This window comes from Muntiacus reevesi, chromosome 18, assembly GCF_963930625.1.
Source record: "Muntiacus reevesi chromosome 18, mMunRee1.1, whole genome shotgun sequence".
Classification (NCBI taxonomy): domain Eukaryota; kingdom Metazoa; phylum Chordata; class Mammalia; order Artiodactyla; family Cervidae; genus Muntiacus; species Muntiacus reevesi.
Window position 1 is genome coordinate 15,403,447 of NC_089266.1, and position 105,025 is coordinate 15,508,471.

Below are 105,025 nucleotides of genomic sequence, written 5' to 3' on the forward strand. Positions count from 1 at the left end.
AAAATTGATGCTTTTGAACTGTGGTGATGGAGAAGACCCTTGAGAGTCCCTTGGACAGCAAGATCAAACCAGTCAGTACTAAAGGAATCAACACTGAATATTCATTGGAAAGACTGATGCTGAAGCTGAAGCTCCAGTTCTTTGGTCACCTAACTCGAAGAGCCAACTCATTGAAAAAGACTCTGATGTTGGGAAAGATTGAAGGCAGGAGAAGGGGATGACAGAGGATGAGATGGCATCACCAACTCAATGGACATGAGTTTGAGCAAGCTCTGGGAGATGGTGAAGGACAGGAAACCTGGTGTGCTGCAGTCCATGGGGTCCCAAAGAGTTGGACACAACTGAGCAACTGAACAACAATGCCACAAGAGACAGGTATTAGGGATTGCTGAAGAACCAATGAAGTTTGGATGACAAAGTGCCCAAAATAAAGACTTCACATAAATATTGGGTTGTCCAAATATTTCATTGAAATTTTTCATAAGAGTATGGAAAACCCAAGCATAATTTTTGGCCAACTCAATACACTTGCTCTGGGCTCTGTCAGGCTCAGGATGTGCCTTAAGAGTTGGTATGAAGGCAGAGAGTAATGTTCAGTATGTAACACACAGTTGCCTCTGGTGGAAGTATGATTGAAGAAGTGCTGAATGAGGAAAAGCAAGAAGGTAAGCCCTGGGGAAAGGATTTCATTCCCCAGAGAGTAAGGTATTTTGAGAGCTTTCTAACGTGTGGCTCAATGACACTGGATCTGTGCTGCTTTTAGGACAATGGAAATGGTGGCATAGGGTGCGGAAGACAGAGATGCAGGGTGTGGTTAGGAGGCCCATCTAATAATCCAGTTAAAAGGTTGTGCTCAGGTGCTCAGTCGTGTCTGACTCTCTACTACCACAAGAACTGTAGCCCTCCAGGCTCTCTATCCATGGCATTTTTCAGGCAAGAATACTGGAGTGGGTTACCATTCCCTTCTCCAGGGGATCTTCCTGACCCAGGGATTGAATCCACATCTCCTGCGTCTCCTGCATTGGCAGGTAGATTATTTACCACTGAGCTACCTGGGAAGATTAGTTAAAAGGTCACAGAACCCAAAACTAGGGTGGTGGGGATAAGAAAGAAGGGTGTGTGATACTGCAGGAGACATGGCGGTCAGCTGGATTTGGGGGATTACTGAGAATCAGACACCCAAACCACGGACACCTGAGGATTCTGAGCACTGATGAAAAGTCCAAGTGTTTCTATTCTTCCTTTTCCCTATTCTCTACCCAATCAAAAATGCCAGAACTTGACATTAGTTGGCAAGTTATCAAGTGTCTAAATATGCACAATAAATGGAAGAGAGTCATCTTTGCCTATGAAAAACACAGACAAAAATAAACCTGGCAGAGGGTGTATCTAGCAAAGGCTCCGGTGCATTCTTTGCAAATCTGTGGGCACTAGTCTAAACCTTTAAGAGCCTCCTACCTTGGGAAAAGCAGCCAAGATTACCGATAACCAGGAGAAAACTGGATTCCTGTCTCCGATCTACCACTGATGGTGTGACCCCCTTAATCATTTATTTCTTCCCTTTTATGTTGGCGCAGACATCTCAGAGATCCCCTGCACAGCTCAGACTCAGGGCTGCACTGTCTTTCCCTCTACCGTTGTGTTGCCTTTAATATTATTTTATTCGATTAAAAATACTTTCCCCTCTGGTTTTCTAATCTCATTCTTCAACACTAATCCGGGCAGGAGCGAAGGCCTCAATATCTAGGTCTGGGCTTTGGACATCAAGACAAAGCCAATCCGACCCCTTCAGCATCTCTTCCTCGCTTGCCGCCATCGCCGCTTGGCCTTCCCTATAGCATCCCGACTAGTTCCCACGGCAACCGGCCCGGCGCCCAAGTCCGGGTTCAGGACCTCCTCGGCCGCAGCCCTGCCCCGCCCCCACGGCCGCGAGAGGAGGTAGGGGGCCGGGTTGCCAAGGAAACGGGAGGACGCTAGGCAGCCGCCCCCACCGCCTCCGCCCCTAGCAAGCCCGGCCGCCGCGGCTAAAAGCTGCCTCCAGGGAGGAGGAGGAAGAGGGGCCGCTAGAGGGAGGGGAGAAGAGCGAGGAGGAAGAGGAGCACCGGGACAGCCCCGAGCGATTGATGGGCGGCTCCTCCGCCCTGGACCGGCCCGCCTGCCCCGCCTCTCGGCTCCTTTAGCCCTTGCAGGGGGAGAGGACTGACCCGCAAGGTAACGGCCGGCCCGGCCCGGCCCGGCCCAGCCGCCCGCGCGACCACGCGGCCCCTGGTCCTCCGAGGAAGTGGGGGAAAGAGATGGGGAGACCACTTTCCCTTGAGACGACTCCGATTCTGGGACGGGGTTGGGGGGGTAGGGGGGTCCGGAATCCAGCCTAAATCCTGAGGACTTGGTCGCTCCCTCCCAGCTGGCCACACCCCCCGCATTTTTCTGCCTCAGACACGGTTTGGGGGTCATGTATTTGCACTCTGGCAGGCCCCCTCGCATCCACATAACTTCCCCACAGACTCCAAGAGGGGTATACGGTTCACGGCCCTTCCGGCTCCTCAGTGCGAAATTACTGGTATTGTTGAGAGCATGAAATTGCTGGTCCAGCCTGTGACATCCCCGCCCAGCCCCAGAGTTTCCCAATTAGACGTTGAGTCTCTCTTTTCTGGGCTTGATGGTCAGTGAATGAACGTCCGGTTCTTTCACGGTTTGATTAATAAAGGGAAGTCAACGCCAAAGAACTTTTCTCATAAGCCATTTATAGTACTGCACCCCAAGCCCGCCTCCTGATCTCCTAGGCAAATTGGATGGAAGAGTCAAACCATCTACCCGCGCCCCTCTCAATTTACCCCGTCTTTTTCTTCGGTCATAGTAGTATTCTCTCAGTAGCGGAGTGTTAGGAAGAGTGAGCCTAAATCACTCATATTTGTCGCCTATACTCAAAATATTTTTGTAAGTTAAGCTTTCTTTTTACAGATTTTTCAAATTTTTAAGATTTTTGAAAGTCAAATTTTAACAAATTTTGTAATCTTTGTTATTACAAATTAATTGTGTAAAGAAGACGAATAAATCCTCTGCAGTCCTTCTTCCCAGCACCGAGTTATGGAAAAGTGGGGGATTTATAAACCAGATGTGCTCTGCTTAGTCACTCAGTCCTGTCTAACTCTTTGCGACCCCATAGACTGTAGCCCACCAGGCTCCTCTGTCCATGGGGATTCTCCAGGCAAGAATACTGGAGTGGGTTGCCATGCCCTCCTCCAGGGGATCTTCCCATCCCAGTGACTGAACCCAGGTCTCCCACATTCCAGGCAGATTTTTTACTATCTGAGCCACCAGGGAAGCCCATAAACCTGATGGTCAAGTATAAATATAAATACAGCCATTTAGGTTTTGGTTCAGAGGAACCTTGAGGTGAAAGAGGGGCTTACACTGACATTTTTCTTTGTGAGCGAACCAATAACATATTCATTTTGATGACACTTATAACATGAGAACATCATAAGAAAACAGTGAAACGGCTTGCTTATTATTAATAATAAAAAGGACTCCCTTCCCATCAATTCCTTTTTGTGAAACGTGACCAGAGAACAGAAAGACAGCACATGTGATTTTTTTTTAGAGCACTGGAAGAAATATATTCTGCAGTCAGACTTTGTTTCTCCTTAGTCAGGGAAATTAAGTCTGAATTCACTGGAAATTGACACTAGAGAGGAAGGCATATGTCACAAAGTTCTTAGAATATTCCTCCCTGAAATTTCACAGACGTGTAGAATTTTGAGGCCAAGAAGAATTGTTCACTCTCGCTTTCAGCCAAGCAGGACTTCCTCTCCCACATACCTCCTCCTCTCTTCTAGTTTCCTGCTCCCTCTCCTGACTTAATATGGCTTCTCCTGTGGATTTCTAAAGCCCAAAACTGGCACATTATCACTAGAAACTTAAAACAGAAGTGTGCATAACCATGAGTGGATATTGAATTGAGAAGCAGTTCAAAGGTGAGAAACAGCAGAGAATACAGAATGCTGTTTTAGAAACATGCACCCTGCCCACATTTTATTATCACTCTCCTCCCCTCCACCTGCCTGTATTTGCTAAAAAAAAAAATTGGGGCTTCAGATGGCCATCTGGTTGAGTAGGCCCACAAAGCTGAGATCCACACATGAAGCATGATCTCATGTGGATTTATTTCCATATAGTGATTTCCGTTTCTGGTTCCTCCTGGTCAGTTCTTCAAACCCAAAGTCCAGTATAAAGTTCAAGTGCCACTTCAGAAATGTGGAGGATGTTTGCCTAAACTGTGGTGACCTACCCATCATCTCCTTGATCTATCTCCAATAATCTGTTTCTTTGGGGCCTAGAGTATTTGTTTAATCCCACAAAGTACTGATGTATTTAGGTAAGAGATTAAATGTGGCACCATGATGTTTCTAAATATTGATTTTATAGTAGAGTCCAGTCCTAGAGAGTTTATGGGAGGACAAAGAGACTTGTAGGCAATTTTAAAGTCCATTATTTGGTAGGTGATTGTGAAGTCAGAGGTAACTTAGCATGGAGTAATTCAGATAATGCTATTTCCCACCTCTTTAGACAAAATTATTTCATGTCTCTTGACTGAGAAGCCTTCTTAAAATAACACAGCATTAAAGCCAGGAGAGATTAGCTGGCTTTTCCAGGTTAATTTTGTAACCAAAATGTTTCATCCAAGTGGATTCTGGGATGCACTCTTTCAGTGACCATTAACATATATTTTCATTGTGAATCCTTATGTTCTCTGCCTGATTAATATTCAGACAGGCTTTTCTTTCCATCAGTAGCAGCAGGGATTCATCTTTCTGCCAATTTTAACACCATTGTTTTCTGAAAAGCGTGGGAACATAAGTTTATTCTATGCAGGTACAAATTCATATGAAAAGTTAAAAGTGGTCTCTTAAGTTAGACTTCCGTAAATGACTATTAAAATTCTCAGAGACAAAATTTAGGCTTTGTGTGTCATCTGTGGAACTACCTATCAGATTATAGTTTTGGATTCTGACTCACAAAGTTCAACTTGCTATAAATGAGAGAAAATATGCCCCAAGGGACCAGTACAAGTTCCTAGATGATATTGTTTGGGCCTCAGTGATAAATCTTGCAAGATTTCATAGAAACCAGACCAGACACTGGGTCACCATGAGTCAGAGGCAACCTGATTCTGCCAATATCTGCACAACTGGAAAAACAAACCAAACAGGAAGGAAAGCCATAGAATATAAACACTTGAGGTCAAGAATGTTGTCTGTCTTATCTTGCTGTTTTCCCAGAGCCTACAGCAGCATCTGTCACATGGCTATCATTAAAATGTAGGAAAGAAGAACCAAGCTGGAGGCATCACTCATCTTGATTTCGAACTATATTACAGTGCTACAGTAATGAAAACAGTATGATATTGGAAGAAAAATAGACATATAGATTAATGAAACAGAATAGAGAATCTGAAATCCATGCATATGTGGTCAATTAATTTATGACAAAGGTCAATTAATTTATGAACCAAGAATATACAGTGGGGAAAAGATAGCCTCTTCAATAAACAGTGTTGGGAAAACTGGACCACTGTGTTACACCATACACAAAAATCAACTCAAAATGGATTAAAAACTTGAACATAAGACCCCAAACCATAAAACTCCTAAGAGAAGTAAGATAGTAAATTCTTCAATATTGGTCCTTGCAATGGATTTTTTAAATGTGGCAACAAAAGCAAAAATCAACAAGTGGGCCTCCATCAAACTAAAAGGCTTCTGCATAGCAAAGAAAACCATCAACAAAATGAAAAAGAAAACCCACAGAATGGGAGAAAAAATTTGCAAGTCATATATCTAGTAAGGGGCTAATATACAAAATATATAAAGAACTCATACAAATATATAGCAGATAAACAAACAACCCAATTTTTAAAATGAGCTGATCTGAACAGACTTTTTCCCAAAGAAGACATACAGGTGGCCAACAGGTGCATGAAAAGGTGTTCAACATCACTAATCATCAGGGAAATCCAAATCAAAACCACAACGAGATATCACATCACATGTGTTTGAATGGTTTCTATCAAAAAGAAAAGAAACAAGTGTTGATGACAAGTGTCGGCAAGTATAAGGAGAAAAAGAAATCCACGTGCACTGTTCGTGGGAATGTAAATTGGTGCAGCCATTATGGAAAACAGTACGGAGGTTCCTCCAAAAAATTAAAAATAGTACTACATTTGACACAGCAATTTCACACCTGAGTGTTTAAGCCAAAGGAAACGAAAACACTAACTCTAAAAAGATATTAACATGTGCACCCCTATGTTCATTGCAGCATTATTTACAATAACTCAGACATGGAAGCCACTGAAATGTCTTATCAATGGGTGAATGGATAAAGAAAATGTGGTGTATCTATAAAAATCCCCTGGAGAAGGAAATGGCAACCCACTCCAGGATTCTTGCCTGGAAAATTCCATGGACAGAGGGGCCTGGCAGAGCTTGTCCATGGGGTCACAAAGAGTTGGACCTGATTGAGCATGCACACACTCATGGACACAAACACTCACATACACACACACACTTAATGGAATATTATTCATCTATAAAAAAGGAGGAAACCTTGGCATTTGTGACTACATGATTGACCTTGAGGGCTAAGTGAAATAAGTCAGAGAGAGACAAAATATCATGATCTCTGTCATATGTGGAATCTAAAAAATGAAACCACCAAACTCATGGATACAGAGAGCATACAGAGAACAGATTGGTGGTTGCCAGAGGCATGGAGTAGGAAGAGAGTGAAATGGTGAAGGAGCTAAAGAGTACATGCTTCTTGTTATTAAATAAATAAGCACTAAGGATGCAATGTACAACATAGTAACTATAGTTAATAACAGTATATGACCATTGCTAACAGAATAGACACATCATAAGAACAAAAAATAATTGTAATGATGTGGGCTGACAGATGTTAACTAGATTCTTGGTGGTGGTCCTTTTGCAGTACATACAAATACCAATCTACTCCTGAAACTAGTATGATGTTATATGTCAATTATGTAGTTGCTTGGTTGCTAAGTTACGCCAGGCTCCTCTGTCCATGGGATTTCCCAGCAAGAGTACTGGAGTGGGTTGCCATTTCCTTCTCCAGGGGATCTTCCCTACCCTGAGCAGGTTCCTTACCACTGAGCCACCAAGGAAGCCCATATGTCAATTATATCTCAGTAAAAAAAAAAAAAAAAAAAAAAAAAGATATGTAGAAATAAGTGAAAGAGCTTTACTGGTCAATAAGCAGAAATAGTGTGGGACCCCTGATGACCCTATAAATGAAAGCCAGTAGACTCACTATGAACTATGCCATTAACTAATTCAATGTTTTTGTCATCAATTTAGACCACACCAGTCAAACTTCTTGAAAGCATCATCTGCACTTCCTTACCTCACATTTACGCAACTCGGTGCAATCTGTCTTCAGCCCCGTCACTCCACTAAAATACTCTCACTAAGGTTATTAATAATTTCTTCCTTGAAACACGCACTTCTCAGCATCTATGAAACTGCACCCACCTGATTCTCAGTTTTCCTCCTGCCTCTCTGGCTTCTTTCCAGAGTTTCTTTTCTGCTAACTTTCCTGTTCTTAAAATCCAGTGGTCCTCAGAATTTTGTCCTGGGCGATCCTTCTCTTTACAATATCCATCGTGCCTTCCACTTCAGCTGTTACCAAAATGCCAGCAACGCTCCAGTCTTCACTTCTCTAATCAGCTCCAGAGCTGTGTATCTACTGCTTACTCGACATCTCCATTTGCTGTCCCCGGCCCCTTCAAAATCCACATTATTTTCTCACAAACCTGCTCCTCATTCCAAGTTTTCTGAAGGGAATGTTGGCATCAACCAGCTGGCTGCCCGAATCAGTAACCTGGGCAGCCGCCTTTACACTTCTGTCTTTTTTATTATCATGTCATTTTTATTATCGTGTCATCTTTATTATCACCAAGACCTGGTGATTTTTCTCTCCTCAGTGTCCCTTGAACCCATCATGATTAGAGCGTAGGCGCTGGCATGAGACTCCCTGGTTTCAAACCCCAACTCTTGGGCTTACCAGTTCTGTAACCTTAGACAAGTTACTTAATCCCTTTGTGCCTCAGTTTCCTCATCTGCAAGAGAGTGGTAATTTTTGCCGCAATCATGAAGATTGCATGAGTTAGTATGTTTAAATATTTCAAACACTACTTGGCACTTCCAGAGGCTCCATAAACAGTAGCTATGAGCTCCTCCTCCTCTTTCCCTCCAGTTGTGACCCAAGTCTGGGCACCATCTTATCTGGATTCCTCTAACATGTCCCCAGCGGTCTGTCCACTTCCATTCTTCTTCTACCTCCTCCCCCACCCTCCATCCAGTTTCTATCCTACAGCTGGAGGAACCTTTGGCTTAGTTTTGGTTTTGGCTGCAGCTTGTAGGATCTTACGTAGTTCCCCGACCAGGGATTGAACCTGGGCTCCTGGCAGTGAGAACATGGAGTCCTAACCCCCGGACCACCAGGGAATCCCCTGGAGGGAACTTTAAAAATGCAGATCTAATCACGACCTCCCCCCGACTGGAACCTTCCAGTGGCTTTATATGACTCTTTGAATCCAACCTCCAAGGCCCCTCATGAGCTGGGCCCACAGCCCTTCCATGGCTGTCCTGGCCTCCTTGTGTTCCAGCTGCCCCGTCCCCTTCCTGCCCTGAAGCCTCTGTACTTTTTGTCCTTTCATCCCAGATCCTTTTGGCCCCATTTCCAGCCCTGCTCACTCCTTAGCAAACCCAGTGTCCTTCCCTAAGGAAAACCTTGCCTCCCCCTCCCCCAATGACAGTTTCTCAGAGACCCCCATTTTTCTGCTCCATCGCACTTATCAGCATCAGGGTCCACTGTCAGTGTTCCAAGACTTGGGGTTTGAACCCAGAGAGTCTCAGGGTCTCAGGCCCTCAGTCACCAGGGCCCAAGCTCTAATCATGATGGATCCCAGGGATACTCAGGGATGAAAACCATCAGGACTTGGTTTTCATATGGATGGGCCAAGAGAGGGCAGGGTGAAGGAAGCCACCCAGGTTACTTGCTCGGGCAGCCAGCTGGTTGATGCCAACATTCCCTTCTGAAAACCTGGGAGGAGGAGCAGTTTGTGAGAAAGCCATGTGGAGTCTGAGGGGGCTGGGGGACTACCATGTTCAGTGCTGGTTTCCTCCCTAGACCGAGAACCACTAAGCCCAGGGCCATGTCATCTTGCAGACCACCTGGCCTCCGTGCCCAGTGGAGTGCCTGGATTGGAATAGGGGGTGTGATCATCGTAGAGTCCATGAGTTTATGTGACCACGGGGCTTGGAGCTTCGGTCATTGCTAATCAAGCTAGGTTCTTTTTTGTCGTGTGGTCAAACTGCTTCTGCCGGTCTAACTCCCTCTGAGTAACCAGGACAGGCTGGCTGAAGCCAGCTGACGAAAGTAGCTACATTATTTATGTCTGGAACAGAGGGCTGTAAGGGCATCGACACCCAGACAAAGAGTCCTTTGAGTCTGAAAGGAGCATCTGTGCCCTTCCAACAATGGACTTGAGATTAATAAGAGAATAAAAGCAATTATACTAAGAGAAGTCCCCAAATGGCAAAGCAACAAAGGGCTATATCACAGCACATTTATTCATCTTCTGTACGCAGGTCGGAGATTAAGAATCATGTTACATGAAGCAAAGGACAGGCAGAAGTTCGTCAGTGATATTCAGTATCTGCGGGACATGCAGCACAAAGTGGACTCAGAATACCAGGTAATAGCAGGAAATGAGAATTCTCTTCCACCAACAGTATGAGGAGAGAATCGGGGTAACAGTACTGGTATATGAGAAGCAGGAATAGGTTTCCAAAATTCAAACCCCACACTTGGGACTTCCCTGGCGGTCCAGTGGTTAAGACTTTGCCTTCCAATGCAGGGGGTGCAGGTTTGATCCCTGCTCTGGGAACTAAGATCCCACGTGCTTCAAAGCCAAAAAAAAAAAGAAAAAGAAAAGAAATGTAAAACAGAAGCATATATGTGGAATCTAGAACCATGGTACTGATGAACCTATTTGCAGGGCAGACGTGGAGACTAGACTTGTGGACACAGTGTGGGGAAGGAGAGAGTGGGACGAATTGAGAGAGTAGTATTGAAACATGCACATTACTGTGTGTGAACTAGACAGCTGCTTGGAAGTGGCCTGTAGATCACAGGGAGCTGAATCTGGTGCTCTGGGACGACCTAGAGAAGTGGGGATGAGGAGGTAGGAGAGAGGTTCAAGAGGGCGGTAGCAGGGGGCGCTATATATGTACACTTATGGCTGATTCAGGTTGTTGTGCAGCAGAAATCAGCACAACATTTTAAAGCAATTATCCTCTAATTAAAAATATATTTAAAAAAAAAAAGAAGCAGTATTGTAACAAATTCCGTAAAGACTTTAAAAATGGCCCGCAACAGCAACAAAAAAATCTGTAAAAGAAAAAAATAAATCTCAAAAACCCACACTTAACAACTGTGTGACCAATGAAAAGCTACTTAACCTCTCAGAGTCTGTTTCCTCATCTGTACAATGGGGATAATAGTGCCCACCCCCGCCCCCCCCCATTATATCATCATGGAAATGAAATAACATTTTTCAACTATTTAGTCCAAAGCTTGGTACACAAACCTTATTAACAAATGACATCAGGGCTTAAATTGGATAAACCAGCAATCAAGAAAAAAAGACATTAAGGAGTTAACCGGGTCACCCTACCATTTATCAAACAACACACCCTTCCGTTGTCCTGCCGCCAGAAGAAAGGTGGTTAACACATTCTACAACAAGCTAACTCTTCGTCACCCTAGTTACAGTGTTTACATGCAAAAACAAAACAGACAGGGAGCCTGAGAAGTCATGATGTAATTACCCAGAGCTGGCGTGGGACAAACCTGCCAGACTGGCTTGTGGGATTCTGGAAGTAGTTAGAAAGTGTCGCTCAGCCTACTGGCTGGAGGTCACCCCTCAACAATCAAGGAGGCACATCCTTAGCTTCAGCTGAGAATCAAAAAGTGCTCCTTCCCAAAGGAAAACATAGACCTGTCATTATCAGGTTTTTCTCCTTCTTAGCAATTTCAAATATAACCGAACCTCCCGTGTCACCAAGGAAACCAGACCGATCTCAGTAACCTGATTTCACCTGTATAACACAGTTCAGCTCTGGGCCTGGAAATGAAGTCAGCAATTGCCTCCTACACTTGTCAATCCACCTCCAAGGCTGTAGAATTGAGGGGATTTCTATAAGATAATAAGAACGTAAACATCTGAACTGGTCACACTGGGAGGCCCTCTGCTTTCCACGAAGATGCCTCTGCCACAGAGCCCAGGTTTAGAAATATTTGCTTGAAATTGTCTCCAGAACAGGCACATAAGAAAATCAATCTTATTATTTGATGGTCTTTCCTGAAGAAAACTGTACAACCGCGTGGCTTGGAGTCACTTGCAGCTTTATTTTCTAATCTCATTTGGGCTTTCAACACTGTGCTTGTTAATAAGGACACTTTCAACACCGTGTTTATAAATAATAATAATTATTAAGTGCCTAATGTGTCCTGAACAGGGCTTCCCTGGCAGCTCAAGTGGTAAAGAGTCCACGTGCTAATGCAGGAGACTTGGATTCGATCCCTGGGTTGGGAAGATCCCCTGGAGAAGAAAATGGCAACCCACTCCAGTATTCTTGCCTGGGAAATCCTGTGGACAGAGGAACATGGCTGGCTACAGTCCATGGGGCAGAAAAGAGTTGGACATGACTGAGCAAGTGAACAACAATGTTCTGAACAAAGCCCCTTCTCTCCCCGACTTCTTATTCTATGACTGAGAAACAAACTACACACACAAGTAAATTAATATGTAAGACAATATAATATATGTGATAAATATAATGAGGCCAGTAAAACAGAGGTAAAGGGGATGGGGTGATGTTCTTTTACACAGGCAAGGCATCTTCTTTGAGGAAATAACATTTGATCCTGGAGATAAAATGATGGGAAAGAGCTGGTCAGAGCATCCTGAGCAGCAAGGAAGCCGGTGCAAAGGCCCTGTGGCAGGGACTAACTTGGTGCAAACAAAAGAAGGTGCGCTTGGCTGAAACGCTAAGGGAGGGTATGGAAGAGGTAGATAGGACCAGATCACATTGAGTCTCTCAGGACAAAGCTTGGTCTTTGGTGTTTATTCTTATCCCAATGAGAATTACTGAACAATTTAAAGCAGGCGAGTGGGATGATCTGATTTACCTTTTTAAAAAGATCACTTCAGGGGCTTCCCTGATGGTCCAGTGGTTAAGAATCTGCCTTGCAATGCAGGAGACGCCAGTTTCATCCCTGGTGTGGGAGGATCCCGCATGCCTCAGGGTAACTGAGCTCATGCACCACAACTGTCAAGCTTGTGTTCTGGAGCCCATGAGCCACAGCTACTGAGCCACATGCCTAGAGTCTGTGTTTCACAACAAAAGAATACACTGCAACAAAAAACCTGCACACCATAACTAGAGAGTAGCTCCCCACTCGCCGCAACTAGAGAAAGCTTGTGTGCAGCAGTGAAGACCCAGAGCAGCCAGAAATAAATGAATTTAGGGGAAAAAAAAAAAAAAAAGATCACTCTGGCTTTTGTGTGGGAAAAGGACTGAAAAGGACAAGAGAAGCTGCAGAGAAACTTGTAAGGAAACTGATAAAAAATTTAGAGGAGACCAGCACGGTGACAGTGGGGGTGGTGAGAAGCAGCCTGACCCCAGGAAATATCAACAGAAGCTGCACAGACATCTTGCTGATAGACAGGGAGGAAGAGTGAGGGAGAGAGGGATGAAGGATAGCTCCAATATTTTTGTTGTCCATCAGTTCCCTCCATTATCACGGTTTAAACTTTAGTTTTTCAAACCTCCCATCCTTCTACTTTCAACAAGGACCATCTCTTCCTGTTTTACACACACACATGAAACCAAAGAACTTGAGGCCGACAGGTGGGACACCACTCAGCTCTTCCCCTTCCATCCCGGGATGCATGCCTGTCTAGCCCTCAAGTCTCGAGGGGTGAAGGACACTCTCACAGCTGGGGCCGGACCTGAGAGCTTGGTCCACGCTCCTGTGTTCCCAGCCCCTCTCCATCCGTGGACCTCCCATCTGCATCCTTGGAATTCCTCCTCTTCTTACTGTCTCAGCCCACAAACATGTTCAACTCTCTCTCACACCGAGAACAAAAGAACAAAGCTGCCTGTGGACCACGTGTCCTTTTCTTAGCCACAACCCTGGCACTTTCTAGTCTCCATATGTCCCCAAACAGTCAGCGAGACTTTTGTCTCCACTTCCTGCTCCCTCGGGTGCATCTCATTACCTACTGGCCTGTTAGCCTGGCCGTCTCCTAAGGTCAGTAGCAAAAATCAGCAGACAAACTTTAAGTCTTTGTTTTCTGAAACTTTATCTGCATTTGGGGCCATTACTCTTTCTTTCTCAAAACATTACTTCTCTGGCTTCCTGACATCACGTTCTCCTGGTTTTCCTCCTGTTTCGCTCACGTTCCTCTCTCTACCCATCATGTGTTAATTCCCGTAGGTTTCCATCAGCCCAGTTTTCTCCTAGTTCACAATTTCTGTGGCCCATCTCATCCCTTCCTATGTTTCTAACTACCACTCATACACTGATGGGGCTTCCCAGGTGGCTCAGTGGTAAAGAACCTGACTGCCAATGCAGGAGACATGGGGTCAAGCCCTGGAAGATCCCCTGGAGAAGGAAATGGAAACCCACTCCGGTATTCTTGCCTGGGAAATCCCATGGACAGAAGAGCCTGGAGGGTTACAGTCCATGGGGTTTCAAAGAGAGTCAGACATGACTTAGCGACTAAACATGGCAATAACAGACACTCATGACCTATAATCCCGCGTCTTCTCAAAGTGTCAGAATCCCATACACAGCTGCTTGCTGGATGGTTCCAGCTAGGAGTCAGAAAGGCACACCGAACTCAGCGTGTCCATGTTGAACTCAGCATGGTCCATCCCCAATCATCCTCTTATGTACCCCCTCTCTGAAGATGGTGGCCCAAACCTTCCCTGACTCCTTCCTCTCTGTCACCACCCACAAACCACCCCACCACCACCCCCGCCAATTACCGAGTCCTGCTGAGTTTACCTAAAAGCTCATGAACTTGTGCCTCCCTTCTCATCCTCTGGCCTTTGCCCTGCTTCCAATCTCCATGGTTTATCTCCAAGTTTACTAAAATATTCTCATAACCGCTCTCCCTGCCTGCAACCTTGCCACCTTTCAGATCAAAATTTATGGAAAATGAGAACTGAGTATGCAATTCCATCATTTTCCCCTCATGCAGAGGCAGGTCCCAGACCCAAGAACCACAGCAAGAGCAGCCCAATCCTCCACCACTTCTCTAACCTCTCTTCCCTGGCCTTTATTCTCTCAGCAAGAGTGGTGAAGATCATAGTTTTAACTTAGAACTGTAGGGAACCTCTGTATTCCCATCGCACCCTCTTCAAAACAAAACAAAACCTTACTGAAGTGTAATTTACATATCATAAAATTCACCTGTTTTAATTTTAAATTTACCAAGTTTGCTGCCATCACCATCATCTGGTTTTAGAACATTTCTATTGCTCCAATACCAAAGCACCCTCTTCATACCACTTCTTCATTGTTGATGAGATTGTATTGTTGTTGATGAGATTGTATTGGAATTGTCTTTTGTATGTCTTTCTATCAAACTGAACCACAACTTCTTCAGGGAAGGACGGAGTCACTTTCCTGTGTTGAATCGAATGCCTTGTCATTGATTAAAGCCAGCATTAGCGAACTTGACCACCAACAATGTGTATCAGACACAGGTTCAGCTGACTTGTAACTAATCCTCAAAAAGTCAAATCCACCTTCATTGAGCATTTTCAAAACCACTCACCACAAGGTCTACAAAAATAAATTTGGTTGTCCTTAATATGTTCTGAGGATTGTCAAATTAAGTATATAGCAACCCACAGAAACTGCTTTGATGGGAACAGTGATGAGTTATATTGTCGACTCTGTCCCTCGCCTTCTTCCAGAAAAGATTTAAAGTAGGGATTTAAGAATCAGTTGCGTGGGACTTCCCTGGTGGTCCAGTGGTCAAGACTTTGCCTTCCAGTGGAGGGGCTTTGGGTTCAATCCTTGGTCAAGGAGCTAAGATCCCACATGCCTTGCAGTCAAAAAGAAAAGAAGCTCTCAAAATAAATAAATAAATAGATAAAACGGAAGCAATACTGTAACAAATTCAATACAGACTTTAAAAATGGTCCACATTGAAAAAAAAAAGAATCAGTTGCATCACTTTAATGACCCCCTCAATAACTTGGTCCACATACAACCTGCATGTATGTAGATAATTTACTAAGATAGACTTTGCACTGGGTAGTTACTGAAACCGTGGGGCATCAGTGAGCTTGGCCAGTTACTCCTGGAAACCCCAGCTTTTACTCGCAGCCCAGTGACGTGCAAAGGACTCCCCATTTCAGGGTGTACAATAGTGTAAGGCCTAATAACCAGATGTGACTCCCAAATCATAGACCTTTGCCACATACGCCTTCCTATGCTGGACTTGCCTTTAATGAACCGGCTCGAATTGAAGCCCTTAGAAACCTGCTATACACACTATTCCTGCGACTGCCTAAAATACTCTTCAGGCTGGTATGCACCAAATTAGCAGTGCCTTTACAGGTCTGTCTGTCAGCAGCAGGAGAGGAAGGTTAAACCCACCCTGAGTTATTCTGATGCTATTCCTCTCAGTGGTTGGGTGGGACACTTTTGAAAAACCAAGAGGAAATAAACATCTATTTGGCATATTACATGCTATTTCAGAATCTGGTAGCTAGTACGTAATTATACGCCATCTCGGAATTTGGCTCTATTTCTTCAAGGGTGTTCATGCTGTTTAGCTTTTTATTTCCCCTTCTTTTGGTCAAATGTGTTTATGTAGCTTGTGGCAAAATTTAACCATTAACGTCCACTGAAAGCTAGAAAGAAAGATTACACCTGGCATTTCAGGATGATTTTCTTGACTCTATCAAATGTGTTCAAATGGGTTTCACTTCATGTTGCTTATTTTTCATTTGGGTTCTTTCAAGTACAGATCAAAACCTAATATGATGATATAAACTTGTTTAAGGATGTGATGAGCCACTGCACCAGGTGGCACGAGTCTGGGGACTATCCACCCGGGAGGTTGAGGGAACAGAGATAATTCAACTTTTTTTCCTACAGGAGTCACAGGGAGGGGTATGTGACATGTGTGTTTCTCTACTCTTCATAGAACAAACAAAAAAAACGCACTTAAGGGGAATAGCATATCAAACTGTTTTTTACACCTTTGATTTCTCAACCTCTTAAAACTGATGAACTTTGATAATGTCCCCAGTGATAATTAAAAGCCCAAACTCTGAGTTAGGCATGTTGGATCATTGTTGTTATTGAGTCACTCAGTCATGTCCAACTCTGCGACCCCATGGACTATAGCCCACCAGACTCCTCTGGCCATGGGATTCTCCAGGCAGGAATACCGAAGTGGGTAGCCATCCCCTTCTCCAGGGCATCTTTCCAACCCAGGGATCAAACCGGAGTCTCCTGCATTGGCAGGCGGATTCTTTACCACTGAACCATCAGGGTAGCCTCTGATGGAGCATAAGAACAACTAAAAGCAACTGAAAACCGTAGCAAGTCCCGCTTCTCAAAATGCTTGTGGGGTTCAAGTAACAGTAACCTTGCAGATGAAGATGTAGAGTTGGGTCATCATTACAATGCTTTTTAGACCAGATTCATGAAGCTGGAAAGTGTTCCTGGGGTGCGTGGCTTCTTAAGGTACCAGGAGCCCAGATGATGACTAGAAGAATGGGGCTGGTGATAAAAGGGACAAAAGAAACTTTGAGCATCCCTGTGGGTTCAGAAAGCTGTAATTCTGAAGACAATGGTTTACAGAGGTAACCTGCATGGCTGGGAGTGGGAGCTCCTCAGTTGGCTGCTGAGGGGGTGCATGGGCTCAGCAAGCAGACCTCTACTTCTTGGGCAGATAAACAAGGATGAATGTCAGACCTGCAAGAAGAGTCTTTCTTCTTCCACAGCCAAGATTGGAGTCACATTATTTGGCAAGAGCGGACTTTAGAAAAAGGAATACACCCAGAAGTGGGATTGGAAACAATTAGAAGTTGATCAAGACTATGATGAAGATGGTAGTGGTGACAATGGTGGGGATGGGGGTGGTAGATGGTGATGATGCTGAGTTTTACTGATGCTACAGTGAGCCAATCACTCTGCTAAGCATCTCACTGCAGGCTCTCCCTGCAGTCTCCCAGCACAGAGACACCTCCATCCCAAAGATGGGAGAAGCAAGAATCTATGGAGTTAGTCAGCTTGCCCAAGGTCACAGTGCTAGAAAGTGGCAGAGCTGGGCCTTGTCGCGCTTACCCATACTGAGTTACAGTGAATCACAAAACCCACATCATCCCCCGAAGGCACATAAGCACGTTTGTTTTCCAGCCCCACAGTGGTAGCTTCTGCACAGAAGGCAGGCTGACAAGCACGTGTTACAGTCAGAAGGATGGGTTTGGGGGTCCAGGGGGTGCAACATCAAAGGAGGGGTGAAGGAAGAAGCCCCAATTCTCCCCAGAAAGAAGAAACAAGGAGTTACCTGGAGCCTCCATTTCAAGACTCAGCCAGTTCTTGTCACAAGAACAGAAACTTATTTATAGCACTCTAGCTCCAGACACATGAAACTGAAAGAGAAGTAAAGTCCCAGGGTAAGGGGAGCCCCTGGTGATGATGAATTACAAATCTGTTCCTTCTCCCCATCCTGGGGATTTCACACTCCTCAGCCCCTATCCCTTCAGGACCCTCCAAGCAGAAACCTCATCAACATCAGAAAACAACAACAACAACAAAAAAAATCATTCACATGTACAAATAACAAGAAACTGGTCCCTGGGTAGGGCTGGGGGTTATGGCTAGATTCTTACTGTTTCTAGGACTGGAAGTCTGAACTTAGCTCTGTCCCCATGTCCCCTTCTCAGCAAAACTGTAACTTGGAGAGGACTAATGTTTGATTTACATGGAAAGATTGCTTGGCTGTTTCAAGATTAAAATTAGAAAGTACCTACCTTACCACTCGTTTTTTTCTCCTGCTCCTCCTCTATGAGAGAAGGAGGTGGGGGGGGGGGGAACCAGAGGGGAAAAACTTTTTTTTTTCCAACATTGCAAATCATTCTATTCCTCCTCCCCTTTTAGTAAAGAAATATTTAAGTCGCATGCATTCTTGGAGACAAGTTTCAAAAAACACTCAGCCCACAAGAATTCTGTTCATCCCACAAAATCTGCCTTGGTCCTGCATGCAGTTGCTAATACGGGCTCCTCCACTTTCAGCCCATCAGCATTTCCTTCCCTAGCCTCTAATACAAGTCAGTTAGGGTAACAGAGACTTCTGAGGCTCCAGGAAACAATACTACAGTCTGGGGCTCCCCTGCCCCCATCAGGAGCTCCACTCTGAAGTTATCATAAAGAAATAGGGGAAAAGAGGCCCGTATTTAGTTGGACTTTACTGAACTCTCCAGCTGACTCTTTTTAGTTTTAGCTTGGTTTATTCTATCATTTGGTGTCTGTTTAACTTATTATAGTTACTATTCAGTATTGGGCGGGAGGGTTCTTATTTAAATTATTTATTAAAACAAACACTGTCCAGAATTATTTAAAAGCCTTGCTATCTATTGGATATATGGCATCATTTTTTAAAATAACAAACCAAGGGCTGGAATCAAGATTGCTGAAAGAAATATCAACAACCTCAGATAAACAGAAAATACCACTCTAATGGCAGAAAGTAAAGAGGAACTCAAGAGCCTCTTGATGGAGGGTGAAAGAGGAGAGTGAAAAAGCTGGCTTAAAACACGACATTCAGAAAACTAAGATCATGGCACCCAGTCCCATCACTTCATGGCAAATAGATGGGGAAATAGTGGAAACAGTGACAGATTTTATATTCTTGGGCTCCAAAATCACTGCAGATGGTGCCTGCATCCATGAAATTAAAAGACGATGCTTGCTCCTTCGAAGAAAAGCTATGACAAACCTAGACAGTGTATTAAAAAGCAGAGACATCACTTTGCCAGTAAAAGTCCAAATAGTCAAAGCTATGATTTTTCCAGTAGTCATGTATGGATGTGAGAGTTGGACCATAAAGAAGGCTGAGTGCCAAAGTATTGATACTTTGGAACTATGGTGCTAGAGAAGACTCTTGAGAGTCCCTTAGACAACAGGAGATCAAACCAGTCAATCCTAAAGGAAATCAACCCTGAATATTCACTGAAAGGAACTGATGCTGAAGCTCCAGTACTTTGGCCACATGACGCAAAGAGCCAACTCATTGAAAAAGACCTTGATGCTGGGAAAGATTGAGGGCAGGAGAAGGGGCGACAGAGGATGAGATGGTTGGATCACCAATTCAATGGACAAGAATTTGAGCATACTTTTAGAGATAGTGAGGGACAGGGAAGCCTGGCGTGCTGCAGTTCATGGGGTCACAAAGAGTTGGACACAGCCTGGCAATTGAACAACAGCAAGGGGAAAAATTACACCATTTTGGAGTGTTCTCCTTTTCCAAGCAAGGTGGGATAAAATGACACCTTTCTCCTAAGTACCCAGGATTCACCTTGCTGCAGGTGCCACCTGGCCACTGTAGATGAACCCTGAGACCAATGCTTCACCTGCCAATCAGTTTTGAAACACAGTGTAACTGATTCTCTGTTCCCAAGCCCAGGTGGTAAATGTTTTGTTAATATCAGGTCATTTCTACTCTTAACCTTGTGGCAGAATACTGGCTCTCCCCTTGGCTGTGAAATTCTGGCAAGTCCTTCAAGGAAGGAGATGCATTTTCTAACAGAGGGAAAAAGATGTGGAAGGAATCTTTCCTTTCTTAACCCAGGCAGGAAAAGGGAGATGTCAGGCCTAGTTTAGAAATAAGATTGTCTGTCTTTACACTGCGTTTCCTTACTGTAGCAGTGGATGATTCGGCTCTGGCAGGACAAAGGTGAGTTCAGTTATTGGACCTATAGAAACTCTGCAAGAAGTTTTGCCATTGTGCAGTATTTAAATTGTCAGTTGAGGGCTTTCCTGGCAGCTCAGTGGTAAAGAATCCACCTGCCCACACAGGGGACATGGGTTTGATCCCTGATTGGGGAAGATCCCATGTGCCGTGGAGCAGCTAAGACGGTGCACCACAACTATTGAGCCTGTGCTCTAGAGCCCAGGAACCCTTGAGCCCTAGCGCCCATGCTCTGCAACAAGAGAAGCCACCGCAACGAGAAGCCTGCGCGCCGCAACTAGAGAGTATCCCACGCTCACTGCAACTAGAGAAAGCCAGCACAGGAATGAAGACCCAGCACAACCAAAAATAAATAAATAAGTTATTTTAAAAAAAATGATGATGAAACAGTTGGAAGGGAAACCACATGCAAAGGGCGAAAGGGAAGGAGGAAGAGATGAGAAGACAAGAGAAATAAACCAGGGTCCATACTTCACATAGGGCTTCCCAGGTGGATTAGTGGTAAAGAACCCACCTGCCAATGCAGGAGGTGCGGGTTCCATCTCTGGGTTGGAGAAGGTCCCCTGGAGAAGGGCACAGCAACCCACTCCAGTATCCTTGCCTGGAGAGTCCCATGGATAGAGAAGCCTGGTGAGCTACATGCTATGACTTAGCATGCTTACTTCGTATCATGGTGGTGGTTTAGTCCCTAAGTTGTGTCTCACTCTTGCAACCCCATGGACTGTAGCCCACCAGGTTCCTCTGTTCATAGGATTTTCCAGGCAAGAATACTGGAGTGAACTGTCATTTTTTTTTCCAGGGGATTTTCCAGACCCAGGGATTGAATCCAGGTCTCCTGGGCTGAAGGTAGATACTTTACCAACTGAGCCACCAGGGAAGCCCTTATTATCATATATAAAGTTAATTCCAAATGGATTATAGATCTATATGTAAAACTCTAAAACTTTTAGGAAAAATATAGGAGAAAGCCTTTGTTACCTTGGGTTATGAAAAGTGTCCTTAGATACACCAAAGTGAAGTTGCTCAGTCGTGTCTGACTCTTTGCAACCCCATGGACTTTTAGCCCACCAGGCTCCTCCGTCCATGGGATTTTCCAGGCAAGATTACTGGAGTGGGTTGCTATTTCCTTCTCCAGGAGATCTTTCCCACTCAGGGATCGAACCCGGGTCTCCTGCATTGTAGACAGATGCCTTAAAGCACTATGCAAAAATAAATAAAAATTTAAAAGCCAGATAAAGATAAATATCATATGATATTGCTCATGTGTAGAATCTTTAAAAAATGACACAAATGAACTTATATACAAAGCAGAAATAGACCCACAGACAGGGGAAGCAGGGGAGGGATAAATTAGGAGTTTGGAATTAATATATACACACTACTACAAATAAAATAGAAAACCAACAAGTACCTACTGTATATAGGGAACTGTACTCAGTATTTTGTAATAACTTATATGGGAAAAGAATCTGAAAAAAATGATTCATATATCTGAATTACTTTGTTGTATACCTGAAACTAACACAATATTGTACATCAACTATACCTCAAAAGAAAAAAAAATCCATTGACATGCCCATAAGAACACAATAGCCTTGGGTTTTGTTCAGTCCTAATACTGGAAGAGAAATATTTTGGTACTAAATTTTGCTTTAAAAAAAGGAACAATTCTTTGGTTGTTTTATTTATTTATTTATTTTTGCATTTGGGAATAGATAGTTCCCTCCAAAACAAAAGGGAAGTTTAGCTAACATCAAGTACTAGATGCTAGGGGATTCAAAAGATAAGGGTGGTCTTTACCCTCAGGATTTCTTGCTGATCAGCAGGAGAAACAGGCTCAAGAAATAAAACAACTAAATAGAATATTGGAAAAGTTGCATCATTCAAGTCACGTAGGTATACAGGGGCAATTAATAGGGCCTGGGGAAGAATATACCCTGAGTCAGGGTAGAAATGACAGGGATGAGATACCCTGTGAGCTGATTCCTGGCAGATGGAGCAGGGTTTGCCAAGACAGCGTGCTGCGAAAGGTATTCCAAGTGGGAGGAACAGCATGTGCTAAAGCTCTCATGTGTGAAAATTCTTATCCTGTAGCTGGGAATCTACAGAATTCTTATCCTGTATCTTGGAATCTGACCCACGGGGATACAGAGCAATGGAGGTGAGCATGAGGAGTATGAAAAGAATAAGAACGAAGGGAGGGATAAATTAGGAGTTTGGGGATTAACAGATACACACTATATATTAACAGATACACAGATTAAGAGATACACACTATATATAAAATAAACAAGGACCTGCTGTATAGCACAGGGAACCATATTCAATATCTTGTAATGACCTATAATGGAAAAGAACCTAAAGAATATATGTTGTGTGTGTGTGTGTGTGTGTATGTGTGTGTGTGTGTGAATACCTGAATCACTTTGTTGTATACCTGAAACTAACACAACATTGTGAATTAACCATACTTCAGTTTTTTAAAAAGGGAGGCTGAGAACAGAAAGAGTAGGAAATACAGCGTACTAGGTACTTCCTGCCTCTAAAAGGCAGTTTTGGGGTAAGTACTTGACAAAATGCCTCTGTTGTTTGCATTTATTAAGGCAGCAGCTAATATTCTTGACCTGGCATTTGGGGCAAAGAGAGGAGGAAATGATGCCTGGGTATCTTTACACCTGATAAAAGGTATTGGTGAACACTTAGAGATGGACTTAGATCTGTATTGCATGTTCCTCATAATAGGAATTCCAAGCATAAAGTTATCAGAGCCAGTTGTAGACCTAAGCCAAAGAAACAGTTTTGTTGTTATTCTGCAGGCTTGTCTAAGACGACAGGAACACAAAAGAGACCCAAATGAGAAGAAACGAGATCAATTTTGGGGGCAAGAGACAAATTTCGAGAGATCCCGGTTTTCAAGCGGGTCATCTTCCAGACAGGTACTTAGAAGTCTGGGAGACACGTTTTTTGCTGCAGAGGGTGTGTGTGATGTTTAAGGATTTCAAAGGGCAGGGCAGGGAGAAACAGCAGCAGAAGCTCTCATCCTGGGTACCACCCCACCATGCCTGCTCCTCCTCTGCTGTGTGACCCTCCCTCTTTACCCTGTTGAGTCTCACTCTTCTTTCCTATATTTAAAGGGTCCAGTGGAGAGGTACTATCCAAATCAGAAACGCTGTGACCATTTAAGAGTTGGAAGCACTGGGCCTTCTAAAGTGCAGTATCATAATATGTCTATATACCTATATCTATGCCTACTTGATCTGTCTATATAAAGACATATATATATGCAGGCTTATGATCTTACCCATTGCATTGCTTAGACAGATTTTATTTCAAATAGAGTAAAATGCAGTAATAATTGCACCATGTAATAACTAGAAATTGTTCAAATATTTTTTTCTGGATGATACTGATAAATAATAAGACCAATATAGGGACTTCCCTGGTGGTCCAGTGGTAAAGAAGCCACTTGCCAAAGCAGGGGACACGGGTTCGATCCCTGTCATGGGAAGACTCCACATGCCTGGGGGCAACAAAACCTGTGTGCCAGAACTTCCAGCCCTTGTGCTGCAACTGCTGAAGCCTGGGCACCTAGAGCTTATGCTCCACAAGAGAACCCACCGCAGTGAGAAGCCTGTGCACTGCAACAAAGACCCAGTGCAGCCAAAAATAGATATAAATAAATAGAATTTTAAAAAATGAGATCAGGAGTCTGCCTGCAAAGCAGGAGACCCAGGTCCAATCCCTGGGTGGGGAAGATCCCTTGGAGAAGGAAATGGCAACCCACTCCAGTATTCTTGCCTGGGAAATCACATAGACAGAGGAGCCTGGTGGGCTACAGTCCACGAGGTTGCAAAGAGTTGGACACGACCTAGCCACTAGACTACCCCAACATAATAGCAATATGAAAATGATAACAACAGTAGTAATAGTTACTATCACTTGAGTGATTACAACGTTTCAGTACCATGCTAGGCTCTTTTTACCTGTTCATTTATTTAATTCTCATAAATCTCTTTGCAGCTTATAGCCTCATTTTATAGATGAGAAAACTGAACCTTAGAAAAATTGAGAACGTTTACCTAAGATTTCACAGCTAGTATGCCCTGGTGGCTCAAACAGTGAAGAATCCACTTGCAATGCCGGAGACCTGGGTTTGACCCCTGCATCAGGAAGATCCCCCAGATCTTCAGGTCAGGAAGATCCTTCTTCCCCTGGAGAAGGAAATGGCAACCCACTTCACTATCTTTGCCTGGAGGATTCCATGGATAGAAGAGCCTGATGAGCTAGTCTATGGGGTCACAAAGAGTCAGACACGACTGGGCAACCACACACACACACACACACACACACACACACAGACTCCTTTCCAGGCAGTCTGACCCCTGAGAGGGTGGCTCTGACCCGCTGAGCTGTATGACCATATTTCATGTTTAAGATCTTATCTGTGTGAGGTTTTACTTATCCTATGTGAGCCCTGAATACCGCAGGCTTCATTCAACACTGGTTATTAGTATGGAGAATTGATTTAAGATGAGTAATATGCCTTTTATGAATTCTTATTTAATATTTTATGCCTAAAATATACTCTGGAGGATGGACTCTCTTTTCTATCAGTGGTGTGGATCCCTGAGATAGATCCTGGATACCTGATATCAATCAAGTTCTTGTTGGGATTTCTTCTCTAATCTAGGACATTCACATAGCAGCTATTTAGTGTTCAAAGGACACCTTAAAAACATCAGTGATGGATGTTCATGGATATATCCCTGGGAGAGACCTCTACTCCCTATTAAGGAACATAAAATTGCACAATAAAACGTTCCACCTAAAGCCCGAAGGTGAAAGAAACTACCTCACAATATTGGCAGCTCTGAGAAGAACACGCTGCCTGCATCTTTTCCTGTTTGTTGTTATTGTTTAGTCATTAAGTTATGTCTGACTCTTTTGCGACCCCATGGGTGGTAGCCCACCAGGCTCCTCTGTCCATGGGATTTCCCAGGCAAGAATGCTGGTGTGAGTTGTCATTTCCTACTCCAGGGGATCTTCCCGACCTGGGATCAAACCCACATCTTCTGCATTGGCAGGCACATTCTTTCCCACTGAGCCACCAGGGAAGCCCATCTTTTCCTGTTAGTCAAGGACTAGATAAAATGCCTGCTGCTGATTAAACTTATGCAGTGAGATTAATCCAAAACTTAAATCTAGTTTGGCTAGAACAACACATTTTTAGCATTAAGATAAATTCTCCCAGTTTTGCACTTAGAAACAAAAATCAAGGACAGATGAGGAAAAAAAGTAACGTAATTTCAGTCAAACAGTAGCATGTAGCAATCTTCCTAGACTGGAATTACTAAACAAATAGGCAGCTGGGTTCTTCTTCTATTTTCATGCAAAGTCTCACGTGCAGAATCTTGGCCATTTTGCACGGCAACACTCATGCATTTGGGATATTCTAGGACTTGAAGTTTCATGATGTAAAAATTACTCATTCTCTAAGGCAGGCATCCCCAACCTCCGGGATCTAATTCCTGATGATCTGAGGTGGAGCTGATGTAATAATAATAGAAATCAGTGCACAATAAATGTAATGTGCTTGAATCATCCTGAAACCATCCCCCCACCCCCGATTTGTGGAAAAATTGTCTTCCACGAAACTGGTCCCTGGTGCCAAAAAGATTGGGGATTGCTGCTTTAAGACAGCATTGCAAAATACTCAGACCACATCTAAAAAAGGACACAGTTGTACATATAAAAGTAATTATGAAATAAAGACAAAAATATGTGGTGAAATGCATAAAACCGGCAATTTCTCAAGCCCAAGGACAGGATTTTTCATGTTGGCTTTGTGTCACGGCACCTCAGTATGTCAGAGAACTCAAAACATGACTGAATACTCCCGATTTTTTCCAGATGATGCTGTCCCAAGGGCTTGGGTATTGATTGTACAAGTGCCAGGGCTGCCCTGATGGCTCAGGCAGTAAAGAATCTGCCTGCTTTGCAGGGGACCCGGGTTCTATCCCTGGGTCGGGAAGATCTCCTGGAGAAGGCAGTGGCTACCCACTGCAGTAGTCTTGCTTGGAGAATTTCATGGACAGAGGAGCCTGATGGGCTACAGTCCATGGGGTTGCCAAGAGTCAGACGCAACTGACATTTTCAATTTTCACTGTTGTACAAGTGCCTTCCAGACTGCACCTTCTCTATCAGGAAGAGCGACAAAACACTGCTACATTTAAAGTGGACAATCAACAAGGACCTACTGTAAAGCACATGGAACTCTGCTCAGTATTATGTGGTGGCCTGAATAGGAGGGGAGTTTGGAAGGGGATGGATACATGTATATGTATAACGGAGTTCCTTCGCTGTTCACCTGAAACTATCACATTGTTTGTTCATCAGCTGTACCCCAACACCAAAGAAAAAGTATTTTTTTAAGAGTAGAAAATAATAGTGGTTAGCCCAATTAATATTTCTTACAAACCTATAAAATTATATCAATTTTTTATTGAATTTATGCATAATATAAATAATGAGGGCATCATAACCCTATTTATTAATAAGCTAAGGACTTATGTAAAGAAGGAAATGGCAACCCACTCCAGTTTTCTTGCCTGGAGAATTTCACGGACAGAGGAGCTTGGCAGACTACAGTCCATGGGGTCACAAAGAGTCGGACATAACACCACACACACACGTAAGGACTTAAGTACCAAAATAGATTCCCTAAGTCATTAATCACAAAACATTGGATTGGCAATAAATGTGGGAACATTTTATCCTACAAAGTAGTATTTAAAGGAAAATTAAAGGGCTGATTTACAAGGTTAAAAAAAAAAAGAGTGACAAAATTTGAGTTTTCCACAGTGAATTCCACCTCTGCTTCAGTCCCTGTATTACAGACATTCCTTGGGGGATCCTGGAGGGGTTTGCCTCTGGATACAAAAGTGCAGGCAGGTAAGGTGAGGGGAGATGTCACTTAAGGCATCCTTCTCAACAGCCATCTGGCTTGTATGCTCATAATGCTAATCACTCCTCACTCCATCTTTCGACTTCTGTCCAGTACACGTGCAGTCAGAGAACCCTTATGCTAGCAGTTCCCAAACTTTTTGGCACCAGGGACCAGTTTTGTGGAAGACAATTTTTCCATGGACGCAGGGGAAGGGGATGGTTTGGGGGGATGAGTCAAGCATATTATATTTATTATGCACTTTATTTCTATTATTATTACATTATTATGTATAATGAAATAATTATACAACTCACCATAATGCAGAATTGGTGGGATTTACTATGGTCTCTGTGCAGTCAAACCTCTCTGCTAATAATCATCTGTATTTGCAGCCTTTCCTCAGCGCTAGCTAGCATCACCACCTCAGCTCCACCTCAGACCATCAGGCATTAGATTCTGATCAGGAACGTACAACCTCCTGCTGCTGCTGCTGCTAAGTCGCTTCAGTCGTGTCCAACTCTGTGCGACTCCATAGACGGCAGCCCACCAGGCTCCTCTGTCCCTGGGATCCTCCAGCCAAGAACACTGGAGTGGGTTGCCATTTCCTTCTCCAATGCATGCATGCATGCTAAGTCGCTTCAGTCATGTCCAACTCTGTGCGACCCTATGGACAGCAGCCCATCAGGCTCTTCTGTCCACAGGATTCTCTAGGCAAGAATACTGGAGTGGGTTGCCATTTCCTTCTCCGCACAACCTAGATCCCCGCATGTGCATTTCACCGTAGGGTTCATGCTCCCACGAGAGTCTAATGCCGTTGCTGATATGACAGAAGGTGGAGCTCAGGCGGTCATGCAAGCCCAGGGGGAGCGGCTGTAAATACAGATGAAGTTGGTTTCCCTGGTGGCTCAGTGGTAAAGAATCTGTCTGCCAATGCTGGAGATGCAGGTTCGATCTCTGATCCAGGAAGATTCCACGTGCCGCAAAGCAAACTAATCCCGTGTGCCACAGCTATTGCGCCTGAGCTCTAGAGCCCCTGGAGCTGCAGCTAGTAGTACACATGCCTAGAGCCTGTTATCTGCAAGAAGAGAAGCCTGTGCACTGCAATGAAGAGTGGCCCCCACTCGCTGCAACTGGAGAAAAGTCAGAGCAGCAACGAAGACCCAACACAGCCAAAAATAAATAAATAAATAAAATTATTTTTAATAGGAATATAACAAATATTTTTTAAAAAGAAAAAGTAAAAAACAAAAAAAGAAAAAGAGTGTAACAAATATTTTTAAAAGAGAAAAAAAGCAAAGACAGGGGCAGGAGAAAGATACAGTCCAATAAGACAGCGTAAACCCAATCAATCCAAGCCCTCTTCCTTAGGAGAACACTCCCCTGAGTAATATCTTTCTGTAGGTGGCTATGGCTGAGAGCTCGAGGGGAGGTTTCACCTCTGATTGGAGAAGGCAAGTTCATTCCCTGATTGAGTGGGTTGTGTGAGAGTGGATGGCTTAATCCATGGAAATTTTTCCAACTGTACAATCATGAGGTAAGGCATGCCACCACCTCATTTTGACACATGTATTGCAATCTCCATTACTCGTTCATTCCTTAAGCCAGTCTCAGGCCATCACAATGCTGATGGGCCTGGAATAAGTGAGGCATTTGCCATTAAGTAATAGCTCCAGTATCAAGATATCATTTCCAAGCACCTGCCTGGGGGGTGGGCAGATCCCCAAATACGCAGTTAATGTGGTAGCCTTTCCCTTATGGCCCAGCCTCCTTACTCCTGAGGCATTAACCACTGGTTATGCAGAGATGGTGTTCAATCCAAATCCAAGATAAAGCAATCATCACCAAGCCTGTGCTAAGGTGGTCTTTAAAGCAGCACCTTCTAGAAAATGGAACCCTTCTACACTGTTGGTGGGAATGGCAGTCGGTGCAGCCACTATGGAAAACAGTATGGAGGTTCCCTAGAAAACTAAAAATAGAATATCCATATGATCCAGCAATCCCACTCCTGGGCATTTATCCAGACAAAATTATAATTCAAAAATACATATGCACGCCTATGCTCATAGCGGCACTAATCACAATAGCCACAATATGGAAATAACCTAAATATCCATTGACAGATGAATGGATAAAAATGATGTGGTACATATATATGATGGAATACTACTCAGCCATTAAAAGAATGAAATAATGCCATTTGCAGCAACATGGATACAATTAGAGACTATCATACTAAATAAATTAAGTCAGAAAGAGAAAGACAAATGCCATGTGATATCGCTTATATGTGGAATCTAAAATATGACACAAATGAATTTATCTATGAAACAGAAACAGACTCACGTACATAAAGAACAGACTTGTGGTTGCCAGCGGGAAGAGGTTTGGGGGAGGGATGGAGTGGGAGGTCGGGGTCAGCAGATGTAAGCCATTATAAATAGAATGGATAAACAACAAGGCCCTGCTGTATAAAACGGTGAACTATATTCAATATACTGTGATAAACCATAGTGGAAAAGAATATAAAAAAGAATGTATATGTACAACTGAATCACTTTGCTGTAAAGCCGAAATTAATGCAACATTGTAAATCAACTACACTTCCGTTTTTAAAAATTACCAAAAATAATAAATAAATAAGTGCCTCCTCCTAAATACAATTAAGTTAGTGATGTGACTCAGTACAAGGAATACTTACCATGAAGGGCCAGCTCTGCCCCTCATTACAGTGCAAATTCAGACAAAGCACTTTACTTCTAAGTACTTCAATTTCCCATCAAGGAGATCCTTATTATTATGCTATTATCTCATGGGATCACTGTAAGAATGAGTGAGCCTCTCAAGTATCATACTAACATTAGATTCATTATAAATTGCCTTGGTGTCCAGCTATTTCTGCAAATGATGCTCCAACACTTCTCTATGGAGGAGCAGCTCCCGAGGCTTCTAGAGTGCCTCCTTTCCCCTCAGCCAGGCCCCAGGCCACATGTCTAAAAGCCAACCTAATGTAGCAACTTAATTTTAGACCCTTTGCAAAGTTACCTACAACCTTCTGAGCTGTGTAATCAAATTAGAATTTAACAGGGAAATAAACAGCAGCTCCGCAGAACCAACGAGACCTTGGATGATTTCGTAGATTAAAAGGCAAAGCAGGGACTTCTGTGGTGGTCCAGTGGTTCAGACTGTGCTTCCAATGCAGGGGGTGCAGGTTCAGTCCCTGCTAGTGGAGCTAAGAGTCCACATCTCTTGCCACCAAAAAGCCAAGCCGTAAAACAGAAACAATATTGTAACAACTTCAATAAAGACTTTAGAAATTATCCACCTCAAAAAAAAAAAAAAAAAAGAATATAAAAAGCAAAGCAGTCTCTCAGTATAAACAGGAAGCAGTGTCCCCAGGACACTGATGGCCCAGAGAAGCCTGCTGTGTTGACAAGGACACCAGGATATTTTGCCCTCTCTAGACTTCACAGAGAAGGGTCAGGAGCCCCAATTTCCCCACAGAAAATGGTGAAACTGATTGGGGGACAGGAACCTTCAATGAAGAAAATCATCATGGACTCTTCTTGTCTTCCAAGACCCTGCATCCGTGCCAGATGGGAATTTCCAAAAGCACAAGTGTCAAGGATTGAGGACGCACACAATACAGTATTTACTGTATCGGCAAAGAAGGTGGGGACCAGCCCTCAGTTTCTCAAGAGCACCCTTTGCTAACAAGAATAGGATTATCGTCCTCCCACCATCAGCAACGGAGCAGCTCGATGCCAAGATCCCACGTCACAGGGACCCAACGTGACACTGGAAGGAGGCAGTGAACCTGACACCAGCAGCAGCTGGCTGTGCCCCAGGCCTATCTCAGCGGGATGTTTACCTCCGAGAGATCACCTGAACCTCCCGGAAAGCAAGGTAAACTCAAGTGTGGAGGCGGCTCCCCAACACAAACATTTTTAATTGTTTTGTTCATGATCATCCACACAAACTTGAGAGGTTGAAATGAGAAGTAAAGCCTCTTCAAGTAATCTGCAGTGGCTTAAAAAGTCAGAATGTGTGTTCATACATGAAGGCAACGAAAACATAAAACTGTGCTGTTTAATAGAGTGGACATAAGCCACATGAGACTATATAAATTAATTAAAATAAAATCGTAAATGCAGTTCCAGGCTCAGTAGCCACTTGTGGTCCAGGGCTGCCATATAGGACATTAACATCATTGCAGAAATCCTATGGAACAGCACTGCTCCAGATTATGTTGTTGTTTAGTTGCTAAATTGCGTCTGACCCCATGGACTGTAGCCTGCCAGGCTTCTTTGTCTCTGGGATTTCCAGGCAAAAACACTGGAGTGGGTTCCCATTTCCTTCTCCAGGGGACCTTCCCAATCCAAGGTTCGAACCTGCGTCTCCTGCATTGCAGGCGGGTTCTTAACCACTGAACCACTAGGAAAGCGCTCCAGATTACAATCAAGTCCAAAAGATAAGACAAGATCTCATGGGCCAGGAAGGGGTTTTGTTCCCCAGAAATCAGTCCTGCATAATCCAAACTACAGTGCTTTGCCCATGACAGCTCCTTGCAAACGTTCGCTCTCCGATGATGAGTCAGCTGGCTTGCTTTGCATTTGGGTTTTCCTCCGACCTGGGTATATTTGCATGCCTCCTTTCACTACCTTTCTCCTTGGCCTCTCCTGCCTGTGAAAACCTTGAGCCTCTCCTCTTTCAAACGGCTCTCAGGGAGTTGTTTGTTCTCCCATTAATCTGTCAGTGTCAACCTACCAACACCCTTGGTGGTGTCATGGAAGCAGCCAGCTTAGCACATGGCATATGTGTTCCGTGACTCATCCTTTTGATTTTCTCTAACTTTGACTTGTGTGTTGCCAGACTCCCCATGGGCTGGGCCTCCCATCCTTCTGGCCCTGGGGGCTGTGTGTGGCTGAGGCGGGTCTCACACACACACACACACACACACACACACACACACACACACACACACACACACACGCTGGTTCCAACTGCCCCACCCTGGGAGGCTGTGAGTCATCCCTAACACCTGGCCAGGTGTTGTCACCACCGCCCCCTTGACTCTAGCGCAGATTCTGCGCCCTCGAGGTGCCCCTGAGTGACAACACACCTCCGTGCCCCACATCTCGAACCCGACATGGACGTCAGGGAGATGGAATGTGCAGCCCACGGTTTGCCGGGTGCACACCTGTGAGAATCTTCGCTTGAGTTTGTTTTGCCTGAACTTCTTCCTGCCCAGGAGAATTCTGGAGAGCCTCAGACTCCTCCTCCCTCTCCTCCTCACATTTGACAGCCATCAGACACCAGAGCTGGACTGTCTTACCTTCCTCTGCCTTGAGATCTGTCCACCAGCGCCTCCCTTTACACGGCTCTGTCTTCCTTTCTTCTTTTCACCTGGATTATTGTAGGAGCCATTTTCTTGGTCATCTCACCTTCACCTCAACCCTTCTGGCCAGCGTCCTAGGCAGCAGTAAGAATGATCCTTCTAAAAGCAAATTAGATTGTGTCACTCGCTATTAAAAGTTCTTTAGTGGGCACCTCCCTGGTGGTCCAGTGGCTAAGACTCTGAACTCCCAATGCAGGGGGCCCAGGTTCCATCCCTGCTCAGGAAACTAAGTCCTATCTGCTGCAGCTAAAGGTCCCATGTGCTGCTACTAAGACCCAGTGCAGCCAAATAAAGTTTTTTAATAAAGTTCTCTAGTGATTCCCCATTGTCTTGGGATCAAGTTCAAATACCTTGGCAAAGTGTTTGATGGCCCTGATGGCCCTCAAGGCCACTGGTGGCCTGACCATCAACTCTGCAGGCACATCCTTTGGGGAGAGCGTATGAGCAGCTCCTGGGGGGTCCAGTGGTTTTGTTTTCGTTCCTCCACTGTGTCCTCACACCACCCTCCAGGCTCAAGCCCACCTTAGGACACGTGTCTGTCTGCTCCTCAGGCTGGGGGGCACTCAGGAGCAGGCCCTGGTGGTTCCTCCATTTCCAGTGCCCACCGCATGCTAAGCGCTCCATGAATGCTTGAGGACTGACAGTCGAAAGACCATTTTAGGAATAGGCTCATGTTGAAGTCACAGTGATGCAGCCACAATAGCCGGAGCAGGACTCCTCCCCTGAGCGGGAGAAGAAAGCGGGTACTGTTACCAGGATGGTGAGCGCTCCCCAGCCTGGCTTGAAATCATCTAGGGGAGGGTGGTTTGGTGAGACAGGCAGTGAACAAGGGCCAGTCTGGCTCTGAAGATTGGAACTGCCATCAGCCATCTGGAAACAGCCTCACTGCTGATGACCAGACTAACCAGCTGCAGGGAGCCTTCTTTTCCTGGCTCACCACTCTACCGAGGGACAGGTGGCAGCTTTAAAGCGCTCGGTGGGCTCCTTTTGTCCCGAGCGGGCAGGAACACAGAGACATAAGAAGCCTCTCCCACCGTACAGCGCAGGGGAGTCTGCTGGGTGCTATGGGGCGGCCCGGATGGAGGGAGGTTTGGGGGAGCGTGTGCTGCTGCTGCTCTGCATGCTGTTGTGTCCGACTCTTTGTGACCCCAAGGACTGCAGCCTGCCAGGCTCCTGTGTCCATGGGCTTATCCAGGCAAGAGTACTAGAGTGGGTTGCCACGCCCTTCTCCGGGGGGTCTTCCCACTGCAGGGATGAAACCCAAATCTCCTGCATTGGCAGGCAGATTCTTTACTGCTGAGCCACCTGGGAAGCCCCATGGGGGAGAATGGATACTAGCATATGTATGGCTGAGTCCCTTTGCTCTGCACCTAAAACTATCACAACACTGTTCATCGGCTATATTCCAATACAAAAGTAAAAAGTTAAAAAAAAAAAAAACAACTCATGACTGAGCAGAATCTTTGGAGTTGACCTCTGGGCATGAGTCCACCATTGCCTCAGACTGCTGGCTTTTCAGATGAAAGCATCTTTCTTTTACTAACACACACACACATAAACACACAAAAGACATAAGCAGTTCTCCGTGGACAGAGGAAATTCAGAACAGTCCAAAGTTGACCTAGGACTCACTCATATTTTATAAGAGGTCATCTTGGTGTGATTGAACGTTCCACCAGGTAACTCACCAGGCTGAACTGGAGGTTTTCTTTGTGATCAGTTCAGTTCAGTTCAATCGCTCAGTCATCTCCGACACTTTGCAACCCAATGGACAGTAGCACGCCAGGCTTCCCTGTCTATCACCAACTCCTGGAGCTTACTCAGACTCATGTCCATTGAGTTGGTGATTCTATCCAACCATCTCATTCTCTGTCTTCCCTTACTCCTTCTGCCTTCAGTCTTTCCTAGCATCAGGGTCTTTTCCAATGAGTCAGTTTTTCTCATCAGGTGGCCAAAGTATTGGAGTTTCAACTTTAGCATCAGTCCTTCCAATGAATAGTCAAGACTGATTTCCTTTACAATTGACTGGTTGAATCTCCTTGCAGTCCAAGGGACTCTCAAGAGTCTTCTCCAACACCACAGTTCAAAAGCATCAATTCTTCGGCACTCAGCTTTCTTCATAGTCCAACTCTCACATTCATACATGACTACTGGAAAAACCATAGCCTTGACTAGACGGACCTTTGTTGACAAAGTAATGTCTCTGCTTTTTAATAAGCTGTCTAGGTTGGTCATAACTATTCTTCCAAAGAGCAAGCGTCTTTTAATTTCATGGCTGCAGTCACCATCTGCAGTGATTTTGGAGCCCCCAAAAATAAAGTCTGGCACTGTTTCCATTGTTTCCCCATCTGTTTGCCATGAAGTGATGGGACAGGATGCCATGATCTTAGTGTTCTCAATGTTGAGTATTAAACCAACTTTTTCACTCTCCTCTGTCACTTTCATCAAGAGGCTCTGTAGCTCTTCTTCACTTTCTGCCATAAGGGTGGTGCCATCTGCATATCTGAGGTTATTGATATATTTCTCCCAACAATCTTGATTCCAGCTTGTGCTTCACCCAGTCTAGCATTTCGCATGATGTACTCTGCATATAAGTTAAATAAGCAGGGTGACAATATACACCCTTGACGTACTCCTTTCCCTATTTGGAACCAGTCAGTTGTTCCATGTCCAGTTCTAACTCTTGCTTCTTGACCTGCATATAGATTTCTCAGGATGCAGGTCAGGTGGTCTGGTATTCCCGTGTCTCTAAGAGTTTTCCACAATTTGTTGTGATCCACACAGTCAAAGGCTTTGGCCTAGTCAATAAAGCAGAAATAGATGTTTTTCTGGAACTCTCTTGCTTTTTTGATGATCCAACAGACGTTGGCAATTTGATCTCTGGTTCCTCTGCCTTTCCTAAATCCAACCTGAACATCTGGAAGTTCACAGTTCACACACTGTTGAAGCCTGGCTTGGAGAATTTTGAGCATTACTTTGCTAGTGTGTAACATGACTGTAATTGTGCGGTAGTTTGAACATTCTTTGAGATTGCTTTTCTTTGGGATTTGAATGAAAGCTGAACTTTCCCAGTCCTGTGGCTGAGTTTTCCAAATTTGCTAGCACATTGAATGCAGCACTTTTACAGCATCATCTTTTAGGATTTGAAATAGCTCAACTGGAATTCCATCCCTTCCACTAGCTTTGTTCATAGTGATGCTTCCTAAGGCCCACTTGATTTTGCATTCCAGGATGTCTGGCTCATGGTTATCTGGGTCATGAAGATCTTTTTTGTATGGTTCTTCTGTGTATTCTTGCCACCTAGTTCCAAAGAGTTAAGCAAGGAGAGATAAGAAAGCCTTCCTCAGTGATCAATGAAAAGAAATAGAGGAAAACAATAGAATGGGAAAGACTAGAGATCTCTTCAAGAAAATTAGAGATACCAAGGGAACATTTCATGCAAAGGTTGTGATCAGATTACAGAGTAATTGGAAGACCTGGAGTGCAGGCTTCTCTGGACACACCAGGGCCCACAGACCGTTCAGAGCAGCAATGGCGCAGGCGAATAACTGCATCCAGGCAAAACCAGCAGGGCCTCATTTCTCCTTTGTTTCTGTTCTTTGCCTGAGCTCCACTAGGTAATCTTAAAATAGGGCATGGCAGGAAAATGGGGCAACTGTCAGTTTAAATTGCAGCTGCTTCCAGAGCATCGTCCTGCCTTTTCAACAGATAAGCAGGATAGCCTAGAGTCAATCCTTCCACAGGACGACTCTGCCATGCGGCCAGGTCAGACAAACACCAATTGGTTATCCCCGCTCAGTGAAATCCACAGTGCCGAGCCTTGCTGACCTCTGACCCCGAGAGTTCCCCGTGTTAATTGGACTGAGCAGCTCAGAAATTGCGTGAGCGAAGATTATAATAAAGTGGCTCTTTTCACATTTTATGTAGTGCTGTGTGTTTCTGTTGCAACCTCTTATTAAAATTCCCTACTTAAAAAAAAAAAGATTCCAACTGCTTTTTAAAACCAAAAACTTGTTAAAAACCTATTAAAATTCAGATATCCAAATTTTAAAAGTTTTCAGTTGCGAGATGTGATTAGTCAGAGGCATACCTGCATTAAATATAATTTGTAATTACAGCATTTCATTCTAAAATCTCCTTTTGTTTTACTGTTACGTTGCTTTCTTTTTACAGAATTATAAATAACTGGTGTCCAAGACACTGTGTTGGGTGGTATGGAGCGACAGTGATGAAAAACTGCCTCGCTCCCGCCCTCGGGTAGTTGGTAGTGTTGGTAAAATAAGACATCACACGAATGCCTGCAGGTCAAGATAGTATCTGATGAGTGTGATAAGGAGGCAAGGGAAACCTGGGAAACCTTCCTGGAGATGCTGAGTTTCAGTTGGATATTAAGATGCGGTCAGGTACTGGGGAGCTGGGAGTCGGGGCTGGGGAGCCAAGGCAGGGCAGAGGTTACAGGCGGAAGGGACAGCCCGTATCAAGGAGAGTCACACCGAGGAGCAGGTAGGCTGGCCAGGCTCCCCTGCAGCACAGGAAATGTGCATCAGAGCGCCCCCTGGGGGAAGGGGTGGTGCTGTTCACATCCCCCCACAGCCCTTCCTCGGGATCAGGAGGCAGGAGGGTACCCTTCTTGCTCCCTGATGCTGCTCTCAGACCACCGCTCCCCGGCTCTGTTGGACACACCGTCCCCTGGGGCTTGTGCTGCTTTATTCCACCATTCCCTCCTGCCGTCATCCTTGTTGTCTCCTGGCCACTCTCCCCTCTTCAGTAAGGATGGGCCATGGCTCCCTTCCTCTCTACCCCATCTCCTGAACTCTGGTCACAAGTGTGGATCAGCGGTCCCCAACCTTTTGGGCACCAGGGACCGGTTTCATGGAAGACCATTTTTCCACAGACCAGGGGGCGGGGGATGGTTTGGGGATGATTCAAGCACATTACATTTATTGTGTGCTTTATTTCTAACCTGATGCCACCGCTGATCTGACAGCAGGTACCGGTCTGTGACCAGAAGTTGGGGACCCCTGGCCTAGATGAGTTCAGCATCTAACTGGGTGATCCAGCCACACCCGGCCTTCTCAGTTCCCCAAGCATCTTAAAAGTCCCCCTCCATTCCTCTCTGCTCCCCTCCCCAATGCCACATCCTAGTCGGCATCATCAGATAAAAGTTCTCCATCTCTAAAAACTACTGATCACCACCAGCCTTCCTTCTCTTCTGCTCAACCACTTCTACTGTGACATTTCTTCCCATGGGGAACCTCTGGTCCACTGGCTCCTCTCCCTTGGTCCTCTTATTGCCCCCTCTGGGCTAAACTTCCCTTCCCAAGCAGACTGTGTTCTGTGTTTGATCCTCTTACTGTTCCCTTGCCCTGTGTTTTATTTCCATACTCTCTGGCAAAATCCTGCCCATCCATGGTCTCTGGGTCGGTACCCAGGCCACTGAAGACTACACTGCCCTCCCCTCATTACCATTCAGTCATCAACCTCTCCACCTCTGCTCAGGAGCCCACCTCCTAGCTCTCTCCTTGGGACCTACCTCACTCCATCCATGGTTCCTTCCATTCCTGCACCTCCCAGCTCTGTACCAGAGCCTTCCCATCAGTGTTTAATCATGACCTAAGCTCTCAGGGCTTCCCTGGTGGCTCAGATGGTAAAGAATCTGCCTGCAATTTGGGAAACCTGGGTTGGATCCCTGGGTCAGGAAGATCCCCTGGAGGAGGAAATGGCAACCCACTCCAGTACTCTTGCTTGGGAAATCCCATGAACAGAGGAGCCTGGAGGGCTATAGTCCAGGGGGTCACAAAGAGTCAGACTGCAACTGAGCAACTAACACTAAGCTCTCCTTTCTAAAACTGTAAGAAAACAACAGAACAGACCTTCCTTGAGTCCACATCCCCTCCGCTTGTTTCTTCTCCCTCACAGTCAAGGTTCTTAGAATCATTTATTCTGATTGACTCCGTTTCCCCACCTCTTACTCACAACGCAACCCACTCCAACCTGGCTGCCATGCACATCGTTCCACAGAACTGGCTCTTGGTCAGATGCCTTCCACGTCTGTGGTGCAGAAGGTCTCCTGTGCTCCACCTCTCTGACTCGCCTGGCCACACCACACTCCTTGAAATCCTGTGTCCCTGAGCTTCTCTGAAGCCACAGTCTCCTGATTCTCTCCTGGCTCCTCCCGCTCCTCCCTTCTCCAGTCCTGGGATTTCCCCAGGCTTGCTTCTCATCTCACTCTACACCTGGGAGTTAATCCTGGTTTTGTGTCACAGGCTTCTTAGGCAATAAAGATGACTTCTTTGCATCTTCTTCTCACAATAATATTTTCAAATGCCTAAAATAAGATGTACTTTCTATTCACAATGTAACCCAGTTCACTCTGGCTGCCCATCAACGGGCCCAGTGCTAAAGTTCCCAGCCTGGCCCTTCATTTTTTTCTTTTTTTCTCCTGGCTGCATCACACAGCATGTGAAATCTTAGTTCATCAACCAGGGATCAAACTCATGCCCCCTGCCACAGAAATGTAGAGTCACTGGACCACCAGGGAAGTCCCTGTCAGCTCTGTAAGGGCAGTCTTTGAGTCCTTATTCTCATATTCCCAACATAAGTAGCTATGTTGCCTTTTCCATGGGAGGGTCCCTGTTAGTGTAACTGTATGCTCATCCTAAAGCACCAAGTGTAAGATAAGACATTTCTTTTAAAATTTATCTTACATTGACTTTTCTGAATTGATCATTGATCTCTCATTGTTACCTGATGATACCATGAAGAGAAAGATTGTTTTTTAATATGTATTTATTTATTTGGCTGTGTTGGGTCTAACTTACTGATCTTTGTTGCATCATGAGGGATCCTTCATCGCGGCATACATGTTCTCTTGTTGTGGCTCATGGGCTTTTGTAGCTGCAGGGTGGGGGCTTAGTTGCTCTGTGGCCTGTGGGATCTCCCCAGACCAGAGGTTGAACCTGTGTCCCCGGCCTTGGAAGGTGGATTCTTAACCACTGGACCACCAAAGAAGTCCCGGCCAAGATTTTTTACTTGAAATGAATGTCTGTGATGAACCATGAATGTCACAGAAATGAATGTCTGTGATGAACCATACAACAGAAGACCAGCAGCACTCCCCAAAGTACCTCGTTTATCCCAGCAGCCCTGAAAACACCTGTACTTCTACATCTGAAGTGCTACTCCATTTCCCTCCAGTATTTTACCAGGAGCTTCTAAACTATGGAAAAGCTGGCAGAACTGTGCTGTGAATATCCACATCCCCACCATCTAGACACTACAGCGCTGACGCTCTGCTGCACTTGCTTTATCACGTATCTAGCCCCTTATCCATCCATTGAGCCATCTTGTCTTTTGGTGCATTTCAAAGTAAGCTGCAGACATCAGTACTCTACCTACTTCCCCCCCAAAAAAACTTCAGCATAAGGTGTTATGGCAAAACCCAAACGAACTTTTTGACCAACCCAATACATCATTCTGGAGAAGAGAATGGCAACCCATGCCAGTATTCGTACCTGGAGAGTTCCATGGACAGAGGAGACTGGTGGGCTATAGTCCATGGGGTCGCAAAGAGTCAGACACGACTGAACGACTAACACACACACATACATCATTAGCTAGAGTTGAGTATTTGTTTACGATTTTTTTGATTTGATTTGTTCTATTTTTTTCCATTTTTTAAATTTTAGAGGTAAAAATTACCTGCAGTGACTTATACAGATTTTAAGAGTAGTATTTCATGAGTTTTCATAAATGCTTGTAACCATATAACCTGAACCTCCACTGAGTTTCCATTACCCCACACCCCTTCCCAGTCAATTCCTGCCGCATCCCTCTCAGAGGCATCCACTATTCTTCATGTTTTCACCATAAATTAGTTTTGCCTTTTCCCATTTTCTTTTACACTCTTTTCAGTTCAGCTTTTAAGTCATTTCAGACCCTTTTTAGAAATAGGTGGTATACAGATTCTAAACAGATGAGCTAAATAAATGAACCTGTTTAATAATTAAATTAAAACTACATACAAGTTACAAATTACAGTATTTTCCCAAGATGACAAAGATTCTTTTTAAAAGATAGTATGTAGTTGGAGAATATTTGTAGGATCTGGCATGTACATCTGGAAATGTAAATTAATACAGCATTTCTGGAGGAGAGTTTGGGAACAAAAATTTGTAAATCTTTGTGATACTGTTAATCTACCAATATAAATTCCCACTTCAGAAATAAAAGAATTGATGATGTGCATAATTACATAAGAATATTCATCATAGCATCTTTTACCATAGAAAAAGTTGGAAGCAACCTAAATGACCAACAGAAACAATTATGACAGAGCCATACAATGTGAATATATTGTAAAGACAAAGAGAACTGTTAAGAAAGAATAAACTTTACTTAACGGGTTTGTTAGAGTAACATTTGTATTGTGATTCTGAAATTATTTCATGTGTATTGCAGAGTAAAACAAATTAATAAATGTTTTAATATAACTGAGGAATAAAAATTTTAAATATGAGAGAGAAAATAAAAGGAAGAGAAAACTCCATAAACTCTTTAATTTTAACTTTAAAAATTTCTGCGAGCTCATAATTTTTAAAATACATATTTCTAATTAATTCCACTGAAATGACTTAGGAACACTGTCCTTCTATTTGCAATGAATGCACATAGCAAGCAGATATTGATTTCTAAATAGCTTTCTAAACTAGAAGAAACCAGAGCTTACAGGGAAAACAACTGATTCTAGGTCTGAGCCAGGTAAAGTACAAGGTCAGGCTATGAAATTTTACTGTACCAGAAAGCAAAGAAATGCTCAGAAACTCAAGTCAACAGCAGACCAGAATGAATTCCCATTCAGCACTTCTAGTATAATTTGAGCCTCAAAAAATGTGATGAGATAATTAAATAAAATATGCCCGTGAGACCACAATGATGATAACAAACAAGTAAACAAATAAGAAGGGAGGAAAGGAAAGTTCTTCTTTAGAGAAAAATACCAGCTAATAATTGTAGAAGAAATGATAGAAAAATCATCATTTCACTACTTTGATGTAATTATCAATTCAGGCAAAGCACATCAAAGGATGCTAAAATTATTGGATAAAATGTGTAATTAATAGGCTATTTAGTGTCAAAGAATCATCCCAAAGATTACCTACTAATTACAAAAGGGAAAAATGCACTTTTATATTGGAGAAATCTAGCAGTCGGCTCCTTACCCTAGAGACCAAATAGTGTAGTTTGGTGCTGAGGTGATGTTACAAAGATGGATACCACCACCCATGGAATATTCTTACCCAAAACAATTAACCCGAATTTTATTATGAGAAAGCTTACAAATCCAAAACACACAACCTTCTATGAGGCTGAGACTTTTCAAACAGTAAAAATCAAGAAAAGGCAAAAAGGGTCGAGAACTAAAGAGACATAACACGTGCACACAACTGGTGTATCTTCATTGGATGGTAGATCCAAACAAGCATTTTGGTGACAGTTTGGTTTGAATATGCTCTAGATATTAGGTGATGTTATGAAACTATTAAATTCTCTTGGGTAGGATAACTATATTGTGGCTTTGTAGGAGAATGGCTATTTTGATAGGAGATGCATGTTGAAGTATCTAGGGGTAGAGTATCATGAAGTCCAGTCACTTTGAAATTGTTTGGAAAAAGAATATATATATAAATTATATATATATATATAAATTATATATATATATATATATATATATATATATATATATATAAAGAGAGAGAGAGAAAACAAATTGGCAAGGTGAAGGGTAATGAATGTTATTTCTATTATTCTTTCAACTTCTCCATAGATTTGAAATTTTTCAAAATAACGTTGAAAAAATTGTAGAAAGGTATCTATGGATGCAATGTATTGTTAAGTGACAATGTAAAGTATGGTTCAATTCTATTTCTGTGAAAAGAAACATTTATGCAGATGCATAAACATCTGTGTAAGGTAATGTTAGCTGCTCTAACAAAGGGAACAAAAATGTGACGACTCAATCAAGACAGAGGTGTATCTCTTGCACCTATGACGGGCCAGGTTTTCTGAACCAGGTCAGAAGGCATCTCTCCTCCACTAGGACTCACACGGATTCAGGCCTGTGATGTTTCTGTTTAACATATGACTTTCAAAGCTGTTGCCTTTTCAGCTGAGGTGCAGGGCCAGAGATGATCTCTGAAGCAGGCTGCACACATCACTGCTGCTCCCACCCCATTAGGGAGCCTTTCCTCCCGGGGCAACACCTCGTTTCAGGGGAAACTGAGTCATTGAGTTCGAGGTGGGCAGCCACATCCCAGCTGCAGCTCTTATCACTTGAGCAGGGATTTCAGTGGAAAGCTAGCAGTCTCCAACAGAGTCATTAAAAAGGGGTCTGAAACAACACAGACCAAGCGATTTGCAGTTTTTATTCCAAGGTTAATGGAGCTTTGAATGCTTTAAAATTTCTCTCTTTGTCTTTAGTTTTCCATTATGAACATGCATTTTTCTTGCAATAAAGAAAAGACTTACATTTTATGAAAATAAGCCACTGAAACTACAAAAACATCATTTCACTGGCAAATTGGCTGGATGCTTCATTTTTTTCTCCCTGAAAGAAACATACAAGCTAATCTTAAATACCACAAATACCACATTAAAATGACAGCTTTCAACTCAGAAACCTTCAGTTGGACCCTATTCTCCAATGCATTGATTCTCCATCCTTTGCTTGAATCTCAGAGACCCCCAAAATGTGTGGGGGACTGTGCCAGCCAGCTGTATTTCTTACCTCTCCTCCCCATGCCCTCTGTTCTGGCCACTTGCATCACTGAGAATCACACCACATGTGTCATTCTATCCACACCTTGGTGCCTGTGCTGACTCCAACCAAAGCCAGTTCCTATCAGTCTTTCATAGAAATACCACCTAGAAAATACCACCTCCTCCATGAAGCATCCCTTAACTTCTTGTTTTCTTTTTTTCTTTTTTGCTGTGAATGCCTTTGAAATTTAGAATTGGTACCACCCGATTTATCACTTAACTAAACATAGTTTTGCAGTATGGCTAGTATTGCGCCTCTCCCATTGCAAGCACGGGCTTCCCAGATGGAGCAGTGGCAAAGAATCCACCTGCCAATGCAAGAGATGGAAGAGATGCAGGTTCAATCCCTGGGTTGGGAAGATCCCCAGGAGGAGGAAATGGCAACCTACTCCAGTATTCTTGCCTGGGAAGTCCCATGGACTGAAGAGCCTGGCAGTCCATGGAGTTGCAAAGAGCTGGACATGACTGAGCACGCACACACTGCAAGCACCTTATTTGTATGTGGGGGCTGAAGACACAGTAGGTACATACGATGCTTTTCAATTAAGTGTTCTATGACTTATTGTTTCAAGTAGGAGGTATTTTCATGGATGACCTCCACTTAAGGGCCATCTTTCACGTTCTTCAGATGCTCCTCTCACAGAGGGCGGCCTCGGTGTGCTACAGAACACTGTACTGGAGTGTCCAAATTTTTTAAATCCAACAATTTCCTGGCCACATGCCACTTCCTCACTCACTGCCCACCACACTGAACTCCATCTCAGAGAACGCTACATTCGCTTGTCCCCCAAGCATGAAAATGTATGGTTACCACCCATGTAAACCAACCATGATTTCCGAAGCACATGAGGGATTCAGTTGGGTTTAAGAAATACTAGCAAGTGTCATAAAACAGGTCATGTTTGCCATTTCAGTAGCTTGCAAAGCTTTCACCCAGAGGCCCTTCCCCAGGGGGATGTCTTGTAAACAAGAAGCAGGTTCTATTAAAGTCCCACAGTGCCTCTCCTTCAGAGAGGAGCCCCAAAGGTGATCAAAGATTATGAAGACGTGAACCCCTAAGGCCACTGTTGCTCTCAGGTCAGTGTCTCAGACGGGACCATTCCAACTTGCTAGCATGAGAATCAAAGAAAAGATGGCAGACAGGAGTGCATTCTCTATAGCCATCATTGGCAGAGACAACAGCTCATGAAAATCATGCACGTGACAGCCCAGCTGACTCCAAAAAGCTCCTCCAGCTGAGCCTGGCCTCATCCAACCCCAGCTGGCAGCCACGTCTTCAGGTGGGAGACACAAACGGGGTGAAGAAGCGGTGGGATTTAGGTGAGTGGTCAATCAGTCAGTTCAGTCGTTCAGTCATGTCCGACTCTATGACCCCATGAATCGCAGCACGCCAGGCCTCCCTGTCCATCACCAACTCCCGGAGTTTACTCAAACTTATGTCCAAAAAAAAAAAAAAAAAACTCGTGCCCATCGAGTCGATGATGCCATCCAGCCATCCCATCCTCTATCGTCCCCTTCTCCTCCTGCCCCCAGTCCCTCCCAGCATCAGGGTCTTTTCCAATGAGTCAACTCTTCACATGAGGTGGCCAGAGTATCGGAGTTTCAGCTTCAGCATCAGTCCTTCCAATGAACACCCAGGACTGATCTCCTTTAGGATGGACTGGTTGGATCTCCTTGCAGTCCAAGGGACTCTCAAGAGTCTTCTCCAACACAACAGTTCAAAAGCATCAATTCTGCGGTGCTCAGCTTTCTTCATAGTCCAACTCTCATATCCATACATGACCACTGGAAAAACCATAGCCTTGACTAGATGAACCTTTGTTGGTAAAGTAATAGCTCTGCTTTTTAATATGCTATCTAGTGTTGGTCATAACGTTCCTTCCAAGGAGTAAGCATCTTTTTTTTTTTTTTTTTTTACTTTATTTTTTTTCCGACTATGCTGGGTCTTTGTTGCTGCTCGGGCTTCTCACTGTGGCAGCTTCACCTGTTGCAGAGCACGGGCCCTAGGGCGTGTGGGCTCAGTAGCTGTGACTCCCGCTCTAGAACACAGACTCAGTACTTGTGGGGCACTGGCTTAGTGCTCCTCGGCACGTGGGATCTTCCCGGACCAGGGATCGAACCCATGTCTCCTACATCAGCAGGCAGATTCTCTACCACTGAGCCATCAGAGAAGCCCCCAGAGTAAGCATCTTTTAATTTCATGGCTGCAATCACCATCTGCAATGATTTTGGAGCCCCAAAAAATAAAGTCTGACACTGTTTCCACTGTTTCCCCATCTATTTGCCATGAAGTGATGGGACCGGATGCCATGATCTTAGTTTTCTGAATGTTGAGCTTTAAGCCAACTTTTTCACTCTCCTCTTTCACTTTCATCAAGAGGCTTTTTAGTTCTTCACTCTCTGCCATAAGGGTGGTGTCATCTGCATATCTGAGGTTGTTGATATTTCTCCCAACAATCTTGATTCCAGCTTGTGTTTCTTTCAGCCCAGCGTTTCTCATGTTGTACTCTGCATATAAGCTAAAAAAGCAGGGTGACAATATACAGCCTTGACGTACTCCTTTTCCTATTTGGAACCAGTCTGTTGTTCCATGTCCAGTTCTAACTGTTGCTTCCTGACCTGCATATAAGTTTCTCAAGAGGCAAGTCAGGTGGTCTGATATTCCCATCTCTTTCAGAATTTTCCACAGTTTATTAGGTGAGTGGTACCCAAGTCCAAATCCCACCCCACAAAATTACTAATCCATTCTTTACTGTTGTTCAAGTTTACAAATCGTGATAAGCAATTTCAAAATTGTCCTGCACATGGGAAGTGCTTTGCTGCCCTTGGTGGTGGTTTAGCTTTTAAGCAGTGTCCGACTCTTATGGCCCCATGGACTGTAGCCCACTGGGGTCCTCTGTCCATAGGATTTTCCAGGCAAGAATACTGGAGTGGGTTGCTATTCCCTTCTCCAGGGGATTTTCCCAACTCAGGGATTGCTGCCCTGACAGTTGTGGTTTTTTTTTTCCCCCTAGAAGAGAAAACATTTAGCCAGCTTTATGAGACTGCATAGAACCTGCTAACTTTATATTTCTTGAATTCATAAAGGTACCCATCCTGTCCAGAATGCTATTGGGTTGGCCAGAAAGTTCATTTGGGGTTTCCCATATGACGTAATAGAAAAACTGGAATGAACTTCTTGGCCAGTGCTATATTTATACAAGCTGCCCTCAATTTCCAAAGGCAGTTTTTGTGTTTGAGGCACAGTAGGAATGTGGACTTTGGGGACAACACTCGGAAGACATACGTTTGCACCCACAGTCCCCTGGCCGCCCTTCCCGTGTCATTACTGTTTGAGTGTTGAGTTTCACGACCTTGATCCTTCTCTTTCACAATCTCATGAGAATGCTTTATTTCATCTGTAACAAGCACACTGGCTTTCTCTGACACCAGCCTGACACTGATCTTTGCCTGTTTTCTTATTCACAGCAAGTCATGTCCTGATCTCTACACTAGGTCATAAGATCCACTCAGCTCAGCCTTCCATCCGTCACATGACACGTGGCTACAATGGGATTTGCACACATCAATCAGAATTCAGCAACGGGAGGGAGGGAGGTGGCATACCGGTTGAGAAGCAGCTCCTTAGGTCTTGGAAATGAGCCATCAGGCAAGAGCTGGAAAATGACTTGATCTTTTCTGTTCCTGACTACTTCTGTCTCCTTGCCCTTCTGATCATCTCTGTTCGGCATCACCTTGCCATTTCAGACTCAACATCAGTAGGTCCTTGTTTAAAGATCCAGTCACTCTCACATCCCTGAGAAAATGTATCCCACTTCCCAACTCTTGGGTCTCCACCTTCCAGAAGGTCTAACCAGAACCATTATAATGTTTCAAAGTCCTACTTCAGTGCCCAGTGCCACTTACATACTCTAAGGTAAATTTCTTCTTTTTCCTATATGAGTTTTTCTCTGAACTTTCTTTTTTTTAAAATTGGTTTGATTTAAAACTTTTGTATATTATTTATTTATTTGACTCTGATGGGTCTTAGTTGCAGCATGTGAGATCTAGTTCTCTGACCAGGGATTGAACCCAGGCCCTCCGCATTGGCAGCATGGAATCTTAGCCACTGGACCACCAGGGAAGCCCTTTCTGAACTTTTGAGAGATTCTAGCTCTGAGTAAGGTAATATCTCAACTTTGTTATGGACAATGCCCAAAGAGCAAGCTGAGGAATCTTTGAAAAATGTTAATTACAAAAATCATAATACCCTACATACATGTTAATTTCAACAATAGTTTCTTTAGTTAACATGGCTTTCTTAGGACTCTTTTCAAATGACCAAGAGAGAATTTAGTCTGGGATTTTCTGTTTTGTTTGTTTGTTTTTGTTTCATGTTTCAGGCTTTGATTTTGAAAGACAGAGCTAGTTTTCTTCCTCTTAAAGGAATAGCAATGTGCTGTTGCCTCCAACCTCCATGTGACATTTCAACATAGGAACATAAGGGAGAAGAAATGAAAATTGTAATTGCTCTTTAAAATTGCAAGAAGAGGTGGCTTCGTTTTAAAATCAGCTTTAAATCAGTGTAATTTAATTATTATCATCTGATAATCTTTAAATGTTAAATATTTTCCATTAGAGCTGTCTGAAAGGGAAGTTGTACCATATTTTTCTTAAGGCTAGATAAATGTCAACTGGCTACTTATGTCACAATCATAAATTATACAGCCTTTGGAAGAAATCAAGAGTCTGGTGTAGGACTTGCCCCACCTTGCTGTCCATTGCTCTTTGAAACACATGAAAACCCATTAGAATTTCTCAGAGGGGCTTATGGTTTTGGTTTCAACAGCAAGCAGTTAATGTTCAGTAGTTAGCTAGTTAATTGTTTAAACGGCTTAACGTGAATGGCTAATTGCAAAAGCCAACACTTACATGGCACTTCCTCAGTGCCTGGCAGTGTTCTAAGTGCAATAAACATATCTCAACTCATTTTGTCCGCAGAGAACCACCGAAAGGAAAACACTGTTGTTCACAGATGAGAAAATCTGAGAGGTAAAGAGATGAACTGACTAAAACTAACCCTACGTCACACAGTCACTATGTGTAACAGTGAGGATTCACTCCCAGGATGCTGGGCTACAGCCTTATATATTAATATTACATTTTATTGCCAGAATGAGTTGCTACAAATCCTTTCACCCAAGGCTCATCCTCCTTGGATAATATAATGGGCTTTCAGGAGAGAGGATGCATGAGGCTGAGTACATGATAAGACACAAATGAAGACACAAAATGTTGAAGTGATTGGCTTAAGATTAGTCAATGAAGCAAGCAGGAAAAGACCCAGTAGGGCATTTATAAGTATTCTAGTTCTTTCCATTGTGGTTTTAGTTTCCAGCTGACAAAACACTCAACTTTCAGCTGTAATTTCTGGACCCAAGAGTGATTATCATACTCGTAATATGTATGACTGAGTTCCTATGCTGTCCACCTGAAACTATCAGCTATCTTCCAATATAAAATAAAAAGTTTAAAAAAAAGAAAAATAGAGGGATTCAGAACCGGAAGTCAGGTTGATAGAACCAGGAACCAGAGAAAGATGCATTTGAAAGGCAAGTGCTTGATTCCAAATATAATTTTGTTGTTGCTTGTTGCTTAGTTATGTCCAGCTCTTTCAGGCATGGTTTAATTGGCCAAACATTCTTTCACGTTCGGTGCTGTTAAAGCAAGAGGTACAAATGAATGGGTGAAGGAAGGCTAAACATGGCTTAACACCCCACCCAATTAAGAGTCTCTTCAAGACACATGCACCCCAGTGTTCATCGCAGCACTGTTTATAATAGGCAGGACTTGGAAGCAACCTAGATGCCTGTCAGCAGACGAATGGATAAGGAAGCTGTGGTACATATACACTATGGAATATTACTCAGCCATTAAAAAGAATTCATTTGAATCAGTTCTAATGAGATGGATGAAACTGGAGCCCATTATACAGAGTGAAGTAAGCCAGAAAGATAAAGACCAATACAGTATACTAACGCATATATATGGAATTTAGAAAGATGGTAACGATAACCCTATATGCAAAACAGAAAAAGAGACACAGATGTACAGAACAGAATTTTGGACTCTGTGAGAGAAGGCAAGGGTGGGACGTTTCGAGAGAACAGCATCGAAACATGTATATTATCTAGGGTGAAACAGATCACCAGCCCAGGCTGGATGCATGAGACAAGTGCTCGGGCCTGGTGCACTGGGAAGACCCAGAGGAATCGGGCGGAGAGGGAGGTGGGAGGGGGGATCGGGATGGGGAATACATGTAAATCCATGGCTGATTCATGTCAATGTATGACAAAAACCACTACAATATTGTAAAGTAATTAACCTCCAACTAATAAAAATAAATGGGAAAAAAAAAAAGAGTCTCTTCACCAACTCCTCTGGATTCACCACCGCCTGGGGCAAGCAAAAATTCTAGTTCTGGCTGAGGGTGATGGGGAGAGACCCATCAGTAGCAGTGAACACTATTAACTGCTCTTGATGCTGTAACCATGGATATTGGTTGTCTTAGCCCAGAGCATCTTTCCTACCTTTCCATTGGGTGAAAATAGATGTGTGAGCAGCCGTCTCCATTTACTAATGTATGTGTGTGGCAGTTTGGTCACATGCTCACTGATGTTCTTCTTGCCTATGACCGTCTTAGGCACCATCATTAAAATTTGCCCACATTTCCTTCTCTGAGAATGGGAAGCCTATCTCATGCCCAGAAATGACCTCATGTTTCATCTTTGACATTTCAAAATCATTATCAAGGATTTCTATTAAATTCCAGATTCACAAGGGAAAAGGGAGAACAAGCAACTCATTATGTCCTTTCCTTCTTCTCATCCCTTTATCTGAGGGTGGTCTGTTTTCTGAAAATGCAGAGAGAAACAATAATTATTTGTTGGAAGGCTGTCACCCAGGCTCTAAGTTACCAAACATGATTTATAATCCAGAAAAGAATGATCTGTCCACCTGTAGATTTGTACTGACTTCCCTATAGAAGACTGACAGGTAGGGGACTGTTTTGAGAGCTGAGTTTGTCTTAGGTTGCACCCAATAATTCAAAGCTATTCAAAGTATTTTCCTGAGTCAGGTGGCTTAAAATGAAAATGCCACAACTGTCAGCGAGAACAGGGAGCAAGATCAATACAAATTGCCACCACTGGAGAGACGTGGGGGGCATTAATTTAGCACTCTGTGTTGACAGAGGAATACATTTTCAGAGGACTTGCCAATACAGACCATTGTGCAATGCAGGAGTATTTAGTGACCCTTTTCCTGGAAGGAGCGGCGGCAATCCTTTGGTTTTATCTGCCATGGAGCATATCACCTAGCAAATCATGTGAACACCATGACCTAGGACCATAAGGCAGGACTTAAATCACCTTCAAGACCAAGTTTCTCCTAATTATGTATGTTGTTTTCACTCTAAGTGTGGCAAAGTATGATAATTGCTCAGTTGTGTCCAATTCTTTGCCACCCCATGTACTATAGCCTGCCAGGCTCCTCTGTTCATGGAATTCTCAGGCAAGAATACTGGAGTGGGTAGCCATTCCCTTCTCCAGGGGATCTTCCCAACCCAGGGATCAAACCCAGGTCTCCTGCACTGCAGGCAGATTTCATTGCATCTGTAAGGCTGTGTTAAGATATTCTGACACCACAAGAGTCATGATTTGTCCATGCATAGATTTATACTGACTTCTTTACAGAAGACTGACAAGTAGGGGCTTTCTTAAAAGATTAATCTGTCTTATGTTGCACCCGATAATTCAGAGCATAAACTGAGGTCTCATTTATTCAGTCCCAACATACGTCTCTAAATTTCCTTTTCATTATCAACTATATGATTAACATAAGGAATGGTTCTTCCTCACCCACCCTGGAGTAGTTCAAATAACAAATAGCAAGAAGTTTAAATGCATGGATGCTTTCATGTGCAGCTTTTAACATGAGCTGTTTATTGGTCATCCAATTACTTAAGGGTCAGGAATTCATTCTTTTCATAATGTCCTACCAAATAGACTCATTAACTTTGCTATTATTTCTAAATTGCTACGCCCAGTCCATGAAAATCTGACTGGCGAAAAGGGCACATTGAGCCGGCAGGACACTCCGATATCTCTGTCGAGAGGTTGCTGCATTTGGCTTGTCTCTTTTTCCTCTGCCCAGCAAAGAAGACCTATTGATCACTGATACTCAGATCTGACCTTTCATTTTCGGTAGAGTTCTGGTGATGAGGATGCTCAAGCCGAACCAAGATTATCTGCCACAAGTTCTGCTTGTAAGACCGATTCTAGACTTCCAGCAATTGACCAAACCTCAGTCAAGCAGAAACATAAGAGTACCATGACTCCCAAGAAATCAGAGAAAGCGGGCCCCAGCAAACCCCCTCCAGGTGAGTGGCAGATTTATTGAAATTCACAAAATCTAAAAGGTGAGTGATGGTTTTCTGTTTTGTTTTGAAATTCACAAGCTTTTTAAAGTCTAGCATCACACTAAGGACGACAATCAGATAGGTGGTCTGATGACAACCCAGTGGTTTCCATGTGGCTCATTCAGGTTTTGGAGGGTTTGATGGTCTGCTAGGGATCAGATTCATTTCGGAGAACATCAGGTTGAAGAGGTGTGAAGTAGGCAGAGTAAGGGTCTCCACTGTCCACGAATTCTGCCCACTCATTGCCTTTGTGTGGCACTGGCTTAGAATGGCTGCCCTTTCACCTTTGTTACCCTTCTGGGAGGATAAAGGCATTTGGCCCCAGGTATCAAGTTTTATGACTCAATCCAGAGCATGAAGGGAAGCTTTCAAATGCATCTGAATGGCATAATTTACTGCCGAGAAAGAGAGTAATAAAGTCTTCTAGTTCTGTGGTTGTCCTCTCTGGGGGAAAAGAAGGGGAGCCTTGATAAATCCTCCCCTTTGTGCAATTTGGTAAATAATTCACTCTTTAGCTGCCTTTGAAGCAAAGACCCGTCCTCTGCTTCAGGCAGGAGCGACTTAATAGTATCCAGAGAGGGGATAAATGTAGCCGGAAGTTTAGAGTCCCTCAGGCTCATCTCCATTAGAGCTAACATCTGTAGGACAAACTTGATTCCTCTGGGGAACTGACGTGGAAGTTGGGATAGCCAGGCAGAAAGGCCTGTCTTCTGCTTGCAATGGAATGGAAACGATCCAGATTAACTGCCCAAGAATTCGTAAATAGCATCCAATTTGTTTAAAAGCACAATGACTTTCTAATCCTAAATAGCTCCTGTCTGCAACCACCCATCCAGTTAAGTCTGGATGCATTTTTAGACAATGGCAGCTCTCAGATTAACTAGGTATATTTTATAACTTTAATGAAGTTGGGGAAAAAAGTTGACTTCTGAAATGATGTCCTTTCAGGCAAAGCCCCAACTCCTTTTCCTATTTAATTGGCCAAATTTTCTTTCACCTTTGGTGCTTTTAAAGCAAAAGGTACTATGAATGGGTGAAGGAAGGATAAACATGGCTTAACACCCCACCCAATTAAAAGTCTCTTTACTAGCTCCTCTGGATTCACCACTGCCTGGGGCAAGCAAAAATTCTAGTTCTGGCTGAGGGTGATGGGGAGAGACCCACCAGTAGCAGTGGACACTATTACCGCTCCTGATGCTGTAACCACAGATATTGGTTGTCTTAGCCCAGAGGATCTTTCCTACCTTTCCATTGGCTGAAAATAGATGTGTGAGCAGGCTTCTCCATTGTAATGTAAGTGTGTGTAATAAGTTCAGTCACATGCTCACTGATGTTCTTCTTGCCTATGACTGTCTTGGGCTCCATCATTAAAATTTATCTCATGGTCAGAAGTGACCTCATGTTTCTTCCTAGTTAACAACTGCTCATTTTGAAGTGTTTTAGTAGGAATTAGGTTTTTAATTTGACTGTTTAAGAATGAAATAGGGCAGATAAGATCACTCCTCAAATATTTCAAATACACGCTGTCATGGATCAAACTGAGGATGTCTTTTAAAAAATTGAATTTAAGTTTAAATAATGGAACTGTAATCACTCGTTATAATTTTTAGCCTTCTTGCTAAAACTGGGTAGCCATTTGCATGCTGTGTTTTGTCCTTTGCAGAGATAAATCATTCAAATGGACAGTTCAGGCCCATTCCACGTTTAGTTTGTCTGATTAACACAGATGTTCTTCCAACTGAGTGAACTCCATATGGAACTTACAACACTGACAGGAAAGGAAAATTAACTCACTTTCCATTCTATAAAACCTCAAATTTGAGGAATTACTAGGCTGGAAAGCACCAAGGTATGGGCAAGAGAGCCAGGTTGGCAGAAGGATAATTATTTCACCAAATAAGAGATGTTACTTCCCCAATGGCTCAGCAGCAATCTGCCTGCCACGGAGGGTCAGAAGATCCCCCGGAGAAAGAAAGGGCAACCCAATCCAGTATTCTTGCCTGAAAAATTCACAGACAGAGGAGCCTGGAGGGCTACAGTCCCAAGGGTTGCAAAGAGTTGGACACTACTGAGCGACTAAGCAAGCAACATTTGGAGTAAAAGCCTTTAAAAACCACCTTGATTAAAAAAAAAAAATCCACCAGCTTAAAAATAATAATACAATAAATAAATTTTAAAACACCAGCTTTATTGTCACATATAGCTCTAGACTGTGTCCGAGCTCTATGCAACCATAAGCAGGACCACTGTGACCCAGCCATCCAGCGAACATAAAAACCCTGCTGGTTAAAAAAAAAAACAACAAAACCCTGCTGATTGATGTTAGTTACGCAGAAGCCAACTCAGTTCTATAGTAAATTGGGTTAATCGGGTGAACTAAGGGTAGAGTCTTGGTGTGTTGGGATTTACTTGTTTCACATGTGTAGTCTCACCCACAGAATTCCTTTATCAGTCCAGTGAAATGAGAGCCATGGATAAGGCAATAACAAGCTGAGTTTATTCAGGCAAAGTTGAGTCCAGTGGTGGTCACAACTCAGGACATTCTGATAAATACCCTGCTGTAATAGATAAAGAGGTGTGGGGACCTAAAGTATCTAGGACACATCCATCCAATTCAGTGGGTAAATTCACAGGCTCCTGTTTTCCTTCATCTCTGTAGGAAAATAATTTTCTAAAGCATTTTGGGGGCCACCCAAAGATTGTAGTGAGTTACCAAAACTTGCCATGTCAGACCTGAGTTCTACGCAAAACTAATTCCATTAAGACAGTGGAATTCCTTTGCTCAATAGGTTAACATTCCATATTGTGTTATGCCACACTTTTCCTGGATAAAATAATTCAGCTGGAGAATGTGGTTTGACTTACGTGCAAACCTATGTAGTGATATTCCATTATAATCCTTATATGTGAATTATCATCTGGAATCCCTAAAACGGCTATTTACAAGAGAGGAACCACCAGTACCCGCTACTAATAGATTTATAACCAAGAAGGTCTCAGATTTTCATTGTAATTCACACTCTGTTAGGAGGAATTCATGCATTTTAAATTAATTCATATATTCCATGGAACTGTTTCTAAATGAGTTGGCTTATGATTCTCCTTGTCCCCTATCTCCGTGCAGTTGTGGGCAAGTGCTTTTGCAACAAAATGCTTGGATTAGCATCTGGGCCCTGTTTCTCATTTGCTGTGTCCCTTTGAAAAGTAACTTCTCTGTGCCTCAGTTTCCTCATCTGTAAAATGGCAGAGCCTGGGAGTCAGAACAGTTCCTACCTGCTAGCATAGCTGTGAGAATTCAATGATAAAACATATTCTCAACCATTAGAACGGCCTCCAGCACCATAGCTCATATATGATGGCTCATGTATGATAACTCAGTTGGTAAAGAATCTGCCTGCAATGCAGGAGACCTGGGTTCGATCCCTGCATTGGGAAGTTCCCCTGGAGAAGGGAAAGATTACCCACTCCAGTACTGGGTGGAGAATACTGGCCTGGAGAATTCCATGGACTGCATAGTCCATGGGGTCACAAAGAGTCAGACACGACTGAGTGACTTTCACTTTCACTTCACTAAGGCATCCTGCACATGAGAGCTTTATTCAATAAGGAGAATGGACTAGAAAATTTTTTCTGTCTTTATGTTAACTCCTCCCCGCTCCTCAGTCTTCTTCCCCTTACCAAAAATCAGAGTTGTACTTTTAAACACCTAACACAAACACAGGCACGGACACTTTTACTACACCCTGAATTTCCAAAGCAAAACACCAAATGGAAAAAGATGAACAATCAGAAAGCATCCACCAAGCCAGAGATTTGCTTTCCCTCCAAAAAGACATGAAAAACTCAGGCAGCGAGTCAAGACTCAACTGGGTCTGACATGCAATCCATTCAGAAATCCTATTTCACAATCAAGGTGAACATGGATGTGGAGTGAAAAATAAGCCTGGCCCTGTTAACATATTCTTCTTTCAGAAGCAGAGGGAGGACGCTTGGGGATTAGCCTTTACCAAAGGCCCAGTCTGTACCCGGGATCTGAGTCCTTCCATCGACCTGTAGGAACCAGTGGGAAGCAGAGCAGACAGCAGGCCAATTAAGTGCACGGAGCTGTGGGGGCCACCGGCTCCTGGACTCCTGCCTGTTCCCAAAACACCTCCCAGCCCTGTCCTGACTTGGACAGGAGCTGCCTCTCCTTTCCAGGACATGTAGAGCCATCCAAAGGCCATTGTGCTATGGGGGGTCTGGCACCCAGAGTCCTAAGATGCTCCTGACCCCCAGTGCCAGGCTCATAGGAAGTAAAAGCCCTTGCCTGCCCTCTCCTCTCACCCGGAGCCTGGGCAGAGTCCCTCTTGTTATGTGCCAGGAAAAGTGATCTGGATGGAGTCCGGTGAGCCTGCTTCCAAAATCTTGCCCTTTAAAACAGAGCCAAATGTTCTGATATTCTCCTCACTTCTTATTGAGTTCAGTGTTAGTCATTACCAGATACAGATTTGTAGGAGTAGCAAGACCTAGTCAGCCTAAGAGTGGGCTTATGATGGAGACTAAAACGAAGAAAAAGCAGTAAACTCATATTTTAAAAGGTACACCTCTAAGACAACTGTGGTCTCTTTTGGATTGGGAAATATTCACTTGAAGAGCAGCCAGGAAGAGAAATTTGAGGGCAAATCCCAAATCTTCATAACTTACCTGGCAAGTCAGTTCTGTTGAAGATTCCCTGAGAGGCCAAGATGAATGGGTTTCCAGGCAAGTCCAGTGGCGTCCAACAACTTTCCAAGCTGTCTGCCCAAGTTAGAAAACAACTGACATAAGCAAATGCTCCTATATTTATAGGCTGAATCCTAATTCTCAGTCCATGTATGGTAATGCTCCTAAATGAAGGACACAGGTATCACAGAGCCTGGAATTTGAGGTCCTGGTTCAGATTTCTGGTCTACTTTACCCTATGAAGATTAACTGGCGACTTCTCCAAACTCAGTTTTCTCATCAGTAAAATGGAGTTGTTACCAACACAAGGTAGACGTGAGGACTAAAATCCTGGGTATAGACTAGGTTTTAGGTAAAGGTTAGTCCCAAAGACCGCCTCTACTTATGAAGTCTGCTCCCAACACCGCAGGCTGCTCCCAGGTTAGCATCTGTGTAAGAGAATAGCTCAACCAAAGATATTTTAGTTTGAGATGTGACAGTTCATAACCTGAGTATTTAAAATGTTTAACTCTTTGATTACCAATAAAGTCATCCACCTATACCCCCAGGACCTATGGGATATTATCAACACATTTAACTTGCCCCCACCATCTCAGAGTGCATGGCACAAGAGGCCTTGGTTTTCCTGTCCATCATGCATTCAGTCAGCACTTCACTATTCACTTACTGCCTGCTTATCTGCCAGGCACCACATAGATACTGGGGATACAAGAGTCAAACACACAGGACCTGCCTTCCAGGGGCTCACAGCCTAGTGGGAGGGTGGGACACCAACACACCCTGGCCAAGGTAAGCTCTAAGGATGTGTTGGGAGGGGCCTGTGGGGCAAAAATCCTGAAGGAGGGGAGTTAGCCAGGGCCGGAGGAGGAAGGTGGCTTCCCAGGTGGCTAGGGGTAAAGAACCCGCCTGCCAATGCAGCAGCCACAGGTTCGATCCCTGGGTCAGGAAGATTCCCTGGAGGAGGAAAGGGAAACCCGCTCCAGTATTCTAGCCTGAAAAATTCCATAGACAGAGGAGCCTGGCGACCTACAGTCCATGGGGTCACAGAATCAGACAGGACTGAGCGAATGAGCACGGGAGATTAAAGCAGGAAAGGTGCACCCAGCAGAGGTGCTGAGTACACAAAGGTGTGGGGGAGAGGACGAGGAAGAGGGAGGAGAGAGGCCAGACAGACAGACGTGGAGGAACTACAACAAGTCTAGGGGCTCACAGTATCTCCAGACCAGGAACAGAGGCATCACCTGAGAACTTGTTAAAAATGCAAGAACCCCAGCCCAGCCTTACTGATGCAGAACCCGCATGTAACAGGCTCTCTGGGAGATCTGTGTGCACAGGTTGAGTTTGATAAGCTCTGGGTCAGCATCAGGCTACAAGTTAGGAAGCGTAAAGTTGGTGCCCTCCAGGTAAGCAAGGACCCAGCTCCTGAGGGCCCTGAATGTCATGCTGGGGTGATGGAGCAGCGGACTAAGCAGGAAAAGGATTCTATCAGATCAGTGTTGTTAGCAGCTGACTGTGACCAGGGGAGGGGGTTGGCTAGGAGGGTGAGGGCAGGCAGAACCCAAAAGACCAGACTACCCACAACTGCAGTGGACCCAGAGAGATCTGAGAAGGGCTTGACCTGGAGCAAAAACAGAGGGAGAGGGCCTGTGCTGGAGGGGTGTTTAAGGAAGTAAGCCTGGCAGAATTTGGTGAGGGTCAGGAATGGGGAAAAGGAAAAAGGAGGAATCAGAGAGATCTTGGATTTCTGGCCCAGAAAACTAGGCCGACGGCGGCTGCCTTTGCCAAGGCTGAGAAATCAAGGAGAAGGCAAGGCTTATTCTGTAGCTGTTGTCTTTGGGAACATCCTGGTCAGGCCAGGAGATGCCAGGAAGCACCTGGTTACCCAGGTCTGCTGCTCAGCAGAGAGCTCCTGGCCACCAGGAGGAAGCCAAGGGTCTGCAGGGAGTAAGAGGTGGCTGAAACCACAAGAGTGTCTTCCCTGAGAAAGTGGACGGAGTAACGAGAGAGATGGTGCAAGAACAGTTGAGGAAGGAAGGGAAAGACAACTACAGAGAAAGGTTCCAAGAAGTCAGAGCCACTCCAGGAGCCAAGAGAGGCCTTTGGAAATGGGTGGGTAAGCTCCTACTGCACTTTCAAGTGCTTAAGGATTAGAGCCCTCCATTATAGGTAATGGCTCCAATGATAGCTTCTTAGCTTTGGAACCAAGTTCAGCCACAGCATTTCCCAAACTCTTCTGTTGCTAAGAGTCGCCAGGGCAGTCTTTTATAAAACACACACCCCTGGGGCCTGTCCCGACTCAGAGCATGTCTCTCCAATGAAGGGGCTGCAAAACTGGTTTTTTAGCAAGCTCTACAGGTGATTCTCATCATAAGTTTGGGCCACTGTCTCATAGCCTTGCTTCTCAAACTTTAAAATTCTCCAGAAATACCTGGGGACCTCAATAAACCACCGGTTATGATTCGGTAGGTTTGAATGGGCAGCAAGTCTGCATTTCTAGGCAGCTTCCAGGCGACAGCCACACTGCTGTGGTCCCAGGACCACCCTGGCAGGAACAGGGCTAGAGAGAACACCTGTCTCATTTTGCAGGCAAGGAAACAGGTTCTGAGGCGGTAAGCCGTCAATCCAAGGTGACCCAGCTCGGCGAGCACCAGAGCGGAGAGATATGTCCTGCCTGAGGGGGGTCTCTCTGGATCGTGACTCCATCAGGCGCCCATATTCTGCCTCCAACAAGGATGGCAGATTGAGTGTGAGGTTAGCAAACAAATCATTAACTTCACTTGGACCCCTCCCTCCTGTCCACCTGCTTCTTCCTGCTTGCTCCCTCTCGCTGCCCGTGAGCCCACCAGGATGTCTCTGCTCCTTTCCCTTTTCCCCCCAAGCCTCCCCTCTGCAACAGAAAGGCCAGATTAGGGCATGACCACAACCTTCCAACCGGGGTGGGCAGCTGGAAGAGCGGGGGAGAGAGGCTTACCTAAGTGAGACCCCGCGGACCACCATATGTTGCTGCCAGAACAGCTAATTAGACTGGCTGTGGGAGAGGAGAACGGCCCGTGAGCTTCCACATAGGAACTTAGTGGGGAAGAACTTTCCTGCATCTGTTGGGGACGCCGGAGACCACTGGCCGGAAAGGGGGGTGATGGTGATGTCACTGCCCTGCTTAACTCTTCAGCGACTCTGAGACCCAAGCCAGGCACCTCCCAGGCAGGAGCCGGGCACTCAGAGATGCCATCCAGCCCTCGGAATGATTTTTTGAGTTTTGATTCATTCATTGTCCTGCCCCCCGGGCGAGTGATCCCTCCTGACTGCTTTTTTCTTTTGTGCAGGTGACAGCAGCGAGCACCCGCTGTTCTGCATCGAATATTCCCCTTTCTGCTCCGTCTTTGCTTTCTCCCCTGTCCTGCAGCCCAATACCAGTTACTGCTGCCTCCTCCTGCCGCTAGTGCCACCTGCCTCCCCAGCGGCGGGCCAGGACTCCCCACCACACCTCCCTCCAGCCCCCTTCCCCCCATTCCTGAGCCCCTCTCCTTCCTCCCCGGGCCCCGTGCCCGAGTCTCCAGCCACACTGTGCTACTTCCCCATCTCCAGCCCCAGGCCCATCGAGACCCCTGTGCTATGCCTGCCCGGCCCCCGACGGCCCAGTAAAATCTACCTCGTGTGGTAAGCGGCCCTCGGCAGGGCAGGGCGCACAGCACAGTGGAGCCGACGAGAAGGGGGGAGCCTCAAGCTTCCGGAGGGCAGGTGGACAAGAGGGGGGCCCACGGCAGGCCGGTGTGGTGCGTCGGGGGAGACCAGACAGCTGCAGCCACTTCACTCAGCCTTCTCCTAGCACTTAAAGGAGTGAGCGACCAATAAAATCCCATCCTCCCTCTCTCAGTCTCTCTCTCTCTCTCGAGACTCATTTGATTTCTTCACGCCTGTGTCTGGCACAGTCTGGATCATAACCACCAGAAACCCAGCAGGCCCGTCTGTGTCTGATCGTAGTCCTGGAGGCATGGCCCTGCACGCAGAGCCGGCCCTGAGAGGGAGGCATCAGAGGCGGGACTGGGTGGGGGACGTCCACGCTGGATGTGAGAGCCCGCCCAGGACCGCACCGGGAAGGGACAAGTGAAAGGGCTCAGTCACTGTTTATGTTTTCTTTCCTGACTACTTATTAGGCCCTACATCTCTCCAAATCAAAAAAATCCCACCTCCTGAGTTCCTAAATAAAACACATTTATGGTCCATAATTAAGCTTTCATTAAGATCTCCTCTGGGGATGTGAGACAACACACATTTCCCAGCATACTCAGACCAGCAAACAGACACAGCCTATTATTTGTGACTGTACAGAAGGCTGCCTATTCCACCAGGGCAACATCAGCTCTTGCGGTTAAGCTGTAATTCTGCCCATGATCCAAAAGAAGCAATAAAACCTATTCAAAAAGCATCTCTCAGGCACAATCCTAGGCACTGGGCAATAAAGTGGAGATGGTGTGGGGGAGGGGTACAGGTTCAGGAATTGCATTTCTCTCTCCACCTTCCTTTTCGACTTTGTCTATCCAGAACTGTGTCTGTGTATACAGTGATGTGAGGAATTAAAGGATGATCAGGTGCATGGAATTAACATGGGCCACTAAATGGACTCGGTTCTTAGTTGTCAGGGGCCTTGCGGTGGGCGGGGGTGGGGGGTTGTTTTTTGTAGGTCTTTTCCTTCTCTTGTGTTTCCTGCCTAGAGAAGTTTCTTCAGCATTTGTTGTAAAGTTGCCTTGAAGGTGCTGAATTCTCTTAACTTTTAAAGCTCTTGATTTTTCCATCAAATCTGAATAAGCGCCTCACTGGGTAGAGTATTCTTGGTTGTAGTCTCTTCTGTTTCATTGCTTTAAATATATCATGCCATTCCCTTCTAGCTTACAGAGTTTCTACTGAGAAATCAGCTGTTAACCTTCTGGGTTAACCCTTGTATGTCATTTATCATTTTCCCTTGTTACTTTTAACATCTTATCTTTGTCTTTAATTTTTGTCAGTTTGATTAGTATGTGTTTCAGCGTGTTCCTGCTTTAGTTTATCCTGCCTGGGACTCTCTGAGTTTCCTGGACTTGGTTGAAGTTCTATTTTCTTTTTCATGTTAGGGAAGTTTTCAGCTATTATATCTTCAGATATTTTCTCAGGTCCTCTCTCTCTTGTCCTTCTAGGGCCCCTATAATGAAAATGTTGATATTTTTAATGTTATCCCAGAGGTCTCTTAGGCTGTCTTCATTTCATTCTTTTTTCTTTATTCTGTTCTGCAGCATTGACTTTCACCATTCTATCCTTCCCTCAGTTATCCTGCTATTGATTCCTTCTAGTGTATCGTTCATCTGTTTATTTCTTCTTTAGTTCTTTCAGGTCTTTATTAAATGTTTCTTGCATCTTCTCAATATTTGACTCCATTATTTTCCCCAAGATCCCAGATCATCTTCATTATCATTGTTCTGAATTCTTTTTCTGGAAGGTTGCCTATCTCCACTCTATGGTTTTTCTGGGGTTTTGTCTTGTTCTTTCATCTGGGACATAATCTTCTGCCTTTCCATTTCTGTGATTTTCATTCCGGAGGCTGCAGGATTATAGTTTTTCTTACTTCTGGTAGATGAGGCTATCTAAGAGGCTTGGGCAAACTTCCTGTTGTGAGGACCTGGTGGTGTGTAGAACTGAGGCTTGCTCTGCAGGGCAGGGCTGTGCTCAGTAAAACTTGAATCTGTTTGTCTGGTGGGTCTGTGTTCCCTCCCTGTTAGTTTGCTGATCTGAGGAAACCCATCCCTGGAATCTGCAGGTTATATGGTAGAGCTAATGGTGATCTCCAGGGCGGCTCATGTCGCCTATGACTGCTGTGGCCAGTGCCGTTGTCCCTGTGGCGAGTCACTGCCAACCCATGCCTCTGCAGAAGACCCTCCAACATTAGCAGGTAGGTGTGGTTCAGTCTCCTGTGGGGTAACACTGCTGCTTCTCTGAGTCCTAGTGGACACAAAATTCTGTGTGTATCCTCCAAGAGTGGTCCCGTGGAAGTCCTGAAATCAAATCCTACTAACTTTTACAGAGAGATTCCCTGGGGATTCCTAGTGCCTTTGCCAGATCCCCAGGCTGGAAAGTCTGACATGGGGCTCAGAACCTTCACAATGGTGGGAGAACTTCTGTGATACAAGTGTTCATCAGTTCTTGGGTTGCCCATCCAGTGGGTATGGGACTTGATTTTATCATGATTGCGCCCCTCCTACCATCTCATTGTGGCTTCTCCTTTGACTTTGGACGTGGTGTATCTTTTTTTTTTGGTGTGTTCCGGCATCTCCCGGTCAACGGTTGTTCAATAGTTAGTTGTGATTTCAGTGCTTTCACAGGAGGAGGTGAGTGCACACCCTTCTTCTCCACTATCTTGAACTAATCTCCAGTCATCACGGTCTTGTATAAATATAAGATTTCTACTTTTTTTCCCCCCTTTGCTGGTCACATTAAGAACTATTCAGTCAACAGTTGGTGTCCCAGCAATGTCAAGACAACTGAGGCAAACACCTTCTATGTAAACAGCTGTTTGATTTCTTTGCTACTGGAGGCATCCCTTTGCCCAGATACTGGAAGGAATGGGTTTCATGGTGCCCAAAGCAACCCACAGTCTTCCCAAAATTCACTGACAAACTTCAGGTTGATAGGTTGCCTGGCAGCAAAACTTCTGAACCCAACTTGCTCTATCCTCTGTAAGACAAAGTCTTTGTCTTACTACCTTGGAGAGGAAGTTATATTTCACCTTTTAGTGTCAGTATCATTTAGTCTTCCTAAAAATTAATATATGTAGCATGCTACCGTGAAGAACATCTTAGAAAGACCCCCATGGCCTGAGGTTATGTTCACTTTGGATGTGACTAAGGTGATTAGGAACTGGAATTCATGTATTGATACATACAAACTAGGCATTTTGTGTGCCGCTAGCCTGTCCAACTCTTTGTGATCCCATGGACTGTAACCTTCCAGGCTCCTCTGTCCGTGGAATTTTCCAGGCAAGAATACTGGAGTGGGTAGCCAGTCCCTTCTCCAGGGATCTTCCCAGTCTGCAGATTTAACCTGGATCTCCTGCACTGCAGGCAGCTTAGGTCCCTTCATTTGTAACTGCAGATGCAGATGGAAAAGAAGGAATATTTCATAAGACTTTGCTTTCCATAGAACCTAAAAGGGTATCACAGGGAAGAAGTCAGTGGTGCAGCCAAGTTAGATTATAATCTTTAGGCCAAAATGTCTTACTCATCTTTGTGAACCCTTGGATTATTACACAGAAAAGGCATTTGCTGAACAAATTACAATAAAAAAAGAGTTGTTATTTGTCTTTTGGATTTTATAATAGGATTAAAGAAGAGAGCAAGAATTACACAGGAATAAAGGCTGCTGAATAAGTTATCCTGAGCCTATAAAGCCTGCATAATAAAACATTTCTGGTCAAATTCAGTTCTCTCAGGGGAGTGACATCAGATTTCCAATTATTATTAGTAGTGTTATTATCGCTGTTTATGGTAGAAGCAGCAGTTACCGTTTTTAGCAACTAATAAGCACCAGACACTGAGTTAGACCATCTACCTACATTATTGCTAAACTTCACGATAACTCAATGAAATGAGAACATTCCCATTTTACAGTTGTAGATACTGAGGTTCAAACTCCCCAAAGTCAGAGGATTCTGGCTTCACTACCAGTAGTGTTTTCTTCACTGCCAGACCCGGTCAAACCATCTCTCGTTTTTTTCGGTTTCATTACTTTAGTTTGCTGAGAACTCAATTAGAGGAGACAGAAATCATTGTGGAAATCACTTAAGAGATCCGATGCCTTGAAGAAAGTACTTTTTTGAACAGGAAAATAGACTAACCTGTTATCTTGGGTTATCTGGGGGTGTTCAGCACAAGGGAAAAAATGGTGCTACTTTTGGAATTCCACATAGTTTTCAGCTGAATGCACCTTCTCCAGCCCTATAAAACATACTAGGTGGTTGTTGTTTGTCCTGCCAGAGAGTTTGAGAGAACACACAGGCTGGTTAAGACAGGGTCCTCATCCTAAAGGAGTTTACAGTCTAGTTGGAGAGAAAAGACACAATCCTCAGGCAATCTTGGAATATTTAAATACTAAAAGCCCTAAGGACCCTGAAAGTTCTGGCCAAAGCAGACTTGTAAAACAGGAAACAGACCTCCAGGGACCTGCTGGCTGGAGCAAGCTAGTGCAGGCTGGCTGGAGGAAAAAGGCCCTCTGGGAGGCAGGGGGTGTAGGGGTGTGGATGGGGTGGGGGAGTAGGAGGGCTGCTGCCTGGGGTGTGAAGGAAGTCTGAATATTCGGCTGGAAAAAAAAAGTAAAATCCTCATGGAAAGGACCTTTGAGCCAGGTCCTGAATATCCACTGGACTTGGCCTACACCCCAAGCCTGCCCCTTCCCTGGTCCTCCTGTTTCCTCTTCAGTAAAGAATGATTCTGCTGTTTCCCCGCCCTGCTGCATCCATCTGTCAGGTGCTAAGCAGGGGGCAGTTGATGACTTCTGAGAGCTGCAGAGGAATAAGGCCTCAAGTGATTGGGAGAAGCCTATGAGCCAGAGGAATGCAGCTCCTGGGGTGGGGGGGTAGGATCCCCTACTGTTAAGCCCTCCATCCCTCTCTCTCACCCTCCTCTCTCCCAACTCAGTCAGTGAGATCCTGTCTAATCACCATCCTACACCCTCCAAAGAATGTATTCTCATTTTCTGGAGAATTCTCTTTCTGGTCATGCCCACAAACTCTCTGGGCTCCACTGACATGCCCTAAGCTGGAACCCATGCCACCGGCAGCTCCCTCTTCTAGCAAGTTCCCCAACGAGGGCCTGTCAGGGAAAGTAGGTTGTAGCTAATCATTGTTTTAAACCAGGCTTCAGGGGCAGCCAAGGAGAACTTCCATTCCTTTCCTAAATCTGATTTTAAAAGATCCACATAACCACAACTTACACTGTGGGACATAAATCCAGTCGTCTTCACGTGCCAAGGAAGGCTGTTCTCTTGCATACAACTCAGAGACCCTTCCCAGCTTTACCCCCTTCCCCCTTGGCTGCTGGCTATTTGTGAAACTTCTGAACTGTCCAAGAGGAGATGAGCCAGGCAAATTCTCCTGGAAGCATTTCATCTAGAAATTCACAGTCTAACTGCCTGTGAACTTGAGAACTTGTAGAGATGCTTGGAAAACAACAAAACCCTTTTCCCAAGCTCACATGCACTGAGACTTAATACATGTGAAGAGGAAACTTGAGATTATTCATACCAATTAGCAACCTAATTCAAAATGTGACTTTAAAAAAATATATTACCGGTAACTCAATTCGACTTGGCACTTCAGTTACTGTCTTCCTGGGAATGTATCAACCCCACCCAGTAGTGGGTAACACACAAGCAAAAAAAAAAAACAGGTCCCCAGATGCTTGGAATCTTTCTGGAATGCCATATTAGTTGCTAATAAACAACCTGAGGATATGAATGTGTAGGTGCAGAACAGACTGTGATTCACGTTTGGATGAGGACATGGGGAGCCAGGCTTTGTGTGTCCCAAAGGTAAAGGCTCTTGATGGTTTTACCAGCAAGCCCATCCCAATATCTATGAACTGGAAGCTAGAAATTTCTTAGCAAAAGGAAGGACCCCCTTCAGACTCCACATGGCAGGTGTCAGGGGGTGCTCATGAATGGTGATCAGAGCCTTGTGAAGTAGGTATTATTATTCCCATGTCACAGGTGGGGAAAACTGAGGCTCCCGGAAGTGATCTGTCCAAGCCCATGTGGTTACAAGGTCATCGAACCAGGGTTCAAATCCAGCTTCGCCCTCGCCTCCTGTTTTTTGTTTTTTGGTTTTTTTTATTCCCTTAACCGCCTTCCCCACCACAGGCCCTCTGAGCAGTCTTTCTATGAAGATATTTTCCTATAAAAAATTATTGAAAAGATTTTGCACTTTTCAGCAGCCCAGGCACCACAGATTTTATCAAGGAAGAGGAGGCCAAACCTGGGGAGACTGACAGTCAGCCCAGAGATGCAGAGCCGACGATTGTCTGGGGGCAGAAGCAGACAGAAACTGCAGCGGCCTGGGACGGTACCTACCCTCAGGGGAATAGGTAAGGATGCTCATACATCTCTGACCTCAGAGACTGATTTGAGCTGTTACATGGTGAATTCCATGTGCTTTTTATGTGAAGAGAGTGTACCTTACAATGAAACACTTAAAAGGTTTTAAAAACAAACTATTGGATCCAATTTCCTTCTCCAAGGGAGGCTGGTAGGAAAAGGCAGGGCGGGGAGAGTTTTCATTTTCTCTGCCATTACTCCATAAGCGAGACCATGAAAGGTTTTGAGTGGATGGATGCCCGCCGTTAGGCTTCTGGAGAGGGTATTTTGGTGGTGGGTGTTAGGTATGGGAGTGGGTGGGGGAGGGGGAGGGTAAAGAAGTAGTTTCCAGCTCTGAGGCTGTCTCGCCCCGCCGCAGTTCCCCACCCACCTCCCAGGAGGGGAGGATAGAGGTCTGTGGATGGCAGACAATTCACCTCCCCCAGAGATTTTCTCCCTTCTGATCCAAGGTGTCAAGATCTTAATGTGTAAGAAATAACATAGAGGCGGATACAGGCTTTATTTCAAAACACTGGTTTGGTCGACATCTCTTTTGGTCCTGAGCATTCATCCCAAGGCCCGAGCCATGCTGTTCTGCTAATCACGCTGTCCTCTCCTGCGGTGGCAAAGGAAAGGAGGAATAGGTCCTATGGAGCCCCCTTGGGCGTCAAGGAAGGGGACATTTGACAGCCCACCTTGCCAGCCAAGCACCTGTTTCATCCCCTTGGGGGAGCCACTGAGCATCACATTTCCTCACCACCCACTGAACGCAGGAGCCTTTACTTAAAAGGTTGATGTGTACTGTGGTGGACACAAGTAAATATAGAACATATACTCGGATGGCTTGAAGTTAGGGGCGATTAGAGCACATGTGCCTCTGTAACAACTCAATGTCCACAGGCCCCCAGTGATCTAATGCCTCCTGGCAGGAAGGGCAGACCTCACTTCTAATTCCAGCCCTCCTTCCTCCCAGCAGTGCAGCCTGGGGTGGTCAAGAAGCCAGTCTGGGTTACAGTGCCCATGTTTTAAAATAAGAATAATGAAATCTACCTCATTGCCTCGCTAGAATAAGGGGTGGTCAAGAAGCCAGTCTGGGTTACAATGCCCATGTTTTAAAATAAGAATAATGAAATCTACCTCATTGCCTCGCTAGAATAACAAAAGCAAGTGCTATTCTCAGCAGCACTTGAATATAGTGGGCACTCAGCTACGCTAGTTTCTCCTGCCATCTCCCCAACAGTCCTCAGTAAACTCCAAACTGCTGTTTGGAAGGTGAGGTTCCCCATGCATCAAACATTCCTTGACCCACCAGGCTCATCTAATCCTCCACGTTTGCCCAGAAGATATCTTCCATTATGCTGAGATTCACTGAGAATTTGTCCTGATCTTCTATTATACCCCTGACTCTTTATCTTGCCTCTAATCCTTTTTTTCCCCACATTCCAAAGTAGTTTGCAAAATAAATAAATAAATATAATAAAGTCATTTGCATAAGTTGGAGTAGGAGCCAGATGTTTGAATTGTGTCAGCAAGAGATTCAAAGCAAACGTGACAGAGAGCTAATATATTGAAAGCGCTTACAAATCAATAAGGAAAACATGAATACCTAATAGAAAAACTGGGGAAGAGGCACTGCAGACCATTTCACAGAAGAAATAATACAGGTGGTTAATAAAATCTGGGGTGGGGGGTGACGGGTAAAAAGTTCAAGCTCACTCAGTAGTAAATGTAAATTTACAAGAGATAAATTTGGCCTACCAAATTGGCTAAGGTCTTTTTCTAGAATAATGCTCAATGACTTCCCTGGTGGTTCAGTGGTGAAAAATTCCCCTGCCGATGCAGAAGACATGGGTTTGATCCCTGATCCATGAGGATCCCACAGGCTGCAGAGCAACTGAGCCCGTGCCACAGTTACTGAAGCCTGTGCACCCCAGAGCACGTGCTCTGCAACGAGAAGCCCACGCACTGCCCACTAGAGAGTAGCCCCTGCTCACCCCAACCAGAGAAAAGCCCACACAGCAATGAATACCCAGCACAGCCAAAAATAAAAATAAATAAATATAATAAACAAAATTATAAAAAAAAAAAATAAAAGCTCAATACTGATAGTGAAACTGCTGCTGCTGCTGCTAAGTTGCTTCAGTCGTGTCCAACTCTGTGCGACCCCATAGACAGCAGCCCACCAGGCTCCCCCGTCCCTGGGATTCTCCAGGCAAGAACACTGGAGTGGGTTGCCATTTTCCTTCTCCAATGCATGAAAGGAAAAGTGAAAGTGAAATCGCTCAGTCGTGTCCGACTCGTAGTGACCCCTTGGACTGCAGCCCACCAGGCTCCTCCGTCCATGGGATTTTCCAGGCAAGAGTACTGGAGTGGGGTGCCGTTGCCTTCTCCGATAGTGAAACTACTGACTAACATTTCCCAGGTACAGATACTCAGGTGCTATGCCAAGCCCACAGCATACATTCCCAGTAACCACCACAGTTAGGAGAGATGCTTTCATATCCTACCTGGAGGGTCACTTGGTCCAAACTGGAATTTGGCAACCTGTGTCCTAGTCTTTAGAGAGCTTGCAATTCCACTCCTATGAATCTGTTCTAAGAAAATAAGACCTGCAGTCAAGGAGGTATGAGCGAGGATATCTATCATGGTGTTATCTGTGGCAGCAAAAATCTGGAAACAATCTATATTCCCAACAGGGGAAGGGTTTGAATAATGTACCCTTAGAGCAGAATCATTATCATGTTCTTAAAGAATAATTAATGGCAGGATATAATGCTCACATAAAAATGTTTAGGGAAAGAAAGCAGGACAGAAAATTGTATATACCCAATAACCAATTTTGTTTTTAAAAACAGTATTTCTAGATAAGCAAGCCCTAGGTTGTAAATTCAAATGTCTTCAGGGGACAGGTGGGTAGGGCAGGAGAAGTACCTAACAAGGGCTAGGATGCTTGCAGTCAACCAGACACACTCCACCTGAAGGCAAGTAACTCATTGTTCAAATAGACAACTGCAAAATAAAAATAGCCCAGGGTCTTGAGTTTGCAACCCACCTCTGAATTCCAGAACAGTAGTGATGTTCCTCTGAGTTTCAGATACTTGGTGATTTTTACTTCTTCTTCATCCTCTTGTGTGTCTCCCAAGTTTTCTACAATAAACATCAACTACTTTTATTAATTGGAGGAAAACAGTTAAAAGTTTATGGCTGTCAAAACAAATGAAACTGTTGGTCAAGCACATGTAGAAGTCTAGAACAAAGCCACAGCCTTCGGCAGAGAGGTGCTTTTTCTGGTTTCATCTCATTGCACCTATAACATTCAGTCGCACCTAGCTGGGCTCCTGGAAACAGCAGGCACTCTGCTCACAGCTGGAGCCCCTGCAGGGCCTCAGAAGCAGCTACAAGGCCTGATCTGCGAAAACTACATCCCTGGACATACACAGTCGAGGGGTCATCCCAGTCCTGGAGCTATGAAATCTGCTCCCTATTTGATAGACACAAGAAAAAGGGTTAAAATAGCATAAACATAGAATAGCACAGTCTGCCACCTTTAGGGGAAACACACACGCACGCACACACACCAGCGACTGAATCTTTAAAGAGGGAGGCAGCTGGGATGATGAGGAAGGGTGGAGACGCGCTCCCTGGTGTTTCTGGAATCTGCACCGCTGCAGGGCCGCACTTAGCCTGCGACTCCTCCTGACCCAGAGGCCTATGTCAGCGGCTTCCGTGAAATAAGCTGTGGCTCCTGCTGTTTCCAGTTCCTGGGTTTCAGAAGCCGCTCAAGCTGATTCTTGTTATCTAGCTAGCTAGCTGATAGCCTGTTGCGGGGGTGGGGGCAGGGGTCTCCCGGAGCCTGAACTAAAAGACTCAGGGCAGAGGAGCGGCTCTGTGTGTTCAGGGAACAACCAGAAGATTCAGGTCTCAGCACTTGCTAGCTAATCTCTGAGGCCCTTGGACTCAGTCACTTGAGTCTGTGTCCGACTCTTTGCGACCCCACGGACTATAGCCCGCCAGGCTCCTTTGTCCATGGGATTATCCAGGCAAGAATACTGGAGTGGGTTGCCATTTCCTTCTCCAGTCACATTCAAAATGAAAAGTAACCAACCAAAGACTATACTTCTGAATCCTCCACATTACCTTTTTCTCAAAAAAAAAAAAAAAAATATATATATATATATATATACCAAAAAAACATATATGGACTTGCCTGGTGGGACAGTGAATAAGAATCCGCTTGCCAACGCAGGGGACACAGGTTTGATTCCTGGTCCAGAAAGATTCCATATGGCACTGAGCAACTGAGCCCGTGTGCCGTAACTACTGAGCCCACGCGCTAGAGCCTGTGCTCTGCAACAAGAGAAGCCACCACAATGAGATATCCACACCGCAGCTAGAGAGTAGCCCCTGCTCACCGCATCTAGAGGAGGCCCACATGCAGCAGTGAAGGCCCAGTGCAGCCAAAAGTAAATAAAAATAGCAGTGTGTACATGTAATATACACATATTTATACATACACACATATGGTGGCATAGTGGTAAAGAATCTGCCTGCTGATGCAGGAGACACAAGAGATGTGAGTTCAGTCCCTGGGTTGGGAAGAGCCCCTGGAGGAGGAAATGGCAACCCACTCCAATATTCTTGCTTAGAAAATCCCATGGACAGAGGAGCCTGGTGGGCTATAGTCCAGGGGTCATGAAGAGTCAGACACGACTGAACACAAGCACAACAACACATATGTATATCAGGAGAATTAAGATCGCTACATAGAAGCATTTGTTCTTTAAAAAGCCATCAGCCCAGCCTGGGTGGACACACAGCTCCATTCCTGTATATCCATAGCCACATGCCCAGAGCATCCTAGAATCGCTGCCTCGTCTCTTACTGGGGTTTATAAAACCCAGGAGGAGCCTGATAGGAAAGCTTAACTGATTTCCAGAAGAGCCAATGAGTAACGATTCTCACTGTGTCCCTGAGTGTCCCATGCAGTTCACAATAAAAAGAGGCTTACAGAGGGACCAGGACTGGTGCTCCCTGGGAGACACCTCCATTAAAGTGAGTCCATATGGACTTGGCCTTTAGCTAAGCTGGACACTCGGAGGATTTGCATTTTGCCTGCCTGAGCTGTCACCACACAGGCCTTCCCAAAGCTGTGGAGTCCTGGCCACCCTACAGGGTGAATTGCTTTAGAAACTGAAGGATAAGGACAGTAGCACCTCACCAGGCCCTGCAAGACAGCAGCGAGGGGAACGGGGGAGGGGAGGGTGGGGCGGAAGGAGGGCTGATGGCCGGAGGGAACACAGGTGAGTGGAATCAGAGAAGTAGGTCCAGTGTTCTATCCACACTATGAGGGTAAAAACGCTTAGCAGTTCGCACATGATGAATGAAGTAGATTCTTATTTTCACAAGGAAATTGTTTCTTCAGGAGCAACACAGGGTAGTGGTTATGGAGACAAACTGTAGCATCAGGCAGACCTGAATTCAAATGTTCACTCCATCACTTACTGGAAATAGGATCTTGGCAAGTTATGTGACTTCCTAATGTATATAGCACAGTTAGAATGCTGCCCTCAGTAAGTCGTGCTTATTCATTAATTTTACAAGGTAAATTTTGACCAAACCATTTCACACTCAGAGGATGCCACCCATTTAGGCACTCACCCTCTCTCCTCTTTCTACATCTCTCCATACTTTAGATTCAGGGGACAATGGAGAGGAATTCTATCATAGCCAGAGGTCACAAACTGATTAGGGGCTAGTGACAAAGGGGAGATCGTGATTTCACGAGAGAGTTATGATTTTATCTGCGTGAAATAGTAAACGTAACCACAATCATCAATTTAATGGGGCACCAGTTTCTAGAGCCTTCCTCCAATCTGCCACAGTGGACCATGCATTTCTTAAGGTTCTGTGAAGCTGCGTGTGAAGCAGGAGTATCCTGAATGTATGTTGGATGAACTGGGATGGGACAGCGCTGGTAGTTTCTGTAATAGTCATTCCTGGAGTGCTGGTTTTCCTTCTCAATAAAGACTGGGATGAATATGAAAATCATATTCATATTGAATGAGAGGTTTTACTCATCATCAGCCCTGACTGATGTGGGGGCTGGACAGTCTTCCAAGAGTTTCTGCAGAAAAGATCTGTATCCTCAGGGTCACTCCGCTGCCCCAGGACCAACCTGAACTCCACAAATATGCAAAACAGAATTTGTAGCTGGTAAACTGAGGCCATGGACAGAGAAGCCTGGTGGGCTACAGTCCATGGGATCGCAATGAGTCAGACGCGACCGAGTGACTCACACTTTACTTTTAAACTGAGACTGATGCCCCTGTACACTCTCAGTACCTCCAGCCACTTTAACCATGCCCATTTTCCTCTCCAGGGCTTGTTGGTTGCCTTATAGGACCCTCCCATTAGGTATTAAAAGGTCTTGCATCAGCGAGCACCTACCGTAAAATGATTAAGCTTGTCTTTTCTCAATGCAGATCCAATAGTTCAACAAGAACATCCAACATGGGCAAGTGACACCAAGCTGAAGAGGCCAACACGGGAGAGAAGAAACTTGGTCCCATCCTCACAAGTAATAATGGTGATGGAAAACACCTCCACTGAAGGAGCCAGAAAAGGAGACCCAAGCGCGCTCTCCCAGAGCGAGTCACACCCAGCCCTACCCCAGGCCTTCCAAGGAACACACAGTCCCCAAGAATTGAGCGAGTCCTTGGGGATACCACTTGCAGCCAGCACCCTGAGAGGGCCTAGAAGAACCACGTTTCAGTTCAGAGATGAAGACTTCTATTCCATTTTATCCTCAAACCCTGGAGGAGAAAATGATGACACAGAAGAGGAAACCCACATGGAGGAAGCACTTTTGATGGCTGGCATGCACCTGCCCCGTTCTCCTTCCAGTTATAAGAGAAGTAGATTCCTTGGGACACTGGCCACTCAGGCCAAAAATAAAAATTCTGAAGAAAATCCTGCACACTGCAGAGCGAATTCTATGAGGAGTGAGGCCAGCCATGGCTCCTTAAGAATTAGCAATGCAATGGAGCCAGTGACAGAGCAATCTTCTGTCAGGCAAAGGATATCTCAAAACCCTGGGTTGTCTGATGGGGGATCTATTAAAAGGAAAGACAGCAGTGACAGTGAAAGTGAGAAAAAGGCCTCTTATTCATGGGACACCCAATCCGAACCCAGCCTGGAGGATGACATCAATGCTGAAAATGTGTCCTATGATGGTATCTCTATGGAAGAGAGGCCTTGGACCCATGCTTATGAAAGAGACTGGCAAGCCTATTTAAGTGAGTCTAGTAACCCTCTTGATTCTTTCCTTGCTGGCAGACCAACAGCTCCAAGATCATCAATGAATTTGTCCCATAACATGCCTGGATCAGTCACACATTTCACTCTGAGAGATGATACTCTGGCAGACCCACCCCCACCATCTACTTTAGTTCCCAGTTCAGACTCGGAGGGAAGTTCCAGGTTTAATGGTCGTCAACCACTGTCCTCCATTAGAAACAGGAATCTGCTTGCTGGTGCTGAAAATTGCAGTTATTTTCCAGTAGATAGTGCGCATGAACTTGATGTCAGGGGAGCAGAAGATGTTACTTCAACAAGCCCATCTCAGGAGACTCCATTATATACAGACAATCTCTTGCCGAATCCTCAGGGTAACTTGTCCTTGATGGAGCCTTCCAGATCCTCCCCATCAGGAATGAATGCACAAGCCCACTTGCATGTGGCGGGGTCTCTGCAAGAAAATATACCTTTTACGTTCTTTGCAGTGTCTGAGTTCCCAAACCAAAATGAGAATGGGAGCAGAATGGAGTTCCCTGGCTTTTCCAATGCAAAGGGAACCCCTAAAATGAAGACGGATCCTGAGAAACTCAAGAAAATACAAGAAAGGTGAGGGTTTTCATAAATGTATGAATATGCATCTATATTTTTAAAATTCCATTTCTCTAATGCCATAAAGCAGTGCTTTCCTACAAAAGGTTCATGGCATTTTAAATCATAGGTAAGCCCTTCCTTGACATTATAATGATTGCTTCTTTCAAGAAAATTGTCTATTTTGTTGCTCTTAATATATATGTCTTTACAAAGAAACATTCTGTGTTCCAGCCCAATGTCTTCAGTATTCCCAGAGTGTTTTTTTTTCCTTACATGCTATAACTGTAAGAAAGGCAAGTTTGCCAGATAGAACGTCTTTTGGCTGCATTGCATATCTTGCAGTAACTTACTTTCCTGACCAGGGATTGAACCCGTGCCGCCTGCAGTGGAAGCACCAAGTCCTAACCACGGGACAGCCAGGGAAGTCCCGAGGGTTTTTGACTGTTACATAGGGCTTGCCTTTACCCACTCCCCCACCCCCAGCAATTAGAGATTTTTACAAAAAGGTTGCTGTCTCCCCAGAGAAGGAGCCACTCAGCAGTTGAAGTTCACCAGCTCTCCCCCATGGGACTCTGGGCAAATCCAACCAACAGTTCTAGAATTAAATCTTCCAAACTACAAGGACAGTCTCAAACAGTTAGCATAGTTACCTCAGTTCTCCGAAGGGCCACACTGGGGTGATCACTGCTTCCATTTTCTGTGCTGTTTCTCATGCATGAGAAAGAGAGAAACCGGATCTTTTTTGAATTGCTCTTTTTTCTTTGATCTCTCCTTTCTTGTGAGATGATTTGGGGATATTCCACAACTATGAAATGTGATACTTTTTAAAGCCATCATTAAGCATCATGTCAGGGTTCAACCATTTCACTCCTCCTAGGGGTTACCATGCCCTGATGTTGGCTTACTGATCTGGAAAGTGGTTCTTTGAAGGCAAGCCCCCTTTCTTGTGTGTTAGTATGGCTCACTGGGCCATTAACTTATTAATATTCATTTGCAAGTAAGAAAATTCCATGGCAGTGAATTTGAATGCAAAAAGGAGAAAAAGATAAGACTTAAGACTTAGAATGCACACACACTCCTATAGCTATTCTCCAACTGCAGGGATGAAGTTAACTTCTTTGTTAGTGGCATTTTTTTTTTTTTTCATATCAAACTACCAAAAGACTGACCCAGGGTTAAGGGCCAAAAGGTCTCAGCACCAATCCATCCTCATCTACCTCAAACACAGTTTTAAACCCACTTATCAAGCGTCTGTACTTCCATCATCCCAAAGCAATGCCTTTGGGTGAAAAAATGACTTCTGTTAAAAATGCATCTACATCTAGGTGTAGTAGTGCATTAAATAGCTATTATTTGTGTACTGTGTTTATCAGACACTCTCTTTTTCTGTATATAATAAACCTTATGCCATTCTAATTATTTGAAAAACATTCATTTTGGAAAATATTAAAAATACAAACTTAAAAGAAAAATCACCAATAACCCTATAATCCAGAGAAAAGCACTGTGAAAAACTTTGTTTCCAGTCTTTGGTCTTTGCATATAAATGCAGTTTTTAGTAAACATGGTCATATTTTATAATATGACTTAAGATTTCAAGCCCATTTCTCAATGCCACTTACACTCTTTAAATTTTTCCCTTGATTAGTTACATACATATAAGTATATAACATTTGCACACATCTAGAAAATTAGAACAAAACCTAGGCATCTGTATGACCACCTTCCAGCAGATAGAAGCTCACTGGAGCTTGTGAGCCCCTCACCCACCCTACCTCCTCATGTCCTCCCTTCATCTCCTCCCTCTTAACACCCTGTGTGTGTGTGTGTGTGTGAGGTGCTCAGTCATATCTGACTCTTTGCCCCTGGAAACCATTCTTGCATTGAATTTATAATTCCTTTGCTTTTTATCTTGCTGCTGTTAGAATTTTTTTTTTGCCTTATGGCTTCACCATGTGAGTATATGCATGCCTAAACAACACACTGTGTATATTTTTGAATTCTGTAGAAATGTTACTATTATTTTTTAACTCCATAGAAATGGAATAGCTGTTCTTCTGTGACTTGCTTTTCCCACTTATATCATTAGGCAGATGCATCCTGGTTAATATTTTCAGGCTTTAATGCATTTGCTTTCACCACTACAGACCATTTTGTCACAGGAATATACCACAAGTCGATGGACATTTGCGTCCTCTACTGTTTTCTGTACACGGTGCTGCATGATCGTTCTTATAAATGTTGTCTGGCATACATGTGATGGGTTCTCCGGGATACTTATGTAAGAGTGGACTTGCTGGGCTGGTGGGTAGCACACAGCTTCCACTGTGCAAGTTAACATACTGTCTCAATGATGTGTACAATGATGTGTATGATGTATACTGTCTCAGCGATAGTTACACTTAGCACGGTGCGTGCTAAGTCACTTCAGTTGTGTCTGACTCTTTGCAACTCCATGGACTGAAGTCTGCCAGGCTCCTCTGTCCATGGGATTCTCCAGACAATAATACTGGAGTGGCTTGCCATTTCTTCCTTCAGGGGATCTTCCTGACCAGGGATTGAACCTGTGCCCCCTGCAAAATGAGTGAACTGCTGGACCACCAGGGAAGTCCCTCTTGACTCTTTTAAATGTTAAACAGCCATCTCTCTTTCTTCTTTTACAAAATGCTTACCTATGTCTTCTGCCCATTTTTCTTTTAGAATATTTTTCTTTTATGTTAAGAATCCTTCATATATATATATATATATATATATATATATATATAAGAATCCTTTATATATTCTGGCAACTAATCTGATCCTTTGACAGTTATATTTTGGACATATCTTTTCTCAACTTGTATTGATAGTTGGTATCTCCTCTTTCTTGATGTTTTCTTAATGAAAATAAATTGTTAATTTTAATGTAGTCAATTGTATCCATCTTTTGTATGGACTGTGATTTGTATCTTGCTGTCTTAATTAAGAAATCCTTTGTAACCTGGGGTAATTGCGGCATTCTTCCTACTCTCTTCCAAAATCTCTACAGTTTTGCTTTGCATACTTAGGACTTAATGTGAAATTAATTTTGGACTTGAGTGTGACATTTAATGTGTGGTGTGAGGTATGCATTGTGAATACCCAGGATCTTCCCCCTGCAGAGCCCCATCTGTCATATAACGTAAGTGTGTAAGTTTTTCTCAGGGCTCTCTCTTCTGTCCTATTTGCCTTTTTGTTTTTCCCTAAAGAACATCATCTCAATGACTGCAGCTTTATAAATTTATCAGAGCAAAGCCTCCCTCTCCATCTTGTTCCATAAGAATCTTTCACTATACAAACACTTAAGCATCAGCTTGTTGGGATTTTCATTGGAATTACATTGAATCTATAGATTATCTGGGGGAGTCTTTTTTTTTATAAACATGGCATACTTCTTCTTTTGTTGGTGACTATCACGAGAAAGTGTAATTCTGTTCCTTTTCACTGAACTTCCCTTTCTTGGGGAGAAAATTCTCTTAAGAAACAGCATACTCTCCTATATCCAGAGCAATGGCTATTTCTTCCTCTCTGTTGATTTTAGTCTCCAGCCAACTTTCGTTTCCTTGACCAGATAGTCCCCAGACCCATGAAGATTCTAAAGAACAAAAAAATAGCCTTGGGCTTCTCAAAAGCCTCCCTACAGAAACATCCACGAGCTATTCCTGACTTACTGTTTATGAGATACAAATATGTTTGCTTACACTTTGATTAATTCCATCTTCATCACATACCAGCAGCTTATATTCTGGAATGTTGGCATAATTCACTGGCAAAGGTACTGGTGAGCTCAGGTCCAAGTTCACTGGTTCATCATTCGTCCCACCCAGCATCTACTGAGTGGGCTGCACCTGCCGATGCTCGACAGGCTCCAGATGCACTTTATCACCATCCCCTGCACCCAGGCTGCCCTACCACCCTTCTAAGTAGGTAGCAGTTGTCAGATTATCCTCATGGCTTTCCACTTGAGGAAACAGACCTGGGAAGCTTAAGCAGCATGCTGTTAAACTCCAGGAAGCCTCAAACCCAGGCCTGCTGACCACAAATGCCCCCACGCTCACCTCCCCGCCACACTCGCTAACACACCACACCAGCGAAACCCCACAGTGGCCGAGGTGTGGAGAGGGGCTCCTAGCCTCCGGCTCAGTTTCCCTCTGGAGTCCTTTCCCAATCTCTAGCTGTGTGATAGGAGCGCTGGGTTCACCTGGTGAGCTGCACCCATCGGTAACTGCAAAGAAGCCTGCCAAGAATCCACGCGCTTATTATCAGTAACCATGCTGCAGGGTCGGAGGGAGCAGTGGGTGAGCCCCAGGAAGGCAAAGCGGTGGAGATCGTGCTCCCTAAACCTTCCTCCCTCCAGGCTCCCTCTGCCTCCCGCACCCCCCTCCCCCGGCCCCAAGGATGATCTGGGAACTAGTATTTGTGGGAACTAGTATTTGTGGAAACTAGTATTTGTGGAAACTGCCGACGTGCAGACTCCTGGTGACGAGACCTTGTTTTCCTTTTAGTCTCCTGGAGGAGGATTCCGAGGAGGAGGGAGACTTGTGTCGCATCTGTCAGATAGCCGGGGGTTCCCTCACCAACCCTCTCCTGGAGCCGTGCGGCTGTGTGGGAAGCCTGCAGTTTGTTCATCAGGAGTGCCTGAAAACATGGCTGAAAGTGAAAATAACATCAGGTAGGTGGGGAAGGCGGAAGGACACACGTGCCGCAATATGTAATTAACACGAGGCACCGCCGTGTGGGACCCGCGAGCCCCGACAACAGGGAAAGGGGGGGGGGGGGGCAGTGGGGACCGTCCCAGGGCTCTTGCTGGCTGGCCCATGACAGACAGGATCAGGACTAAACGCTGCTTTCAGATTATGGGAGGGAAATGAGTTGGTTTTGGTTTTAGGTTTTTTGTTTTTTTCTTTTTCACGGCTCCAGGATGAATCCTGGAATGTGCTCTTAAATTCTACTCCTGCCTGAGGCCTGAGCAGAGATGCTAAGATTGTCTCATAGGAAGGAGGGAACTACAAATGGGCCCATGGCTGGACCTCAGCAAGCACCCAGCAGTCAGGACAGCTGGTAGACCCCAGCAAGCCCTCCTTCCTTTCACTTGTGAGAGAGAGTGGGAGGTGTGGAGAGGTTTGACACCCAGAAACTGAGCCAAGATGCATTTCTGGAGCAGGGGAAGGAAAAGCATACCAATCTAATTTTTCTAGCCCCACATTAGATAAAGACATTCCCATTGTGCTCATTTCGGTAGCTCTGTCTTTACAGAGCTTGTAACTGGGTGTGAAGTCCCTGTTCTCAACCCCTGGGGAGGTTATAACCTAAATATAGCCACGTCAGTAGGTCAGCTGTAGTTTTCTTGGCAGAGAACAAGAAGTTTCTTTAAAATATTTATGAACAAGAGCAACTTGAACAAAAAAAAAAAAAAAAAAAAAAAAAAAAAGGACGCCAATGCAAAGAAGCATTTACTTTAAAAAGACCTGCTATGTCTTTCAGAGTCCCTATCTCTGCAAACTTTTTACCCCAGAGCCAGAGGCTGTTTCTCTCCTCCATGCTCTCCTCCTTGGTTGTCATTGTGCTAGACAACCCAGGAGACCTAGAACTTGACCCTGTCCCCATGGGTTGTGGCCAAGCCCCCTCACCAAGCACAGCACACCATTTAATCAGGGAATGAACACTCGGGATGAACCGGTTAACTCTTCTCTCCCCGAGGCCCTTTCTCCACATCTGCAGAATAGTAGCACCTGCAGCCCAAGTTGCTTAAATGCATCTTTGCACAGTGAGCAGAGAACCTAGTCCTTCAGAGAGCAAAGAACAAGTGGATCTCAGCAGCTAATGACCCTGCCGTGCGATGCTTTATCTTGCTAGAAATTTGGGCCAATTAAACATCTAGCACAGAAAAAAATTACTCATGAGATGTGTGATGAAAGTGCTGCTAAATGCTTATAAATGCCAATTCTGGCCTGGGTGTGCTAGACAGGCTTAGATTGGAGGACACATGGGACTATCCATAGCCTTAAGTATTACAGAATGCTGCTTTAAAAAAAAAAAAAATCAAGTCAACAAAATGCAGATGAGGGATCAGTGTTCATCCTTGTCTTTTGAAATTCTCTATTATTTACTACCTCTTTGTACCCCACTGGGGAAAAGTAAAACTGGGTTATAAAACTGTACAAACCCCATCTTTACCAAATAAATTCAAGTAATTGATTAGTCTTCTGTATTCTTTTTTTTTTTTTTTTGGCCATGCCTGGTGGCCTGTGGGACCTTAGTTCCCCAACCAGGGATCAAACCTGGGCCCTCTGCATTGGAAGCATAGAGTCCTAACCACTGGACCACCAGGGAATTCCCAGTTCTCTGTTTTCTAAAGCATTAAACAAACACCGGTACATCATTAACCAAAATGCACCATCATTAACCAAAATACACACCAGGGGGAAAGGACATATGGCATCACGTTTGCTTAGACATAACAACTGTAGATCTGCATCTTCCACTTTGCACTGAGGAATAGGATAAAGGGGGGAAAATGTGCTAATCTAGAATTCATATTAAAAAACAAAACTAAACAGGAGGACTTCCCTGGTGGTCCAGTGGATAAGACTCTGTACTCCCAATGCAAGGGGGCCCAGGTTCAATTCCTGGTCAGGGAACTAGAGCCCATGTGCCACAACTAAGAGTTCTCATGCCACAACTAAAGGTCCCACGTGCCACAACTAAGACCTGGCATAGTCAAATAAATAAATATATTAAAAAACCAAACCAAACAAAAAATCAACAGCAACAAACCAGGAACAAAGGGAACCTCCTCCTGTTTCTTTTCCCAAATGAGGCTGAGCTCAGGCTCAAGTGTTCGCCCCAGATATTGCTATACCCCAGCCCACACATGGGCCTGGGGTCCCTCACTTTTCTCAATCAGGGAGTTACATGGGCAGAAGGAAAGGCAGATTTTTAAGCCATAGATCGAGGATAGTTTCTGCCATCAATTTGGTCCTTACTAATTTATTTGCTTGGAATTGCGTTAGATCTACCAGGAAAAACATCAATAACATAGACCCAATGTTCACTCTTCTGGCAAACACTTGTGTTACAAACTCTCAGCCTCCATGTAGTGATTCCAATTTTATGAACCAATGTGTTTATATTTAAACAGAGAGCAAGACCTGTTATTTAAAAGTCACGGGAATTTCACTCATGGGAAGCTTGCATAGTAGTGAAAACAATGACAAAGGAAATTTCAGATCTCAGGTTCAAGGTCATTTTCTACAGAAGATGACCCACTTTAAAAAGAAGGTCACCGAAACTCAGAATTCCTAACACAGACAAATTCACTCTCAAAATGTCAACACCAAGAGGGTTACGTGTAACAAGATTCTTTAATTTTAAGGAGCAGATCTTGGCACTGTAAAGACTTGTGAGATGTGTAAGCAAAGCCTACTGGTCAACCTGGATGATTTCAATGTGACTGAGTTCTACCAGAAGCACCAGCAGTCCCGGGTAAGAGAATCTCCTACATGCTGGGTCCAGAGGCTAGAGTTGGGTGGAGGAATAAGGCAGGAAGGAGCTCTCTCTGATACAAGGACTAGTAGTGGAGGTGGGGTGCGCAGGTCCTGTGCAAGGCTCCTAATTCAGCTCACTTCTCTAAGAAAGTCTGTTCCCAAATTGGACCAGAGGATTAGAAGACAGTCCCACTGCTGAGGTCCCACTACTGACAGGGACAAAGTAGGAAGCTGCAGTAGCTGACCAGACACACAGAAATAGGAAAAGTCTGGCAAGCTCCACACCCAAATTTGCTGAAACAATTGAAGTTGAATAGCCACAAGAGAAAAAAAAATCAGGGTCTTGGAGAAATAGTCCCCAATTTATATATCAAGTAATCTTGGGGGGTAATGAGGAACTGCTTTGCTCAGGGTTTAAAAACAGGTAAACACCTACTTTGTCCTTTTTTTTTTTTTTTTTTAGCTGCACCCTGCGTCCTGGGCAGTGAAAGCAATCAGTTCTAAGCACTGGACCACCAGGAAATTTCCCTACTGTTTAATTTAAAAAATTAAAAAAAAAAAACACCTCTTGAATTAACTCTCCTGGGGCATTGGATTGCAATTCTAAAACTGTGAAAGAGTTAACTTTAGGTGGAAAGGTGATTTATGCCTGGAATAATAGTTCATTGCCCAAGTCTCAGGCAAATGGTTTTCTGTTTAGAGCTATGCTGCTCAACATGGAAGCCACAAGCCACGGCTAGTTCACAAACAAGTGGTTATTTCCAGCCCAGGTGTGCTGTGTTACACACCAAATTTCAAAGGCTCAGTCCAAAACTAAGAGTAAATTATCACATAAATAATTTTACGTTATAGTTTAAAAAAAGTAAAGTTAGTCGCTCATCTGTGTCTCACTCTTTGCAACACCATAGACTGTAGCCCGCCAGGCTCCTCTGTCCATGGGATTCTCCAGACAAGAATGCTGGAATAGGTTGCCCTTCCCTTCCCCAGGTGATCTTTCCAAACCCAGGTCTCCTGAATTGCAGGTAGATTCTTTACCACCTGAGCCACCAGGAAAGCCCATATTATAGTTGAAATGATATTTAAAACATATCAGATCAAATAAAATAAAAATTATTAAAAAGATTAATAATTTCACCAGTTTCTTTCTATACTTCTTTATTGTGGCTCCTAGAAATTTTCAGGTTACATGTGCTGTTTGCATTGGTGGCTCACATTGTATCTCTGTTGGGTAGTGCTGATCTGGACGATGCCTAGCAAATAAGCAGTCAATAGATATTTATCTCAAATGAAAATAGCACATCGTTACCATTATAATTCAAGACTGACCTCCCTCATCATACAATTAGGAAAAAAAATGATTAATAACCACCACTGTAAAGGACATAATTTAAAAACCATAAAATCATTGTTAGCAACTGAAATATCACTCTTCAGAGGAGTCACTTTGGCTTTCAGATCATTGGCCTGTCAAAGTGTGCGTGCCAAGTCACTTCAGTTGTGTCTGATTCTCTCAGACCCTATGGACCATAGCCCACCAGACTCCTCTGTCCATAGGATTCTCCAGGCAGGAATACTGGAGTGGGTTGCCATGCCCTCCTCCAGATCTTCCCAACCCAGGAATTGAACCTGATAACCCGCATCTCCTGGACTGCAGGTAGATTCTTTACCACTGAGCCACCAGGGAAGCCCTAGCCTATATCCAGACCTTTTTTGTGCATAAAGCACAACAGAGTCAAATTGGTTCCCCTGAGTTTGGGCAGTCCTATAGTCACCTTTTTAAATCCTGGGTTATGGCTCCAGGAGAGAGTCACCACCAGCCTGTGGGTAGGGGAAAGCTTCCATGGCCACCTCACTGCCCCACAGAGGGAAACAGGGGATAACTACCCCAGCCTCTCTCCTCCTGCCCTCTGGTCTCCTCCCAGGGCCTCCCATTGGCTGAACACAATAGGAAGCCAGAGGACAAGGGGGCCAAGTAAACGCAATCCATAGAGATCAGCCTCTCGGCCGCAGAGCAGAGTAGAAAATGGAGCTGGAGGGGAAGATGGAAAATATCCAGCACACTAATTACATGACATGGAAGCAGAAAAGAGTTTAAATTAGTTTCGAGGAGAACTTGACAGGCCATCAAAGCCTTTTAAAAATGCCGTTCATTATAATCACAGGGAGAAACTAGATTGACAGACCCACCCTGGTGGGAGAACAAAGGTCCCAAGAACCAACGTGCAATATTTATCTGCGGATGGAAAGCAGCTGAGGGCTCACACTTTCATGGCAGTTCCAACTGTTCTGATGGCTGGTGGTGAATTTAACAGTGTCTGTTTGCTAACAGTCCGAGTTAAACTGGAGGCACTAGGGAAGTGTGACTTCCACAAGTTCAGAAACTCTCCATGGATGAAAATGGGAGTAACTGTGGTTTAACACAAAGATCGTGAGGAGGGACTTCCCTCATGGTCCAGTAGCTAAGACTCGGTGCCCTCAATACAGGGAATCCCAGCTTTGATCCCTGGTCAGGGAACTAGATCTCACACACTTCAGTGAAGATCAGAGATCCCATGTGCCCCAACTAAGACCCAGCACAGCCAAGAAAAGACCAGAGAGGAAAAAGAGTGAGCCCTCCACACACAGGCTTTTGAGGACAACGCCCTCTAAGGTACCTCACTTAGCATCTGACCACAGACTGTGGACTTGCCCAGTAGGAACCCAGCCAGCACTGTCAATATTCTTTGAGGGGCTTGGATTAGTGTGTGTTTCCCTGGTTTGGTTCAATGCACCTGAGTAGGGCCAGCAGGAATGCTAACCGTGGCCTCTAACAGAGCACTGAAATTCAATTATCTCTCCTTTTTTTGGACACTGGGTGGTCCCCATAGGGTCCCACCAGGGCTTGTTACCAGGCTCCAGGTGGCTAGATTAGGAACTCCTCTAGGCTGTCTGGGGAGTGGCCCCATGAAGCTAAAGCAGCTGGGGGGGGGGGGGGGTGGCGGGGAGGCCAGGACCTGAACTAAGCACCTTGGGCTGTGGGCATCAGGTGGTCCATTTATTGGCCTGCCGGGGCTGGCATCAACTTAATCCCACACTTAGTCAAAGATGCCTGAAAATTAAGCCCAGCAGGCATTCCACACCCACTGCCCACCTCCCTGCAGTGTTGCCCGTGAAGCAACTCCACACGCTCTTGAACCGGAGGTGGGAATTATGATTGATTGGTGGGTTGGTTGATTGGGTTTCTGAACGGAAGGAAGAGTTCCTGGATGGCAACAGGTAGAACTCCAAGGAACAGTCCAGGTTCCAAAATGGACCAGGAGAAAAGAAGTTTAAGAAAAGTTGAGGTCAGAGATTGTACACTCAAATGCCATGGAGACCAGGCAGGTTAACAGCTGCTCAGAATCTCCTGAGTGCCATCCACTGGGAGTGGTGGCGACTGTGGCAAGGCAGTGAATACTCCCTCCAGAGGAAGGTGGTCACATCCTTCCTTCTTTCCTTCCCTCCTTCCTTTCAACCAGAGCACATCCATAGGCCAGGTTCTGCTTACTGGCTACCAACTGTTGATCCTTAGCTGAGAGCAGGGGCTCTCAAAGATGGGCGGTTGTCAAACCAGGGCCCACAGCATCATCTGGGGATTTGTTAGAAATGCACATTCTTGGGCCCCACCCAAACCCACTGAATCAGCATCTGGAAAAAAGGGGTGTCCAGTAACTGCATTTAAAAGACCCTCTCAGTAATTCTGACATGTGTTAAAGTTGGGACCACTAGAGTCAAAAGTCATCATTAACCCCCAATTATACACTTTTCCCCCTCATTCTTTGATCCATGCATGTATTTATTGAGCAATCATATTCCAGGCATGGACTGGGCTCTAGGAGCAAAGGGGCAGGCAAGGCACATGTGGTCCTTGCCCCAAATCCTAGCTTTAGCTCTTGTCTGTTGCAGGATGTTTTCTGTTTTGTGAAATACCATGTCCACTCGTATTAGCTCATTTTGTCATAACGCCTTGAGGAAATGAGGCAGAGCAGAGGCTACAATTCTCCCCATTGATAAATGGAGTCCCCTTGCCCATGCACAGTTAAAAGTCTTTGCCCAACATCACAGGGCATGGTGGTCCCAGGCTGCCCATTCTGGGGTCCCAGGCTCCCTGTGTGATGGAGTAGTGCCCCTGCATCCTGGCCCCTGCCACACAGGAGGGGCTCAGCGGGCCTCTGGCTCTCATTGCTTGGAAGCACAAGGCCTGACCGTGCTCCCTCTCAGCCATGGACAGATGTCCCTGGACACACACAGCCACCTAATCCCCCTCACACCTGGGAGCATCCTTGGAACATATTTGACGACTTGCTAGAACTCCTAGCCAGGCTGTCTTTCTTCAAGCAGATTACATTGAGAATTTCCATCCATGACAAATCTCTCTGCCGAAATGGATGTGAACAAAATAAAAGGGCAGGAGAAGAGGAAGAAAAACATCCGGTAGGTGGGCTGAGTGCCCCCCTGAGCTCCTGCCCACTGCTTCACGTGCCTCCCCACCCCCATCTCTGCTGTTGCACGTGGCCAGCAAAATGTGATGCACTTGGGCCAAGGAGGGTCAGGTCGGGAGCAACTCCAATAAATAATGCTCCAAAAATTAGCTCATCCTGCTCTTACCGACCAAACACGGCGGATGGAACTCTCTGATAACAAATGCCTCCCACTTGTGGCTTAGGGTAAAAAGGATGACTCCAAGCTGACTATGAAATGCCTGCCCCGATTGGCCCGCCCGGCCCCTTTTGTCCAGCATCACAGGCTCGGCAAAGGGCACACACATAAAGGAGCTGGGCCAGCGAGATTTATGGCACCGAGTGACAGGTTCCCTCCCACAGACCAGAGAAGAGACACAATCTGCTGGAAGTGACTTTTCAAATGATCTGCAGAAAACATTAGTGGATATTTTCCCATCTGCATGCCTCCGGGTCTTATGGAGTCATAAAAAGTAAATGATTTCCCTGCATGCTTTGACAAACCTGATAGTTCCAAGCCATTTTCTAGCTGATTGATTTGCCATTATGCATCGGAGTGTCTGGGAGCAGAAAGGCTTCCTGGTGAAGCAGGCACTCAGGAGAGAGCCATCGACAGCTCACGGGAGACCCCCCACCTGAAAAAGTCAATAAGGGACAAGGCTTGGTCTGTGTGGTAGGTAGTCCAGGAAGGCTTCCCAGAGGCGGTGGCTCCTGAGACAGATGGCAAAGGAAGCACCGACTCCTGGGGAAGGTGGGAGGAGGCCTTTAACACAGAAAAAGGAGAAACGCGCCATCTCCTCTCTGCCTGTTCTAGGCCAAGGTCAGAAGAGAAAGACTAAAAATAGGCTAACCGCTAAGGACTGTTGGCTGGAATCTTTGAAGGCAGGTCTGTAGGGCGGTGGAGGGGGCTCAAGCAGTGACCTTGAGGCCGGTGGTCACCAAGATTCAGAGCTGGCCCCGATGCAGAAGGGAAGAGCACAAGGATCTTTGCTCAGCTTGAGCACCTTCTCTGGCAGCCGGTCCATCCTGGAAGGGGTGGTGCTCTCTGCCGGCTTCCTGTGCTGCCCTCCACGGGATGGGAACAGGACGCCAGGCCTGTGAAGCCCCTTGGGTCTCTGGGGGAAAGGAAGGAGGAGGTGCTGAGATGCTACTGTGTTAAGGCTGAGCTTCAGTCCTCCTGGGAAAGCAGTCACGGTTTCGACCTTTCCCAAGGGTGATGTCAAGGGCCGTGCCCTCTGCCGGGGCTTCTAGTCCCCTGGGGTTTCCTAAGCATCACCTGGCCCATCCCCGATCCTCCCACCCTGGAGATCTGACCCAAGGACAGATGGGGAAATAAAGCAGCAGACGGGGAGGAGTCATCACAAATCTGAGAATTTATTGAAGGTCGAGGCAGGTCCACGGGGCGAGGTTCTGCAAAACAGACTGCCAAAGTTGCTGAGGACAGAGGTGTCAGAGTCACTCGGATGGTAAGATCTTCCCTAGAGGAACCTCCCCGTGTTGTCAGCATCAGTGAGAAAAATACACCACCACCCACCCACCGAGAAAAAGCAAAGACATTAGCCAGTGCACGACACAGCATACACAGCAAAGATGAAGGCTTAGGACTCAGGGAAGAACGCCTGAAACAAATGAGTTTCATCAGGAAGATTTCTGCAAGGAGGCGACCTTGTGACGGCTGTAAAGAAAGTCATGGACACAGCCTCGGAAAGGTGGAAAGTGGCAGAGATTTCACAGCAGAGACACAAAGGGACTTCCCTGATGGTGCGGAGCCTGGGACCCCATGCTCCCAGTGCCGGGGGTCCGGCTCCGATCTCTGCTCAGGGAGCTAGATCCCACCTCCTGCAAGTAAGAGTTTGCATGCTGCAGCTAAAGATCCCACATGCCCTAACTAAAGATCAAAGATTCCGAGTGCTGCAATGGAGACCCTGCGCAGCTAAATAAAGATTTTCAAAAGATAGAAACAGACACACAAAAACAAGCCGACAGACCACGTGAGAAAGAGCATGCGCAGAAGCCGTGAGGTTCACGTGCCATCCGAGGCCCTGCCGGGCACATGCTCTCTGGGGCTTAGATGACAACAGGACAGCTGGGGAGGGTGGGGAGTCGGGGAGCCCCTGGGTGCGACCATCACTAAGCCCAGTTGTGAAGGGAGAAACTTAGAGAACTAAGGCCTGAGGCCCTCTCCCTGAGCTGTAGGAACATCAAATGTTCCCGCCATGGCACCTGTGTCCCAGATCCTCCAACAGACCCATCCGCCTTCCTGAGTCACACAGCCTCATCCTGTTGACTTCTCTTCTCGGCGCCCAGCAGCTACATGTGTATACGTAACATGACGTCCAATTGCCTCCATTCTGCCTAATATGGTCCCACCTTACCATCTTCCCAGCCCATGCCAAGATTTTTAAAAAATTCAAAGCCAACACCCTCCCCGTATACTCCAGCTATACTGATGAGTAGAGAATTTTGCCCAACACACACTCTGCCCCTTCATGTATGTGCTGCCAGTCAGCGCCTCTGTCTGAAAGGTCCTGAATGCCCCCCAGAGCCACCTACCAAAGTCCCTCCCATCCTTTTAGGACCATCAGAGACACTGTCTCCCAGGTCATATGCCACCAGCCTCTTTCTTCCCCTTCATGACTCCTCTGTGGCCCTTGACACATCCCGCTGGTACTGGAGCCGTCTATGAATGGGGCACACTCTCTCCCACACCACAGAATGGGGTCCCAGCAGGGAGCGGAGACCTTTGGCCCTGTGTTCTCCTGACACTCGGCTCAAGGCTATGGCAGGTAACTACTCAGTAAGTGTCCACAGCCCAGGACCAGGCCAGGAGCTTCTTCAGGCATCCTCCACTAGGCAGTCAAGGATTCCAGGATGGCTATCCTGCCTCCACCCTGGGTCCCCTTTTGCTCTGTTCTCCGGTCCCCCTCCGGAGCAGGCCTTGCCTTGGGGCTTGGGCTCCCATTCCTATTACTTGTCCACTCTTGGCCTAGTATCCTCCACCCTGTGATTGAGACCATGAATATTTTATAGATGAACTTAAAGGCTTTCTTGTCCACCTGTAGGTACAAAATGAGCTGATGAATTCAGGCTTGTACCTGGTGCTGCTGCTGCATCTCTATGAACAGAGGTTTGCAGAACTCATGAGACTCAACCACAACCGGGTCACTAGAGAGAGGGTGAGTGGGGCCCTGCCTGGACCGTCAGCGCAGTGTCCCTGACCTTGCTGTGTGCTTTAGTAGATGTGTATCTGTGTTCAGCAGGTGGGATGAGGCACTGTCATCATTGGCACCAAGACTAATGGCTGCCAGGTGTAGGCACAGTGGCCCTCTGGCTGAAAAGTGACCGTCAAGTGTGAGTGTTAGTTACCCAGTCGTGTCTGACTGTTTGCAACCCCAGGGACTGTAGCCCACCAGGTTCCTCTGTCCATGGGATTCTCCAGGCAAAAATACCAGCATGAATAGCCATTCCCTCTTCCAGGGGATCTTCCTGACCCAGGGATCAAACCTGGGTCCCTTGCATTGCAGGCAGATTCTTTACCGTCTGAGCCACCAGGTCACGTAATTGTTTCCTATTAAATATGAGTGGTAATTAAATGGTCATTAATGGTTATATAAGCAAGTGGGTCTCTATGGATATTTGGCCCCCAAAATAGAGGCCAGCAAGGCTGCAGGGGCTGGGTGTGCATTACACGTGGATGTCCACTGTCCAAGCAAGGAGGGTCCATGAGAAACAGGAACCTTCCCTGCCCCCAGTCAAGGGGGCTGTTTATTTTGCTTTGGCTCCCAGGGTATGTTATCCCGGCGTCTGTGTGTGTGTATATGCCAAAAAACAAAGGTGCTGATGGGGTCCCATCTGTCATTAGAGAAGTGACAGCGTATTTACCAGGAATGATCATCTGTGGCTGCCCTTCCTTTAATAAAAGAACCAGGGCCCTCTAGGAGTCTGCGTTGGTGTGGGGCGAGAAGCCTAGATCCACCACTCAGATCAAAATGCGGGAGAGCAGGGAAACTTCTGAAATGTACAAATACCCTTGGCTGTTATCAAGTCAGAACTCTGAGCCCCAAGGGACTGCCCTCCTGGTTAAATGCCCCCCGATGGCCAGGCCAGGGAAGAGCACTGCAGGACAGGGGCGCCTTCCTTACCCGAAGGCCATGCCAGGCACTGACATGCTTTTAGTGTTTGGGGTTCCCAGGACACCCCCTGAGGCTTGAAATTTGACCTTCTGCTCACTGCAGAAGGTCACCAGATTCAGAAGGGACTGAATTCACAGGTTCACAGAGTTCACAGGTTCAGAAAGGACATCCCTGGTGGTCCAGTGGTTGACTCCGTGCTTCCAATGCAGGGGATACAGGTTTGACCCCTGGTCAAGGAACTAAGATCCCACATACAGTTCCACATGCCAAAAAAAAAAAAGGTCTCCACTGGAAAGCAAGCCAGTGTCGCAGTGGACAAGCCGCCAGTGGAACCGTGAGGCAGTTTTAGTGATGCTCTGCGGCATGTCCCACGTACCTCTTTCTCGTCACCATCTTGGCTCTCCGTGTTTCTCTAACTCTACTCTTCCACCTCAAGTGGACAAGAGGCACCTGCCGGCACCAGTCACCGTCTGGAGTTGAAACCCGACGACTCCAAGCGGTCCCTACACAGCCCCAGTCCCTGCGCCACTGGAGGCCGTGGCAATCCCTTTGGAGCCATCCCTGCTAGAAATGGGCTTCCGTGGTGGCTCCGTGGCAGAGAATCCACCTGCCAATGCAGGAGACATGGGTTTGATCCCTGGGTTGGAAAGATCCCCTAGGAGGAGGAAATGGCAATCCACTCTAGTATTCTTGCCTGGGAAATCTCATGGACAGAGGAGCTTGGTGGGCTACAGTCCATGGGGTTGCAGAGTTGGACATAACTGAGCACACATGCACGCCACTAGAAATGTTGGGTTCAAACCATTAGTCATAAGAATTTGAGATCTGTCTGTATATCTTCCTGGCTTCCATTCTCCCCTTAGACCCTGAGCTCTCAATTAAGATAACAGGCTGGGTCTTCGCCAAGATATCTCCTCAGGCATCTCACCCTCTCTCTGACCCAGGCCTGTCCTTCCTTTCACTCTTCCGTAGTTTTAATGGTGACATAAATTCCTTAGAGAAATACACTTTTTTTTTAAGTATAGCAGGAAGCAGGAAATGATCCTTTGTTAACATTTCTGTAACCTTATTTTCACGATTCCACATCTTTTTAATGAACTTTTTATTGCACATTGAACTTCAAAGCACCCAGAGTTCAGTATAGGTTACAGATGGCCACACCATCAACAAACAAAGGCAAGAGACATTAGCCTCTGGGACTGTAATGCGCACACGAGAAGGCAACAAATAGTGCAACCCATTGGATGAAAAACCCACACCCTTAAAGCTTTGACTGTAGAGAACGTTCTGGTAAAACTATCCCAGGGAAGGAGCGGGTGATGCGGGGAGCAAGCCGGGAGCCAGCAGGGAAGGAAGCAGGAAGGACAAGGCAACACTTCCCTCGTCACAAGCTTACTTGTAATTTGAGATTCCCCCGAAATATTGGGTGGGCCAAAGAGTTCATTCAAGTTTTTGTACCATCTTGCAGAAAGACCCAAACAAACTTTTTGGCCAGCCCAGTAGCTCTCACCCATATAAACCACCAAGCAGTAACCAGTACTAAGAACCAGTTAAGAGGTACCCAAATGGAAGTAGGAAAACAGGTGTCTGAATGTGCTCAGTTGCTCAGTCATGTCTGACTCTTCGTGACCCCATGGACTGTAGCCTGCCAGGCTCCTCTGTCCATGAGATTCTCCAGGCAAGAATACTGGAGTGGGTTTGCTGTAACAAGTGGCTTTTGTCAGATTGATTCTCTTCTGGATTTGAGTCTCAGTATTTTCTTGCAGAAGATTCTAAGGGTGACGTTTAGCAAGAGAGAGGCACTATGATGGGAAAGAATGCCTCCTTCCATCTTCTTTGCTGACCAGAACCTGAAAAGCTGTTCACAGCAGGCTCCTGGTTGTATCTCAATAAGGCACAGTGATGAAGGCCTGTCCATGGTGGTGATCACTCATTCATACCTGCATTTATGCCCGTGTCAGGTGATAAGATGGGGATCTGGGAACGTGGCTATCAGACGTGATGTCCCCTTCTCTGAGGAGCTAATAATCAAGTGGGAAGGTGAGACTCACATATAGGGAAAACCAGGAAATAATCAAAAAGTAGCCCTTGATCAAGAGAACTAACAGATCCAGCGAATTCCCAGAGGCTGTGAAATAAAAAACCCAAGATCTTCCCTGACAGTGGCTTCCTGGGGTTTTCAGTGATCTTATGAACCAATAATTTGGCTCCCCAGTGAGGCTGTGAGCCTTTTTAAGGCAAAGTCAAACCTTCTACATCTGTCCTTTTTCTGAAGCTGGACACACAATGAATCATGTTTGACTGCTGACCAAGTCCCAGGCACTATGGATGCCAGGAGCATTGAGTGGTTACAAACTTGCTAAATTACTGCCAGAAAAGGATGTGGTCTGCTAAGGGTTGCAGGAGTGGGTCAGGGTATGGTCATTGGCAAGTTGGAACAAGGAACACTCATCTCTTTACACGTGGTCCTCCAGTGCCTTGAAAATGCCTGGCACATACTAGGTACTCAGCAACCTCCTGATGCTCAAGCAATGAAAAAGTGAACAATACGTGCTTCTTCAAGAGGCAAGTATTGAGTTATGTTTTGGAGAAAGTGATAATATAAATTTATGGAGAGAAAAGGGTATTCCAGGTAAAGGAACACTTTCAAGGTATATTTAAGTATTCAGAGGTTTCCTGCATGCCTACCATGTGCTAGGTTCTAAAGTGTGCTCGGTCTGCCCAGCCATGTCTAACTCTCTGTGACTCTGTGGACTGTAGACCCCCAGGCTCCTTTCCAGGCACGAATACTCAAGTGGGTTGCCATTTCCTCCTCCAGGGGATCTTCCTGACTCAGGGGTTGAACCCGTGTCTCCTACATTGCAGGTGGATTCTCTAACCACTGAGCCATCAGTGAAGCCCTTGAGTTCTAAACTAGATCCTGGGAAATATAAAGATGATCAAGACTCACTTCCCCTAAAAGGGATTCAGAGTCTAAAGAGACAGATGGGTAACCAAGAGTATCCAAAAAAAAAAAAAAAGTGCCTTGTGTTATTTCAGGAGATGGAGCCGGATGTGGAATAAGGCAGAGTTAAAGGACAGGAGGGGGCCACTGTTCTTGCCCACCCCCCCCCTTCTTCCATACCTTCTCCAGGACAGACCCTCCAGGCAGGAGGGACACATGCCAACGTTTCAGAGGGCTTTGCTCTGAATCCAGTTAGCTTGTCCTCTTTGCCATCCATCTTCCCACGGCTTTGGGAGCCTGGTGGCAAAGCTGCTTCTTTATTGCTCCTGTCAACCGATCAGCTGAGGGGGTGATGCTGGAGCTGACTCTCGGGCCAGGGCTGGTGGGGAGGGAAGGGCATCCATGCAGAAAGGAACACAAAGCCTCAGGAAGGAAAAGACTTGCGTGTCTGAGAAAGTCAAGGCACTGAGTGTGGCCAGAGTCGGAAGTGAGCAGGATGTGACGGGGTTGGGTGCAGCTCTGGGAGGCTATGGCAGGCTTTCTAGCCTAGGGTTGACAGGTCAGGAGAGCTACGTTTCTGAGAGGGAACAGGAGCGGCCGTGTGGAGGGTGGGCTGAAGGGGAAAGACCCCAGCTGGGCAGTGGTTGCACTGGGACAGGGTGAGGGGACCCAGTGGGGGGCACTGGAGATGGAGGGCCAGATTTAAGTGGGCACAGAGTGAGGTGTGGGCTGACGGGAGCAGTGACTGTTATGCTCTGCAAAGCCTAGCAGGAAACTGGCCTTTTCTCTCTTCAGCTGCTCACAATGGGAGCATCTCCAGAGAACATGGGGCCCCACCAGCCTCACCTGACCTACTTGGCTCACCGTTTAATCTCATGGGGACACAGGACTGTTCTGCAGGGTGAAGCTAAATGGACATGCCTTCCCTCCACCTTCTCCCTTTCAGCGCCCATGGGGGGCACTCCAGTATTCAGGGAACCCCTGTAGGGTTCCCTAACCTGGGCTTCCTCCTGGCTGTGGGTTTTGTCTGTGCCACGCTCTCCATCCCCCCTCAATGAAATGACCCTGTACCCGAAATTGCTCTCCCTGCCTGCCCATGGCAGCTTCCTTACACCTCTCAAGTGCCTAATTTGCCAAACTAGATGAAATAGAATTCCTGTGTGTGTGCACGCTAAAAGGCAGAGTGCAGGCGGGACCCCACGCCTTCCACGATGCCCTCCTGGCACAAGTACCCACCTGTCTTCTGCCACAGGCGTGCTACTTTCACGCTTCACCTGGAGGGGCAAGGGAGGGTGCTGAAGTCACTCTGAAATCCCACTGGCCTATCCGTGTGTGAGGCTCCATGAACTTTCCCTAGGCTCTCCCCATTCACACCATTTCTACAAAATGGAAAACCCTTGCCTCAGAAGACCAAATCTACCCAAAATTATTCAAGGCCCAGGCTTGGCCAACTACTGGGAAAGCTTGCGTACTCACCAAGTTGGCGCCCCCTGGTGGCCACCATTAGATAGCCACCATCTCCGGGCACAGACTCTAGAGGCGGGATGAGGTCGTCCTAGCAGCCTGGGGAACACGCAGGCCGTTGCTAGCACCGGCGGATGTATAATTTACCAGGTAACTAGCACTGCTCCTCTAGAAGAAATTCCAACCTTCTGCCCTTCCCCCCGGCCTTCTGGGGAGAGGGACCCAGGGGCTACACTGGCCAGGCAGTTGCCCCAGTAACAGTGTCCAGCACCCCTTGTTTTGTCCCCCAGCCTGTCACAAAGGCCCTCCTCCCCCTGAGGGGGGGAGCCCCTCTGCCCCAGAGCCCACATCCTCGCAGCCTGGCACAATGGCCTCCCACGGAGTAAACAGTGTTTCTCATTGTGGCATAAAATGCCATAAAGTCAGAACAAAGAGGGAGCCCAGAGCCTTGATGGGCCTGCTGCTTCCTGCCGGGCGGAGAATACAACCGATTGTTTAAAAGCCAGTGGTGAGGCAAGTGGCCAATTAGCACCGCTTTCACCCCCACTGCCTGGAAATGTGACTCTGAACCGTCCGGATGGGGTTCTGCTGCTCAGATCAATTGCTGAGAGGACGCAGGTCTGTTCATACTGCCAAATTTAGATGCCCCAAACGGGCGAAGGTGACCTGTGCTATCGCTGACGCTGTCTTTAGGAGGCGCCTACACCCCACAGGTGCTGAATATCAACACTGCCCTTGCACCTCCATGCCTCCTCCTCTGCCCCTTTAAGGTGATGTCAGGGATTCCTAGAATATTCCCGTGACTAGGGGATTAGACATCTGTTCACAATTGCTTTGGAAAAAAACGGTTCATTTTTCATTGTCTTCTTTCCCATAGTTGTCAAGAAACTACCCACAACCCAGGCCGGAAGAAAATGAAAGTAGGTGTGGGGATCAGTCCTGCCATGTTGAGGGTGTTTGGCAATTTGCTGTCTTTCTGTGGCTGTGTTCAACCTAATCCTATGGAAGGAAGTAATAACCACCCCCTGCCCCCAGAGGCAAAAATAACCCCACAAAGCTGGGGAAACCCTAGCTGCAGCAGTCAGCAAGGCAGTCCAAGTGTGCTGGATGCAGAGGAGATGAGTTTGAACTCAAGCTGAAAGCGAGAGCAAAGGCGGGCAAAGGGAGGATCAGTCTTCCTTGGACATAGGATGACCCGCTGCAGGTTTTTTTTCCTTTCCCTTTGCTGGGATTCTCCAGCATCCAGCACTTGGGGGAGCCTCTTGGGTTTTCTTTAAAAACCCGGAAGGGCGCTGTGTAGCCATTACCTAAAGGGACCACCATCATTCACAAGCTAGTATTGGAGTTACTGGATTTTCTCACTCTTCGGGCCAAGCCAGTGGGCCTGCTGGATTCAGAAGTTGAACAAGGAAAACAAGTATCGGGAAAGGGCCAAGGAGCCAGGCCAGCTGTCTCCAAAGCAGGCTTACGATCCCATAGAAAACCCGACTAAAGAAAACATGCTCAACTAAAGCAGGCAGGCTGGTGGTCAGATGTGGGAAGAACCTTCCCATCAGCTGGGAGGATAAATGTTACAGTGAGCTAAGGAAGGGGGTGCCAGAGGTGACAGTTCCATCCCCAGAGGCTGTTCTGGAGAGAAATGTCACAAGACCTGCCTTAAAAAGGTTTAAAACAGATATTTCCACTCAGGCTTTGCCATCAGAATCACGTGGGGAACTTAGAAAAATATAGATTCCTGAGCCCCTCCCAGAGACACGGATTCAGGCACTGGGGTGGGCGCCTGGTGACCCTGATGCAGTGGTCATGGTCATGCTTTGGGGACCCACACCCCGTCCCCCCGCAAACCGACCCGCCTGCAGAGACTGAACCAGCTCAAAGCTCCACAGGGTGGGGCCCAGATGAGAACCCTAGAGCACCCAATCTATTATTCAGGGCACGCAGTCCCAGAACCCGGCAGCTCATTTTCAGAGTGGGGAGGGCTCTACCAGGCTCACCGTTCACAAAAGGAACTCGTAGGGTCCCAGTCCCCGGCGCCACCGCGGGGGTCCAGCCGAGCCGGGTGAGGGCCCAGAGCCCCCTCGCGCCCTCGCGAGGTCCCGGGGCCACTCGGGATGGGCGGCCGGTCCCTCGGCGCCGTCGCCCGGGCCGACCCCGAACAGCTGCTCCCTCTCGGGTCGCCGGGAAGGGAGGGCAGGCAGCGAGCCGTGAGGGCTAGGAAAGACCTTTGTGTGCGGGCGCATGCACCCCGTCTGCGCCCGGCCTTCGGCGAGAGCCCACGCGCCGTCCCGAAAGGGCCCCCTCGGTGGCCCGAGGCGCCGGGCAGGATCTCGGCGCCGCGCCCGGCCGCGCCCCTCCCCGGAGGCGCCCGCGCTCTTCCCGGTTCGGGGAAACCTGCCGTGGCGGGCGCGCCCGGGCGGGTCTGGCTGGGCAGGGGCGACCCCTAGTGCCCAGCGGGTCCCGCTGCCGCCCTGCGGCGGGGGCGGCCCGGAGCAGGATGGAGAGCCTCCCTCCACACCCCGGCTTGGGGATGCGGAAGGGGCACCGCGGCTCCTGGTCTGGGGCGCCCGGTTTGGGTGACATCTCTAGAGGACGGGAGAAGAGCGCCCCCGGGGTGGTGCTTAAAACGGAGTCGCCACGGAGGGAACCCTGCCTCCTGTGTTGCTCCGAGGCAGATGGTTCCCGCCCCCGGCCCCGCAGCATGTCACTAACCACGTCTCTTCAGGAAGCTGGGACTAGCTGTAGGATCCACCCCCTCGGTAGAGTCCTAATGTGGGGGCCTCAGAGCTCCCCCGCTGGAAACGGGTCTAGGCCCTCTCCGCCTGTCCGAGCCCTGCGCACACCCCAGGCGCTGGCAGGGGCAGCCCCGCGCAGAGGGACCGTCTTGGCACGCTGGTCAGACGCCGCCGGGGCCTGGCTTCCCGCCCGAGCCCTGATCAGGACAAGAGCCAGGGCAGCCCAAGGCGGATCCACACGCCTCGCGCCCTCCCCCTGGGGCCATGGCTTCTCTGGTCCCGGCAGCCTGGCAGGACTCACCTGACTCACAGCTGTGACCCGCCGCCCTAGCCCCAGGCAGGTAAACAGGGAGGGAAAAGGCAAAACATCTGGGCCCAGCAGGTGACACAAAGATGCCAGCCTGTCTGTGGCTCATGCCAAGCTTCTCGCTGGGCACCCTGTCCTGGGCGCCTGGGAACCGAGGTTAGGGCTGCTGGGGAGAGGCCCTGGGGTGGGGGGGGTGTGCCTGGGTCCCCTGACAGCTGCTTCTTGGCTGGCACGAATAATGGTCACCACAGCCAAGTCCAAGTCCAGGGAGGGGAATCATGCCTCCAGCAGCCATCAATACAGGTGTGGACAGGAATGGCCATGAAGGCCTTCAGCCAAGACTGGGCCAGAGCACATGCCCCCTCCCCCACCCCAAATGTACAAGTCAAGGCAACTAGATTTGGGGGAAAGAGGAAGGGGAAAGAAGGTGGGCAGCTCTTGGAGCTGGGGCTGCGTTGTGGTGGAGGAAGAAGCTGATAGGGTCCAGGTAGGGATGGAGGGAGGCGATTACTCTTGTTCCCTTGCCCTTCACCAGTCAGAACATGCTTCCAAATAAGGAGCACGCTCACTCCAGCCAATGAGAAAAGAAATATTGGGGGAAAAAAAACTAAAAAAAAATAAAAATTTTAAAATTTTAAAAAAGAAATATTGAGAATAAGAATCTTTCCCAAGGATAAAGAAAGCACCCCACCTCACCTCCTCCGCTCTCACTCCACTGCTTCTCACTGGTTCTGTGCGCCCCCCTCCCATCACATGACCCTCTGTGTCCAGCCAATTTGATCCCTGAAAGTCTGCGGGGTCTCTGTTCCTCACACTGTTCCAGGCACTGTAGCATGTATGTGTGGTGTGTGTGTGTCTGGTCACTGGTGCTGGGGCAGGGGCTCGGGGGAGCCAGGCAGGAAGGGCAACGATGCCATCCTCCTCCACGATAGAGCCCGCAGCCTGAGCGTCCTCTTGCTTTCCAGGTTCCGAGCTGGGAGATGGGAGTGACAGCAGCATTTGTGAAGGCAGCAGCCGAGTTGTCTAGCAAGGGAGCTGGCCCTGGAGCTGGCCGGGCAGAAGCCTTCCTCCTGGCCGCCCTTCCTCCGTGCCCACAAGCCTCCCTTCCTCCTCCTCGCCACTGAAACCGAAACCCACGTTCCCAATTATCTTTTTCACCTTCTGCCACTCTCTTTTTGGGGTCTGGCTCGAGCATCCACAGACAGCAACAGCGATCTGCTCAGTCCCAGGCCTAGGCTTGCTGAGCCCCCGCCGGCTGCCCAGCTGCTGCCCTTCCACCCAGAAGTCCAAGGGGACCCACTGGCCCTAGTGGGTGGGCCCCATGGCCTGGGGTCCCTCTGCGGAGGGCGCCCCTTCAGGTCTCACTCCACCCTGAATGGAATCAGTAAAGTGATGTTATTCACCCAGCTTTGTCTTGTGCTCATTCCAGTCCCCTTGGACAAAGGCTCAGGGCCTGAAACTCTGGGGAGTGCAGCTCCCACACCCCACCCGTCTCACCTCTCCTTGCCCCCCACCATCACTGCCACGAGGGATGACAGCCTGGGCCCCCACCGGAGCTGGGTCAGGCCCCCACAGGCTGGCCGGCTGCCCCTGTAGTACCCACTTAGGAGTGTTTGGTGCATTTACTCCACACTTCTCTCCTAATTGCACCTTATCACCCAAAGGCCAGATCAAGACTTAGGATGAAAAAAAAGGCAGAGAATTCAGTAAGAAAAGAAGAGGTAGGTGTGTGTATAAGAGAGAGAAAGAGACAAAGCCAAGTCAAAAAATAAAGATGCAGGGAATGAACTACTGATGCCTGCAAAAACATTACAGCAAGTGAAAGAAGCCAGTCACGAAAGACTACATACTGTATGATCCTATTTACATGCAATTTCTAGGAAGGCAAACTGGAAACAGAGCAACGGCTGCTGGGGGTTGGGGAGGGAAGCGGGATGGACTGCCCACGAGCTCGAGGGGACTTTGTGGGGTGATGAGGGGCTTCTGAAAGCTGGTCTGTGGTTATGTTCCCATAACTGGATGCATTTACTAAAGCTTATTGAACTGTGCGCTTAACATAGGCGAACTCTGTGGTGTAATTGTAAACTATGCCTGAACAGACTCTCTAAACAATGGAAGAAGGGACAGAGAAAGGGTAAGAGAGAGGAAAAGGTAACAGAGGAAGAGGTGCTTCTCGAACCGCCTTTAAGACCTGCCCTCTTCAGAACAAGAGTGACCATTGAAGATGTTGCTGCTAAGGGGTCCCCCAAATAAATTACAGTGTCAGCAGGGTTTAGGAAAAGCTAGATGTCAAAATCTTGTCCCACTCCTCTGATCTGTTCCACAGTTAGGCAAAGTGACTCAAGGACTACAAACAAGAAGATTCCACCAGGCCACCTAGATCCGAGAACCAAACAAAAGGACATCTTTAAATGTGCATAGTCCCTAGAAGAGCCACTCAGGTTGAAAATATCTCTGTGATGTACATAAAATTCCTATGACCTCAAGTTGCCCCACTCACCAGTGGAGCTGCAAGCCCTGATCATTCTATGAGAGAGTGGGTCTTTATTTTTAACTGAATTGTAAGGTCAACTGAAGATAAAGGATTTGTCCAAGAGCCAATACTGAGAAATATCTAAGGGACAATGCATATTTTAAAACAAGGTTTATAGAGAACTTAGTGGAATTTGAGGTGGCTGGGTAAATATTCTGGCCGGCCAGACGCGCAGTAAGATGTGACAGGGTTTGAGGCAGCTACCCTGAGACCATTACAGGTTTACATCAGCCGGCATTGGGTTTGGGGACACTATCTGAAGGATTTACAGACAACAGCAGGAGTGCCTCCTGTGAGGTCTGGGTGGTGAGAGGTGCAACACAACAGACCTGCACCATCAATTCATCGTCACTGCAGACCAGGGGTCTGCCGATGGGGCTTCTCATGGCCCAAGAAGCCAAAGGACCAAGTCTCATTTATTAAAAGACAATGATGGGTCCAGTATTCTTTCCTGGGAAATTCCATGGACTGAGGAGCCTGGCAGGCCACAGTCCATGGGGTGTCAAAGAATCAGACACGACTTAGTGACTAAACAAAAACATGGATTTGTCAGTTTCTGTTATGTGTGTGTTAGTCACTCAGTAGTATCTAGCTCTTTACAACCCCATGGACTATAACCCGCCAGGCTCCTCTGTCCATGGAATTCTACAGGCAAGAATACTGGAGTGGGTTGCCATTTCCTTCTTTTAAGGATCTTCCTGACCCAGGGATCAAACCCGGGTCTCCTGCATTGCAGGCAGATTCTTTACCCTCCGACCCACCAGGGGAGCTTCTGTCCTGTGAGTATTGAAAGTGTGAAATGAAAGTGAAAGTCACTCAGTTATGTCCAACTCTTTGCAACCCCATGGACAGTCCTTGGAATTCTCCAGGTCAGAATACTGGAGTGGGTAGCCTTTCCCTTCTCCAGGAGATATGTCCAACCCAGGGATTGAACCCAGGTCCAGCATTGCAGGCAGTTTCTTTACTAGCTGAGCCACAAGGGAAGCCCAAGAATACTGGAATGGGTAGCCTATCCCTTCTCCAGCAGATCTTCCTGACCCAGGAGTACTGCAAGAAGCTAAACAATTAAATGCATTATTTGTGGTTAGAAAAAAAAAAAAAAAAAGACAATGATGGGGACTTCCCTGGTGGTCCAGTGGTTAAGATTCTGCATTCCCAATGCAGGCAGCCCAGGTTTGACCTTGCCAGAGAAGTAAATCCCGCATGCTACAACTAAAAAAATTAAAAAATAAAAAATACTGGGTGCTACAACTAAGACCCGGTGCAGCCATATAAATACATTTTCAAAAATACTTAAAAAAAAAAAACAAAAAAGAATGGAACCCTCTTACACTGTTGGTGGGAATGCAAACTAGTACAGCCACTATGGAAAACAGTGTGGAGATTTCTTAAAAAACTGGAAATAGAACTGCCATATGACCCAGCAATACCACTTCTGGGCATACACACTGAGGAATCCAGATCTGAAAGAGACACGTGCACCCCAATGTTCATCGCAGCACTGTTTATAATAGCCAGGACATGGAAGCAACCTAGATGCCCATCAGCAGATGAATGGATAAGGAAGCTGTGGTACATATACACCATGGAATATTACTCCGCCGTTAAAAAGAATTCATTTGAATCAGTTCTAATGAGATGGATGAAACTGGAGCCCATTATGCATAGTGAAGTAAGCCAGAAAGATAAAGAACATTACAGCATACTAACACATATATATGGAATTTAGAAAGATGGTAACTATAACCCTATATGCAAAACAGAAAAAGAGACACAGAAGTACAGAACAGACTTTTGAACTCTGTGGGAGAAGGTGAGGGTGGGATGTTTCGAAAGAACAGCATGTATATTATCTATGGTGAAACAGATCACCAGCCCAGGTGGGATGCATGAGTCAAGTGCTCGGGCCTGGTGGGCTGGGAAGACCCAGAGGAATCGGGTGGAGAGGGAGGTGGGAGGGGGGATCAGGATGGGGAATACATGTAACTCTATGGCTGATTCATATCAATGTATGACAAAACCCACTGGGAAAAAAAAAAAAAAGAATGATGAAAAGGGCTATTTCCCTCCTCTATAACTGGCTAAATATTGGCAGAACCTACTCGAGGCTGAGGCACATTGAACAGGACACAGGGTCTTTCTATGCCTTTGGCTCTTCAGACAGTTTTTACCAACTACCAACTTGTGCGTCTCTGGAGGCTCACAGTGTAAAGAATCCACATTGCAGGAGACCTGGGTTAGACCCTTGGGTTGGGAAGGTCCCCTGGAGAAGGGAATGGCTACCCACTCCAGTACTCTTGTCCAAAGAATTCTGTGGACTGAGGAGTCTGGCAGGCTACAGCCAATGCAGTCCCAGAATCCGACTCAACTTTCACTTTTTTCAACCATGTGCAGGTTGTGAAGATACAGGGGAAAAAATGCACAGTGCCCACCTCCTTGGAGCTCAGTTCTCACTGGGGCAGCAGGACACGTGTAGAAAACATCATACTGAGGTAATGGGAGCCCACGGGTCGCACTTACAGAGCACTTCCTAGGAGCTGGGCCTGAGGGTAAGCGTTTTACATTTATCTTTAATCCTCACAATACGCCTATGAGGCAGATACTAGTAACCCCATGTTACACGGGAAGAAATGTGCACTAGGGTTCTCTAGAGAAAAAGAGCTAATAGGATATATAGAAAGAGATTTAGTATGAGGGATTGGCTCACAGGATTACGGAGGCTGAGAAGTCCCACCGTCTGCCATCGGCAAGCTAAGGACCTAGGGAAGCCAGTGATGCGGTTCCAATTCAAACTTGGGCCTGGGAACATGGGGGAGTAGGGGGTGGGCGGCAAGAGTGTGAACCCTGGTTGGCGTCTGAAGGCCTGAGAACCAGAAGTGCTGATACCTGAGAGCAGAAGATGGGTGTCCTAGCTCAACAGAAAATCTGTCCTTTCTCTCCCTTTTTGTTCTATTCAGGCCCTCAACGGATTGGACAATGCCCACCCACCCTGGGGAGAGTGATCTTCTTTACTGTTTATTGATTCAAATGCTAATCTCTGGACTTCGCTGGAGGTCCAGCAGTCAAGAATCCGCCTGTCAATGCAGAGGACGCTGCAGCGTGTCAGGCCTCCCTGTCCTTCACCGTCTCCTGGAGTTTGCCCAAACTTGTGTCCATCGAGTCGGTGATGCCATCCAACCATCTCATCCTCCGTCGCCCCATTCTCCTCCTGCCTTCAGTCATTCCCAGCATCAGGGTCTTTCCCAGTGAGTCAGCTCTTCACATCAGGCGGCCAACGTATTGGAGCTTCAGCTTCCGAATCAGTCCTTCCAATGAAGCACCACATGCGAAAGCATCAGTTCTTCAGTGCTGAGTCTTCTTTGTGGTCCAGTTCTCACATCTGTACATAACCACCGGAAAAACCATGGCTTTGACTATATGGACCTTTGTCAGCAAGGAGATGTCTCTGTTTTTTAACATGTTGTCTAGGTTTGTCACAGTTTTTCTTCCAAGGAGCTAGTGTCTTTTAATTTTGAGGCTGCAGTCACCATCCTCAGTGATTTATATACACTACTATGTACAAAGGACTTCCCTTGTAGCTCAGTTGGTAAAGAATCTGTTTACAGTGCAGGAGACCCAGGTTCGATTCCTGGGTTGGGAAGATCCCCTGGAGAAGGAAATGGCAACCCATTCCAGTATTCTTGCCTGGAGAATCTCATGGACTATAGCCTGCCTGCCAGGCTCCTTTGTCCATGGAATCACAAGAGTCAGACACGACTTAGTGACTAAACCACCACCACAACCACCACCACCACCACTATGTACAAAATAGATAACTAATGACAACTGACTGTATATAGCGCAGGGAACTCAGTGCTCTGTGGTGACATAAATGGGAAGGAAATCCAAGGAATACAGGATATGTGTATACGAATAGCTGATTCAGTTTGCTATACAGTGGAAACTAACAACACTGTAAAGCAACTGTACTCTAATTTTTAAAAATAATAAAATATCCACAATAGTGCAAATGTCTCATATATGAACCAAGCCCCCACTTCACTTCTACACATACTAAGCAATTCTCCTTTTTTGGCCGCAGAGTGCTGCATGCAGGACCTTAGTTCCTCAAACAGAGATCAAACCCGGGCCCCTCAGAGTCTTCACCACTAGACCTCCAGGGAAGTCCCAATGATATGCAATTCTGTGCATGGTGTCCCATGTCCAACCCCAGCCCAGGCTAATCAGGTGTCCCACGCCGCTGCCTCAGGAATGGAGGCCAGAGAAAAAGGAAAGGAGAGAGGTCACTTTTAGCCCTTATACTCAACAGGCTTCTGAAACTCAGCACAGATGTCTCAGGTTGAGACAGAGTTCTTGAGCCTCAGAGTTTGACTAAGATCATGGGGGGTGGGGGTGGGTTCTCTCCTGTATCCCGTCCCCCAACCTTTTTATAGAGCAGGGAGGGTGGAGAAGTGATCAGCCAAGTCCTTCCCCCTCTCAGTGTCTCTGTTTCCTCATCTGTCAAGGGGCACAGTCACAACCAGCTGATGATATG

At 45.9% G+C, this 105,025-nt stretch overlaps 1 protein-coding gene and 2 non-coding genes across 3 annotated transcripts; 2 read left to right on the forward strand and 1 right to left on the reverse strand.

Annotated features, from left to right (window-relative positions):
• Nucleotides 1-9,694: 9,694 nt before the first annotated feature.
• MARCHF10 (membrane associated ring-CH-type finger 10) lies at nt 9,695-98,985 on the forward strand. Its single transcript, XM_065910975.1, has 10 exons — nt 9,695-9,784; nt 22,915-23,034; nt 51,505-51,676; nt 66,367-66,519; nt 72,991-74,410; nt 78,919-79,085; nt 81,789-81,898; nt 89,441-89,554; nt 95,797-95,839; nt 98,924-98,985. The coding sequence occupies exons 1-10, from the start codon at nt 9,695-9,697 to the stop codon at nt 98,983-98,985; spliced, it is 2,451 nt and encodes an 816-aa protein (XP_065767047.1).
• TRNAW-CCA (transfer RNA tryptophan (anticodon CCA)) lies at nt 80,674-80,746 on the reverse strand. Its single transcript has one exon. It is a non-coding gene; the product is annotated as a tRNA-Trp (tRNA).
• TRNAG-CCC (transfer RNA glycine (anticodon CCC)) lies at nt 80,981-81,054 on the forward strand. Its single transcript has one exon. It is a non-coding gene; the product is annotated as a tRNA-Gly (tRNA).
• Nucleotides 98,986-105,025: the final 6,040 nt, after the last annotated feature.

Bases quoted from the DNA above. Each gene is read 5' to 3' on its own strand.
- MARCHF10 (XM_065910975.1), top strand. From the start codon at position 9,695: ATGTTACATGAAGCAAAGGACAGGCAGAAGTTCGTCAGTGATATTCAG. The intron at 9,785-22,914 runs GTAATAGCAGGA...GTTATTCTGCAG, and splicing joins AAGTGGACTCAGAATACCAG to GCTTGTCTAAGACGACAGGA. The intron at 89,555-95,796 runs GTGAGTGGGGCC...TCTTTCCCATAG, and splicing joins ACCGGGTCACTAGAGAGAGG to TTGTCAAGAAACTACCCACA.